The 137,076-nt window shown below is 51.4% G+C and overlaps 32 protein-coding genes and 2 non-coding genes across 34 annotated transcripts; 18 read left to right on the forward strand and 16 right to left on the reverse strand.

The window, feature by feature from the left end:
- Window positions 1-936: 936 nt before the first annotated feature.
- On the reverse strand, window positions 937-3,993 carry COL26b_007083 (uncharacterized protein; the record flags this gene model as incomplete). The annotated part of the gene is made up of 2 exons (XM_053179888.1): window positions 937-1,073; window positions 1,125-3,993. The coding sequence occupies 2 exons, from the start codon at window positions 3,991-3,993 to the stop codon at window positions 937-939; spliced, it is 3,006 nt and encodes a 1,001-aa protein (XP_053036096.1).
- Window positions 3,994-18,996: 15,003 nt separating this feature from the next.
- COL26b_007084 (uncharacterized protein) lies at window positions 18,997-20,418 on the forward strand (the record flags this gene model as incomplete). Its single annotated transcript, XM_053179889.1, has 5 exons — window positions 18,997-19,097; window positions 19,156-19,307; window positions 19,361-19,602; window positions 19,675-19,946; window positions 20,022-20,418. The coding sequence occupies 5 exons, from the start codon at window positions 18,997-18,999 to the stop codon at window positions 20,416-20,418; spliced, it is 1,164 nt and encodes a 387-aa protein (XP_053036097.1).
- A 1,817-nt stretch (window positions 20,419-22,235) lies between these two features.
- Window positions 22,236-22,554, forward strand: COL26b_007085 (uncharacterized protein; the record flags this gene model as incomplete). Its single annotated transcript, XM_053179890.1, has 2 exons — window positions 22,236-22,442; window positions 22,543-22,554. 2 exons carry the CDS (start codon window positions 22,236-22,238, stop codon window positions 22,552-22,554), a joined length of 219 nt encoding a protein of 72 aa, XP_053036098.1.
- Window positions 22,555-23,041: 487 nt separating this feature from the next.
- Window positions 23,042-26,263, reverse strand: COL26b_007086 (uncharacterized protein; the record flags this gene model as incomplete). The annotated part of the gene is made up of 4 exons (XM_053179891.1): window positions 23,042-23,674; window positions 24,393-24,425; window positions 24,489-24,946; window positions 25,132-26,263. 4 exons carry the CDS (start codon window positions 26,261-26,263, stop codon window positions 23,042-23,044), a joined length of 2,256 nt encoding a protein of 751 aa, XP_053036099.1.
- Window positions 26,264-27,000: 737 nt separating this feature from the next.
- On the forward strand, window positions 27,001-27,918 carry COL26b_007087 (uncharacterized protein; the record flags this gene model as incomplete). Its single annotated transcript, XM_053179892.1, has 1 exon — window positions 27,001-27,918. One exon carries the CDS (start codon window positions 27,001-27,003, stop codon window positions 27,916-27,918), a length of 918 nt encoding a protein of 305 aa, XP_053036100.1.
- Window positions 27,919-31,032: 3,114 nt separating this feature from the next.
- On the forward strand, window positions 31,033-35,375 carry COL26b_007088 (uncharacterized protein; the record flags this gene model as incomplete). Its single annotated transcript, XM_053179893.1, has 4 exons — window positions 31,033-34,489; window positions 34,711-34,778; window positions 34,937-34,993; window positions 35,301-35,375. The coding sequence occupies 4 exons, from the start codon at window positions 31,033-31,035 to the stop codon at window positions 35,373-35,375; spliced, it is 3,657 nt and encodes a 1,218-aa protein (XP_053036101.1).
- Window positions 35,376-42,184: 6,809 nt separating this feature from the next.
- Window positions 42,185-43,773, forward strand: COL26b_007089 (uncharacterized protein; the record flags this gene model as incomplete). The annotated part of the gene is made up of 2 exons (XM_053179894.1): window positions 42,185-42,738; window positions 42,789-43,773. 2 exons carry the CDS (start codon window positions 42,185-42,187, stop codon window positions 43,771-43,773), a joined length of 1,539 nt encoding a protein of 512 aa, XP_053036102.1.
- Window positions 43,774-51,094: 7,321 nt separating this feature from the next.
- COL26b_007090 (uncharacterized protein) lies at window positions 51,095-52,847 on the forward strand (the record flags this gene model as incomplete). Its single annotated transcript, XM_053179895.1, has 5 exons — window positions 51,095-51,168; window positions 51,221-51,501; window positions 51,598-51,924; window positions 51,978-52,192; window positions 52,245-52,847. The coding sequence occupies 5 exons, from the start codon at window positions 51,095-51,097 to the stop codon at window positions 52,845-52,847; spliced, it is 1,500 nt and encodes a 499-aa protein (XP_053036103.1).
- Window positions 52,848-53,084: 237 nt separating this feature from the next.
- Window positions 53,085-54,857, reverse strand: COL26b_007091 (uncharacterized protein; the record flags this gene model as incomplete). The annotated part of the gene is made up of 3 exons (XM_053179896.1): window positions 53,085-54,405; window positions 54,455-54,477; window positions 54,579-54,857. The coding sequence occupies 3 exons, from the start codon at window positions 54,855-54,857 to the stop codon at window positions 53,085-53,087; spliced, it is 1,623 nt and encodes a 540-aa protein (XP_053036104.1).
- Window positions 54,858-56,962: 2,105 nt separating this feature from the next.
- Window positions 56,963-57,892, reverse strand: COL26b_007092 (uncharacterized protein; the record flags this gene model as incomplete). The annotated part of the gene is made up of 1 exon (XM_053179897.1): window positions 56,963-57,892. The coding sequence occupies one exon, from the start codon at window positions 57,890-57,892 to the stop codon at window positions 56,963-56,965; it is 930 nt and encodes a 309-aa protein (XP_053036105.1).
- Window positions 57,893-63,014: 5,122 nt separating this feature from the next.
- On the forward strand, window positions 63,015-64,451 carry COL26b_007093 (uncharacterized protein; the record flags this gene model as incomplete). The annotated part of the gene is made up of 6 exons (XM_053179898.1): window positions 63,015-63,093; window positions 63,153-63,300; window positions 63,352-63,604; window positions 63,685-63,786; window positions 63,843-63,992; window positions 64,050-64,451. The coding sequence occupies 6 exons, from the start codon at window positions 63,015-63,017 to the stop codon at window positions 64,449-64,451; spliced, it is 1,134 nt and encodes a 377-aa protein (XP_053036106.1).
- Window positions 64,452-64,551: 100 nt separating this feature from the next.
- COL26b_007094 (uncharacterized protein) lies at window positions 64,552-65,873 on the reverse strand (the record flags this gene model as incomplete). The annotated part of the gene is made up of 2 exons (XM_053179899.1): window positions 64,552-65,646; window positions 65,703-65,873. The coding sequence occupies 2 exons, from the start codon at window positions 65,871-65,873 to the stop codon at window positions 64,552-64,554; spliced, it is 1,266 nt and encodes a 421-aa protein (XP_053036107.1).
- A 1,517-nt stretch (window positions 65,874-67,390) lies between these two features.
- COL26b_007095 lies at window positions 67,391-67,462 on the reverse strand. The gene has a single exon. It is a non-coding gene; the product is annotated as a tRNA-Thr (tRNA).
- Window positions 67,463-69,505: 2,043 nt separating this feature from the next.
- COL26b_007096 (uncharacterized protein) lies at window positions 69,506-70,233 on the forward strand (the record flags this gene model as incomplete). The annotated part of the gene is made up of 2 exons (XM_053179900.1): window positions 69,506-70,070; window positions 70,157-70,233. 2 exons carry the CDS (start codon window positions 69,506-69,508, stop codon window positions 70,231-70,233), a joined length of 642 nt encoding a protein of 213 aa, XP_053036108.1.
- Window positions 70,234-71,318: 1,085 nt separating this feature from the next.
- Window positions 71,319-71,605, reverse strand: COL26b_007097 (uncharacterized protein; the record flags this gene model as incomplete). Its single annotated transcript, XM_053179901.1, has 2 exons — window positions 71,319-71,375; window positions 71,450-71,605. 2 exons carry the CDS (start codon window positions 71,603-71,605, stop codon window positions 71,319-71,321), a joined length of 213 nt encoding a protein of 70 aa, XP_053036109.1.
- Window positions 71,606-73,932: 2,327 nt separating this feature from the next.
- COL26b_007098 (uncharacterized protein) lies at window positions 73,933-74,478 on the forward strand (the record flags this gene model as incomplete). Its single annotated transcript, XM_053179902.1, has 2 exons — window positions 73,933-74,135; window positions 74,196-74,478. The coding sequence occupies 2 exons, from the start codon at window positions 73,933-73,935 to the stop codon at window positions 74,476-74,478; spliced, it is 486 nt and encodes a 161-aa protein (XP_053036110.1).
- Window positions 74,479-89,193: 14,715 nt separating this feature from the next.
- Window positions 89,194-90,567, forward strand: COL26b_007099 (uncharacterized protein; the record flags this gene model as incomplete). Its single annotated transcript, XM_053179903.1, has 1 exon — window positions 89,194-90,567. The coding sequence occupies one exon, from the start codon at window positions 89,194-89,196 to the stop codon at window positions 90,565-90,567; it is 1,374 nt and encodes a 457-aa protein (XP_053036111.1).
- Window positions 90,568-91,649: 1,082 nt separating this feature from the next.
- Window positions 91,650-92,084, reverse strand: COL26b_007100 (uncharacterized protein; the record flags this gene model as incomplete). The annotated part of the gene is made up of 2 exons (XM_053179904.1): window positions 91,650-91,658; window positions 91,698-92,084. The coding sequence occupies 2 exons, from the start codon at window positions 92,082-92,084 to the stop codon at window positions 91,650-91,652; spliced, it is 396 nt and encodes a 131-aa protein (XP_053036112.1).
- Window positions 92,085-93,304: 1,220 nt separating this feature from the next.
- Window positions 93,305-94,512, forward strand: COL26b_007101 (uncharacterized protein; the record flags this gene model as incomplete). Its single annotated transcript, XM_053179905.1, has 2 exons — window positions 93,305-93,657; window positions 93,711-94,512. The coding sequence occupies 2 exons, from the start codon at window positions 93,305-93,307 to the stop codon at window positions 94,510-94,512; spliced, it is 1,155 nt and encodes a 384-aa protein (XP_053036113.1).
- A 219-nt stretch (window positions 94,513-94,731) lies between these two features.
- Window positions 94,732-95,667, reverse strand: MET7 (Folylpolyglutamate synthetase; the record flags this gene model as incomplete). Its single annotated transcript, XM_053179906.1, has 1 exon — window positions 94,732-95,667. One exon carries the CDS (start codon window positions 95,665-95,667, stop codon window positions 94,732-94,734), a length of 936 nt encoding a protein of 311 aa, XP_053036114.1.
- Window positions 95,668-97,865: 2,198 nt separating this feature from the next.
- On the forward strand, window positions 97,866-99,594 carry COL26b_007103 (uncharacterized protein; the record flags this gene model as incomplete). The annotated part of the gene is made up of 2 exons (XM_053179907.1): window positions 97,866-98,466; window positions 98,834-99,594. The coding sequence occupies 2 exons, from the start codon at window positions 97,866-97,868 to the stop codon at window positions 99,592-99,594; spliced, it is 1,362 nt and encodes a 453-aa protein (XP_053036115.1).
- A 525-nt stretch (window positions 99,595-100,119) lies between these two features.
- On the forward strand, window positions 100,120-101,586 carry COL26b_007104 (uncharacterized protein; the record flags this gene model as incomplete). Its single annotated transcript, XM_053179908.1, has 2 exons — window positions 100,120-100,346; window positions 100,545-101,586. 2 exons carry the CDS (start codon window positions 100,120-100,122, stop codon window positions 101,584-101,586), a joined length of 1,269 nt encoding a protein of 422 aa, XP_053036116.1.
- Window positions 101,587-102,079: 493 nt separating this feature from the next.
- Window positions 102,080-103,975, forward strand: COL26b_007105 (uncharacterized protein; the record flags this gene model as incomplete). Its single annotated transcript, XM_053179909.1, has 4 exons — window positions 102,080-102,182; window positions 102,236-102,635; window positions 102,692-103,042; window positions 103,102-103,975. The coding sequence occupies 4 exons, from the start codon at window positions 102,080-102,082 to the stop codon at window positions 103,973-103,975; spliced, it is 1,728 nt and encodes a 575-aa protein (XP_053036117.1).
- Window positions 103,976-107,207: 3,232 nt separating this feature from the next.
- COL26b_007106 (uncharacterized protein) lies at window positions 107,208-108,113 on the reverse strand (the record flags this gene model as incomplete). The annotated part of the gene is made up of 1 exon (XM_053179910.1): window positions 107,208-108,113. The coding sequence occupies one exon, from the start codon at window positions 108,111-108,113 to the stop codon at window positions 107,208-107,210; it is 906 nt and encodes a 301-aa protein (XP_053036118.1).
- A 1,441-nt stretch (window positions 108,114-109,554) lies between these two features.
- SCD1 (Scytalone dehydratase) lies at window positions 109,555-110,364 on the forward strand (the record flags this gene model as incomplete). Its single annotated transcript, XM_053179911.1, has 3 exons — window positions 109,555-109,588; window positions 109,643-109,740; window positions 109,927-110,364. The coding sequence occupies 3 exons, from the start codon at window positions 109,555-109,557 to the stop codon at window positions 110,362-110,364; spliced, it is 570 nt and encodes a 189-aa protein (XP_053036119.1).
- A 2,041-nt stretch (window positions 110,365-112,405) lies between these two features.
- Window positions 112,406-112,993, forward strand: COL26b_007108 (uncharacterized protein; the record flags this gene model as incomplete). The annotated part of the gene is made up of 2 exons (XM_053179912.1): window positions 112,406-112,461; window positions 112,522-112,993. The coding sequence occupies 2 exons, from the start codon at window positions 112,406-112,408 to the stop codon at window positions 112,991-112,993; spliced, it is 528 nt and encodes a 175-aa protein (XP_053036120.1).
- Window positions 112,994-115,159: 2,166 nt separating this feature from the next.
- On the forward strand, window positions 115,160-116,105 carry COL26b_007109 (uncharacterized protein; the record flags this gene model as incomplete). Its single annotated transcript, XM_053179913.1, has 2 exons — window positions 115,160-116,007; window positions 116,078-116,105. 2 exons carry the CDS (start codon window positions 115,160-115,162, stop codon window positions 116,103-116,105), a joined length of 876 nt encoding a protein of 291 aa, XP_053036121.1.
- A 364-nt stretch (window positions 116,106-116,469) lies between these two features.
- COL26b_007110 (uncharacterized protein) lies at window positions 116,470-116,741 on the reverse strand (the record flags this gene model as incomplete). The annotated part of the gene is made up of 2 exons (XM_053179914.1): window positions 116,470-116,610; window positions 116,685-116,741. The coding sequence occupies 2 exons, from the start codon at window positions 116,739-116,741 to the stop codon at window positions 116,470-116,472; spliced, it is 198 nt and encodes a 65-aa protein (XP_053036122.1).
- A 3,178-nt stretch (window positions 116,742-119,919) lies between these two features.
- Window positions 119,920-120,372, reverse strand: COL26b_007111 (uncharacterized protein; the record flags this gene model as incomplete). Its single annotated transcript, XM_053179915.1, has 1 exon — window positions 119,920-120,372. The coding sequence occupies one exon, from the start codon at window positions 120,370-120,372 to the stop codon at window positions 119,920-119,922; it is 453 nt and encodes a 150-aa protein (XP_053036123.1).
- A 4,264-nt stretch (window positions 120,373-124,636) lies between these two features.
- COL26b_007112 lies at window positions 124,637-124,735 on the forward strand. Its single transcript has one exon. It is a non-coding gene; the product is annotated as a tRNA-Leu (tRNA).
- A 93-nt stretch (window positions 124,736-124,828) lies between these two features.
- On the reverse strand, window positions 124,829-127,607 carry COL26b_007113 (uncharacterized protein; the record flags this gene model as incomplete). Its single annotated transcript, XM_053179916.1, has 4 exons — window positions 124,829-125,486; window positions 125,542-125,655; window positions 125,713-126,595; window positions 126,713-127,607. The coding sequence occupies 4 exons, from the start codon at window positions 127,605-127,607 to the stop codon at window positions 124,829-124,831; spliced, it is 2,550 nt and encodes an 849-aa protein (XP_053036124.1).
- Window positions 127,608-128,899: 1,292 nt separating this feature from the next.
- Window positions 128,900-129,285, reverse strand: COL26b_007114 (uncharacterized protein; the record flags this gene model as incomplete). The annotated part of the gene is made up of 2 exons (XM_053179917.1): window positions 128,900-129,201; window positions 129,273-129,285. 2 exons carry the CDS (start codon window positions 129,283-129,285, stop codon window positions 128,900-128,902), a joined length of 315 nt encoding a protein of 104 aa, XP_053036125.1.
- Window positions 129,286-130,132: 847 nt separating this feature from the next.
- Window positions 130,133-131,542, reverse strand: COL26b_007115 (uncharacterized protein; the record flags this gene model as incomplete). The annotated part of the gene is made up of 4 exons (XM_053179918.1): window positions 130,133-130,159; window positions 130,216-130,430; window positions 130,491-130,745; window positions 130,807-131,542. 4 exons carry the CDS (start codon window positions 131,540-131,542, stop codon window positions 130,133-130,135), a joined length of 1,233 nt encoding a protein of 410 aa, XP_053036126.1.
- A 1,090-nt stretch (window positions 131,543-132,632) lies between these two features.
- Window positions 132,633-134,742, reverse strand: COL26b_007116 (uncharacterized protein; the record flags this gene model as incomplete). Its single annotated transcript, XM_053179919.1, has 3 exons — window positions 132,633-133,773; window positions 133,824-134,069; window positions 134,120-134,742. 3 exons carry the CDS (start codon window positions 134,740-134,742, stop codon window positions 132,633-132,635), a joined length of 2,010 nt encoding a protein of 669 aa, XP_053036127.1.
- Between the last annotated feature and the right edge of the window lie 2,334 nt (window positions 134,743-137,076).

Raw genomic sequence — 137,076 nt, forward strand, 5'->3', positions numbered from 1 at the left:
CCTCCCACCCCCTCCAATCCCCGCCGCAAACCTCTCCCCCTCAGCCGCAAGCCGGTCCCTCTCCGCCGTGATAACAACCACATCCCCCGGAAACGCCCCCGCCCCCGCCATCCCCACACTAACCCTCGCATCCATCGCCTCCGCCTCCGCCTCCCCGCCACTTGCCGTTCCAAAAGAATGGACGACAACGATGAGAGTAAAACACCAGACCAACGCGCCAAGCCTTCATATTTATAACCATCTCGTTTGACTGAAGCTGGGCAGTCCTCCAGGTCTTGAACAGGAAGGTCGTGTGTTTTGTTGGTGGCGCAGTTGGAAGATTGTCGTTGGTGAGGTGGCCGCACCCCTGCAGCTGGGGATGCCGAGATCCGGCAGGACTTGGACTGCCACCCGTAGGACTTTGTCCTAGAATACTTCCAGGTTGCGCACGTAGACGCCCGGCGTTGGTCGCAGCTCCAAAGTTGCTGGCAGGGGCTTCAATCATTCACGCGTGCTTGCAACAAGGCTGTGTCAAATGGAGAAAGTCTTGCAATGATTTGGGCAAAAGGTTGTGTGCATAATGATGTTACACGCCCATCTCTGGGTCTTCTAAGTCTGTCTATCTCTATGACAATACATCATGTTTCTTCAGTGCTCGCCGCCGCCTGTTAATGCATACGAGCGCTCAAAAGTCGTTACCTGTGCCTTTCCGTAGCCTGTTCATGCCTGTTGCGCCAATGCCTGATCTGAACAAAAGAAACACTCGTTATGAATAGTCCCCCCAACACCCATTACCCAAACCAATACTCGCTTTTCTATTTCCTGTTCTGGACCTCTATACTCCGACACAATGTTTCCAAATCGCCGTCCGCCCACTCCAATAAAAAAAATGACACAAGGCCATGAAGCGCTTCGACAATGTGAATCTTTGCCGACATGAACCTCGCTTGCTGGGCTTCAAACAGCCATCGCTACCGTTCTTCTCGATCTTGTAACTGTGTATTCAGGGAAAGGATCCTCCTCCTCCTCCTCCTCTTCTTCTTGGAAAAGGAAAACATTCCCGAACTCGTCCACGTCCAGAACCTCGTCAGGGTCTGTTGCCCTTAGCTTCTCCTCCAAACTGAGCGGAGGTTCCCTCTAGAAACTGAGCAGACCGCTGCGTCGCTTGCCGAGGGGATAGACCATGAGAGCGCTCAGGAATAGTCCCACGGTGATACCAATGGCGACTTGAATAACACTGAGCAGGACGTCGAATGCAGAGTTGTTGATGTTGGACGCGTCGACCGTCGTGCCGTTATTATTCGTGATCTGATCCGCTGACGTCACTCCTGCAAGAAGGGATCCACCAGCAGCAAGACCACTGGGCACTTGCACGAAAATTGCGGGCAACATAGCCGCCGCAGCCAAGCCATATCCAATGGTGCGCGTCCGCTTGGCAGGTTCTCCTCCTTCCGTGGGCTTCTCTGGGTCCGCAAACGTAGTGGAAGTTGGCGTTGTCGGGGCCGACTCATCGGGGGTGTGGATACCGTTGTTGTGGCCCGACATCTGGTACTCGTTGTGGCGACGGCTGCTGCTAACGAAGCGAGGCTTGATGCGCACGTCGAACCAGTCGAGGAAGTCGAGCCACTTGTTGTGGGCGTGGCGACCGAGGCGAGAGTAGAGGTTGGCGAGCAAGCCGACCGTCAGGGCGCCCAGCATGTTCGAAATCTGGGCATTGCCCACGAAGAAGTCCGACGAATAGTTGTTGACGAGGAATCCGGCGAGGGAGATGGCGATCATGACAGGCATCTGCTTCCACTTCGCGCCGTTGATGATGCAGAGGCACAGTGTGAATGCCGGAACGAACAGAAGGTACCATTGCCTGTTAAGGGGATTCTCGCACGTCGTTCGTGATTCGGCGTGTCTGTCAATCATGCCGTAGAGTGCTGTTCCTATGGTGGTACCGTAGCCAAGAAAGAGTGTGTAAATCATGGCGTAAACCATTCGAACACTACCAGCGACAAGGTTGTGGCTCTGGAGCTCCAGAGAACTGCACAGCACCATGTAACCTGGCAAAATCAGGGCAATGGAGCTTTGAGCTAGAGCCGAGAAGCAAAAGATTGAACCGTTGTTGATAGAGCCGAAAGCGCGGGCCAGGAAAGACGTCAAGATGGAAGCGGTGATCTCGAATACGTTGGCGTACAGTTCATTGCTAGGTGCCATGTACAGCTGCATGTATCCCACCAGAACGCCCAGAACCCAGGCGATGGGGAGGTCAATGAACCGACCGGAGAAGGCGAAGGGAGCCACACAAGCGCTCGCGAAGCCGAATGTCAGTACGCGCACCCATCTGGGGTACTTGGAGTTGCGACCTATAATCGCATCCAGCCTGACTGTTGCTTCGTCGGCACTAATGAGGTCGTGGACAACGAGCTTGTATACGTGGTGCGTGTCGCGAAGCTTGCCGAGATCGACACCGTGGGCAGAGCGCACAATCTTGACCTCCGTGGTGTGCGTAGCACTGTCGTCGAAGCTGATGATCATGCAGCCAGGGATGTACAAGAACTGGCCCTCGATCTCCAGAACGCGGGCCGACATCTTCATGTACTCTTCCAAACGATGAGTCGGGGCACCGTACATCATCAAAGCCCTGCACAACTTAACCAGATACTTATGCCGGGAAAGGATCTGGGCAATGTGCTTGGTGATCCTGATCTTATCGTCAGATCTGCTCTTAGGCGAAGACGCGCCCCAGCCGGACTTCTTCTTCTTAGGCTTGGGTGCGTCTTGCTTGATCTTCTCGGTGAAGCCAGCTGAGAAGGCACTTGAGCCAGGACCCATCATGGCGGAGGACGACTTAAGCAGCTCCGTGAGGGCCATGGACGACCTAGATCCTTGCTGCTTGTGGTAGCTGAAGAGGCCGCTGCTTGGCCGAGACGGGCGTGGGGACCCGGGGGCCGACGGCGGCGCGGAGGGTGGTGCGGAGGTTGGGGCAGATGGCGGCTTGGATCCGGGGGGCGAGTGGTTCGGAGTAGTGCCTCCGGGAGTGTTGAGGCCGCTACTCCCACCGCTGCCATTCTCGTTGTACAGCTTGAGCAGCGATGACAAGATTCCGCCATGGTATTGCTTGGGCGGAGGAACGTAATCATGAGCATATGACTGCTCGTTGGTGGGCGTTGCTGTTCCAGAGCGGGCACCAGCCGGAGGTGCATACTTCAAGTAATCGTTGGGCTGGCCTCTTCCTCTCTTCTGGCGTTGAGTGTGGGACCTGACAAGGTTCTCTGCAGCCAGGTGGGAGTTCTTCCTGGGACGGTTTCGTACTGCGCGGCGCGAGTTGTTGGGCGCCTGTACTCCAGTGCTCAATCCTCCAACGCGATCGAGGTCCTCATCGGTCTCGTCACTGAAGGGGTTGTTGGCCATGTCGAGAGAATTCCTGCGCGAGGGCGGGGACGAGTAGTTCTCGACACTGACGGCCAGTCTGTCGGCACGTTGACGGGCCTCGAGCCCGGAGCGTTGCTGACGCTCGCCGGCACTGCGCTCGGCGGCGTCGGCCTTTTCCCGCTCCTCCGGGGCATCGTAGCTGGTGTTACGGCGCAATACTGGCCGGGGGCGGCGCAGGGTATCCGAGGGGCCGGCCTCCTCCTGACCTTCTGAGATGAGGACCTGGGTCAAAGCACGACGCAGCTCGCCGGCGTCCGGAGCGCCCTCAGGCACATCTCGTCGGGGAGTAGCAAACGGATTGGTGTCGGGGCCCTCAGGAGACATGTTCTGCGAGAAATAGTCGTCGCCAACTACAATACTGGGCGGTCTGTCGTCGCCGTGAAAGCCAACACGCTTCTTCTCCTTCTTGGCCGAGGGGACGTTTGCTTGTTGAGGATTCAGCAACGGCGGCGTATGGAGCTTATCCTGCTGCTGGTTTTGAGCTTGTTGCGGTGGTGAAGGGTCGGCGAAGGGAGAAGCGGCGGGTTGGGGAGACGGGTTGGAGCTGCTGGAGCTCGATTGCCCGGGGTCTTGATTCGCCGCGGGCGCCGACATGGTACCGAAAATAGAAAGGGATCGGCGCCGGCGTGGCCGTTGGGATGCTGTTGTGGTCTGATTCGATTAAGATTTCCGTGGACAAGAGTACGAATGCACAACGCAAGATAAATTGAGGTTGCTGCGGATGCGGGTAATAACAAAGCTAGCGGGCGGGTTGATGCCGTTTGGACAGACGGGAAGTCGGACTCGGTTCGTTCGGTGTGGTGTAATTGGTCTCGGTCGGGGTCGGTGTGTACCTGACGAGAGGTGCGTGTAGGTCCAGTGCTTGCTTGTACGTGCTTGCGGGTAGAAGGCACGGCGCTCGTTCGTTCAGTGGACTTCGCGGCGGTAGCGGTTACGTGCAGCAGGAGTGATCATCGTGTGAAGGGAAAGAGAAATGGGATCGTGGGTGGTGGGAGGAGGATGTAGGTAGAGGTAGTTCGTGGGCAGGAGGCAAGGTAGATAGAGGTAGAGGTAGAGGGAGAGAGAGGGGAGGAGGGGATGATCAATGGAGACAGGACGGAGAAGCTGAGAAACAGACAGGCGGAAGGGGCGGAGAGATGGGACGTAATGAATGGCAAAAAGAAGAGGGAAGGGACGGGGAAGAAGCTAGACGATGGAGCAAGCAAGCAAGCTGGTGCAAATGCTCCAGCTCCAGCTCCAGTCGAGAATCACACAGACAACGGAGGGCCCAAGGCAAGATCCACGGGGACTGCTTGGTGTTTCTCGTCCCGAGTGAGTGCGTCGTCAAGGTGTGTGTCTATGTACCTGAGCTACATGGATGGATACTCTGTACAATTTTGGTAGAGACTTGGCGAGGTTGGACGGCATTCTTCTTATCACGCAAGAATCCGCATGGCTCCTGGTCGGGACCAGCTCAGTGCTGAAGCGTGTTCGATGAGCGACCTCGACCTCGACCATGGACCCCAGGTAGGGTAGCGGACGACTCCATCACGTCTTGTGGTGCCTAGTGGTGGTGATGATGGTAGTGGACTCCATCGAAAAACTCCATCGCCCACGCCCCCATGTCCACCACCCACGCCATTCCCTGTCGCGCAAGGTCTCGTCCTGTCGTCGGCCTGCCTTGTCCGTCATGGGCGTGGCCAAGGAGGGGCGGGAGGGGAGACGGGCTTGGGTGACTAGGAGCGGCTGGCGGGTCCCAGAGGTCAGGAATCACAAAGTGTGAGAAAGAAAGGCGAAGGCAAGAGTGAAAAAAACACGAGGGTCCACAGCAGTCGTCAGAGAGAAGTGGAGCGAGTGAGCAAGTCGACGATGGTGGTTGAACTTTGCTGTGTATGTGTCTGGTTATCTGTGGTGTGGTGTGTATCTGGTATGGATGTCCATTTGTGTGTGCAGTGTGCATTGTTTGTGGCAGGAACAGATATTGAATAAAGATACCTGGGTACATCGGTACATCGGTACATAGATACATTTGCTGATTAAACAGCTTGGGACAAGAGGCAATGACTGGACTGGGCGGACAGAACAAGAGGCAATACCTGATGGAGGGAGGCAAGTGCTGGTAGAAGGTTTTCCCTTGCCGCTAGAAGGAGGAAACAGTGGAACCAGCCGCAGAAACCCCTATCGACGACGCCTATCACGTTGGGAGACGCCGTCAAGCAGTGGACGGCTTGATTCACGGCGGTTTCCCTTGGCCTGGCAGTAGCCTGTGAGAGCACTGAAGTGGTTGCTGTCACGGCGAACGGCGCCCCTGCATCGACCAACTCTCTTCCGAGTAAGGTACGTACCTTTCTTCCGGATGTACGTACCTTGCCTCTGTGCCTGTCTCAGCGCCTTCACAGGTTCACAGTTCTTTCCAATAGACACCCCTCCTCCTCTTCTTCCCACCAACATGCCATGCAATGCCATGCCATGCCGCCATCACCCATCCCGACTCCCGTCTGCCAAACACACGCACTGCACATTGGATTGATTGTCCACGGGCACTCACTCACCGTGACGGTTGACCCCCATGCCATCAGAACACCCTGCGCTGAGCCAAGCAGTAGCTCTGCTGAGCTGTCCGCGCTACGGTGCCCATCATTGCCATTTCTTGCCTGCGCTGCAGACCGTCCCCCGCTACTCGCGCTGCCGTCTCGGCGTACACGTGCCTCGACCAAGACATGCGGTGGAATTCCATGTCGTGCGTTATCGCCCGTATCGAAGGTCGGTCTGTTGTTGGTGTTGGCGTTGTAGTCTGCCCTCACCTGAGGTGAACTAGCACGACCTTCAGGCCACAGGAAACAGGTCACAGAAGAGATGAGTAGGACGAAACAATACGAGACCGAGACCAAGAGAGATCGTGGCCTGAGCTGACACTGCCAATCGTCGATACATCCAAGGTGAGGTGAACAAATCAATTACCCATTATTCTGACCTCAAGATAGCTCACCCAAGGTCCATCCTCAATGCGACACGAAGGGTTCCCCGACGACACAGCCGTCCGAGGCCCCGAGCTGAGAGCTCTCGCCTCTGCGCTGTTGAAGAAACCGCCGACCGGTAGCCAATGGCCGGCCCAAACACCATTACAAACACTCTTCGCCGCAACAGCAAGAAAAACTCGTCAAACCGCGCCCAGAGCTCCCTGCCACTTATTCCCAAACTACGGTAGCCCTGTCGGCGCAACTGAAAACTCTACCAAAGAGCCAAGCCAAATCCAAGCCAGTCCGTCCCAACTCTTCCATACTCCCATGTTCGCGGTCGGTGTCCGTGGTTCCCTCAACAAACCGACCGCGCTGGCGGGATCTATCTGGCTGCGCTATCCTACGCCGTTCACAGTGGCTCCCGCTGCTAGCTCAACCCGTCACCGGCGGAAAGGGGGTGTGGTGTGTGGATGGCACGCTCTTTTGAGGCTAAAGCCGCGCAAGAGAGGGTGTGAAGCACCCGGTCGGCGGCTGCCCTACCTCAGATAGCAGATATTGACTGATACACTAGATGCCATCTCGCATGCGAATCGCTGTCCCGTAGGGCCGATTCAGATAACGACATGTTCGCCATCCGCCCCTTGGCTCATTCCTGTCGACAGTTTTTCGCTGCATTTCTTCTCTTGGTGTCCCCCGAGTTTTTCACGCTTTACGCCACTCACGCATGAGGCTCCGTCATGGCCTTTTTGATCCTAACCACACATAATCGGCCATCGAAATTTGACAGCCATGTGTCATAGTATCATCCCGCCCGTCCCGTCTCACTCACCTCAGCGCACATCAGAACACCGCTGCAGAAATTCAGTCCCTCACTCACAAAACAAACCCCTCCAAATTGTCATCTTCGCATGACTTTGGCCAGCCAAGCTGCCAATCGCATGCCCATCCCCTGCTAGCTTCAGGGCCCTTCAACCTCTCAATCAGGGCAGTCCCCTGGCCCATTCCTGCCCCTGCCAAATCCAAGGGCCCAGGGGGAGGGGGGTGCCCTGGTGGCGCAGCCGATCTGAGTCTCCCGGGCCCAACATCCGAACAACGGAACCTGGCGAGAGGGACCGCTGAAGCCTGCCCATTCCCTCCTTACACACCCTTTCTTCTCTCGCTCGCGCGTCTGAACCGCTGCTCCTGGTCGGGTCCCGAACCACCGGTGCGGCGGTAACGAACAAGACAGCACAATCTTGCCTTGCCTTGCTTCCCGCCTGCGACCTGCGACCTGCTGCGGCGGCGGGCGCGGCGCGATGGCGCTGCGAGACATGACGTAGCACCACCCACCCGTCTGTCCAGACACCCGCCAACCTGTTTTCACTTTCACCAGTCGCTGTCTCTGCGTCAGCGTCAACGCCCGAATCGAGCGTTTCGCGTAATCGGCTGTGACAGCGAAACACCGCCGTTCGGTTCTTCGGGGGCACTAAGCATTCGAGGCTCTGCACGACGTGTCTCACTGGACAACGACGACGACGTCGACGACGACACCGCAACAAACATGCTCAACGACGTAACACGGACCCCACTATCACATGAACGGGCGCGCTGTCAGAAACCAGGGAAATGGTGATCCGACATTGAGTTCACTCTCTTGATGAAAATCACATTCGCTGCTTGGCTACACTACGACCCCCCACCGTCTCTCCCTACCGGAAAGACACCCGGGAACCTACCGCCGCGTCTCATCCCGCCGTCCCTGATACGATCTTGACCGGACCACATTTCCATCATACATACTACGCAGTAACTTCACCTAAGAGAAGGAAACGCGTTCTCGTGCCACGCCCCCACTTTTTGGGTTTTCAGCAAGCCTCGACCTGCGAAGCGGGTGCTCACAAGCTATACAAAAAAACCCCTTATATAATAACAAAGAAATTATAATTTTGATTTTTATTCCACTATGAACTAGCCTAATACCTAATACTAGTACTAACTTAGAAATATATATTTAAGAGGCTATTAATACTATTACTATTAACTTAGAGTTATTAACCCTAAAGGTAGTAAAGATATTTAATATACTATATCAATAGCTATATTATTATATTTAAAGCTATAGCTCTGTAATAAGCTATAAAAATATTAATACTAAGTTATTTTAAGCTTAAGAATAAGTAATTATTATATATATTAAGTTATTAACTACCTTAACTATATAAACTTTAGAGTTTATATTAACCTTATTTAAGATATTACTAACTTACTTTTATATAAAGTAATACGTCTAGAAGATAATATATTATATATTAGCGTTAACCAAGTATTAAAATTTACTAAATATTATAGCTTTTTCTATATAAAAGATTATATACTTAATATAGAGAGAGAGAAGGCTAAAAGAATTAATATAATTAATAAATAGTTTATTAAGCTAAAGTATATTCTATAGTTAATAGTATAATATTATCCTTATTAATATCTAAAATATAGATAAAATAAGTTTTAAGATTAATATTAATAAAGATATAATAGTAATAACTAAGAAGAAGAGAGATTATTACTTTACTATTCTGACTAATTAAAAGTCTACTATAACAGTGAAAGTTATCTCTATTAATAGTTAAATAATATTAACCTTTTTTATTTTTAACAATAATAAGTATATAAGCTAATAATATAATATTAAAGAGATATATAAAGATATTATAATTAAAGTCTTTTTATCTAGCTATATAAATAACTAGCTTACTCTTAATTAGATATATTATTTTAATATATATACTAAAACGTATATAGTTAGAATATATTAATTACTCCTCTTTAACAACTATAGCTTTTATTATACTATTTAGTTTATTAAGTATTATAAAGAGAATAGAATTATACTTTTCAGCTTTTTATTATACTTTATATATATTATATAGCTATTTAACATTATAATCTTTTAGCTACTTAAGTATTACTACTTAAAAGCTATTAATACTATTATTTAAAATAGTTATACTTATATTATAAAGTTAGAGTTCTTTAACTTTATTTAAAATATTAAAAAGGAAATATTTAAAGTTATAACTATTCTCCTAAACTTTAGAGAGATTAATATTTACTTATATAATCTTTAAAAAGTGCTAAATAAAGTATTAATATATTAAGGAATACTTTTACTACTATATATACTTCTACTTGAAACAGATAATAAAAGATAATATTTGTTACTTTTTAATACTTTTATAACTTATAAGAAGCTTAATATTATTATTAATAACTTCTTAAATATAGCTTTAGGTTATTTATAGATCTTTAATAACATATAAACTAATATATAACGCTTTATATATAAAGCTTTATTTTATAGTTTATAGTTTATATAAACTAAAGATAACTTAAGCTATATTTGCTTTATAGAAGAAGTATATCAAGTATACTACTAGAGTAAAAAATAAAACTTTATAATTAAGAGGGATCTTTATTACAGTTTGAAGATATTAAATAATAGCTTATAATAAAAAAATAGCTGCAGAAAAAGCCTAAAGACTAATAAAAGTAGCTAAAGAGAAATAAGTTAAACTTAACTAAAAATAATATATAGAAGCTATAAAGATTACTAAAGTATTTAGAATATTTAAGAGATTTAAACTAATAGAAATTTTAGAAATAACTTATAATAAAAGGTAGTTAAAACGCACTTAGTTTAATTAATATATTATCGTACTTTTCGTTTAGGTAGTCTTTTTGTATAGCTTATAAGCACCTGCTTTGCAGATCGAGGCTTGCTGAAAACCCAAAAAGTGGGGGCGTGGCACGAGTAACGCCCGTATTCCTCGTCCACGATGTTTCTATCCTGAGCGAGGCAGTGAACAACAGCGTCTTGTTCATCCCTAGCCCCCCTATCCAAACATTGAGCTACCCGCTGGCACCCGTCCATGTGCCCGCCGGTCGGTGCGGTGCGGTGCACGCTGCGGCCGTGTCGGGGCCATCAATCAATGCCGCCACCAACGTCCTAAATTGCGCCCAATCTCATCCAAACGCCAACCATCAAAGTTCCGTCGCCCTCCCGTGCCGCCCGGGACACCGGAGCCGGACTCTTTTCTTTGAGAGTAGCAAGACCTTCTAACCAACCATCGACCTCAAACCCGTCACGGTTCTAACGGACTCATCTCGCACAAGCCCTCCAGGGATGTCCCCTCTCCTCAACCTCTTCCCAAAACAGTTTCGAACTACTCGCCGGTCTCAAAAAAGGGCAGTTCTAGAACGCTAGTCTTCCTGAGCCTCAACTGTTAAAGTGGTTCCCCTCATCGCGGTCCCCATCGTCTCCAAAAGTTTCTCCAAAACTCCGCGGCCGCAGCCCGAGAAAGCTGATACAAAAAACCACCAACCCGGAGATACCAGTAAGACCCTTTACCCGCGTACCCGTGCCCAAGAGCGAAAGAGAGAAATCCACCGAGGAGTGGATTTATCGACCGTTCCAGCTGGATGTCTCGCTCATCCGTGTGATAGACAAGAAAAAATCACATCCTCCGGCGGCCGTGCCCCTCGTCCTCCCTCCAACCCTTCCCTCACCCCTCGGGTTGCCTAATTGGGAAGTCCCGGGTCTCAAACTCCATAATTTCTCCCTCTCACATCCATCTTTCAGGTCACCATAGATGCGGGAACGCGCAGCCTCCACCATCACAATGGAGATTCACCACTTTCTAGGCTTTCTAGCCCACCACTTTTTCGCCCCCGGGGCCCCAATTCCCATCCAGCCTTCTCTCTCTACCTCCCCCTCTCCGCTTCGCTGAAGTGTCAAAACATCCATTAAGCTGCATTCGGTACGGAGAGCCGAAGCGGATGCATATCTGCGGTTGCAAGAGCCCTTACCACACAGGAAGGGGGTCCCTCTGTCGCTCTCAAGTGTGAAGAGGTGACACCACAAACGGATCCCAGAGGGCTTCCAACTGCCTCTTTCTCACATCGCAATTTGGGGAGGTGGGAAAACACTGAGATGACTCTTCTGCCTGTCCTCATGATCGTGAAGTTTTTCAAATTCCACCAAGAGCGGGATCCATCCAATATCAAAATTTCATACCGGCCATCCCGCCCCCAAGGACTCGCTGCGCTCGTTCCCGCTCCTGAGCTCCACCACGTTCAGCCAAAGGAGAAATGAACCACGCACACACTCGCACACCCTTTATTTTTTTTGAGATAAACCCTGCGCAGCTGCCAATCTCAGCCCGGTCGTGATGTGCGCATGGGATGTCCAAACTTTCGACAGGGGCGGTTTGAGGACATGGAAGGGTTGGGTTAAAGCAAAAGAGCCGGGGCCCGCGACTTTTTCTTTTTTTTTTTTCCTTGTGTCCAGCCAAATTCTCACATACCACTGTCATCGCAACATGTAAGAGAGCCGCGAAACAGATAATGGCAAAACGAAGGTCAAGGAGGGTCCGCACAAAACTCCAATTCCAAAAAAGTCATTGCCAGAACCCCCAAGTGGCCAAAAATAAAGACAATGAGACTGTTTTTGCTCACCCAATCGCCCAAAACATCCCTAATCCCATACCGACCACAGTCCGTCGAAACAACGTCGGTATCGGGGCCACATTGCGTCCTCCTCTCCCGTGCCGGGGGGGCGCAGAAGCTTCCCACGGAAGTTGCAGCCGGTTCGAAGGACGGTCTAGAATTTACGCTGTCTGATTCACGTCCAATGTTTCTTGTTCATCCATTACGCTTTATTTTTTCTGCCCGACGTCTCGAGTTGGGATGGAGGGAGGTTGAACAAGCTTCATGCATGACGCGCGCCGCGGGAGCACAGTACGGTCTGCACGGACGGATATCTATCCTCTGTACCTTCGTTCTTCGTAAGATGCCAGATCCCTCGCGTGTTGCGTGTCCTGGTTTAAGCTTTCTTCCTGCTGCATTGGATGGCATGTCATTTTCATCAAGCCTGCGAATTGTGAAACGGGAAGCTGAGGCGGTTTTTTTCATGACGCATGCTGAGAGGCGTGAGATGTCACTACAGTAGCTAGCCGGAAGAATGTTTTGCTTGCCATTCTAGACGGTCCTTTTCTATCAAGAATACTGACTCGGCCCCTTTCTGACTTGGTTTCTCGCGTTTTGGAAAAACCTGACGGCGCGCCGTTCGATGCAGCGTTTGTCAGTAACACCATAACTTGTTCGTGTTCACATGTGAAAAAATCAAGATCAAACGCCTCCAACGCGCGTCGAGTTCGCATCGCGCATTTGCAGACCTAGCGTTTGATCAATGCCTACAACCTCACGCCGATATCAACTGCCCGTTTTGTCCGCTCGATACCTGATATCAGGCAAGTCGCTGCGTGCAACAGCTGAATCTAAATAATCCAGTCCAGGTCCAGGGAGAGAGGCTCACAAAAGGGTAGGTAGGTAGTGCACAGCTGCAAGCGCAAGGGTCCGGCGGTTATGCTTGTCCGTCATGACACGTGGGCGGGCTCAATCTGCCACCCCCTACCCTACCATGCCCTGCCCTCACCCCTAAATGCCCCCCCTCGGGCGATGGGACTTTGGGACCCCCACGCGGCCGGCCGCGGGATGTTGGCCGTGATGCCGGCGCGGTTTTGGGTGGCGGCTCCACTGGGCCTGAGATCCAGAAACATTATGCTTTTTCTTTTCCAGGAATTCTTTTTTTTCTTCGAGGTCGGCTTGAAGGCAAGGGTGGTAGGTATGTGTGTGTGCCATGGCATCGTGAACTCTTATTCCATGGCGCTTCGTCGTAGAGAGCGGTTGCTGGGCTGCGGGCGAGGGGCTGTGTCATGGCAGGTTCCTCTCTCATTTCTTTTTGAATTTGTGCCCTGTTAAAAAACCCCTTGGTTGCCGGCCTGTTTCTCGCTGGGCATGTGTCTTGTCGGGCACACCGGTCAGTGTGGTGTGTTATCACGGGCGGTGTGCGCGTCCTGAGAATCGGACAGAGATGAAGCCATCGTGAGAATTTTCGTGGCCCCCTCTCCCGCTCCCCTACGAAACTCTCTTTGGTGACCGGGGCGGGGATGCAGAACGGAATGTGACAGGTCATGTTTTCCGGGTCTAGGGGGGAGGGAGGGAAGTCTTGTAGACGAGCAAAGTGTTTGATGAGCGACAGGCAAGAGCCGCAAGGGCAAGAAAGAACACGGACAACATCCATCGTGACGGTGACAGGGCCAGAGCGAGCGAGGAGCTCTTTGGGCCCCAATTTCCCATCGCAGCCCAACCTGACATGGTCCCCTTGCGCTGGCAGTCGGTAAGGCTTGGTTCACGATGACTCTTTCTCTTTCGAGCACCCCGTGGCTGCAGCGGGCAGCAGGTGCTTTTTTTTTTTTTTTTTTTTGCCGATAGGTGCCAGTGATGGAACGGGGCCTTTGCTGGCAGGCGGGTGTGTGATGGGTGACGGGTGCAGTGGATCTGGTCGGGGAATTTCCCTTCATTTCGGCGGCCCCATCGAAGCTTCTCCCGTGTGATCGGCGATGGGTTCTTGGGAAAGGAGGCGTCCGCGGGTGTGACATTGCTGTGGTGACCGGGAGAGAGGGTGATATGTTTCTAAATTTGTTTGGGAGGGAGGGAGGGAGCTACCTTTTTATTGATCTTCCCGGAAGTTGGCATCGCGAGCTTGGTTCTTACCAGATCGAAGATCACGAGTCCGGTTCGGTTGGCGTTGGTCCAGATTCTGAGGTGACAATCATGAGAGGCTGTGTTCGGTGAGTCGGGAGATCGAGTGTATGTATGTAACCTTGTGATGGCGATGCTCAGTGGAAACGAAAGGAGGACTTGCGACGGCACTGGTACGCGGGGGATCTAAACGATAGAGATGTTCAGGAGAGTTAAGGATGGTGAGGTGATGATAGGCGGCATAGCCCCCTGGACCGTTATCAGTGCTTCTGTGGGAACTGTGCTGCTTCACGTGAACGATATGTCTAATAACGAAACTTCGCGTATTCTGCGTTTGTTAACTAAGCTGGTTACTCTGTACTAACAGCGTATTTTATTACATTCAGCTGGTGGTGTGGTACTACGCGACGAATGATGATGGAATATATAAGAGCAATATGCAAGCTTGAAAGCTTCGCAACGGCTTTTGAGTGTCGCAGCTCGCCAGCACTGGCATTCACCAATGATGATTCACCAAGTCAAATGATGTTGAGTGTGGTATTGCTAGCAAAGTGGGTTGAGATGTTGGTACTGGAGCCTTGAACGCCTGGTCTTTTCGCCTTTTAATGGAAGGCGATGAGCGCCGAGATCATGGCCATCTAGACGGAGACAGTGATAGTATTTCACGCATCACGGATTTGATGGAGGGTCGGAAATATTCCAGGGCAGGCGTCCTGGAGGACGGATTGCATTCAAGTCATCAACGACACTGTATGATCTCGCGCATATTGCAATTGTAGGTATTTGAACTGCGTAGCACAAAACGACAACTATGTCCGAGGAAGTACTGGTACGAAATAGAGGGAATCTTGGCGATTTCTATGACTGATTGGGCCCTGAACCTCGCTGAGATGAATTTGTCTTTCGGTTCGTCGCTAGCATCATCTTCGCAAACTACAGGTATCTCTGTCAATTTTTGATGGTAGTTTCCTTACAGTGCAGCTTGATGTTCATTGTCTCAATGTAATTATGATTTAGCTGCAGTGGTGCATAAGAATTTCGTTCTTGATAGGTATAACCAAGTTGACGATATTGAATTATTCAACACGCCTCATGGTGTCTCAATGTTCACAACGTCACCTTGCTGGCAGATTCTAGGAACCGGTCGTACCTTGCCTGTTTATCTTTGTAGTATGGACATTTTGCTATTTCCTTAATGAACCAGCTTATTTACCTACACTCCATCTTTCTTGTTTTCTGAGTTGTGAGGCGATGGAATTGCTCCATGAGTTACCAAGGTCCTCACGCTATAAAACATTGTCTTGGGACTGGTCTGAAGTCGCATTGTGGAGTTAAATCCAAACAGGTACATGGCCACATATATCTAAGGCGAAAATCTCGATGCGGATGCTCCTCACAATGCTCCATTCTCTTTCCTCTACATCAGCCAAACCCACTGCTTCACCCTGTTATCGACTCGAACAACATCATTTGAATCATGAAGCAACTCGACGATACTGCACAGGCAGAGCCTTTGAACACCGTCGACATCCAGCGCTCGCGACTCGTCAGACTCTCCACCGAGATACTGCTGGAAATCGCCAAATTCTTCGAATGGCACGACAAGTTTCTCTTTTCTCATACCTGCAAACGCGCAAAGAAGGTGATCGGCACGGACATGAAGGACTGGGATAATCTTTTCGAATTGAAACGCCCTTCGAGGGTCATGAGCAAGGCTGCGAGAGTCTTTCTCGCTGGCCTCGCCTGGAAAATGCCTCATTATTGGGTTTGCGAGTTTTGCGTGAAGCTTCACCATATTTCTAAAGCTTGCCCAACGTTTGAGTCTCAAGCTATGAAGTCTACGGATGTCCCCTCGAGATTGGAAACCTTACTGCAACCGGTTGCTTTGCCCATACATCATTCACGAATACAGATGGTGCTCAAACTCACAAGAATGAAAAATAACGGGGTTGCTGTCGACTGTCAACTACTCAGCAAGGTGTTGCAGAGCCACAAGTTAGCCTCCCGATGTGAGTGGAAGGATGAACATCGCCGGTGTAATCGAGTGCAAGGAGTAATCGTCCCCAAAGTCATCAGAGGGATGTTCATCCTTTACGCCAGGGTGGAAACGACCAGATGCGCGCCAAGATCAGACCGAACAGGATTATGGCTCGGAGACGTTGACGGATATACCTTGTGTAAACACATGACGTACACGCTCAGGGGGCTGGTGTTCCTCTCGTGGGGACGGTACTCCAACAGTAGCTCGTCGCCGCTGGGTTTCCATTATAACTTGATAACTGCTTTTGAAGAGAGGGGAACGCCAGTGAAGGGTTACTGCAAATACTGTCTCCTCGATTATACCCTTGTTGCCACCGCTGACAGTTTCATCGTGGAGTCATGGCAGAGCCTGGGGCGCTACGACCGGCCTCAAGATGCGCTGACGGACGAGCCGCTGGATCTCAAAGACCTGCCGCTGGAAGACCGCCCCTGGATGTTATTTCCAGGAAGAATGATCACGCCACGAAGTGGTGTGGCGTTGATGGGCGGCGAGCTTGTGTACCACCAGCCAGGCAGCGCACGGGACGCGTACATGAGTGGGTAATAACGGAAAGAGGCCGCCGTCAAGATTTGAGTCTGTTGCGACGGAAATGCATTTATATGAAGGTGTCATAGGTGAGTTCGGTAAAACATGGTTCATTATTAAGGATCGAGGAGTTATCTGCGATTACTTGCATATGTTAGTTAGCGGTGGGAGGTTTTCCTGCGACTTGTCAGGTAAGATACGCATATCGAGTATATAGGAGCTTCGCGGTCGAAGTTTGAGAGAAACAACTATCAAATACCGCATATGAATAGAGCGTTTCTCTTTGTTGCGTTTCGTGTGAAGATCTAAAGGGAGGCCTTTAAAGATCCGCACCCAGATCGTATCGTCGTCTGGGCTGTTAGTTGTAAGACAGTGACAAACACATATATACCAACGTCTGTCCTCTTTTATCAACCTGAGGTGGATCGCACATCGAAATTTATGCATCCGAATCTCATTGTGAGGAACGGGTGTGGTGTCAGGCAAGATCCAAGGGTATTTGGTCAAGCAATAACGTAACTCTGTACAAGTTGCTTTGAAGAGTCTTCGATTCACAAATTTGTCCATTCCAGAATTTATCGAATGGAATAAAAGGAACTTCGTGCTAATTTAGTCATAGCAAAATGTCGTTGAAGCGCACAATAATTAAACCGGTTCTGGAAAGTCGAAATCAGTCTCTCATCATGGCGTCAATCCGAAGACTGTGGGTCGCACGGGACCTGCAGCCGGGGACCTGATCTGAAGTGTTGATAGGCCAACTAAGTGAAATAATGCCGAAGTGCCTTTGATTGGTGGAAATGTTCAGATCTTGATGAAGGCACTCATCCAGTCCTACTTCGATCGAACATGAAAACATCTACTTGAGTTGATCTGGGTCCTGGCAACAAATTCGCAAGAATTCATCACGGTCCCAGTTGCACTATCAATACACTAATGACCCTAATTCCCCACTTTCTTCCCTGATATATGGGAGACTACTGACGAGAAGGAGACCTCCCAGACCCTCACAACCTTGCCACTTCGGAAGAGATGTGATTGCCAAACCTCCAAACCAATCCAGATTCCATGCTCCACTTCACTGTGATTGCTCATACATGCTGCGGTCTAATGCATTGTACTTGATTCAACAAATGCCTTACAGCTGCCAAGTCAGAGCCTTGTCCGAATAAGGATAAAATGCGGCACAACAACACTTCTAGCCAAGACAGGCAACCCGGGAATAAATGTCTCAGTTGACACATCCACACGCGTATCACATTGATCAACGCGGAATGAGGCTTCGTCAACAATTTTTCGCCGCCGTCAAGAGCCCAAGATTCCATATGCTATTCTGCCATTTTTTGCCGTCGATTGCGACTCGTTGGCTATTTGGGTAAAGGGTCGGACCGGTTGGTTGCATTGCATATCGCTCAACGGCCTTGTGTAACCGGACATAACGCAATAAGCTGACGAACCGCGGACCGTTCCCGTTGTAATCCGCGTTATTTGATTGGGTTTGAAGCGTTTCCAGAATATGAAAGGGTGCGAAGGCAGCGAATGAGCTGCATGTAGTTGCCGGGTTGGGCATATATTGGATGCGTGTGACAACTTTAGTCGTTCTTAACCCCTGACGAAATCAAGAGTGCATATTGCTTGCGCATGGAATTAGTGACGGCCCAGCCTCGTATGGAGGACTATGTGTTGTGCTGTGATGGCATTCGTGCCGATCACTCATGGCGTTCTTTCTTCGTTGGACTCGAGCCTCGTCTGCCGAGAAATGGTGCGTTGTTGATCGGTCTTGATACGTCCAGGAGCATCGGAGAGCTGACCCTATTGAGACTGTGAGGGGTTGAATGTTATCGGTATTCATCCCGCAGGTTGACCATATAACAGCGCATAGTTCGCGGACTGCGCCGTTGGTTGTCTTGAGTTTAGCAATCGAGCCTGCGCATATACAATTTGGTGCCCAGCAATTGACCATGGCCGGGCTTTCGTCACTCGCCCTCGGCGTTGGAGCCGTCTTTTTTTTCTTCCTTCTCATCCGCAAAGTCTTGAAGGCAGGCAGAAACAGTCCTCATCCGCCTCTACCCCCTGGTCCCAAGGGGCTCCCAATCGTGGGAAACCTCTTGGACCTGCCCAAGCCTGGAGACTACGAGGCAAAGCATTGGATCAAACACAAAGACATCTACGGTCCGTCATGTTGCATTCGGCTGTCTCATAATCTTGACCAATGTCTGACTGATATCACCTCACACAGGCCCCATCAGCTCGATTACAGTGCTTGGCCAAACGATGGTGATCGTCAATGATGCCAGCATTGCTTTGGACATGCTGGAAAAGCGGGCAGTGAAGAACTCGTCGAGACCACACTTGTTGTTCGGCGGTGAGATGTGAGCTGTGTATTCATAAGTATGGTCGGCGACCGAACGCTGACACAGGCATAGAGTTGGCTGGGGGCACAGTCTTGGACTTGTTCGGTACGGAGATCGCTTTCGGAAACATCGCAAGAACATAGCAATGACCATTGGCTCCACCATGGCTGCGGCCCAGTACAAAGATCTACAAGAGGCGGAGGCTGGTCATTTCTTGCTGCATATTTTGAACAATCCCCAGGGTCTCTTTGGACACATCAGAAAGTAAGTCGCTTATCGGCACTCACCTCAGTCTAGATGAACATGCTAATAAGGCCAAAAGAGAGGCTGCTTCAGTGGTCTTGAAGATGATCTACGGCTATAATGTAGATCAGTTCAAAGCCGATCATCTTGTTGAAGCGATTGAAAAAGCTATGGACGGGTTTGGGCAGGCTTCTGTACCTGGTACTTTCATGGTCGACATTTTCCCCTGGAGTGAGCAAATCAGACATGGACGACAGACATGGAGCGTTGCTGACGGAGTCTAGTGCGGTATCTCCCGGAATGGTTCCCTGGAACGGGATGGAAGCAGACTGCCAAGGAGTGGCGCGAAGACCTGAGGGTCATTGTTGAAAAGCCATTTGCTTTCACCAAGCAACAGATGGCCTCCGGACGAGACACCTCGTCAATCACCTGCAACTTGCTTGGTGGCGATCACGATAAAAAGCCAGAAGACGAGTACCTCACGAAATGGACGGCTCTCTCTCTCTACGCGGGGGGAGCCGATACTGTAAGCCCCCAAGTCTATGGCGTGCACAGCACTTGGCTGCTGGATGCTAGGTCACATGCTAATTCGTTGCAGACGGTGTCTACAGTTGCATGCTTCTTCCTTGCCATGTCGCTTTACCCTGAGGTACAGCGTAAAGCTCAAGCTGAGATTGATCAGGTCGTTGGGCAAGACCGCTTACCCACCTTCTCTGATCGTCCTAACCTGCCATATATCGAGGCTCTTCTGATGGAGCTTCTTCGTTGGCAGCCCGTTGTGCCCATGTCCATACCTCATATGTCTTCGGAAGAGGACATCGTTAACGGTTACTACATCCCCAAGGAATCAGTGATCCTGCCAAATATATGGTGAGTGCTCTTCGTAGACTTTTCTTCGAAGATCATGGAAAAGTCAGAAACTGATAGTCGAACCTCTCGCGACAGGTATTTCACTCATGATCCCAAGCTGTACCATTCGCCTATGGAGTTCAAACCTGAGCGCTTCATGTCCACCGAGGGCAACACACCGGAAATGGACCCTAACAGATTTGCCTTTGGCTTCGGACGCCGCATCTGTCCTGGCCGTGTCCTCGCCGACAACGCCTTGTTCATCACAATTGTGCAGGCTCTTTCAGCATTGGAGATCAGCAAGGCTGTCATCGACGGCCAGGTCGTCGAGCCAAAGATTAGTCTCCTTGGTGGAATCGTCAGCCATCCGGAGCCCTTTGAGACATCCGTCAAGCCGCGCTCTGCGCATCATGAAGCGCTGATACGGGCGGTTGAGAAGACCTACCCATGGGAGAGAAGCGATCAAGGAATGTTGGAGAAGATGGAGGTTTGAAGGAGTCCACCTTTGCTTTTCTGTTCACACAGTGACCACGTGTCTGTTCCATGTCAGATGTCGCATTGCATACGTCAATAAGCACCTCATTTCAAGCTCTAGATACTAGAAACCCGTGAAACAAAAGGCACCCAAGCTTCTAATCCATGGATGAGACATGGCATCGTCATCTCCGTTGTGAACCAATACGGCCAGTCCATAGCACACTCATAGCGTCGGCGATGTGGTCAGCGTCAGGATGGATGTTAGCGTTTCATCTTTCGTCTTTGGTGAACGCTCTTTACCAGAGCGAAACAGCTACCGGCACCGAGCTTTTCGGACGGAGGTGGTCATTGAGACTGCAGTTTATGATAAGGTCTTTGGCTTTCTATGAACTGTGCTAAATGTTTTCAATTGCTCAATTCCCTTGCACTTGCTATCGCCATGGCACAGGTTTCTGTGCAATTGAACTCAGGGGATGCGGATCGGAAGTGCAAGATTAGTGTGAGATTCAACTCAATGATATCCGCGCTACTGGGCGCTCCTCCAAACGAACGTTTCTTCTCGCAAGCTGCCTTATCCCAATCGGTTGTAAGTTATTCCAATCCCCAGTCGAAATCTTGCCGCACCCAACCAGATAGCTGCGGCACCTCCGCTTGAGACATGTTTGCGCGACAGGGAAGTGAGTAATGTAGCCGGCTTTCTGAGTGATTGAATTCCTCCTGAAAGTCGAAACATGAAAGTAGGTAGACAATGAAGCTATCCGGATTTGAGAAGATTTTTACGCGTGACCAAAAGTACCTTTAAGGCACACGAAAAAGTGTTTTCCAAACTACTAGACCATGCAAATACAATTCTGATTTCGATACAAACGCGTTTGCCTTTACATGTTGTTTCCTACTAAGCCTATGCTGCAGATGTTGTTCAGCCATAGGTTCATGATAGCTTACCATCTGTAACTAGCGGCGAGAGACTACTTTTGACCCTTCAACAAGAGACGCGGACTTTCTCTGCAGAATACGCGTACATCAACGGAGGCGACTAGTCCCAAACTCCTGTCCTGCCCCACCTGTCCCGGATCACCGGACACGGTCGACAAAAAGCTTATTATAGTTCGTCCATTTCTCTCAGATTCGCGGCGTATCACTATCAGCACGAGCCTGTCAAGTTTCATCTCGGCCAATCCGGAAAGAGATGGGTCAAGTCGAGCATTGCTCTCTCGCTGGCTTGGCCATACTCTCTAACCCACTAGTCCGCCTCGTCTACTTCATATAGATGAACTGAGCAACTTTAACTATTGAGTCAATCGAGACTGGAGATCTTAAAATGCAGCTTGATTAGTAACCTTTAAGTTGTTCTGGACGGTCGGACGAACGACCTAGATGTGTATATCTCGCGTGGGGGCCAAGTTCGTCCGCAAGACAAGGGAAAAAGAGCCTTGAATGTTGCATGTGTTGAGCGGCTCTCTTTTGGTTTTGGGCAGACTCATGTTCTTGGAGTCTCAAATGGATTAGGAGTAATGATTCCAGACTACTGGTTGGTGATAAGCGGGATCAAGCCGTCCGCAAGGGGGAAGCAGGCCGCGACTCAGGAACTCGGCGACTAATTCACCTGTTGTCGGAACCTTAATTCCAGGGCTCAGCGCTTCTGACTCGACCGGATCTTGTAGCCTCTGGAGGAACATATTTAGTTCCATGAGTCGCGAGTTGACAAGCATCCAGTCTGATGACTGCACTCTCACTGCTATTGTTGAGTTAACACTCACACTCTCTCTTCGCCTGTTTTCATTTTTTGTACATACCAAGACATTCATTAAATTTACCCAACCTTCATTCATCATGCGCATGCAAATCGCTTTCTCCTTGGTTGCAGCAGCTGCTGTCCAGCTCGTCGCCGCTGGTGACTTCTCAAAGACATGCAACAGCATGTCGTACTTCTCCACCACCCTCAGCGCAAAGTGCACGAACACCGACTACGAGCCCTACGATGAGGATACCGATCTCGACCTGACGAGATGCCTCGCCAATGTTGGAGGCCAAGTTGTCGTAAGCTATTTTCCACGCCGAAACGCAAGCTTCTTGGCAGTGTGAACAATGTGGAAGTGGCTGATAATGTTGTTTGCAATCCGCAGTGCCGTCCCGGTAGCCCGTCCTTTAAATTCTGCGACTGCGGTCTCGCTGGTGACAAGAAAACATTGAACTGCCGTTGCACCGATTCCACTGGAACCAAGAAGGCATCTTCGTTGAATCTCGGTACGGCTTTACATGGGAAATTTCCCCTCCCGACGCGACCAACAGCTTACACCCTGATTTAGATACTTGTTTGAGCAACAGCAACGGCAGCCTGAGGTGCTAGATATTCGGCTAGGCGCCAGGTTACAAGATCACGAGACTGTTTGGCTAGGGTACGATAGTTGATCCAGAGAGAGCTGAGGAGTCTCCGTGGCTACGTGCATAGCTCTTAACCGAAGTTTCACCGCGTATCATTGCAATGAATTCCGGCTTGTCTTCAGCATTCTTGAATTACTGTCAAACTAGGTAGATGGAAAGCTATACAATTACCAGTCTTCCTATGGAATGCACTCGGGCACTTCAGTCCATGTGTGTTTTTGAAACTAGGAAATCTAAAGAAAATGAGCATGGGCTCAGCGAACCATATCCCTGACAATCTTTCTGAGGAAGTAAACGTCATGTTCGTCGGGCTTGTCGAAGTCTTGACCGAATGTTTGGTACGGCCGAACGAAGAGCCTGCCATCCGAATCGTACGTGGAAGATTTCCCGCTGAGTGTCTTGAAGATGCCCTTCATGCAATCATACGCCGTGGCTTTCGTCCAAGCCTCTAACATATACTTGTCTCCATCAGTATCACTGAGAGCTTCGAAGGCTTTCAAACAGAACATGACAATGGCCGCCAGCCCTGAGGCGTATGCCGTCGCATACGAGCTGCCGCTGACCAGTTTACCGGTGGAACTCGGAAGGTTTTCCCCTGGGAGAAGGAAATCGACCTGGGCGTCAAGATTTTCGCGGGCAGCCTCGCCATATATCGTGGCTGCTCCGATTTTGAAGACTTTTTTGTTGAGCCCTAGTGGTGCGAAGTCCTCGGTTTTAGCGCCAGTTTTGTCCGGTAGGGCCCCAAAGATAACGATATTGTTCTCGACCGCAGTTTTCAAAAGATCTTCAAACTGCCTCTCATAGGCATCGTTGGCACTTCCTTTTCTTTCAAATGTCCAGCTTATGGAAATAATGTCGACTTTCATATCTATGGCCCATTTGAGTGCCTGAAATGATGTTCAGCGGGTCATGGTCCATGACTATGGGCTGATGTAGGAGAATGACGGTAGGTAGAGGGTCTCACCTGACAACAAGACGCGATAGTAAACATTTGATTCTCAACCGTTCTTGAGTCGTCCAGACGGGCAATGTGGAGCTCAGCCATAGGGCAGACCTCTCTGATACAGCGTGCCATAGCCGTCCCATGCTCACAGGGCCCGACAAAGAACTCCTCTTTGTCTTGTCGAAAAGATCGACCTGTCTGTATGCCGTTCAGGTCTGTCAACTTAGCTCCGCTGTCTAGAAGGGCTACTTTTATGCGGGGCTTCTCGCTGGAGTTGTTGATTTTGAGGTTCAGCATGAAGCTTTTGAAATTCTTCAACTGGGCGATCCACTGATTTGTGTCGAGCCTAGATACGCTTACTTTTAGCATTATTCAAACGCCTTGCGATGAAACCTACGGCTTCTCCAGATTGTGAGACATTCGTGTGTCTGCATCATTGCTCCTTCGGTTGCGTTCCGTGTCAGATTCGCTGAGTCGTAGAACGCCATGATTCTGGATTATTATGTCCGCCGATTTTAACCGGGGGACAGTGTTTAGGAGTGTTGTTCGGAACTCCTCTTGATATTGCGTGCAATCATTTTCGTCGTCCACGCTCTTCTCGTGAGGTGAGTTAGTGCTCAAGTCATGTGAAATCCGTTTATTATTTACAATTTGCGACTTACGCTCGGGTATATCTCAATCGAGAGCTGTTCCAGCTACCGCACTTTTAGTGAAATGCACCAGAGCTGAGACAAGGTCAATGGGGGTATTATGCTCACCTTTTCTAATCGAGCAAGCCCGTTACTTGTTGCCCAACCTCTCAAGACCGCGGTATTCCCGTGGGAATACAGATGAATCCTTCTGGCCTCTGGGGCAGCAATTGCCACTGTCTCGGCGCAAATGTCGAACTTCTTCCACTTCCACACCTCAACGCGGAAGTCGCGTGGACATACAGCGTTGTCTTTCGAGTCCAAGCCGGTCAATGCCTCGCGGATGGAAGCATTCGTATGAGATTCCGGCCCGTCGTCATCGACATCGAGGGTGAATATTTTGCGTACTCCTTTGTCCCAGAGCCAGTCGAAGATGCCTGGGTACGGGTTGGCCTCTTGCTCTCGGGACTTCTGAGATCTGCCTTTATGTGACTGGTCAGAACTTTTCTGACCAACCTCCGGTGCTGTTCGCTCGGCCGCTGTCTCTGCATCCTCTGAGGGTTTCCAGTACGGCAGCGTGACGGAGGCTAAGACTGTTTCAAATCGTATGCCGGATTGTTGCCGGATTGTTTTTATATAGGCTTTGTCCAGTGTTACGCATTCACTAGCGAGATTGAGACAGAATTGACGCTCTACAAGATGGTCAGGGTAAATCATTCACTGAAGCCGTAGCGTGGTTAGCCAACACCGCGGTCTTATGAAAGTTACACACCTGTTTCTGCGTCCCAGTATAGGAATTCTGACTTCTTCGACCACATGCCGTCTTCATCGGTTGAGCTACTTCCTTTAAAGCCGATGCATTTCCTCTTCAGCAAGTCCTCGGCCTCAACTCGAGAGTTGTTTCTTGTCTTCTGCTGTTCCTTCAGTAACCGGTATGCATTTCGACCTTTCGCATCCTTGACAAAAATGGAATCTGGGTGCCTGTCGATTAGGGCCTGAATTACAGAGAGTAGCAGGCCGTAATCGATGTTTTGAGCATCGTATAGCTTGACAGCCCTTTGCAACGGGGTGAGTTCTGTGGCGTCTTTGGGCTTTCGGTTGAACAGCTCATCAGGGCAAAGCTGAAGAAGAGCCTTAAACCCCAGGAGAGGTAAAACCCGACCAGCGGCCTTTCGTCCCGAGTCGAAGTTGTTCTGGTTCAGCAGCGACTCCAGACAAGATTCTGCTCTCTTCTCGGACTTGAGAACTAGCTCCAGCCTTTTACGAAGCTGTTTGTCTTTTTCGAGCAGCCTTTGTACGTCGACCGTGTGGTGGAGACACTGCTCACCATCCACCAGTGTGCTGATCACATCGGCGTCTGATCTAACACTTCGGCTGCATTGTCGCAGACGAAGAATGGAGGCCTTGAGGAGTGGGCATTTGACGCAGTCTCCAGTGAACGGCTTTTCGATCTCGATGAAACTGTCTCTTGGAATGAGCAGGTCGATTACCCGAAACAGCGTGGCTATGTGGTGTTTGGCGGCTTCAATCATGGGGATCTTATCGTCCTCATCCGCTTCAACAAAAAAGTCGGGATGTTCCACGACCAGGGACTGAATCTCCTTGATCACTGGTAAAGGATTGATGTCATTTGGCTCCCTCCTGAATCTTTTGATGGCTCGGTGGATGATATTCTGCTGATCGTCATTTTTCCTAAGTCGCTTTTCGAAAACTTGACTATACTCTTCACCGGATTTGGTGTCATTAAACCATGCATTGAGGAGTTTCCTGTGGGCATCCTCGACAGAGATGCCGTCATTTACAGGCCGCCCATGATTGCGTAGCCTGTCATCGCCGGCTCTCCCACGACCGAGGTCATTCAACTTCTTTGCAGAGTCGCCTCCGGTGACTGAAGACGCTGTCATCGTAAAACTGGTCGCGGCAGGGGAGAACTTCGGGTCTTCGTTAGATTGTTCCAAGTCTTTGGGTCGCAGGAACGGCGGAGGCGTATAGGAAGACGGCGTTGTAAGCTGACGAAGACAGTTGGTTCAGGCGAAGAAATACTGAGACACAGCTGCGACCCTCCCCTAGATCAAAGGAGGGAGCTTAGCGAGTTCGGGTGCATCTGCAGTGGTTAAATGCGGAAGAAAGCATTCGTGTTCCCCTGAGAATTATGGTGATGAGGGCAATGGACCAAATATATCCCCGAAGCAACCGGCCAAGAACGATCAGGAGGCGGGGGGTCTGCTTGATTTCGCACGCAGGCTGCAGCCTTCCGCGCCGAGCTTAGCCCGAAGGGTTTCTTTCTGGAATGGGGCAGCTCTCTCTCTCACACACACACCTGCAACATGACCATGCACACCCATTTGACCGTGCCATAATGCAGGCTGTGCTGGGGGCTGGGTAGGGTGAAGGGTTTGTCTGACGAATGATTCGCTCATGGAGGGGGATGAAGGGGAAGGGGGTGGACAGCAGCAGGCTCTCATGAAGAGACTTATGAGCACTCAGGGCACACATCATTGTTGTCCCATCCGCAGGTGCTCTCGAAGATAAAAGTCTGGCTGAATTCCGCCAAACAGTTATGAGCTTCTTGAGTTCTCCGATAACAAGCTTCAGGGGCATCAACATTGGATTTTCATTGCCGTCGTTTTCCCTGTCCAAGATGCAATCAGACCAGATGCAAGGCCCATTCTCCTGGGACTTTCAACTCGATACGAAAGAAGCGGGTCGCGAGTTTCACCGCAGAAACGACGGTCGGGAAATCCAACGCCCAGATATCGTCGACGATTGTTGCCGGGGCCTGCTGCTCCAGGCCCGGATAGACCGTATCATTCATGGGCACGAGCTGAACGGCACTGGCCCAGCAACTCTGATAATCTTCGGGTTTCGCTTCCATGGACTTGATGAGGATCGTCGCTTCAAGCAAGCAAGGATAATCATCACATTCCAAGATGAAGAGAAACAACACGGAAACGACCCAGAAGTCATCACCCTATGGCCAAATGGCAATTTCACGCTTGGAGAGCCACTGGAAGTTGAAGTCGAGGAGAGCAGCGGCGGCGAGGCTGGAGTCAATGTGACAGGAGGGGCTGGCATTCAAGGTGGTGGTCAGGTCCTGCGGAGGTGGGAGCGGAAGATAGGCTTCAAGAAGTCCATCGACAAGATCAGTTTGACCGGATCCATTATGCTCGACACCGATATCCGCGAATACGGAAGAAACAACGCCATACGTATTACCATAAGCGAGAGCAAAATCGCCTCGCCTGGTATTGTGACCGATCTGCGAGCTGCTGTCTTACTGAGGCGCCAGTCTCTAGACGACACTTTCCTTGGCACCATCAAAATGAAGGCCGACGCACACTTTGCGTACAACGCGTTAAGGGGAGCCCGTGCCATTTTCGGCGGCTCCCCCCATAATGACCCGATCATCTTCAAACCTGGTGTTCAGTACCTGCGACCCAAGACACTTTCGGGTGTGTTGGAAGACAAGTTGGCAGAGCAGGTCGATGAAAGAAACCTGGGAGGTGTCGCGATTGAAGGTCTGGCGGGGGTGCTGGGAAGTACCGTTCTTCCGAATTGAACCCGGGTCATTCGTTCCGAATGTAGATAGCAGAGTAAATTGAGCTGATGGAGTAATAATTTCCAGGCTCGGCTTGATGCGGCCAAGCAAATAGTCTCGAAGGTGCTTACTTTGGCTGATAAAAAAACACGCAAGGCTCCGGTAGATCGGGTCCCTAATTCAGGTTTATCGCACTGCCCCGTGGTCGAGAGGGTGTGGTCGCGGCAGGCTGGCATGCGGGCTGTATCACAGCTGACCATTTCACATTGATCACTATGCCAATTTTATCGAACATGGATGGCAGGACTTATCGCTGACGGGGGAGCCCAATGTTTTCCATTTTTTTGTTTGCGGTCTCTTCTTTCATCCCCGCCACGACATCGAGAATTTGAGAACATAGCTTCGGACACCCTTACATTGGAAGCATGAGTAGCAGGCATGGCCGAACTGAACAGAAGCAAAAGTGACTCTTATTCAGAGAGTGTTTCGGACCATGATGGCCCACAAGACGTGCATGTCGCCCCGAAAGCCTTTAGGTAAATCCAAGCCACATAACGAACCTCACGTTGTTTGGGCTGACCGCGTTTACTAGAATCTATCTTGTGGGCTTTCCGGACCAGCCTGAGACCACTTCCGCAACGACGCCTTTGACAGACACAATACCAAGTCTAATTCCAGAGGCACTAGTGAGAAAACACAACATCTACCGCTACGACGCTGCAGGCAGGCCACGAATTCAAGCGGACGAGGATGGGGGCAACTTCGAATCGGAAGCATGCGAGAAGCTAAAGGAAACTTCAAATTCCAGAGGCGATGGGGAAGACAACACCGATGCGACCTCCTCTTCTGAGTCAGGCGACACCGATCATCAAGTTGAAGGCGCCACTCATGGCGCGAAAGAAGCAGATTACTACGAGGTGGTCAATGACGACGTGCAATCTACGACAAGCTTTTATGACTTGTCATACTCTCGATCTTGGATCGAGAAGGAAGCACTTGATCTTCTAGATAGGATACAACGACATGGCTCGAAGGGGACAGAAAGTGGAAACAAAGTGGTTTTAGCTGGCTTTGGCCTCGGCGGAATTGTGGTCAAACAGGTACGCTCTCTCTCTGTGTAATGTGAATGTAGTTATGTTGAAAACATGTGCTTAAGTTATACATAGGCCATTGTCATCGCGAACACGGCCCCTAGATTCTACGATGTCGCGTCAAACGTCACCAGACTGCTGTTCTTTGCCACTCCCCACGATCCGAATCAGCACTCTTCATCGGACCGTTCATCAACCCAACTCACCTGGCAACACGTAATGACTAATCTGCTGGAGGTAACGGACATCAAAGATACTGGGAGGTTCTCGCAGCTTCTCTCCAGTCTTGTCGAGTCTGTATCCCAGCTATCGCACAGCTATTACAGATTTGCAGCAAAATATCCAAAGACTGATTTTGTACAAGGCGTGAATGACGCCCTCGAACAGAATGAAACGCCTTCAGATACAAAGGTTACTATTCGTTGGCCAAAACGAGGGTCACAGAATGGGCTCGCGATCTGCTCGGTTAATGACTTGAAGGAGTTGGAAATACTACGTGAGCATTTCGCGCCTCGCGAAGTCCTTTGGGACTATCTTGGTATAGAACCTGTTTCGCCTTATACTGTCCTAGCCTGCCTAACGCGCGTGCCCAGAAACCCACAAGCAACATCACCAAGACACGTCCCCGACCATCAATGACAACATCGGGACGTATTTTGACGCACTCCAGTCGCTTTCCCCTTCCAGATGGATCCTGTACGAAGGCCCCAACATAGACAGACCCAATGACTTCAACGATCTGGATACTATCTATCAATCAGTTGTGGATAAGATTTCTTGGGACCAGGTTCGTGGGGGCTTCATAAATATTTGCGGCCCATCCCGACACGGGAAGTCCACGCTTGTCCAGTTTATCTCTCAGAAGCTTCGGGAGCAGTCGTCGGTAGTCACAATAGACAACCAAACGATGGCATCAGAAGGACGTCAGCCAACCCTATATGGGGTCTTGGTCTCCTGCATCCATCAACTGCTGTCGCAAAAACCTTCCCTCTTCGAGCCAGTAATACCTCTGATGGCCGAGATCAACAGAAACGATGCCTGGACGGAAACAAACCTCGAGAGTCTGCTGTGCTCCATGTTTCTTCATTGCCGGGCGATTGACTTTTTGATCGTTGTGCACGATCTTGACGTCTGGGAAGCTCCAGTGCAAGACTTTTGGCTGCGAATGCGAGACAAGCTGGCGGCGTTACCCTCCGCTGGCACATGCACCTTTCTCATCAAAAGCCGCACGCCTAACGAAAGCTTCAACTCGACGAAACGCTGCGAAGTAAATCTTGGCGAGAAGCACCAGCGCTGCCGTCGCCTTTTGATCACGGCCAAGACAAAACAACTGCTGGATTTTGACTACGGCTCAACTTTCATCAGTGAAAGGCTAGTTGAGCATGTGGAAAGTCAGGTCATACAGTCTGCTTCAAATTTTGACGGCTCCTTCTCCGCCGTCACGGCCTATCTTGAATACTTGCTACAGAAGACCGGAATCAGCTCAATCCAACATATCGAAGAGAGCATAGCCAACGGCCCGCGAAGCCAAAGACAGCTATATGAGAAGTACATTGAGCGGCTAAGTGCCAGAGAACCTTCCACTGTCTTCTGGGCAAAGTCGACAATGTCTTGGATTCTCTTGGCAGCCCGAACGTTCCGCATCGAAGAGCTCGCAATCGCTGTTTCGATCAATCTCAGTCAGTCAACAATGTCTGACATCCAGAGAACAATTTCCATGGATATGGAGCGAGATATTCGAAGCCATCTGGGTGGGCTTGTATCCATTCAAGCCCGTCACGTTCGCATCGCCAGCCCGTCAGTTGCAGAGATTTTGCTCAGCGGCGAGCCCGGTGCAGGTCTTTGGCCCGAAAGCCAAGGAATGTTTGCACAGCTTTGCCTGCACTATTTGAAGGTAGTCCTTGGAAACAGTGCTCCGGAAACGTGGGATAAATGTTTGGCGCTAGCATCGCGACGGCGTAGGTGGTCACCCGTCCAGGCCGGAGACTCGATTTTGGAGTTTCTAGACTACGCTTGTCGATTCTGGCCAACTCACTTCCTCGCCATGGAGAATGAAGACGACTCCCTCCGAGATGCTGTTATTAATTTCTTCCGGACAGAAGAGGTGTCTCAGAAGTGGTTTCAGCTGTATGTTTTGTTCAGTGCCGAGTCTAACGGCGGGGCGACGACCGAAGCCTCCGAGGGTGACACCCAGTTCAAGAGCCGACTGCTAGAACAGTACTTCTTCGCCGACTCTCGTACACAATTTCAGCTATCACCCGCTCGTATGGCTGGGTTTGTCGGGCTCAAGTCCGTTGTTTCCGCACTTCTTGAAGGGGACATGGAGCAAAAGGGCAGCACCCTGGAATTGGCCCAGTTTCGACGTGGCTACTTAGAACACGACATCATTCTCTGGGGAGATCAGACCCATATCAAATTTCATTGCGCAGTGTCTAGGAACGATAAGAGCGTTGTCGAGAGATTGTTCCAAGATGACCCCGAAGTATTCAAAGGTCTCTTTCCTCTCCACAGGGCAGCTTTGGCGGGTAACTTTGAGATTTTCCAGCTTCTCTTCAAATCATATGAAGTACCTTCGGATTCTGTTCTGGAGGGGCGGTCTATTCTCCACGCGGCTGCGATTAGCGGCCATGTGCAAATTGCTCGGCTAATTTTGGACGGAGACACGCCCAACGCCCCCGGCTTCATCGACATGATGGACAACAACAATCAAACAGCCTTGATGATTGCTGTCAGAATGGGAAATATGGACCTGGCAAAGCAGCTCATTGCGGCCGGTGCACAACTCTGCATTGGTGACTGTAGTGGTAAAACAGCATTGCATTATTCCATCCAGCATTGCCCGCAGATTGTTGGGGATATTGTGAGCGAGGACAGTAGCCTGACGTTCTCCCAGGACGAAGTAGGGTGTACGCCATTACATGCTGCCGCTTGCTCGGGGAGCATTCAGACGACTGAGATCATGCTCGCCGCTGCTAGGGAAAAAGACCAACTCGCGGAGTTGATCAACATGAAGAATAGCCAAGACTTCATGGCTCTTCACCACGCCGCTGAAAGAGGATTCGACCTCGTCTGCAAAGTTCTTATTGAGGCTAGCATTGAGGTCGATGCTTATTCAGGCGATGCCAGGACAGGCGCTGCATTGCTGGCTTCCAAGCATGGCCACTTAGCCAGCCTGAGAAGGATATTCCCCGAAGATTTAGAAGACGGAGATCAACTACTCTTGGAAGCAGCCAGGGCAGGCCAGATGCTCATCGTCCAGTACCTTCTCAAGACCGGCGTTTCCGCAGACGGACCGGAAGAAGCAGCCAAGACGCCGCTCTCCGAAGCCGCCGCCCGAGGACATCGCGATGTTGTGCGCACTTTGCTGCGTTTCGGAGCAGACGTGAACCTGCAGGATGCTCAGCGGCGGACCCCATTGCACTATGCCGCAATGGCTGGGATGCATGAGGTCGCAGAGATTCTTCTCAACCCTGCTTCCGTCGACGCAAACGAGACAAACATTGATGCGCGAGACTTCCAGCGATTCACACCTCTTCACAATGCAGCCCGCGGAGGGAATGAACGAATAGTTACTCTGCTACTGAGGCACAATGCATCTGTAGACGCTAGAACGACCTCGGAGGAGACTCCATTACATTTCGCGACCCGATTTCCCGAGGTAGTTCACCTGCTACTGAAGCACCACGCATCTGTAAACGCTCGAACGACCTCAGAGGAGACTCCATTACATTTCGCGACGCCAGTTCCCGAGGTAGTCAAGCTCCTCCTGGAAGCACACGCTGAAGTGAATGCCGTCGATGTTCTTCACCAGGCACCTCTGCACATGGCAACGCGCAACCAGTGTCACCAGTCGGTGCAGATGTTGTTAAAAGCAGGTGCCGATGTTCGCCTTGCCGATGACGATGGTGGCAAACGGGCTGTGTACCATGCCATTGAACATAAAGACCTCCCAATGGTCGAGGACCTTTACAAGCTTGGAGACCGGCCAACTGAAAAGGAATACTTAGACGACATTGCACACGCGGTGAAATGCTCCGCCACTGATGTCCTCAGGTTCTTGATAAAGGATTGTGGGAACTCGATCCACACGAAGAAGGTTGGCGATGATCAAACATTGTTGCACGTTGCTTGCGAAACGATAGACTCGCCTGAGATTGTATCGTTCCTGATCGAGTCGGGGCTGGACGTCAACTCCCTCAGTGCGAGTAAAACCCCATTGCACTTGGCGGCGGCAAGTGCCAAGATTGACAGCATGCTAGAGCTTCTCAAGTATGGTGCCGATATCAATATGCTCGATCAAAACGGCGACGCGCCCTTGCACTTGGCAGCGCAGAGCGGCTCCGACACCGCCGTTCGTATGCTACTCGAAAAAGGCGCCCCCGTTGATGCGCGGGGGTTTGATGGGGAAACGCCGCTCTTTTGTGCCGTTACCGGCGGCCACATCGCCGCCTCTAGGGCTCTTGTCGAATCCGATGCCGATTGCAACAAACAGACCGACACTAATCGCTGGTCAATTTTGCACGCCGCCAGCTACCTGGAAAGTCCGGAGCTCTTGAAGTTCATTCTGTCCCGGGAGGTAGATGTGGACCCCAGGAGTACTAATGGAGGATGGACACCCCTTCTAAAGTCGATCGATTGTAATCGGCTTGAGAACGTCCGACTTCTTCTCGAAGCTGGGGCCGATCCCAACGTTAAATATGACGAGGACAGCACTTCGCTACACCTGGCTTTTGAGAAGAACAATTTCGAAATCACTCGTGCCCTTTTGAGCCATCAAGGGAAGTGGCCAGTCCAACTTCTTATCACAAGGAATGGTTACTCGTTCATCCACATTGCGGCGGAAACATGTAGCAGGGAAATTGTCCAGCTTCTACTGGAAAGTGGAGCAGAATACACGACCAAGACCACCGACGGTTCCTCCTGCCTCACACAGGCGGTCAAAGGAAAGCATGCCGACAACCTCAAATTGTTTCTCAGCAGGGAGCCCCCGCTAGACCCGCAGTTCAGATGGGAAAGCCAGGACATCGAGGACGCATATTGGTTAGCTGTGTCATTGAACCAGACGGAACTTGTCGGTATCATACTCGAGTATGACGACTCTTTGGAATTGCTAAAGAAGGAGAACAAAGATGGACTCGACCCGCTACAATTAGCATTGCAAAGTGCCAGCCCACAGTATGATTTTGATGGCATGGAGGAACCGCTTCCCGTTGACTTGGTCAACCGTGGAATTGACCCATGGGGTAGGAAGCCACTTGATAGGCCATCGAGGTTTGTACAAGGACTCGCTTTCAACGGCCTTCGGCGCAAAGGCTTTGTTGAAGCCTGCATCAAGGCTTTCCCGACCGACCCTCAGCAAGCAGGTTTAGGATTCGAAGAGCTGCGAGCTGCTACGGAGATTGACAACTCTTCTCTTTGGGAAAAGCTCTCGCCGCTTCTGACACAAGTCGAAGACGAAACAGACCAAGATGACTGGAACATTCATCACTTTTTGAGCCAGAGTGCACGCAGAACACTTTTTGCTGGGTGTCATCAAGAATCGGCTGAAATGATCACAAAAGCGCCAACAGCAATGGTTAGGGCAGACATGTCCATAGGGTCTGATTCCGAGTCCCTCGTTCAGATCTCAGAAGACGGACTACAAGTTGTCTTTTGTAAGTGTCTTGGAGCCTCCAAAAAGCGCCATTCTATGTTTGTGGACACCGACGCTGATCATGTATAGCCGGAACGAGCGCGGAGAGCTTCGACATTTTGTCCATCCGCGCTGACCATCCTCTCCCACCCAGAACTGTGGGTAGATCATATTTCGAGGTTTCAATCGATGCCCCGAAACTTGAAGAACCGCGTAAGGATCCAGTTCCTGTTGAGGACCGCAAGAATGAGGAGGTATCTACTGAGCCTGTGGAGACGAAATCCGAAGACCCTCCCGAGCCCGAGCTTGCTCCTAGTCCTTCGACATCAAGCCTTTCCAGTTCAAGCTCCCAAGAATCCGTTTCCGTAAATTGGTGCGTCTCGATAGGACTCTCTGGCACGTACGCATATCTTCCACGGTCCCACGTGGGATGGAATTCCTGGACGGTTGGCTATCATAGCGACGATGGATACATCTGTGAAGGAGGAGATGAGGGCTACACCAAATATGAAACAGGGAGTCCTTCTAGTCCTGACAGCACGGTGGGATGCGGGGTTGACTATGACAGTGAAGAGTATTTCTTCACCTTGAATGGGAAGGTGGTTGGTACGAGCACTCATTCCCAAGTTATCCCTCTCGCGTTTTTGAGGCCGTGGAAACATACTAACGTATTTGAGCAGGCCGATACAGAAGCCCAATCATCTTTCGCAAGCTTTATCCTACCATCGCGCATGGCGGTACTCAAGTCAAACTAACAGTAAACTTTGGGCAGACGGATTTCATGTGGTCGGAGGTGCCAGGGCTCAAGGAAGACGAAAATAACCCGCCTTCCCCAGTCCTCGAGAGAAGGCCGACAGGTTCTTTGAAAACATAGAAGATGGCGGAGAGCCAGCAGATGATTGTCGCTTCCTCTCCTGGTGGGTGTTTTCAGTTGTATGGCACTGGCTGCTTGGTCTAGCCTGGAAGGTTGTATGTTGTGTCATGGGGACTTCATATACGTATCAATGATATTTACAATGTCGTTTCAAAAGTTTCCGGTTATCAGTGTGTGGCTTTACAACTCTCGCAGGCTCTATCTAAGTTCCTTTGGCTGCTTTCCATGACATGTGGCCGCGTGTCAAAAATCCCATGCTTACTGTCGCTGCCCATACTGCTGCCCGCGATCTCCCTCCTAGCCATACCTGCTCCTGCTTCTTGCCTACAGTCGACTAATTTCTAAAGCGAAAAGCACAGGCGTGTATTGATCGATATTTTGGCATTTCAATGCGCATAAAGAAACGGATCTCGCTCTATCCCGATGAGCACTACATTGCTACGCTTTGGAATATAAGTTGAGATAATAAACAGAGCCCTTCCTAGCTAGAAGATCCCTTATAGCCTCATAATCAGAAGAACCTTCACGGCATTTACAGCCCAGAGGGCGAAAGGGCGGCAGTTCAGCTCACCAAGGCACCCCGAGGGGTGCCGCAGGTCAGGGACGCCGTTTCTGAGGGCCCCATGAATAAACGCCCTCACGACAATACACGGCTCTGCTCGTTACCCCATCGCTAAGACCTCCATCAACACTGGACTATTGATGTGTGGCACTTGGTGATGTTGGACCTCCAAGGGGAGGAGAACGTATCAACAATATACCCATGAATGATGAATCCTCATTTGACATCTTTACGGGTCACTCTTTTCTCATGGTTTTTGGTGTTTGAACTGCTCCTGGAAATACAACGGGAGACTCGCCGAAAAATGAGCGTCAATGATTGGAAAAGTGCGCAGAGTGATCACAGGAGGTAAAGCATCACAGTTCCAGAGGACCCCTCAGTCATCCAGACTGCTCGTCATGAGCACAGCCCAAGTTACCATCAACATCGTAAGATGCCAAGAATCGAATCCCGCAGCCAAGATCTAACAGTGCCTACTAATTTTCGTACTGCGCTTGCCACATGAGAGATATTGGCAGGATGCTGGCTATGCGTGTGGAAGTCAGTTTACCAGAACAAGGCTGGCGATGAATTGTGAGGGGTCAGAAAGGAGGCGAAGGAGGCAATCTCCGTGCAGCTCCGGATCTGGCCCAATGTGAGTCAAGTTCCGAGCACTCCGCACCGAAGGTTTTCGATCCATAGCCGCGCTGATGACACCCCCGCGTTCATGATAATTATCATAACCGATGACGTGCCTGGGCATTCTGTTGGAAGGAATCATGACTTGGCGTAATCTGGGGCACGAATATGATCCGGGATGAGCGACGGGCTCCGGGGGCAAGACCGACCGACCGGCGGGCGTTCGGTGGGCGGGCGGCTGAAGAAGGTGGGCGCCGCTCGGGGGCAAGTCGACCGAACCTCCCTTAGGTAGACAGACAAGCTCCCGAGGCGCACAGGCGGTGCGTAAGCCAAGTCCAAACTGCCCCTCGTTTCTCGCCGACGGCGCGACTCATGGGGCGCCTATTCTTTCTCGTAGCGCATGAGCTATTATCGTGAATGTTGCTGTCGGATCTGATGCCAAGCAGGAGGCAACCGTGTTGTCGCGATGTCGACGTGAGAAAGGAAGCCAAGGAAGGAGAAATATGGGTTCGGGGCCTTGGCGTTTCTTGTATTTGAGCTTCAGTTGCTGAGAAAGGCTGGGCGGAGTTGGGGGTCAGTGGGCGAGTATCCAGCGCTTGTAGATCTGATGCAAAGCTGATGCGATTACCCAGAATTCCAATTGTTTGCTGCTGTCATCTAATCTTAGCAACTGTCCTGGGATTTGAGACGGACCCTGAAAATATTTCGGAAACATTGAGAGAGTCCGAGTTGTTTTGTCGCATGCTATTCCCAGCGTTGCACGCAGCACGGACAGCGTATCACAGGCCAGCTGTTCTCCCATGCGCAACCCGGTTCGAAACAAGAGATAACGACCCTGGAGACTGCTAGAGTTGCGCCCTCGAAGGATACACGACAACGTCGCAAACGTACCTCTGTAGATGGCTAGCTCGATGGCCTGGCCAGAAGGCAATGCGGCATCACGAGCGTGTGGCCTTCTAGAAGCGCCTCATGATCTAGCATGAATTCTAGCGGCCTTTTCGTTGGGATGGCAGTGAGACAGCGACCGGGGCTTGCGGCTGGCTTGGAGCGGTCGGCTTGGAGGTGTGAACGCCATGTCTCGGTGGCTGGGAGTCGCTGATATGGCCCGATTGGCTGGGTGCTGCCGCATCTTATCACGACTGATGCAGTGTCGAAGGCAATTGTGAGGCCAGTGGCTGCTTACCAGCACGTGGGCGACATCCGGACCTGAGATGAGGCTCACCGCTGTTTAGTCTGAAGTTTTCGGTAGCATTTTGGTGATTTGCGAGTCGACGATCTGGACCTCGGAGTACATGTCCCATCTCGTGTTGGTGATGCCTGAATTTGGTAAAATTCAGTAGGCCAAAGGCACGGCGAATGCTAGGGTCGTGCCCGCGGCAGCATGCCGGGCTTGCAAAGGACGCCAACTAGACGGCTGGAAGGGGATCTCGAAACAACCGGGAGATGCGCCTGCAGATGTTTTGGGCGGTCGAAGCAAGGGTCTCTCGTGTGTGGTGTTGAGTGGTGGGTGGTGGTGGAAGTGGGGTGATGCGACGGCGCTGGGAGGTGGACGGCGGCAGGGCCAGGCTGGTGGTGAGGCCGCGAAAAGGACCCGGTTTGGCGAGCAGGATGGACCCGTTCTTCTCCGCAGACTCCAGAGGAAGCAGATTCGGGGTTTGGGGTTGAAGAGGAGACGACGCGTTGGAGAGGCGGGGAGACGGAGATGGGAATGGGGAAACCGTGGAGGAAGATGCGGGCGAACGAGGCGATGTAGTAATGATGGGCGTCCGGTTGCAGAGGCGAGGCCAGGGTGAAGAGCGCGAGGAGAGCAAGTTGACGCGAGACGAGATTGACGGCAGGCAGGCTGGATGGAGGGATGGTAGCAATTGTTGGTAAACCGTGAGTGGTTCCGTCACCTCGGAGAGACCAAGTGCCGGGCAAGTTGCATCTGCATCTGAGTATTACTGTACATTAGCCTATCAGTTCTAGACGAGAGAATTTGACAATTGGTCAGCTTTGAGCCTTCGAGGGACTTTTTTTCTGGTACAACTGACCAGATACCTAGCCATCAGCCATGGATGATGGAGGATCGCGTCTTGGCAAATGTCGAGACGTCGGCGGTGGTCTTCCAAGTGCGGTCAAGTCGAGGACGGGGAGTACGTGGATCGTAGCTTCCGGTAGCCACGCTGACCCAGCATGACTCAAATTCCAGTGGATGAACTGGGCCAGCGGTCCGTGGGACGGACGGGAAGAATGGCGAACGGGGGCTGCCTCGTGGACGCTGACGGGGAAGCGAATGAGTGACGGATGGCGTTTGGATGACAGCGGATTACGGTCCAGTTGGTGGTGGAGGAGAGTGGGCGTGGAGGGTCGCAAGAGTACGGGGAAGATGCGCCAGTGGCAGAAAAAGAACCGGAAGATGCCCGAGAGTCGAGGACGAAAAGTGGAGACGAGCCGGCGTCGGTGTTGCGCCCGACTGAGAAGGACCCACCGGTTGGCCGGACTTTCCTGCGTTTTCTCACAGTTCGCAGGTATTTTCCAGCGAGAAGGAACCCAGGGAAGGCAGCAAGCACCGTGACCTGGGGAAAGTGCAGCAGGTAGGGACGGTGCGACGGGCGCGAGACGGTGGTTGGCCAAACGGAGGAAAGCGCCACCAATGGAAGTGTCAGTGGGGGTGGGCCTGGGTTCCGACGGAAGGCAGACCAGCGCAGCGAGCTGCACCATTTTCCCATTCTTTTGGTGCCAATTGCGACTTCTTCCCAGCGAAATGCACGCACGGCCGTGTCTCACCTGACGAACTCGGGGCCCCAACCCGCCAGCAGGTCACTGGTATCCGTAAATGAGAGGAGACCTAAGGCAAGTGGAAGCTCTGGGGAATTGGGACTGGACTGGACTGGACCTGGACCTGGACCTGGAACTGGAACCGTCTGCTGATGATCCATCGATAATCCATCCACTGACCATTGACATCTGCAACAGTGCGCGAATTTGATGCCCAAAGCAGCACCGTCATTGGCCAAGACCTGCCGACTCTCGCAGTGCTAGTGGCCCTCCACTACCAGAAGGCCACCACGACCGGCAGCCTAGCTGTTAGCATCAGGCCACAACCAGCGTTAAGCTTAATTCCCCGACATCCTCTGGCCCTCTCTGGTCCTTTCTTTTACGGTGGACACATGGAGCACTAGCGCCGACGACCCCGTTTACCCCGTGGAGGAGGAGGGGGATCGGCTGTCAAACTTGTCAAAGCAGTTCGTTTGATCTCGCGAACCGCTCGATTGGAAGCGCGCGAAACGACGCTGCCATTTTTCAGTAATGGTTTTTCAACTTCACGCGATGGCTCCCAATCGACGTCGACGTCGTTGAGAGTGCGGCGACTTTGCTCGCAGCGCCGAGCAGCTTGGCGTAACGGGATGGCTTGCCGAGAAAGATACAAGCACTTTCTTGGCAGAGTCGCTGTCCGTCGTGTCTTGGCCTACGTTGGAGGAAGACGCCATCCCTGCACTTTGCTGGCATTCGACGGTGCGCTACGGAGGATTCCTCGCCTTGGGAGGGAGAATGACCACTTGAGATGCCACCCACTGCAGCGCACACCTCACCTCCCTCAAGGCACTTGACTCGGCACGGGCAGACAAACGGAATGGACGATGGGGGCGGTAGGCACGAAGCACCCGCTGCTCTTTCCATTTCGCGCCCCTCGAGCTATCCTTCCAGAAGCTCAAAGGAAGGCACGGAAAGAGGAAGGAAGAGCAGGCGTGATCCCGTTTGGCTGCATCCAATGCCCTCCTTCTCATCTTGATCGTTCCTTCCCTCGTCAACGCAGGAAAGAGGCATGTACGTACCGACCCGTGCCTGCCCTTCCATCACCATTGCTCTTGCCATTTGCGCAATGGGCAATAACTGACTGACTGGTCGTCCCCTCCTTCCACCAACTGAAGGATTCGTCGTGATGCAACATGGCCCTCATTTTCCCTCCTCCTCATCCACCTCTCCATCCACCTCTCCACCGGCCAAACTGACCAGACCCAAAAACACAGACGGCCAAGACTTTCCCCTACGACTTTGTGCGGCGCAAACTTTTTTTTTACGTTTCGACCCTCGGCATTGGCTTTTTCTTCTCCCCTGGCGTTTCTTTTCCACCTGGCCCTTATCTCCGTCGCCGCCACGCTACGCTGCTTTGGTCGCCGTCGCCGCGACCCCGTTGCTATTCTCAGCGTCCCAATCGCACCTCTTGGCCTCACCCAACCCCATCCGTTTCTTACACGACTCTTACGCTCGAGATACCATACCGCAACGCAATCCAACCCTCTCTCGACATCGCGATGGCGTCTTCTGTATCAAGACTTCCTACTCTGGGCCTATTCTAGGACACCTTGCCTGCCGCTCTGCACGCAGCCCGAAACCGCCGACGAAGACGGCCACGTGTGTTACCTTGTACACCCACGCCGTCATCATGTCTCTCGCCAACGCGGGTTGAGGCCCATCAACCAAAGAAATCGAAAGGAGGTTGCAGCAGATAGGGTGTTTGGACGGCGATTCCTAGTGGACTTTGCGCTGCGTTCGATCCCGTCTCGGCTGTCATCGCATCTCACCTTGCCGCAACGGGAGAAGAGTCAGTCATCCTGTGTTACTGCGAACACACACACACCCTAGTACAGCTGTGCAAAGTGCAAACAAACGGCATGCTGCTAGGACCGTGGTTCGCACTTCAAGCACTTGGAGTGATCCGCCGGAATGAAGGCCGTCTCCCGCACGCGTGACATGCCGTAGAGGTATTCTCTCGCGCGCTTCGTATGCAATATCCTGAGCCGGGACGCCACCGTCTCGTCAACCATCATGATCCCTAGCTCCAACACTACCGGCCTCCCTCCCCCTACCTCCCCTACCTCGTCCCCAGGACCCCTGTCGTGTACCTCCGTCTCCCTCGTGCTTCGACAACGCCAAGGCTTTCAGCTCGCACTAGCAGATGCATCTCGTTCTTCCACACACCTCCAACAGCATCCCCTCACATCCTCCCGGCGCTTCTCCTCACTCCTTTCCCCCCGACCCCGCATCGTCAGCTCCGACCTCCCCACGCATCCACGAAAGACACTGTCTCCCCCATTGGCCAGCCTGTCTGCAGTACTATCACGCTGTACTGCACCGTTCCATCATGGGAGATGATCGCTCTCGAAACCGTGTTCGAGTCGGTGCCATCCCAGTCATCTTGACCCTCAACATTGGGCCTTCTTTGTCTTGTCCCTAGCTTTCCCCTCGAAACCTCTATCCACCATCCCCATGTCTGATGAACTCTTGGCACCGACTCAATGGATGGTCTGGTGATTCGTCGAGGCCCCCAGCCTTTCAAGCAGGGAGCCAGCGAGCATGCCTCAAAGTATATAGAACGATGGTCTGTCCCCCTCATCTCAACTTACTGAACTCAGTCAACAGTGCCACATCCTCCTCGTCTTTTCTTGTCTCTACAGTCTTCTCTTTCATCCTTCCACATACACAACAGAAAACACAGACTTGAGTAACAGCCAGACATATCAGCCATGTCCAACGCTGAGCCCGCCGACCCCGTCGCCAAGGGTGTCCTCGCTACGGCCAAGCAGTCCTGGAAGGATCTCTTCATCTGGAAGCAGCGCACCGTTGTCGTCGCTCCCGATGGCGAGACCACTACCGAATGGGTCAGCCCTGATCCCATCAAGAACCCCATCAGCTTGATGGCCCAGCTTAGCGCTCGCGACTGGCTGTTCTTCATCTGCGGTTTCTGCGCCTGGACGGCCGATGCCTTTGATTTCCACGCCCTCTCTATCCAGACCACCAAGCTGGCCAAGTACTACGACCGATCAAAGACGGACATCACCACCGCCATCACTCTTACCCTCCTCCTGCGATCCGTCGGCGCTGCCGCCTTCGGACTCGCTGGTGACAAGTGGGGTCGCAAGTGGCCCATGGTCATGAACATGATCATCCTCGGTGTTCTCCAGATCGCCACCATCTACAGCACAACCTTCCAGCAGTTCTTGGCAGTCCGCAGCTTGTTCGGTCTGTTCATGGGAGGTGTCTACGGAAACGCCATTGCTATGGCTCTTGAGCACTGCCCGTAAGTTGAACTTCCCTGATATCCCGAGCATCTCGCTAATAAGCTTGCAGTTCCAACGCTCGTGGTCTCATGTCTGGTATTCTCCAGCAGGGCTACTCCTTCGGCTACGTCCTCGCTGCCTGCGCCAACCTCGGCGTCGGTGGTGGCACCGACACCTGGAAGACCGTCTTCTGGATCGCCGCCGGTATCTCCATCGCCGTCGGTCTCGTTCGCGTCCTCTTTCCCGAGTCCCAACAATTCCTTGAGGCCAAGGCCGCGGGCAAGAAGGATGCCTCTCCTGGCGCCTTCTGGAGGGAGACCAAGAAGATGTTGGCCCAGGAGTGGAAGATGTGCGTCTACTGCATCATCCTCATGACCTGGTTCAACTACTACTCCCACACTTCTCAAGACTCTTACACCACATTCATGATTGCTCAGAAGGAGATGGCCAACGACGGTGCTTCCCGTGCCTCCATTCTCATGAAGGCTGGTGCTTGCGTCGGCGGTACCATCATCGGTTACCTGTCCCAGTTCTTCGGTCGTCGCCGCGCCATCATCGTCTCGGCTCTCATCTCCGCTTGCCTCATTCCCGCCTGGATTCTCCCCATTGGCGAGCGCAGCCTCAGCGCCAGCGGTTTCTTCATGCAGTTCTTCGTCCAGGGTGCCTGGGGTGTCATTCCCATCCACCTGAACGAGCTTTCTCCCCCTGCCTTCCGTTCTTCCTTCCCCGGTATCACCTACCAGCTCGGCAACATGATCTCGTCTCCTTCTGCGCAGATCGTCAACGCCATCGCTGAGAGCACCTTCGTCACCGCACCCTCCGGTGACAGGGTCGAGGCCTACGGTCCCGTCATGGGTATTGCCACGGCCATCATCGCCCTCGGCATTGTCTTCACCACCATGTTCGGTCCCGAGCGCCGCGGCCGCAGCTTCGAGCACGCCGTCGCCGGTGTCCAGGGCGAGTTCGAGGAGAAGAAGGTCATTGACGAGCACGACGAGGAGAAGGGCAGCATCCACGCTGACAACGTCGAGAACGTCCGCAAGGAGGAGGCTTAAGTGTCGCTGCCGGGATCGGCGACTGCAAAGCATGTCAAGATATATACAGCATATGATTTTTGGTTTTTTGGAAAACGGCAAGGGAAGGCGACAAGGCCTTCGCCGGCTGGATGCCGCACAATACCCCATGGAACAGCGCGATGAAGTCTGAATGATCTATTTGAACGAATATAAAATTGTTTTGATACCACACATTTTCCCATTTCGCACCTCGTGATTGACATAGCTGATGTTGCACAACACTATTCGAACAAGCTTTCACTGGTCGCGCCGACGCCTTGCCCAGTGCTTGGCATGAAGCTTGGTGATGGTAGCACGAGCACTACAAAGTCTTGACTTTCGGGATCTTAGTCATCGGGCTTCTTGGTGTCTTGGTGGCTCGTCGCGATGCCCACTTTGCCCAGACCTTCAACGCTCTTCTCCACTAGATGCAGGCAACCCCAGTAACCGGCGGTCGGCTACTCGCCGCTGCTCGCCAACTGCGCACGACTCTCATCAACAGTCGGCTTCGCTCGTCTGTTCAACGAAATATTGGCCTTGGCATGCAAACGAAAAATTTTATGGTTTATTAGACCAATTATTTGCAATCATTGGACACTACCCACATCCCGAGGACGCCCTCTAGCCAAAGTTGACAATATCAAAATTGACCACGCCACGCCTACAGGGGTCATCGGTGTGGCGTTTTCCCATGGATCACGGGACATCAAAATTTGACGAGAACGCTTTTACGTAGACGTCGAATTACTCGTAGAAACATCCTATCGAAGCAAGTCATTGCCTCTAGGAGGTTCTACGGAGGGCTCATCGACAAAGAAGTCACACCACCAAAACTGAACACATTACCACTCCCGCGATAATCACCTTACTTTCCCCAGAATGGGGCGGCGTGGGGAATTTGAAACTATTCAATGTCAAAGTTCCCTTGCCCCGAGATCTCCAATCCGGGGCGGGTTTCTTTCATGTATGGAGAAAACCGCCCTGCATGCATTTCAGCAGGTTTTTCTCTCGATCCCAAGACCACGGATGGACCAGACGAGACGCGTCGAACGCGCGGGTCTCTCCCTCTTGAGATAATACTCGTACGATGGGCGGGACGTGTGATGGGGAACGGGAGGCCTGTTTAAGCGCCCAGGCTCAGGGCTGGCGTTGGCGTTCAAATGTTTTTTCAATGGGTCCGGCCAGGTCCACGTCCACGTCCGCCCCGCCGCCGCCGCCGTGCGGTCTTGCCCCGTATCCGTAATGCAAACCTGCGGGGGCGTTAACCCCCATTGAATCCAGACCGCGCGCAAAAAAAGTCCTGTGCTGTGGAGGGAGTGCGGAGGAGATGGGTGCGCGGGGAGAAGACCGCGCTCTTGGTATTTCATCGTGGGGTAAGCAGAAACCTGATGTGAAGAAGGGACGTTCGGACAGAGACCGAACCCGAGGGCTTGGGACTTGGCGATATTTTAATTTGTGGTTCTTGCTCCTCCTCCTCTCCCTCCAAGATTGTCTGTTTCTCATGTTGGCGAAATTTTTTCTTTGTTTACCTAGTTTGGATCTGGACGGCGCAGGGGAGGAGGTGTCGTGAGGAGATTTGGGGTTTGGTGTGGGCCGCGCAGCTGCGAGGAAGATGCCTTCCTTCACGGAATGTTATGAATTTCAGGGGTCTGGGGAGCAGGAATTTGGAGTGCGGCCTTGTGGTCGGTAAACATGTTTCCCGGGTGGGAAGGCATCGTGGTCAAAAGTTGGTCTTGGTTGATCTACCTCACGAATGATTTGAGACGGTGAACGGCGCAGCCACGTCGCCGCTCAAGTCGACTCAAGACCCCAAGTCTTCCTGTTGGACAAGTCCTTGATTCGTGTTCAAGAATTGAGGAGACAAGTAACTTGCACTGGTGTTTTGGTAAGGGTCTGTATGCACAATGCACTATTTCCACCATCCCCCCGCCCCTTGTTGAGGGAAGTAAGCCCTGATGGGGTGCGGCTGGCACCCATGCAACGGGATGGAAGAGCGGGAATGCGGAAGGCAGAGTCGTATCCGTTGAAATCCTTTCCGGCGCATGTTGTGTGTCTTGTCCCTGAAGCCGCTTCCGAGCTCGCCCCCCTCGATGGTCTGACTTTCCCGGCTCCGGACGAGCGGGTGTAGAGAGCGGCTTCCGAGGGTTATGGGCATGATGGTCGCTGTACACACTGACTCTGCATCTGGTTTTGATGTATATGCTGGTGTTCATGGGGTTTTGGGTCGGCTGGTTTGTTTGTTGGAGTTGTTCTGTCTTTGGATGCCGAATGAGAGCAAGATTTAGATTGCTTGCCCTGTATGTTATGCTGAGAAGATTGTGTTTCTATTCGAAGCCATCTTGAACTGATTCCACGACGTTCAACTCAATAACGGCTAGGAATAGCAATTTGATAATTGGCATTGTTGTAACGTTGTGATTGCAAGCTACCCATATCAGTAAACCTCCGCACTCGTGTTTGATGGCTAGACCTGCGACCAAAACGACTTATCCAGTGAGTTTCAACTTCCACAATCGATGCTGTGAAATGTCATCAGCTACATCGGCCACCCTCACTAGCACAGGACACCTGCGACCTGCGGCAAAACCACAGGCCCCAACCAGCTTAAGCTTCGACGGTCCTATATTGCTGATTTTACAAAGAGCGGGATAAAATATCCGTCAAACTTGGGAGTTGAAGGGCCCAGTCATGACGGTAACGGCGTTGCAGGGGTGTGGATGAACATAGGCACTCAAAGCGCTGTCATGGTAGGAACCTGAATGTGGTATTTCGGTTTCCAAGTTTGCATCTAACACTGTACCTCCGGGATTAGTTCTTCCTATATCAATGCTCTATCTCGGCTTTTTCCTTTTGGGCGAAAGGATATTTTTCAAAGCACTGCAAAGCCCACATTCAGATGCGTTTGCAATTTCCTATATTATGTAGTCTCTCCGCTGCTGAAAATCATGTATTGCAAATCACAGAAAGTAAAACCCTCAGCCACCGTACTACAATCAAGCAGCACGACATGAGATTTCTAATTGTATTCCCGACGTGTCCCAACCCACTCGATGCCCATCCGTATCCCCCTACATCTTAGTCTCGGCTCCCGAAAAAGAAACGGATGTGTCCATCCAACGAGCACAAAAGCCGTAAACTCCCGTTGCGGTCTCGAGAAGTAGGCCGATGTAGATTCTGCTCAAGCCCCAGAATATGCGGTGGAGGTTGCATGTCCAGCCTGTTGACGCCGCCGAGTAGAAAGTGCTGATGCCAAATCTCATGATCGCAGCAGAGATGTAATTGTAAGCTCGATCACCCGTCCTTCTTTTGGCCTTAAGTGCAGTGAGACCCAGTAAGGCAAAGTGTTCCATCACTAGAGATAGAATCAGGAGTAGAGTAAAATCTCGCAGGCCTTCAACGGGCACGCAGCTTTGGTGGCCATACACCGTGGCTCCAATGAAAAGCCAGAACACAAACGAGGCTGCCAAGAGGCTCATCTGTGAGCCAGGCTCATTGGTCTTGCGTGAAGCATCGGCAGCTGGCATGGTATTTCGTGGAGAGACGTGGCTTATTTTTTCGGTAGACAGTTGAAAAGGTGTAGCAGAGAAGATGCCCGAGCGAACAGTGCTATGATAAGACGACGAACCAAAAATGCCGGTGTGTGTGTGTGTGTGTGTGTGTGTTGTAAGAAGGTGGGTTTCTCATGGATAGCGTTATATAAACTTTATCTAGAAGCCAGGCAGGCATTAGCTGCTATTGCGAACCGGCCCAAGAGCCTTCGGGAAGATTTCAGCAACTCTTTACGAGGGGTTAAGCATTAGTAGACAAAAGAACCGGTTCAGAGAGAGTCAAGCTTGGTTGTTCTATAAAGCGAACCAACAGGATGCTTGGCAGGCGGGTATTGGGTTGTCTAGTGAGCAAGATGAAACAGCCGGCATTTGTCAAGATGATTTGATAGAAAGCCGCAGAAGAGGCACATCACAATTTCATTCCTTCACGTAGGCCATGAAAGAAATTCACAAAACAAAGACCTGGATCCTTTCCTGGTCTTGATCTCTAATGAGCTGAAGATATCCACTGAAGATACCAGGCAAGGAAATTGATAGATGCACGGAAGTCAAAAGCTTGAAGAAACGATCATTTGCAAAGGACATGAAACCTTTCAGAACATGATGCAAGATAGGCCGCCATACTCAAGACTGAAGTGATGAGAACAAGGCTTTGCTATCCAGGCGGGTAGGATAATAGAATAGTGGTATCGACAGTTTTGAAAATCGAGATATAATATCAATAACGACGATGAAAATACTAAAATGAAGACAACAGCGACTGTAAAAAAGATAAACACAACGACACCAAAACCAATAATAACACTTACATAGTCACTATCTTATATATCTTGGTGGGGGCTATGAGTAACAGTCCGCCCGGATAGCAAAATCTTAGAAAAATTGCTGTTGCTGTTTGATCTCACTCCAACTATAGGTTACAGGCACTGCAAACAGCCCAGAATGCTGGCTTCTGCTACGACTCTCTCAGAAGGTTTGCGATCAACCTTAACTCGATGTGCGGCCACACAAGACCATTCCGGTTATTCATGTTCGTGCCAAGTTACATCGACGCTTTCAAGCTTTATGAATGGCATGGCGATTCCGACAACCAATCCACTGAAGAGCAAAGCAGGAGTACCGACCGAGACGACATGGCGCGTCTTTGTAGCTGAACTTCCAACGCTCGTCGTGTATTACCGGGAAATTTGAGGTTGTTCAGCTCGTAAGATTGCATAGATTGGGCGGTAGGGCATCTTGCGTGGCATTGAACAGTGCCCGCGCGTAATTGAAAATTCAGGAGAGGCATCGGACGTTCCGATCCATCTGTATGATCATCTCATGATGCATGATGACCTTTCAAATTGCAGTTTATACGGAAGCTTTTTGGCAGAGCCGCAATGATACGTGCGAGGTTGAAAATTCTCTGAACGCCTCATCAGGATAGAGGGCCTCCCAGGAGCCTCGCAAGAAACGTCTGAAATCGCGGAAGCACTGACCGTGCTGCGGCAGCCGCCAAAGTGGCTCGGATCAGTTTATGAGCTTGACAGTCTTGCTGAGATGTAGGTATTAATGGGATGCTAACGTCTGATGTTGGAAGTATTGGTGGCCTTGTTTAATTGGAGATGCTAACCCCTAAGCCGAACACCGGATTGGTTGAGATTTGCGGCATAGCCCACTAAGGATATGACCGAAGGGTAGCATTGAGTGAGCAAATGATCTCATCAAGAGCTTTCCGACGCTAACATGGCGTTCGAGTAGCAGAAATAAGCTTATGGGGTAGCCATCGGCCTGCAAGTATTGATGTCCAACATGCAGCGGGGACTGACGGGAGTTTATGCCGGTGGGATTCTATCATATCAAGAAAGGGAAAATAAAATATTCCTGATATTAGAGAACATGATCAACTTGAGGCGTGTTATACCCCTAATCTCGACTGCAATAGGGCCGCCTGACTGGAAGCCCCCTCGGGTTCCCAGAGATGAGGGGCATCTGTTGGCTCGCTCGGCAGTCATTCAGAACTCGAAGGCACTCACAACCAAGCCCAATATCACTAATCGTGTGGTATTACCCAGATGTCTTGGCCCATGCTACAATGTCTTCCCATCTGACGGGATGGTAGCACGGTCTATCTTTAGGGGGGGATGCATACACGAACACGCGCGAGCAACGAGTCGAGACCAGAGATCTAAGTTTCTTTATCTTCCAACCACAGATCGATCCGAAGGGTTAGGTGACTACGGGGTATTGCTGTCTAAGAACAAGCTTTGATGCTGTCAGCTGCCGATGCCTGACTTTATTCAGAACCTTGACCAAATTGGAAGACAACGTTGCATAGCCCACCCTGTCATTGCTTCGACTAATTAACCTCCGAGAACACGGTATAGCCGTCTCAACCCCTATGATGCAGTCGCTTTCCTCGACCCCTCCAAGAGCTCAAATGTCCGGCTGCTAGAATATTTCCATCGTTACGACCGAGAAGGATCCGAACGGCTCGCTTCGAACCCGACCCGGCCGAGTAGTTCTCACCTTATCAAGCTCTTTTGAGATAATGAGAAGTAGTAATTGCTGACAAGTGCCGCGCAACGGCGTGCTTATTAGTCTCGCAAAGGCCCCATCTCGCGGAGTTTAGAAGTGCACTGCGGTCGGTGGCATGCGACGCTAACGATGCACGGAAGCGGGATACCGCAGTAGGTCTTAGATCGAGGCGTAAGCGGCCAATCCCGAGGTATCTGCGAACCACCGGCCCGCTGCGGCCATCAAAAGGACGTGAATCAATGTCATCACACACCCCTTAGCTCCCCAGCCTCGAGGCTTAAATTGTTATGCATGAATAATCAGGTTCCTAATGCAGGGTTGTACAGGACAAATTGTTCAGACGAGGAAACGGCGAACGGACCAATTCTTCAAGAGACGTCTGGGTGACTTCACCTCCCCCCAACTCAGAACTGCCGCGTTCGGCAATAGGGGGCTGGTGCAACGTGGGGTGTTCCCGTCATCAGACGGACAACCAAGACGCCACCCGATTCCATCTTATTTTTAACCTTTAGCCCATCAGCTCTATCCCCGTAGAGGGCTGAATATGTAGGACGGGGCGAAGGGGGGGGACTCAAAGACAGTAACCATGCCGAAAGCTCCGCAAAACCTCCAGAAAGGCGGTGATTATGGACACTGCTCAATTGCGCTATTTTGCAGGCTTTCGCGGGGTTGTGAGTAATCCATGATGTCTCACTGGTTTGTGTGATTTGACCGAGGACCTTTCGTAGTACATCCACTTCGCGTAAATCGCCAGTGCCGACACAACCGGACGTGGGTCCTCTTCTTGACCGTCTCAACGCTCGCGAAGGGCGAATAACGCGTCATCGCAGAGACCACACGTGCGCCCAAGCTTCTAGACCTGGACTATTCAGGACATATTACTCTGCTTTTTTGGCACGCGGAGGTCCCGTATCACCCACATCTAGCCGTCCCGTTGCGGGCAAGACGGAGTCTCTAGCTGCACCCTGATAAACTTCATCCCGGCTGATGACATGGACTAATTGAGGGGTGGTAAGAGGGGGTTTAATCGGAGAACGGCATTGAAGAACGGGAGGCTGTCTTTGCCTTCACCGTTGTTGACGGGATGAAGGTTCATCTGGTTCAAGTTGTGAGTATAAGAAGTCGTCGGTCTCCAAGGTGTCATAGATCCAACCTCATCATCCAGTTCCAACTCACCGATGAGCAAGACACCCAATCGCCAGTCTTGGAATTATTGAGCCCCTAGAGTTCATCGTCTTCAGTCAGATTCAAGCATCATGATCAGCCACGCAGCTTTCCTCCTGGGACTTCTTGGGGCTTTGCCCATGGGATATGCGGTCCCCATGCCTCAGTAAGTTTCCCCATCGCCGTTCATCCGTCTCCGCCTCGACTAACAACCTCAGAATGGGCGATTATGGAGAAAACGACGGGCCGGTGGGAGGAATCAGCCCACCCATTCCCACAGTCACAAGCCCTACCGGAAACCTGAGGGGCGATTCGAGCCTTCTCGGAGGCAATGCCCCGCGGCCCGACCCAGACCAGTCCGACTCGGCAATCGTCAACGACCTCCAGCTCGTCCCGGGCCAGAAGGCAGACGGCAAACTCGGCCTGTACCTCAACTTCGATGGCGTCGACGTCCCGCAACCCATCCGCGGGGAACTAGGATCCCCGGATCCCGGCCCAAGTACGTAGCATCCCCGGCGGCTCCGGCGGGGTTGATGATCTGCACCTAGCCCGTAACGAGTCGACGGCCAGCCCCCGCTAACCATCGATTGCGCAGGAACGTATGCGTACGAAAAGCTTAACCCCGATCTGTTTGCCCCTCCCGGCACCGACAAGGGCGACGTCAAGAACGCCATGTGGCCCCTGGGTCTCTCGCATAACCGGCTCGGCAGCCAAGACGGAGCCGGCTGGGCGCGTCAGCAGAATTCTGATGTGCTCCCCGTTGCGTCGGCGATGGCCGGCGTGGACATGAAGCTGCAGCCCAACGCTTATCGCGAGTTGCACTGGCACACGTCAGCTGAGTGGGCTCTTGTGCTCAAGGGATGCTGCCGCATTGCCGCCATGAATGAGGATGGCAAGAGTATCGTGGACGATATCTGCGCCGGTATGATGAAGACCTTTTCACTAGTAACATGGGCATTCACTGATCATGAGCAGGTGACGTTTGGTTCTTCCCTGCCGGCGTGCCCCACAGCATTCAAGCCTTCGACCAGGGTGTTGAGTTCCTTCTGGTCTTCGACCAAGGCGACTTCAGCGAAGAGAACACCTTCTTGATGACCGAGTTGATGCTGAGAAACCCCATCTCCGTTCTCTCCAAGAACCTGAAAGCAGATGTCTCCGAGTTCGCCAACATCCCTAAGGATCAGCTCTACGTAAGTCGCAGTATTGCTCGCTACAAACCATGCAGGAACTAACGACATGCAGATTTTCAATGGAACCCCCCCACCTAAGGATATCCAAGAGCAGAACCAGACCTCCTCTGCTGGAGCTCTCACCGGGGACGAGTCCTACACCTACCACTGGTCGCAACAAAAGCCTTTCGAAGTTCCGGGTGGCTCCGTCAAGATCCTCGACCCTCTCACCTTCCCCATCGCGGAGAACTTCTCTGCCGCTCTGGTTGTTGTCCAGCCTGGCGCCATGCGCGAGATCCACTGGCACACCACTAGCGATGAGTGGAACTACTTCCTTCAGGGTTCCGGCCGCATCACCGTCTTCCAGGCCCCTGAGGCTTCCCGCACCTTTGACTTCACTGCTGGCGACGTTGGATACGTGAAGGTCGGCGACAGTCACTACATCGAGAACACCGGTACCGAGGACGTCATCTTCCTTGAAGTCCTCCAGGCCACACGATTCACGGACATCAGCGTTGCTCAGTGGTTGGCCCTGACGCCCAAGCAGGTCGTCAAGGATACTCTTGGCTTCTCGGATGCTCTCATCGACTCATTCCCGAAGGAGAAGGAGTACATCAAGGTCGGCCCGACCAACATGACGGCAGTGGCCAGCAGTGGTAAGAACTTCAAGGCTTAGTTTAGCGAATGGTATCAATTGCTTCTTACTTGATTACCGCACGCATCTCTGTTGCTGTTACTTTCGCGACGATCTGTTAGAATTCCATACCCATTTGAAGAGAATTTGAATTTGCAGGCTTCAAACATGATGTGCTTTATGTGAATTTGGTTGCGCTGAGGTTACGGCTAAAGATAGCTAAGGTGGCCTTTGCCTAATTGATGTTTTGCTCTATGTACTGATTCTCAAGCTTCGGAATTATGCCACTCTTACAAAATACCAGGTCAACTCTTCCATCACTTCCGCCATGTTTCGCCGGCTTCCCGTGGGATACGTGGTCTCCAAATATCCCAGACGGGTCAGAAGCCTTTGCTCGCTGGTTGACTCCTTGGCCACATCTTCCTCGTACATGGTGATTTCTGTCTCCCCCTTCATTTGCTTGAACACCAAGCCAACGTCGATGTGCTTGTCGAGCTTCCAGTAATCGGCGTCATAATGATACCAAACCATGTAGAGCACATTGACCGACTGGCCAACTGGGAACTCCTCGGCACAGTCAGGTCGAAAGTCGTGCACCTCTTCGTCTGAGAACCGGCCAAGCTTGTCCAGTGCGATAGTGTACTTGGTCTCTCCGTTAATACCTGGAGTTGCTGTGACAACCCCTTTCCTCAAATCGCCCTTCATCTCGAGAGTATGATAACGTCGAGCCATCCATGCAGCGAAAGGGAGCGGCTGGTCGAACGCGGTGCCCATTCCCATCTTGATTTCAGGTTTGATCATAAGACTACCACGCATCGGCAGACGGCGGTACATGTCGTTGACAACGCTGCCATTGCGTGTCGAGGCCCACGACCATGTCGGTACCAGCCAAGGCTTCTGTCGCTCCCCCGACGGACCCTTCGGATCTACGTACCATAGCATCTCTGTCTCGAAGAAGTGGTAGAAAAGACCAAAAGATGACCGGAGATGTGTCCATCTTTGGGCCACGGTGGTGATACCGTTGATAGCGAGGAACTTGTCCGAGCTGTAGCTTAGAGATAGCGAGGAGTAGTTGGAGAGAAACTGCCACCAGGTTTTGAGAAAAGGATAATACACGTCTCGGGGTCGGCTGAGATCAGTTGCCACGACCATGTAATCCCCAAACGGATCAGTTCCGTCGTCATTTGGGCCGTCCGGGTGCACACGATACAACTTAGATGGCCCCTTGCCTTCGAGAAAAACCGAAAGATTTGCAGCATGCCCAGGCAGACCTCCTCGGTAAGCTGGATAGCCATCGCTGTCGTAGGCTTCGTCGTCGAACTCAGAGCCTCGGTGATTCTGACCGTCATCCGCGAAGTGAGTTGTGTTGATTTCCATTCCGTGGGTTTCGTCATCAGATGAATCCTCGGCTTCTTCATTGCTGCCTTCATGATCATCGTCTTCAACAGCATCTTCGCTACTGTCAACGTCGATATCATCTCCCTCGTGGTTTGCTCCCTCGAGTTCATCATCTTCCGCGTCTTCTTCACTCTCTTCTTCGTCCTCCACATCTTCCCATGCATTCTCCTCCTTGGGGATAGGACGCGGCAAGCGGAAGTCTCTGAAGAAGGCAAAAATATCCTTGGGATGGGTCGGGGTTTCGTTCGTACCTGGTGCTCGTCGAGCCACCAAGCTTGGTTCCGCAAAGGAAGCATCGCATTCGCGGCATTCCCATGACAGAGAGTCCTCAGAGAATATGAGAGATCGGGGTGAAATCATCCGCTCTTGACATACCCAAGCCCTAGAATCCAAAATACCAGCGCTCTTGAGCTCCGAGTTCTGTATGCTGAGACCGGCCTCACTGTCAAGGCCATCCATCGCAACAATTGTACAGGTTGCATTGTCGTAGATGATAGCCATTCGTCTTGCTTCAGCCTTCCAGTCATCTTTGTCATCTTGGATGATGCATAGTGAATCGATCCAGATGTACGAGAATCCCATGCCGCGCGCAACGTAAATTGCCTCGCGGAAGGTCGGAGGAAGGCTTGACGTGCACATGCCTTTCTCAACCATATCGCCCAAATTTGCTTTCAGCGTGCAGCACGTTTCTTTCAATCCCCATCGGTGACTGAGAGCGACATACTTCGTATGTGGGCTGAGCGACTCGGAAAGTGACAGTCGAACAATGTCTTCCTCCTCACTTGACGGGCTCAGGGGGAACGAAAGGAGTCGAGTTGCGACCAAGCCCTCGCCCTCAAGATCTGAGATTAGGAGGGAGTTATCTGTGCAGAACACAGTACTGTGCCTGGCTGCTTTGCTGCACGACGCGTGATTTGCGGTGCACTCTTCCAGCCATTTCCTGCCTTGTGACATAAATGGCTGTAGCAGTTGCTTGGTCGAGGGAGTTGTGACCGACATTATCAAAGATGGAGCCCGAAAGACGAGGATTGCAAGATACTGAATGAGAATCTATGGTGTTGAATGCGACCGAAGGGATAACGGATCGTGAAGTCGAAGGGCCTGCCCGTGGGAGTTTTATTGAATCCACTGTTCGCCAGTTATTGCCTTTCAGCACAGCTGGGCTGATGGGCAAACTCCATCTGCAAGTTAACGGCGCTAAACATTGATCTAGGCCTTCGGGTGCAGGCAGCGAGATTCTGCCTGCATGGGCGCGTTGGGCTTGCTGACAGGTTGACTTTGGAGGCTGACTGCAAGTGCTTGCAGGCGCTAAACAACAGCCAACTTGGCGCTTAAAGAGGTGATTGAATTGCCTCAAGATTCACCGATGATGCACGGAGATTGCTGGTTTAAGACTCACATTAATGCCACTGGACGATCCATCCCATTTAAGCGCCATCATTGGAGATGTCAAGTCTTGTATTTGGCGAATCTAAGAAGTATGCTGAGTCCTGCATATTTCCACTGGTGTGGCTAACTGGACGTTAGACATCAACAGCCATAAGTCTTGCATGTGCTCGTAGCTCAGTACATCCCCGCAGTAGTACCCTCCAGACGGAGACCGGATTCTGTCTTCAAACAATAAAGGCGTTGCCTTTTTTAGATCCTCATGAAACGTCCCTCCTAGCTTCTCGATGAGCCGGCATCGCTCCTCCATATCCCTCGCGTTTTTGATCCGACCGACCCCGGCCTGCGCCGCAGCAGCAGGCTTCGCCTGCAACACCCACACGCCCCCAGCAGCGGGGTACCCTGCAATCAAAACATCCTCGCGGTATGATTTATCGCCTTCAAACGCTTCGTGAACTGCGAAAGCTTCGTCATTTTTCCAGCACTTCGCACCCAGCACGCGCATGCGCTTGCAGTGAGCATCCTCCAACATCCGGTCGATGGGCCGTAGAGTTGGCTCGAGCCGGTCAAGCTGGAGGAACGCGAGTTCCACTGCGTCGCAATTGCGGAGAACGAGGATCCCGCCGTCGGCGAGTAGACCGATGACTTTTGCGCCTGGATCCCGACCAAAGATTTGCCTGTAATGAATGTAATCCCGATCCAAATACGGGTATGCATCGGCGAATTCGTCTGGTTGCGGCTCTTCTTCTGCGGTCTCATTCATTTCTGTGCGACAAGTATCACAACAGAGAGGTGGTCGTGGAGTTTCGGTTGGGTCTGGGTGTTGATAAGGGTCTAAGTATTGATAAAAGAGGTCTTTGTATTGATGATATATGTGACCAGGCACGAGGAGATACGCAGCTATTGGGGTTGCGATAACTACGTATACAATGACAGTCAACATATCTGCTGTGTTGTGCGATGGGAGGAAATAATCGCAGTTGGTTGTTGCCTACCGTTATGTTCGCATTGAAAAGTCGGTCGGAAAGCTGGAGCCTGGTGACAACGTATTGGAACCCCTGGTAGCCAAGACACCGACCCATCTTCCAACGAAGGCTGGCAGTGTATCTCCAAGGGTGATCAACCAAACCAAAAGTCCGACATCTGCTCAATCATGAAGATGTAGCTGGCAATTCGTGAAGCTCATCGCTTTGTAAGAATGTCAGATCAATAGCAATGCCAAAGAGAAGGAAGGAAGGACACAGCTTCTGGAAATTTGAAATTCGTCACTCATTCTACCAGTATCTAGCGTTCTGGGTGGTATTGATGAGACCGTCATGAAATAAATCATGTCCAGTCTTGGGAGAAAGATGTCGAATCGCAAAGCCAGCCAATTAGTTGGGATAGTCCTTCAGAAGAATACCATAACCCTCAAAAAGAGATGGTCCTCCGGCAGTGACGGCATAAGTATCAGTGCTACCGACGTGTACGCCGTAAAGGTAGCGGTCTCCGTTCTCGTTGATCCAGAAGGGGCCACCAGACTGGCCCCCAGAAGAGTCGGTGTCGGTGACAACCGGAGATCCTCTATCACAACCAGTCGCAGCTGAAGCGGTGATGCCCTCCTGGCGATAGGGGCGTTGTCCACCCTTGTCGCCCGGGTAGCCGTAGTGAAAGAACATCGCGCGGTTCAGCTGAGTATCTGGGTTCACCACTTTGAGCCCTAGCCAGCCGTTGGCCGTTCCAGCCTTCCCCCCGAGAACGAAGATAGCCCAGTCGTAAGCATTGGCGCACCAGCCAGTCTGGCCGTAGTCGGGGCGGAAAACGACGGTAACATCGTAGCCTCCGTACGGCTCGCCTTGGTCATAGGCTGGCTGGAAGCGGGCAGACACACCCTCGCCTGGGATGCAGTGTCGGGCAGTCACCACATGACGAGACCCAATGAGTGCACCACTGCAAAAGACTCCGTTGGAATGCTGGATTCGTCCCATGGCGCGATAAGGGTAGTTCTTGTCGGTCCAAAGGACTCTGTTGTCTACCCCGATGATCGAGCGCTTGGATGCGGGCTCATTAGGCCCAGTGAAAGACGGAGGGAAGTCGTTGATGTTGCTATCTGGAACTCCGGTGATGTTCAGAGTGCGGACTTCTGGGACAATGGCAGAAACCCTGTTCTCTCGAAGGGAGGAGTCGAAGTTGGGGTCATAGCCGATGAGAGGCTTGAACTCGCTCGGGTCTGGGAGCTTGAGGTCCTCAGAGGTTGGTGCGCCGAAGACGCTGGAACCGAGGACCAAGACCGAAACGGCTGTAGACTTGACGGAAGAAAGCATGATGTTTTTGTTCGATGAACTTATCGGATGAGAAGAACTTGCAAGAAAGCCACGTCTGCTCTGAGCTATTCCATTCCGTGCAGTGATAGATGCCCCCGTTTATATGTACTTTGTTTCGACATTGGAAAGCCATCGTTTTTTGGCTCCTCCAGTCTCAATTCTGTCTGTCGTGAAGGTCAAGCTGGTGCCTGGAGATGCATTTCCTGTTGTCGCTCCAACACCTCGAATCCTTCAATGGCACTTAAACTTATTGACAGGAAAGGAGATAGTAAGCGCCAAGCCTGTAAACGATCAGCTTCACAAGGCGAATAGAGAGTCCAGACCCCGAAAAGTTCAAAAGTCGGATGTAGACAGTGAAGGTGAATAGGCATGGATTCCAAAAGGGGAAGGTAAGAGTCCGAGTCCAATGAGCCTATTGGCCCTGTCGGGATTTTGAAGCTCTGAACAGCTGAGTGAGTCTTGGGTTGCCTTGCAGGTGAAGGAAGAGGCACGTTCATGTGCATCTCAGGAGAGCCTAGGTAGAAACTTGCGTGCTTGAACGCCATTGGTTGGGTCGCTCTTCTGACTGGGACTCATTTAGGGTTCCTACCAAAGTCAGATCTAATACTACCCAAACACCTAAAGCTCCTCACCTTCTTTCTTCCTTCCCACTGCCAAGCTGCTTGGCATTATGGCATCAAGCACACTAGTGGTTCGGCAGCGATCCATATGATTTATCATGCTCATTTGGAGCATAATATTGGGATCAATTGCGGTCATTCTATTCTGGAAGATGGGAACTCGCGGAATCCCTCGGTTTGCCTGCAGGCAGGGTGCTGGGGAAGTTGCTAGTATTTGTTCAGCGTGCTGGGATACAATTGGTTAGAACTAAATCCCCTTGTTGTGTTTTCATCCTCGGTATCATGGGCCAAGAAATCACCCATAGCCTTAGACTACCTTCATACCTCGGGAAGGCAGACTGTTTTAAATCATGATATATAAGACATGTGCCTCTTAGTTTGCGATAGGGCCGAAAGCTCTCAGAGGTTAGCCCTACATACCCGTCGAAACCGGAGCTAGAGTGCTGGTAAATCTACTATTTTCGCCTTCCTTTACCAATTTATACGTGTTTATGAGTCTCTGTCACCAGTTATGCCAAATTTCCAAGTGCAGACTCTGATCCAAAGGCATTATGCTCGCAAAGACCTGTGTGGTCGGGAGCATATAAATTGTCTGCAATGTGGTTTGTACAACTTGGAGGTGGAACATACTGCTAGGCGAAGCCTCAATTGAACCCGTCAATGAAACTCCTCGTCTTCCCCAGGATTGGAAGCGGAACTGATCTCAGCGAAGAGAATACTATTGGTCACTCTTCCCTTGGGCCTGACCATCATCAGGGTCGGCTTGGAATATGTTTCTCGCCTATGTTGGCTAGAAGAGGTCTATACGCTCGCCTCCTATGGCTAGCTATGGAATTGTTCAGGCTGTCATTATTGGTATCAATTGACGTATAGCTTGCTTGGCTATTCCCGCCGAGCCGCAAGTCAGAGCTGTCTCCGCCAGCCACAACCGCTTCTCAGCCGCATAACCCAAGAGGTCCCTGGGATCTTGGCACGCACGCTTTCCTCTGGAAATATCAAACGCTTACACTTACAAATTGAGCTCTGAAAGTTCACGGTGATTGACATGGAATACTGTTCAACGGCTACATATCTTCATCAACAACACTTTACTTGCAGCTGAACCCCATGATGATGAGCGAAAGTTGCGGCAAGAAATTGCAGAATATGAGGGAGTGTTCGAAACTTTATTACATCTTTACTATCTTTGTAAGAGCTTCGAAGCGGTCGACAAGTATATATTCTATTTATTTGGTTGTCATCGGGAGTTAGTCATTCACCATGATCAATAGAGGGGCCGGACTGAAAACATCGGATACCTCACTTTCAATCTCTTCCGCTCGACACTGACGCCTATATGTTATACGACCAAAGCCGCAGTGCTCGCATGGCATCTATCGTTGGCCGCGTATTGAGGGGCCAAATGCGAAAACAGGAACTACTTCTACTCAGCTCTCATGCGACATGCTTGCCAGCGAACCAGGAATTGACATTGATGACCAGACCATCACGGAGCAGAAACCTTCATCTAAATAGACCGCCCAACCTGTAGGGACGAGCTACACAACAAGAAGAAAAGTGCCATTCAAGGGGGATTGATGACCAAAGTTGAAGACCTCAGTCTTGGAGCTGAAAGCTCGTCAGAGGTGACATTGAGTAATGCATAAGGGTCACCCAAGTTGTATTCTAATTCATTCTGGAATAATAATACAAGGAGTTTTCTGGGACTCGATCGCAATTCCGTATCCATTTAATGATCATTCCGCAAATCCGTTGTCCAATGACAAGGCCGTAGCCAGGGAGGGCTCCAGGCTAACTGGCGCACATGGTACTTGACACCAAAGTCCCTCTTTGTCCCCACCCCAGACATGCGTCATGGCTGCGACTTTTTAGGCAGCGAACAAGGCGCTTCGGGTCCCGGCCGTCAGCTTGGTTCTAACCAATTTGAGATGTCGATTCGAGGTGATAGCTTTTCTTCCGAAGCCCCCGCTTGATTCTCTGGCCACGGATCTTGCCAAGCTCGGGTATCGACCCTGTTCAGACGGCGCCAAACCTGAACAACACAACCCAGACATCTGAATATCCCGATTTCCAGACGATAGTACCACATCGCGCGATGCCCAATACCGGGAAACCAAGTCCAAATTGCCATCTCTGCCGGCAAAGGAGAGTCAAAGTAAGCCTTTGAATGTTGCTGCCTAGTCCTATGGGCATCCACATCTTTCATGCAGCTGACTCCAGATTGAAGTGTGATCTGGGCCGACCTCAATGTCAAAGATGCATCAAGTATGGAGTTCGATGTCCGGGTTATCGAGATGAGCAAGATCTACGGTTTCAACACTCGCACTCAAACACGTTTGAGAAACGTAAAAGCAAGAAACAGCGGGATAGCCCAGACCAGCCTATGAACGTGATCCAGGTGATCGCTTTCACCCCGGAATCAACGGCTTCCCCTGCATCACCTCAGTGTTCGAATGTTCCATCGACGCCACCATTGCTGAGACCCGTTCGTCAACATTGGACCGCTGAATCGATACCCCTTGTTCTTGACTGCTATTCTTCAATCAACTTTCTCCCCGGATTGTTCAAGGGGGTCCCAGACGATCATTGCTTAGTCCGCACAAGCCAAGTCTTTGCTCGTGCCTACGTCCTCAATCGCTACAGGCCCAACACCGACTATCGCGACTTATCCTCTTGTCTGGGAAAGGCGTTAGCATCAGTCTCAGCAGCCATCAATGACCCGAAGGCCCACACTTCAGATGCAACTATTGTTGCGGTGTGGTTTTTGGGTAACTACGAGGTAATCGTTAGGCGGTCCAGTTATTCGATGCTTGCTAACTTCCTGTAGCTGCTCATGGGAGGTCTCGAGAGGAGGTCTTTTTTAACCCCTGAAGAAAAGGCCATGTCTTCTTCTCCCGGCTGGTACATCCACACTCACGGTCTGATGAGCCTCCTCCGTGCAAGAGGCGATGCACAACTATTCACAAGATCCGGTCGGCAAATATTCTGGACCATGCATAACATCATTGTGGGTTTACTAGACGAATACTGGCGAAGGTACTTGCTGAAATGTGATAGCAAATCCGATGCACGACAATTAACGAGCCATGCCCACCAGAGTTTGATCATTGGTTCAAAATCATAGCGAAGACTTTGCAACCTGGCGAAGCTTTACTACTTGAAACCGGTCGTTACATTGCGGCGACATGCTCTCTTCTGTCCAAGATGATGCCCATTGCGCGTCTCGGCGATGCCCAACAGGCATGTGCTCAGTATGAAGAGCTGCTTGCTGAATGCGACAGGGCTGAACTCGCTATGTTGGAATGGATTCAATCAGCACCTCAATACCAATTTGAATCTGGGCCGGTATTTCATTACTTCTGGAGTTCTTGGAGAAGTGCTCGGATCAAGCTACATCACATGCTGATTCTCGTCACAAATATCGTCGAACACGCACCGGAGTGCCCTTTCCAGTGGGAGGCGCTGCGAGCCCGTCGTGAGCTGTGCCTGGAGATCATCGGAGCCACAGCTCAAGACATTGTGGATGGCATACCAAAGTCCCTTGGTGGGAGCATGTCAGACATGGACCCGCAGTCTCCTGCCGCTTACTTTGATGCGCTTCGACTAATTTGGCCGTTGAGCCAGGTCTACGTCATGCCGACCGTTCCAAGACACATGAGGAAAATTGCAAGGAATGCGCTATATCGCATAGGGAGAGAAAAAGGCATTCTGGTGGCTTTGCAGCCGCGACCTGGTGGCATACACTTTCCTCCTGAGGCAATGGCTGGTATTTGTGTAGATGACCTTGGAGACCGGGAACATCCGCCAAACGATCTGTCGGACAATGGGCCCCAAAGCCCTTGAAAGCGAACGGTATTGGGTCATCAACGCGCTGCTGTCATCCCACGGGCCGGACCAACAATAAGCTCGGGGCCGGACGAGGCACAGCTGCATATAACGATGATCTTCTTCCCATTGAACACAAGCATGGCCCAATCGCAATGTGCAAACAACAGTAGGGGTCCAGCTAAGCATTCGCGCGACGCCCTGAGCTCGGGGATAGCGAAGCTTGTTTCTTCTTAGTGCCCTGCGTTTAGATAACAAGAGGATCGTTTAGATAGCAATGTCCACTGTCAGCACGGCAATTTTGTGCCGAGTCAGCCAACCATCCCCTTTTGGGCAAGCCATTCGACCTCATCAGCGCCCTAGGTGCCGACCTCCGATTGACGGTCGCTCAGCCACTGGCTCAGAGCGCTGAAGTCAGGCATTCTGCTCCTGCGAACGCCTTTTGCCAGGCGGGCTGCGGGGGCGGTGTCTAGTGTGCTGCAGTTGCGAATGCGATGAAACCGACAGAGTGCGTGGATGGCTTTCTTTGGCTGCCTGCAAAGCCGTGAGATCTCCGCTTGCTGGAAAATAAATATTATGGCTCGAGTCTAACGACGAATTTGATGTCCAGTCAAGATATTCACACTTTTCAACATCAACACCTACCAGAGGACACCACTTGAGGATCAGTCACCACAATGGAGTCCCTCATCCGCGTCAGAGCCCTCGGGAACAAAACGGACAATGACGTTTGCCCCATACAATCCCTCGATGAAAGTCAGTAATAATGGAAGCCAGAATGTAGTCAGGTATCATCAATGCTGACCGAGACTCAGATGCTTCGCAGCCATTTATCGGAACCATGTCTTTCTACAAGTTTAACATGATTCTATCCGGAAGCTTTACGGCTGCTGCATGCCTCATTATCTTCGTCTTCATGTTTCTTCACGCGACGCATCTTAGCAAGAGTAACGAGCAGATCAAGTAAGCCCCATACCCTTCAAACTCTGCCAACATGTGCTAACTACCCTTCAGAATCTTGCGCATCTCGCTCATCATTCCATTCTGGTCGATATTCTCGTTTCTTTCAATATGCTTCCCGGCAGCACAAGTCTATCTGCACCCGTGGCTTGAGTTCGTTCAATCCATCTGCCTTGGCACCTTTTTCCTGTTGCTGTGCGAATTCGTCTCCCCGAGCGAGCAACACAGGGATGTGTTCTTCGCAGCTCTTACCATCAAGGACAAAAAGTCCGAAACTGGAACGCAAGATGGCTTGCAATGGTTCAGGGTGCGTCGATTAGATGATGATCTGTGAATATTCTCTCAGGTCTAACATGCTTCCAGAGGATGTGGTTTTCCATCTTTCAGTATCCTGTTGTCTCCTTGTTGATCGCCATCCTGACGGCCATCACACAAGCCGCAGGTGTTTACTGCGAATTTGCTAGCAAGGCTCATTTTGCTAAACTCTGGGTGAGTCTTCACATGAAAGCCAGCAATCCATCACTTCGCTAACTCATCCATCAAAGCTTTCAATTATTGCCAGTGTATCGCTTACAATCGCAATCATGACGGTTATCCGTTTCTACATGCAGTTGAGAGGCCACCTAGCCCATCACCAGCCCTTGGCCAAGTTTTTGGCATTCAAGCTGGTTGTGTCCCTGACGTTCCTTGAAAATGTAAGTCTATAATCAATCCTCCGTGTTTAGGTCTTCGTATTAACCAGTCTGTAACAGATTATCTTTTGGATTCTCCGAGATGTCGGGGCTTTGAACCCCACGGCGATGCTGACCTGGGCGGATCTCAATATTGGCATCCCTTCCATGCTTATCTGCATTGAGATGTTCCCGTTGGCGATCTTCTTCCACTACGCCTACTCCCATCGCCCTTACATCATCGGTGGTGGTCACGCTCGCCGCCCCGTCGCTGGAGATCTGGAGGCATATGAACCTCAGAGTTATTCTGGCGGACCAGGAGGCTTGTGGGCACTCGTGGAGATGTGGAACCCCATGGAGATTGTGGAGGCTATCAAGTTTGGTTTGCATATGAAGGCAGAGGAGCGTAAGCAGAGAAACGCCCGCAAGGGGTTTCCTATGACAAGCTACCAGCCTGTCGATGACCAATACGGCAGATACTAAGATTGGGAATCGGTTTGAAGATGGTATATATGTAACATTATCATAGAATATTACGCAGCGTGTTTCATTAATAAGTCTATCTACAAGGCTTCATGACCGACTAGAGCGCGTTTACCTTAGCGGCATGCTCATAAACGAGAGGTTGAGCCTCGGCATCGTCCAAGTAGATCGTGAAACCATCATTGTGGTTGCGACCGTAGGAGTAGTTGGAGTACCCATATTGCCAGTACATGTCAGGCATCTCTTCCTCGAGAGAGATAGCTTGCCACTTGCCAAGGACCTCAGTACGAGGCGTGTTGTCCACGACGCCAAGGTACTCCAGGCGCTTGTCGGCAGTCAACCAACCGTACTCCTCGTGAACCACAGGCTTGCCGACCTTGCGGCCAGAGGCGGCGTGATCGCGGATCCACTGCTCTGTCCATTCGATAGTCTTGCTCCACCAATCGGGATACGAGTGGAAGGTACCAAAGTCAATGTTGGGCAGTGCGAGCTCGTGGTCGAAGTCGCTTCCATCAGCTCCATTGTAGGCCCAGTCATCGGACTCGATGTTGAAGCCGCCCTCGCCGCCCCAGGTGACAAGGTGGTGACTGTCAAGGCTCTTGACGTAAGCACTCATCTCCTTGATCCAAGCACCGAGACGTGCCGGGGTGCAGTCGTCACTTCGGGGAAGGTTACGGGTGCCATCAGCTCCACAGCGCGGCTCGTTGGCGAGCTCCCAAGCCATGATCGCGGGAGAGTCCTTGTAACGGGTGACCATTTCCTTCACGTAGCGCTTGAACGCGTCTTTGATCGCGGGTACGTGGTAGAACTGAAGCAATGTCTGGTTAGCTTTGCCATCCTGGTCGTAAGATAACGAAACACCTACGTCGTCGTGGTACTTGCCACCGAGATTAACGGTGTAGACATCCATGCCGCCATAGTCGGCCCAGTTGTTCGTAAGCGCGACGATCAACTTAATACCGACGTTCGTCGCGGCGTTGACAACCTTGTCGAAGGCGTCGATGTTAATCACCGAGGTGCCGTTGTCATACCATCTCTGAAAGACGATGTCGGTGTCCCCAGCGCCCTCGCCGCCGTATTGAGGTAGACCACCGGCATTGTAGGTGACGTTCTTGTCGTTGAAGCCCCAGGTCCGGAAAACTTTCAGGCCGGCTTCCTTCGCGGCTGTCATGCCAGCTTCGACATCTGCTTGGTTCTGAGGGCCATTGTCAGCTTCTATCATCTTGATCGAGACCCATCGTATTTCCTTACGTTGTCGAAAGGAAAGTAGTAAGCATTGCTTCCCGCAAAATTAAAGTCCTCGCCATCCAGCTGGAACTTAGTACCCGAAGTCGTCACGTATCCTTTCCTGACGCATGGCGCGGCGGCAACTCCGCCGGCCAGCAGGCCAATTGAAAGGAGACCGGAGAGATTGGGCAGCATTGTTGACAATTGACGGATGCTTCAGCTGTCTCTACGTCTTCCAATCCAGGGCGATGAATCCATCCTAAACGAGGGCGGGGACTGCTCATATTTATTGCGATCGATGGAAGATCCCCTGCCCCAGACTTCTGGGCCGACACTTATCCAGATTGATCACGGAGACCGTTGGCCCGCATGCCATGCGATCTTCTCCAAGGATTTGGAGATGCCAAGAGTGCGGGCAGGCCACTTTGCCTCTTTCATCACGGAGGGAGGTCGTCCGAAAGTTGGGGTTCGACCAATCATAAGAGCTGTTGGTCTTCGGAAAACATCAACAAACTTTGGCTGGCTCGATCGTACCTGATCCGTTGTTGTATCCGCTGTTGGCCAACCTCGCGTTCTGGCAATCATCAATATCGAATGTTGAGGATGTGCCCGGACTGCCTTGAGGCCAAGATGGCGGAGTACAGCTAGTCTTCACGAGGGTCGATGACTATCGAACCAGGCGTCAGCTTCTGATTTGTTCCAGGGCATCCAAGCTCTGAATTGATGTCCCGGCCAACGTTGACGTCGTCTGATGTTGCATGACCATTTCGTCTTGAGTCCAATCTACCCGACGGCTCAAACGCATGTTCATCCGAAGGCCAAGCATGGGCTCCGCACACTCGTCCAAGCTCTCCAATTTTCACCTCGTCACTGCTGGCGTGAACCCCAGTCCCTTCGCGTCGTCCGACATTTTTAGCGAGCCATTCATAGACCACTCTGGCAAAAGAGTGGGACCAACAGCACCACGCCGTGAACATAAACCCCAGTTGATCATGGGGTCCTTGCATGGAGATGGCGCGGGGTAGCTGTGTCTTGCGGCCCAGGTTGTCAATGACCCGAACCCGAGCATCCGGCGGGGTGGTTATCGACGGGATTGAAGTTGTTATGCTGCAATGATGATTTGGCAGACAACATCCCGGGTTTTCGGCCGTTATGTGCCGATCTAATCATATACTATGTATTGTCACTGTGCAACAAACGATGTGGTATGAAGGCCCTATTGACGTTTTGGACTCCACTCAAAGGGAAGACTGCGATTACGTTATCAGCAAGTCTCCGTTGATGACGGTAGGAGGAACAGTTCAATGTAACGAGAACGAAACATCAGTCGGTCGAGACTAAACGAATGTTGAAAGAAGAAAAGATGTCATAATTGGGAACTAGAGCTAACTAACGGGATAAAAGGAAATGGTTGTATCATCAGCAGCCCGCGCTGGCATTTGAAGATGAGATTTATGGAAACATGATGGAATTAAAGCAGAAAGTTGAGAGCCCACTACCTAAAGCAGTAAAGAGCGACCCGAGAGTTAGGTGAACACAACAGAAGCAGCACTACTTAGTAGGTTCCTACATACCTAACTATATCTTACTCCACCCTGCGTTATGTTCTATAATAAATCTGTACAAAAGAATAAGTTGCGGAGTACACGCACGATGCTAATGCAAGAGCACTCAAGATCAAAAATTGAAGCGTTTGTAACGCTTCAGCTTGTTGCCTCGAGAGAGAATCGAACTCTCGATCTCCTCATTACTAGTGAAGCGCTTTACCACTGAGCCATCAAGGCGGATTGACGACGGCACCGTGAATGGGGCTTATGGACGCATGCAGTGGATGCGGATGGGGCCAGATGGGGCTGTGGTTGTTGTATCGTGGGTCTCGTCAATTGAATGGAGGCCAAAGGCGTCAAGTGAATAGTCGCTAACCTGGTATCTTGGTTGCGAGGCCTGGCACATTAAATCCCATGAAAATGTGCTAATGGTGAAGGTCCCGAGTAGAGGAATCATCACAAAGCTGAGGTCAACACCACTCTTCATGCGGCATGTTGGAATAACGGCGGAGCTCCTCAATCACCCGGGGTCATGGAGTGGTCATCTAGGCTTCAGGTGGAGTTTGACCATACACACTTAATGGCTCAAGTTGCCTGATTGGAGACCGTGTTTTTGGTCTCGTCAGAGATCCCTATACTGAAGCCGTGAAACGATGACTATGAGGTCCGGGTGAGCTGCCGTTGACTTGAAGGTCACTGAAGTTTCATTGGTCTTTTCGAATTGTTCCGCTGGTACGGATTCGGGCCTCCCCTTTATGGTTGTGCACTATCTGTCTACTTTGCATAAGGTAAGCAACCTAATGGTAGCTAAACGGCTGGTCACAGCTACATGTTGATATGACCTTAGCCGTAACTCTTACTCGAGGTTCCGCATACTCGGGGAGACGGCTGGGGATGAGCAAGGCGCTTCTTACCATCAATGTCCATTATTTTTAAGATGTTTGGCAATGTGATTCGAGAAAGCTGTACTCGGACGGTTGCAATCCGTGCCGCGATCCGGATGCGACGGCTCTTCACATCTTGTATTCGTTAGGCAGTTGATGAATCATGCCACCGCTAAAGTAGACTGGTCCGACATATAGTGTGTGATAAAATACTCGGTAATGTTGAGGAAGTTTCGGGCCCATCGACTAGAGGGTTTCACAGTAGGAAGATAAGGAGTAATAAGCGACGGGTTTTCATGGCCAACAAATCGTTGAAAAAAAAAGCCCTGTGTTTGTCAAAGTAAGCGCTGTCGCTTTTCCTACCGGTGCTACTGAATGTTCTAGGAATAAGCTCAGTTGGTCTCTGCGAACATTCATTTCCATATTGGTATGATGAGGAGCACTATCTGGAGGGCCGAATACTGTGAAAGAAGAACCGGAATGTTCTGGATATTTGTTAGTCCATAAAGTCGAAACGGAACCAAACCCAGAATTCCCGCATTGGGAGTAGCAACCACGGGCTTCTCCCTCCGTGATCCTTACCAACAGCCGAAATCCACCAATTACCGAGACTATCTCACTGCCGCTTACCACCATGTCATTAAACATGGAGAAATCCTGGGGTTGATACGTTGCACCTGCTATAAGTTGGGTCTTGATGGCTGTCGTATGTGACCACGAGGTTATGGCTTCATTTACGCCCAGGCACCTTACTCGTCGAATTTCATCAGCAGCTGCCGCGTTCATCTTGCCAAGCCTCTTTGACAATGTGACTTCATTAAAAGTCAGTTGATGTAGCAATGGCAATCATATGAGAGGGAGGGACGAGCGAGGCATATAAAGTGGTCAACCAGGACTTGTCGTCACCTGGTTCCGACCTGACCGTGGTTCCCTGTGTGCAATTTGTGTCCCGAAAACCAAGCTTTGATCGTCATGAAGGCCGTCATCCTATCCCTGCTGGCGATTGCCGCTCAACAAGCAGCTTCTCATGCAACCTTTCAGGCTCTTTGGGTTGATGGAGTCGATGTAATATCTCTAAGGTTGTTCGAAGTGTTAAACGTGGTGCTGACTTGAAATAGTATGGTGGCCAGTGTGCCAGACTTCCCCTCTCAAACTCCCCGGTCACAGACGTTTCCTCCACCGATGTTCGATGCAATGCCAACAGCGGGCCAGTGGCCAAGAAATGCGTCGTGAAGGCTGGCTCTTCTGTCACGGTTGAGATGCACCAGGTAAGCATGTTCAGTTGTGACCGTGCAACCCGCATTGGTTTCTGATCGGGGATTCATAGCAACCAAATGATCGGTCATGTACTTCAGAAGCCATCGGTGGCGCTCACTACGGACCAGTCATAGCATACATGACCAAGGTTTCCGACTCTTCTTCGGCCGACGGATCTACCGGATGGTTCAAGGTCTATCAAGATGGATGGGCCGCCGCGGCTGGCAGTGCCAATGGAGATGGGGACTATTGGGGATCGAAAGACATGAACACTTGCTGCGGCAAAGTTCAAGTCAAGATCCCCTCGGATATCCCAGCTGGGGACTACTTGCTTCGGGCCGAGGCGATTGCCCTTCACGCAGCAGGCTCCAGCGGTGGTGCTCAGCTGTACATGACATGCTTCCAGCTGACTGTCACCGGCGGCGGGAGTGCCTCGCCTGGAACAGTTTCATTCCCTGGAGCATACAAGGCTTCTGACGCTGGTCTGCTCATTGACATTCACAGAGCCCTGAATACCTATGTCGTGCCGGGGCCTACAGTCTACGCTGGCGGTTCGACCAAGAGTGCCGGATCTGGTTGCGTCGGGTGTGAGTCGACGTGCACCGCTGGCTCCGGGCCTACCGGAACGGCCTCCAGCGTTCCCCAGCCGAGCACGACTGGCGGTCTTCCGGGATGCACTGTTGCCAAGTACGGCCAGTGTGGCGGTACGGGATGGACTGGTTGCACTACCTGCGCTGTGAGTAGTTAAGCCGTCTTGTGCCGAACTTGTATCTGACAGCTCAATCTTTAGTCTGGATCAACTTGTCAAGCCGTATCAGCACCTTACTATTACCAGTGCGCGTAAGTCTCAAGGATCCTGCTAGATAAATGGCAGCAGAGACTGGACAGACGAATGGATAAATAGGATTTCGATTCGGTCTGGTCGATGAAGGTCTTGACAAGCGCCAATTGCTGAGCATTAGATGCCGACATATTGTCAATCTTGCCTTCAAAACCCATCTAAGATTCTTGCTCTCGTTGAATCGAGAGTCGTATTATATAAAAGCATTTGCTAGTTGACATCGCGACAGCCTTGCGTGCCTTGCATGTATGAATTGCGTCAGGGCGCTTCTATCTTCAAGCTGTTTCAATGACATCCCCAGAACTAAGTGTTGACGCCGCCTTCATTTCGAGAAGATGATCAGCCATGGCCCACCTCCCAGATGGTCCGGAAGAAATAATCTTCAGTTGGTAGGCGAGCCATGCACCGATACCTTTATCCGTCTTCCCCACAACCTCATACGCCATTCTCATTGGAAACAAGATGGATGAGCTGGAAACATCCCGCAGTCGTTCAAGGTGAAAATCAACGCTGCGACAGATGGTGATGGCGGATGAATACATTCGCTTGATCAGTAGTCCAGATTGTTCCAGATCTTGCAGGAGCAGGTTGAGCCCTTGTATGAACATCATTACCAAGATGAGAGCGCCGTTGAACGTAGTCGAGATGCTAGCATCATAAAGAGAGTAATACTGCAGGACCGTCGCCCAGATAGGCTTTCTTGCTCCATGTTGGTCTGCATGCGTGGGCGTTGTCTTCGGTGAAGCCACCTCAGTCCAGCGCGAGAGGGCGGTGGAGGCCCAGCATTTTTCCCACGCCTCCAAATCTTGCAGAACCGATCGTGCCTGTGATCGAAGGGAGATCAATGACGCAAGGTCCGCAGCATTCATTTGGCCAACAAGCATTTCGTCTCGCTTAACAAAGATTTCGGGACAGTCGGCAACAATGTCGATAAGCAGCTGTAACGGATCCTTGCGCTCAGGATGCTGTAGCCAGGGTATGCTCTTCCACTCAGGTCGAGATAAAATGGTTCCAGTATGAGTTATCAGAGCAGCGAAAATGATGGAAGACCGGGCCCGCTCCAGAATAATGACACAGGGTAGTTCCTGCATGGACTCAGGTCCCCTGACTTTCAGCAGCTGCTCAAAGCCGCGAGCATGGCCGATCCATCCGTCTTCTCGATCGCCCACTAGGAGCTTTGATAGTTGTGAGCATGACGGCTTATGGTTTTAGTCAGCCTGAGGTTTCCAGGAGAAAGCTTACCTCGAACAGGGCCATTACGATGACTGCTTCCAATACGTCAAAGGATCGAGAGCCCTTGGGGTCGCCAAGAGCATTGTTGAGAGCCTTTAAGGCAGTGCCGTATTTCCGCAATCCTCGCTGCACAACTGGCTTTTGCCTATTATCGAGGCCAAACATTGTGGTGGCCAAGGCGACGAAGCATTTGCCGGTGATGGTCCTGTCGGTGCCTGGTTTGACCACGATATCCTCACTTTCCCGAAGCAAATGCTTATGTGTATACGTCACGAAGATATCGTCCATAGCTGTCGGCATCAAAGAAGGTTCCAAGAAACGGAGTGGAATCATGTAAGCGGCGCTGATCGCCGTTGTCATGACCGCAGGCCGCTCCGGTGATGCGATGGTCGACCGTCCTGAAGATGGTGGCGATGGCAACGAGCTTTTGACGGGCGCAGAATCTGGGCAGTTGCTGCCGCTGTATTGGATAAAGCTGAATCCGCGGATTCCTCCGCATTTTAGCTTGGCTTTGAAGCATCTGTTGCATTCGGGAGTCGTGAGGTCTTGAATACTCGTCAGACGGGATCATGCGTTGGGCTCCTCGTAGACGTCGATGCAAGCCGACTTACCGCATTTGACGCGCCGGCGGCGACAGTTGTCGCAGGCCTTTGATCTTCCGCCAACCCCAACCATTTTGGGCCTGATATGATGGCAGCTCGGTAGTTAGACAATGGCTTCCAATTTACGAATCAACATCAGAGTGCGGTATGCTCGATAGAAGCGGAGATGCATCGTCGTTGACATTGTCGCGACGCGCCAAACTAAGACTGGGTCTGTGACGAGAGTGGCTGGAAACAGCGTCATACCATTGGGTTCTCCCTGAGACCGGATCCGTCGACAAGCTAGCACCATCTCAGTTAGCATCCTCTGCTGCCTAAACCAGAGACCTGGAAGGGATAGAGACGATCACTTGCGCATAGGTCTAGCAAAAGAAGGAGAAAACAAGAGGTGGGAGCTGATTGTGTTTTACTTCATTGCCTCAAGCACACTTCAACCATGATCGTTTCTGAATTCCTCATAAATTCTCAAATGTTCTTGCAGTGCTTGCCCCTCAACTGTAGGCTGCACTGCTCCAGAGCCTTTGGAAGGAAGCCGCCCGCACTTAGTTTAGTGGGCGCGTAGTACGTGGACAACGGAATGCGTCCTCGAAATATGAGCCTAATGCGGTAATGCCATTGGGGTCAGCTGGGAATAACTAGGATTTACTCAGCGATCACTTAGCGTCCAGAAATGGCCCAAGCCACGAGAGTGATCTGCATCACAAACTCCACAATCAGCACTGCCATGATGCCGACCACAGTATCTTGGCCAATGATGACTACTTTCGATCAAGCCGCATGGCAATCAAGCTTTCCAACGGGCGTGTGGCTGACGGCGTTTTAAGCTGCTCGAGGATTCAGCCAAATAAGGAAATTTGTTTCTGAGGCCGCCTCATGCAATGTAGGTAGTCAATAAGGGACTTTGGTCTTCATGCCCTGCCCAATATTTAAAGGCGTCTTGATTTCCTCCGACTACTGCGAGTGGAAGTAAATTATCACTGAAACAACATATACAGCAACGAGCAAAACATGAGCGCGACCAAGACATACTCATACAATCATGGCCCTTCAGGTGCCCAAACATCTCTGGCACCTCCAGCATACTCCGAAATTGACCCGGCCCATATCAGACGCCTGTCAATCGATTCCGCTTCCTCTGACTCCGAGCCTTTGGATCCTTCGGAACAGGAGGAACTAAATGCGGCTCTCAATATCGAGCCGGGCACTGGCTGGATACCCGAGCTACATGCCACGGGTGCAAATCTATCAAGCCCCCTGAAGGTGAATACCTTATAAACCAGAGCTCTTGCACCAGTCTGATTGAGTCGTGCTGCTAATAATGTATGTAGAAACCGGTCGTGATTCCACGCATTGATTTTGGGGGACCTCTCAAAGTACCATTGCCATTCATGCGAGCATACTCTCCCGACCTCCGAGCTCATGACATTCACGAAGAAGACTTCGTGGGCTTCATCGACAATTTGACAGTTGCACAAGGCCCCCCAGCCCCACTGGCCGCACTGAATGCTGCAGGAACGATAGTTGGCTATGTGTGCGTACCCCGAGCGTTTCATACTGTCCTTCGGTCACTGACATCCTCAGACCCAATCACTGGGCTCAATTGGCAGGAGGCATCACCAACCTGACAGTGGGCGTGGGCTCGGCTGCAACACGGATTATTCGATCGAAAGTATTTCTCGAAAAGGTAAACAAAGAGTATTTTGCGCCAAGAGGTCTGAAAGCTTCAGTGTGTAAGTCTAAGGACTTGTCCGCGAGAATTGGCTGTGGCGAGACTCTGCCAGATTTACAGTGAGTTTATTTATGTTTGTATATGGTCCTTGACAGAAGAGCGAGCTTACAAATTACAGACCTCGAGATGTGAACTGGGAGATGGATATTACGGCTCGCCGAATGTCGGCTCTACAACCCTACGTCGCGCCACTTACGTTTGATGTGCCACCCCCAACAAAGGATCGAAACATCATAGATCGACTCACAGAGAAGCAAATTCAACGACGAGTGAAGAAGAAGGAGAAGAAGAAAGGAAAACGAGCAAGGAAGATGAGGAGGAAGCAGTCCCGTCAGGAACGAAGACAATCGGAACGTAACGGGACGTCAGACTTTATCGACTCCGACTCAAGTAGCTCAAGTTCCAGTTCCAGCTCCAGTTCCAGTTCCGATAGCGACATGGAACACTTGAATAGAAAGGCTGAAATTGTGTGCTCGAAAGCTGACGAGAAGCTGGAAGGAGCAAGCCACAAGGAGGCTAAGGACATACAGAAGAAGAGAGACGAAAAGCTACGCAAGATTGAGGAAAAGATGGAGAAGACCGCTAAGAAGAGGGAGAAACGCGCCAAGAAGCGAGGAAAGCATCACGCCAAGGATCACAAAAAGGCTAACAAGATGGAGTTCATAGTGATAGAGAGCTTGGAAAGCGATTCGGTTGATTGTGAATAGATCGAATGGAAACTTTGGTAGAAAGCTCGGAACGATATCGCAACATTTTGATTACTACCTCGATGTGAGCCTACTTCCTTCTGCTCCCATCTCCCATAAGACGGTGGATTAGCTTAGAGCTTCCTGGCCCTGAGGGTTCAAACGTCTAGTTCCTTAAATGATCACGCGATGCCGTTTCCTATCACGAGTAGCCATATGCTTCTGATGCGAACATCTCTGGCCAACAACACGGCCAGAATGAGGTGCAACCTGGAGACTGCAACATGGCTGTACTCATTCAAAATACCCAGTATAAGCGAGATGTCAGCCATCTGATTCGATGTGCTGCACATAGGGGAGATTGCGGTGCCAAATGTTTACTGGAAATACTTTGGATTTGAAATGTTGAAACCTGAGACCCCATCTGGGTGGTTCTGGCTTACACTCTTCTCACGGTCCGTACTTGAAACCGACGAACTCTCAGCCGCCATGTAACCCGGTCTGTTCGGGAGCAAGTGCAAAACTGGTAGCCTCTTCATCTGCCTCTCTGATTCAGCGGCTACCTCCATCTGCGTCAGCTCTAACCTCCTCTTTCTAAGCGCCTTGATAATGTGCCAGGCTGAATGGTGCTTTTTAGATCTAATGTCATAGACCAATTCCGAAAATCTTTCGGGACTGTCCTGATCTGTGTGAGCATGCTTCTGCAAATCACTCAATCGGCTAATGAAATCTAGCTCCACGATTCCGGACGATTTCGGCAATGGATTAGGCTGCTTCAAGACCCACCAAAATCCGAAGCCTGTCAACATCACTACAGAGCAGCCGGCACCTATGAACACCAGTACTGTCCAAGGCTGACTGACGAACCTCTTGATCGAGCGCCCGCCCGTGGCGGTTGTGAGGAGTTCGGGTGGAAAGGTTCGTTTATCTGCGGGAAGTGCAAGCGTATAGTTTGCGTACTGCATAGCTGTTATGGCAAACTGCAATGGAACTGAGAGAAAGTTTTGAAGCAGCTCCACGTGCATCTCGTTGTCCGGTAAGAACTCGGTATAGGTACGATACTTCCATGCCATTCTTGCAATTGTAATGTTGATTGACTCAAGGTCAAGCTGGCTCGAAAGGGGTCTCGGTACAAAGATTCTGTTCCAGATGAGGTCCATGTCAGGCACTGACATCTTGACTCTGACGGGTTCAGAGATGGGCTCTGCGTGCTGAATTGACAAGTCCTTCTGGCTATAAGTTGTCGTCGCGTTCTGTCGATAAGCGGTAAAAAGCGTTTTTGACACCAGCGGCGCTCGAGTCCATGATAGTTGCGTTGCGCAGGCTCTTGTGAATTGAAAGAAGCTCGGACACGCCCGCCAGCCTATTGGTTTGTTAACCTCTTTTGGAGAATTTTGACGGAAATTGTACTTTTACCAGCTGCAACTGAATCTCCAAATTGCTTCTTACACATCTGCAATGCATCTCCCAACGGCGTCTGATATACGTTGCAATCCTCCTCAATATCAAATTCGAACCCGTCAGCTACAGGCTCAAACCTGGCCACCATACCAGGTGCACCCTGAATCATTATCGACTCCGTATTGTTGAACAGACCACCTTTGAGGATGGTGCTGTTAAGAAGGGGTCCCACTTTGCGAGCTATCTCCATGCCGCCTGGCAGAAAAGAGACCGAACAGTCTTCAGTGCAGCCTTTCATCTTCCAAGTTGTTGCATATCGTGGGTAATTCAGCAGTTGCTGTGTCCATGTATCGAAGAAACCGTCGAGATAGGCCGTCGAAATGAGGCCCAAGATTGACACGTCAGGAGGAATGTTACCAGCATATACGTCGACCGTTACGCCTTGCTTGATGAAGTAATCTTCAAAGCTGTTTTGAACTATTGCCGATCAGTTCAAACTTCAAAGTTGGTTGGAAGATTTCGCATGACGGGCGGGAAATACACTTAAGGACTGAACCAAGTCCCAAACCCATGAAAGGCAATGCAAGTCTTCCAAGGTTAGCGCTCTGAATTGCTCCAAGGGGCACATATCTCACCTTATCACACCCCAATTGCTCCTGAACCTTCCCTTGAAGATGAACTTCATGGTAGAAAACCAATCAGTTGCTGGACTGAGTTGAAAGAAGCTAGACGCCGATGCCCCATCCACGCGTCCTGATCTAGAGGCAAGTGACCACCGCAATGCATCGGAGAGACTAAGAACAACATATGCCAACAGCATGGCATATAGTTGGGAGAGTAGTGACAAGAGAAGGTTGGGGAAGAAGCATCGAAGGTCCATGAGCCGATAACGGGATTGCCCTCGAAGAGAACGTGTTAGATAAATAGCGAGTACACGACGGTGAATATGAGGCTTGTGATCCATGCCGTGAGAGCAAGCCCAATAGGACGGCAATTTTCCTTCAGGCTCCTATCTGTCACTGGTCTTGACGGCGACGCGTAAGCAGTCTCTCCAGCTGCGTTGAGGAAGTCGGGGTTGGATGGGACCGGCTGGTGGGATGGGAAGTGAAGATCCAGGGGGATCCTACGATCAGGGTCGAATATGAACGAGATCTCTTCAAGCTCGGAAGAGTAATCGCTCTTCGTCATTGTGAATAGCGAACGAGCGTGGTTCTGTCAAACTCCGACGCCAGCCATCGACAAGTTTCAATGAGCCTCGAGCAACAGCTAGTAACATGAAGTGAATGGCGCGACGAGTGGACAAAACTCCGCCAAGATAACGGGGGCTGACATTGATATGAACGGCGACATGGTGAGACAGACACAGGTGCTCGCTACATCTGCATTCCTCTAATGGCGCATTAGCTTTGGCTTGATTGCAAGATGATTACTGGCCAGGAATGGTGGGTGGCTTTCTGGTAACGACGATGACTGGTGGAAGTGAGCCAAGATTGCTGCTTGTAGTCGTGATTGCCTTTTAGATTGCAATCAAGAACCTCCAAGCCCCCTACCTGGACGTCGGGTAGCTTGCTGGGGACGATCTGGAACCACCCGCGACCCAGACGGGCGCCCCCACAAGGGCCAAAAACACTAACCAATCATGATATGAAATATACACTTTGCGATCCTCAGACGTCTCCTGCCCCTGTTGTGGGAGGACAGGTGCCTGCACAGTGCTGACGGAGCTGAAAAGCATGGTGCGGGGTCCCTGGTTCCCGGTGAAGGTCACGATGGCAAGGGTCTAACATTGCTTTTTTCCTTCCAGCAGCCCGATCGAAACTTGGCCTGTCTTTGCGATGTTTCGTTTCTTCAAGACTGAAATCGTCACCAATGACAGAAATGGCATACCAAAAAATACTTAAGCCAAAATCAAGCTTCCAACTAAGGACGATATCCGCCCGCCACGATCGTGACTACGGCGGTTGTGGCTGCGCATGTTCCTCGGGTGGTGTAGCCAGGACACGAAGAGCGACAACCACCAGATGTGGCGTTTTTAGTCCATGCAGCGTGACCAGAACCACATACACGCCCATGCGCACAGCCTCGAGTACGTTGCATTTGAATTGATTGACAAGCCAGGCCTGATGTCCGGTTGTAAGATCGGGCTCGTGTTGAGCCGGTTGGTCGCTTGCTGCAGTGGCGGCATGCCAATGAGTGACCCTGCCCATTTCCTTGCAACTCCATGCCGAGTATTTGATCTAAGCTATCGTTATCGCTAAAAGATTGGCAAAGCCTCTGCAGAAAGGAAATGACTTTGTTATGCATTGAATGTCACTATCAATGCAGTCCCATGCCAACCAGACAGTGGAGGACCGCTTGATCCGCTAGTTATCAACACGACCACAACTGGTCATGATATATTTCTGACTGATCATCGAGAATTCGGGCCTAACTTCATATATAGTGAATGATTCAATATTATTCATATTTCTTAGTTGTCAGCCTTTCCAATACTGCACGCCTACAATTCTTGAGTAGTAAAACGCGTGGAAGCTTGTTGGATTCAAGAGTTGCATCTGCGCTGGGGAAGTTGCGTTAGCGACAATACTTTTTATGCATGACCACTAGCATTGCTCTGTTTTCTAGGCTTGAGTCTTGAAGCAATGAATCTTACTTAATCGATGATCTGAACAGGCCAGCGAGGTGAGACTTGGGGTACAGTTGCTCCAGGCTTTTACTGATATATGGCTATCATAGAACAGGGCGAAACCCGGCCTCTCCCGATCAAGTCCTTTTGCGACGCCAAACTCTCATGGTCACGTGTGGACTTGTATGTGTTACTGTACATTTAGCATTTAAAGTAACTTGGTAAGGTCATCGTCAATAGAATGAAGACGACCCATTATTAGGGCTTGGAAGGGCTCTGTTGACTGCAGTTCCGAACGCTCTACAGGTCGCATCTATTAATTGTGGAAGGAATAGGTGTAATCGAATTTGGAAGTGAACTGCAACACTGCGAGGGAAATTGAGAGCTCGCGAAGGAACCAACAAGACTGCGGATAGACGCCAAGGCGGGCAATCGGCACATATATCGGTCTTCCTTGTTGCTTTTCGTCACTGCGCCGCAATTTAGCACCCTTCATACCTTTTCTCTTCGTCACAATTACCCCATGTGCTGCCTTTTTCTTCCGATACTGCCCTTGACTGAACACGCCACCGATGGACATCGTCGTCCCAAATCATTGATTCTATCCCAATGCGTTTACTCCCCTCGGTCAAATGGTTCCTCGCGGGCTTCCACGCAGCTGTAGCTGTCGCTGCGAATTCGGGAATTGTCGAGGTCGACCCGGTATTTCCGCACAACGACACCTACGCTCCGACAGCCTTGTTCCCTATTGTCTTCGCCATCCGGAACTCAAGCCTCGCGCAGTTCGTCAACCCTTACATCGAAGTAAGAGTTCGGAATTCAAGCGATCGGTTCGACACATATGTCACTCACGACTACGACCTTCGACAGGCGAATTTCTCGAGCAGCGACCCTTACTTTGAGAGTCGTGGCTTCTGAAGATTTAAAAAAGAAGGTAGTTACACAATAGTGTGGACCGTCAGGCAGCAAAGCTGCCTCGCGGATGAGTCCAGCCTGGCAAATTACCACACTAAGGATGTAATCTCAAACAATACGATACGACTCATTACGTTCACCATCAAGAACGCCGCCCAGGAAGTCGATCTTGTATCTGCGACGAATAAAGACAACGTCTGCCTCAGCACGCAAGGCGTCGCCATCAACATCACCGATACCGTCGAGGGCCTGCTCGGGAGGAAGTGGTGGGGTGTCGGTGATACTTGCGCGGTAGTGGCATCTCCTACTCCTACCGCGAACCCTTGCGAGATCAAGCTCGATTCGGCCACTGCGGCGAGGATATCCGCGTCAGTAACAGCTGCGGCGTGCCAACTTTCAAATCCGATCATTGATTGCCCCACCGAAAATGAGGAAAAGAATAATGCTCAACATTTGGCTGTTGGAGCCATGTCCTTGGTAGCAGTCGCATTAGGGGCGTTTGGTTTTCTTCTGATCTGAGATGCATCTGGCGAGGCCTTAAGTCGCGCGAGGAGATTGGGGCAGTAGTATACTCCAAGATGGTCTTTACCATTGGTCGTGAATCTTTCCATACTGGTCACAGTTGCTCTATGGACAGCTTGCCATGAGGTCAGAATCAACTCCAACGAGAATTCCATAGCCAGGTACGAGGCGTGACCAAAGATAGTCGAACGAATCAAGATTCTAGAGTGTCTAATTAGGTATCATCTTGAAACAGCTTCTCCCAGAATCATCTCCTCAAGAGATGGTCGCTGTGATCCCGTCGGGCATCCAACTCTGTGACTGTAACATGCTGAGCCTGTATCTCAGCAGTCTCTGGCTTCGGCAACTCCGTCCAGAGCTCATGCTTCGGCGTAAATCCTTCATAAAGCTCCGTCCTTGTCAGTTTGGAATGCAATTCTCCTGGGAGCACAGCCTGATAATATGTTCTATTGCCGGGCTGATCTCTGAACTCTGCAACCGTTGCCACTTGGTCCCGCTTGCGCTTTCTTAGGAACCAAAAGGCTGCTGCGACTAAGGCACAGCCTAGGATCGCTCCTACAACGGCGCCAGCAATCACAGCGATAGAAAGAGTTTTCTGGCTTCCTTCATCGAGACTACTGTCGCTGGCTTTGTTATCTCCATCTCCAGTAGAGGAGCTGTTAGAGGTTGCAGTTCTCATGAATAGGTTCTGTACTGTCTCAGAGGACCATGCGACGGAGGTTAGACCCCTGTTGAAGGTGAGCATGGGTTGAAAGTATCGGGGGAAGAATCAAGTTTACCCTTTCGCATACCAGTCTTGAATTGTGTTTGCGGTTTCGTAGTCTTTGGCTTCCGCGTCATAATCCGTCTTCCATGTCCAGTCGGTCATGTCAAACAACCCGAGGCCATTCGGCCAGGGGTCCGCTCCTGACCAGGCTGTCTTCCCGTCGGTGCCTCCGACGGAAAGCATCTGACGACGGCCAACTACAGTGCACGTATGGAATCGCCGCGTGTTCTTGGATTCGTACGGTACTTGACTCCATACAAAACCCGGGAGGCTAAGAACGAAGACGTCATCGAACGTTGAACCGCTATCAGTGTTGGTACCTCCAAATACGAAGCTGCTGAAAGTTAGCCAAGGCTTGTGTGGAAGCGTAGATTCGCATACATCTCGTAAGTTCCGTTTTTCCCCGTGGCGCCAACATAGCAGAATCCCCTTCGTGCGGTTGGGGGCGTGCCCGTCGTCTTCTGCCAGTGCCAGTCCTTCGTGATAGGGTCGTAGAAAGTCAGGTTGCTGAAGTCCATCCACCCATTCGGCGTCTTCTGACTCGGATCAAGTGTGAACGTCACGCCTCCCATGACGACAATTAGACCATTGCTTCCAAATGTTGGGATGTAGACCGCTCCGCCACCAACTATAGTGCCATATGCTGAGAATGCCGAAAAGTTTGGCGTCGTGTCATTGCTCCAAACCTTGGTCGTCATGCTGTATGATATAACCCCAGGAACTGGCTGCGACGCGGGATTCGAATTCGTCCAGCCCGATGCGATACCTCCAAACCAGAATGCTGTGTCGCCTGTGCTCACGTATGCGCCCTCCTCGCACCTCTTCAGCTCCCCGAAGAATGATGGATTCGCGGGCGACTCTGTCAACCACTCGCCGCCGCCTTTGCCATCCGCCTCAAATTTCCATGATTTTGGTCCATCAATCTTTCCCCCGTACGGCAAATGTCCGCCCCAGATGTAAAACGCATTCATGCCTTCATTTTTCCACATGGCCTGCCCGTCCATCCCAGTGGTGGGTTTGTCAATGATTCGTATCGTAACATTCGAAGATGACCAGGAGGTAGAGAGATCGATCGAGAGTGTGGAGTTTACTGAGTTGCCTTCGAGTGAGTGGCGGGCCGCTCGCTATCGAATGATAAAGACCTACCGGCATTTGATGCCCTGTTCTTGATGGGGGTGCCATCAGCCCCGAGTTGTGACACCTCCCCGCCGTCTATGTATGCATAATGCCCGAGAGTTGTAACTGGGAAAGTTTGGGTCAGCTTTAGCTCGCGGAACACTACGAGAAATGAGTTCACCTCTGGCCATTCCCCTGCGAAGAAAAAGTTCTTTAGAGGGAGCTGCTGATAGCGCCGAGTCCGACTGCGCGCTCGCGGGGGCAGGGATATACGACACAAGCCCGAATATCACGACGGAAAGCAGTGACCTAAACATTGTGGGAGTCGAGCGAAAGAAGCAAACATAAACAATAGCAGAGAAGCACCAGAAAGGACAACAACTTCGCCAGAACTCCTGCTAAGACGCCTTGACCAGAAATGCCATCTGGACCAAACTTTGAGATAAGATGGGGGGGCGTTCATTCTTGAATGGCAAATGCTCTCAAGTGTGCGACAGCGTCAGCCCCTCCTGATTGTCATCCGCTCTCGTCCGTTTGCGCTCCCTGCGTTACCACAAGCTCCAAGACGCTAAGAGGGTAAGCGACTGCTAGCCCATCGAATTGCCCCTAATTCTGGTGCTTGGACAGGGGCGCATGTTTTCTTACCCAAGCCAAGAAGAAGAATACCGATACGCTGCCTAAGCTTCCCAAAGACTTTCCCAAAGACTTTCCCAAAGACATTCACTGCTTTAAATTTCGAGGTCCTTCGCGGAATTGTGAACACCGCTGTCCATTCGAACGAACCCGCTGCGGTCACCGCCCACTTGTGAGTGCGAAAAACACGACGAAGTTGAACAGCCTGACCCCCCTACGGTTACAGAGGAGTGCAGCGGCCACGGGAAGAGAGCACAGGCAGCAGCCTAAATTTAAAACGACTTTAGGCTTGTGCTTCAGCGTGATGGCAGCCATTGGCAGCAAATCGATAAAGGGGCTGATTCAGGGGCTATGCCCTGCGAGCTAAATCATCCGCGTCGACTTTTATTGGACAGGTCTCTTAGGAACATGCAATGTCTCCCGTCTTGGCGGTAAGCACTACCATGGTTCGCGACACGATGCTTCTGTGTACGAACAAGCCAATGTAAATCTATTCCTATTACAAGGTCTCTTCTAGCATGTAGACTTACGGACATATGCTGGGGCGATTAACATGGGGCTTTAGCAATTACATATCTGAATGTTGATATTGGCCAAAGATTGATGCGCACGCAAATGATGACATGCAGGGCGGAATCCTAGAACCAGGCGCAACCACGGGGAATCTTTGCAGGTTTGTTCGGTTTGACTGGCTAGATATTCCGGAGAGAGAGGCCGCGACATCATGCAACTTCAACGACGAGCATTCTAAAGCATTTCAATTCAAACGACTCTGCTGATTAAGCACCCGCCCTGGCCAGTTATGGTTTTGAGTCCCTTCAATGTTGCGAAAGAGAGTTTCACGGATGATGTGTCGGCCCTATTCGTCCACCTGACCATTGAAGCAAGCCATTTCAAGGCAATTTAATTGTGCAAAACAAGACTGAGTGTCATCAATCTCAACAGGCCAAGCTGTGTTAGAGGCAAGGCGAAGACACTGCACAAAATGACACGTAAAAGAAATTCGAATAGCTCCGGACAGTTTGATATCGAGTCTGGTTTTCTCCCTCCTCTTCAGAAATGAGGAAAAGTGAGACTTCGTCACTATATGGACTAATTCAGGAAAGGCTACATGTTGGTGCCAGCGTCCTGGACATTGATAGATAACAACAGTAGAGTTCAGCTCTTCTGCCCCTACTACAACAGCACAATTTGCTCATTACTGTGACAAGCTAGCTTCAGTGATGCCTGGCTTCACGATGGATTCGAAAACGACTAAGAATACATCACTAAACTCGTCCCGAAGACGACGGATCCCATCGAGGTGAGGAGATTTACAATAACCTAGAACGCATTGTTGACGCATCCCAATAATTGTCTTCCGAACGTTCTCATCGCAACGTGAATTCAGGCTAGATAATCGCCAATGGCTCTTCTTGTTTGATCATGCTCTACTTGTGTGAAGACTCGGTCTGGGCATGTATTCCATGCTAGGTAGAAAAACCTGTATCCAAGTCAAGCGATGGATTTACCGCCGGACCTGCCACAGTACGTAAACTGGAAGACATGTCTCTGTATGAATTCGGCAGTGCAGGTAGACGCGCTGGGAGGATCTTGCTTCTGGTGGTTTGATTGGCCCGAAAGTAGTCCGCGAGATGATGCCTCTTTTCTGTTCCATATGACATTGGATGGGACGGGGAGATAACGGACAACGGCATCCGAAGGAAAATAAGGTTCGGGTGTGGGGAAGTAACCGCATGACGTCTCCCACCGGCTGGGACACCGGAAAGATCTACCCACAATACGATCAGGTGCTTCGGATTCCTGGAAGAGTGATCGCAAATGAATGCGAAAGTGTTTGATGGGTCTTACTCTATCTCGGCGGGCCGAGGTCCGCAATTGTAGAGCCGATGGGATAACATAGCCCCTTGACGTTCGGCGACACGGAGACCGATAGCGAAAAGAGACATCTGAAGCAGGAATGGCTTGTTACATAGCCTTGTTCATTTATCAGACGCGGGTTTGAGACGAACTATGAGACGAACTGGGAGCCTTGCTCCGCCTAATAAGGTTTCCGACAACGTAGTTACTAAATCCATTGTTGATCATGGACGGAGCTCAATGACTTGAAATGACTCGGTTGCCCATCGCAAATGACTCGATGGTCCAACAGCAGTTAATTTGGGAGTTAATGGGAATGATGATCTGCAGCGCAAGGCGAAGTCCCACAACTAACTAATCGACCAGACTGCAGGAGACAAGAACCTATGCGGAGGACCACGGAGTAGCCCGAAGTCCACTGAAGTGTTACAGTTGATCATCTCGTTATAAATACCAGAGACTCGCCAAGGGAGAACTACAGCTATTAGACAACTCCAACTACGTCCTTCCTTCTCCTTTCCATATTTCACACTCAACTTCACCACCCCAAATCAGACATCATGAGATTCACGCAAGCATTCGTCGCCGCTTCTATGGCCCTCGGCGTCATGGCCGGCTGCAGATTCGCTCCCGAAGTCTGCAAGTCAGACGTCGGCCCCATCTCTCGCGGACTCACTGATGGCTGGGTCTGCGATCTCCCGGAAGATCTCCCTTGTCAAACTACGTGTGAGATCACTGGTGAAAGACAGCGATCTGAGCCCGGTGTTGTCGGAATGGAGACGATGAAGTGCTGCAAGCCCAGCCCGAACTGTGAGTCGTTCATAAGCTCAACACATCAACAGCAGAGACATGAACTAATATTACTGCCATAGGTTAAACTCGCTTCATGCCATCAAATGTCACTAAAGGGCTCCGGCCTTAGGAGGGCCAATATTATCCCTTACGATTGTACCAAAATTGGGGATAAACGCACATCATGCAGGGGCAGAGATTCGATGAAGAGCACGGCCTCACATTCCATACCACAAAAGGCGCTGATAATCTACAATTGAAAACTTTCAACCGCTTCTTGCTCTTGGCTCTCGTGGACGACAATTTGATGCACTTCATTCATTACAATCCGCTGCAAGTGCAAGAAATCTTCTGAAGACCCTACCTGTGTACATGGATGCACTAACTCTTGCATCATCTGTCGCGCCCTCGTACCCAACTAGGCTAGAGAGGTGCAGCTTTGTAATCCTGGTGCATAGTTCATGTCAGAAACCCTGGTCGGTGACAGATTCTTGAGCTCACCCCTTATCTGAAGGGAAGCGCAATTGCAACATAACTGTGCCTGTATCTGATTAGCGATCTGTCTTTCAAACGAACCAGCAACATAATGACGTAACCCGTCCACGCAGAAAGACCTAACTAGGAGCAGTCGCGTCAATGGGCTCTTCGTGAAGACCAAAGTTGGAATTGCGCCCTTCAATTCAGTTGATAGCCGCCATTCGCCAGTGCACCAACTGCTTGGGTAAATACCGATGCATTTCGGTCTTCGGAGCAGGGGGCTGACATACTATAGACTACACGACAACATCTTCCGCATCAGCCGGATCCGGCAAAAACTTTTTGTTCTGTCAGTTGGTGGAGTGTTAGGCCCAAGGCCATTGCTTCTGCAGGGTTAACTGCCAACTCGGTTCTAACAAAGGGTTGCAGCTGGGCCCGGGACATTCACCGCGCATCCAATGCTCACAGCTTACTTTGAACTCAAGCATCCCTCTATTCTGGGCGCTTAGCTCCAAAAACGATGCGCGAATAAACCTGGACAAATTCATTTCAGCGGTAGAACAGTCGGCAGCTGAATTTAATGCTCAATGCATGAAATTCTTTGCCACGTAGATCCTCCTGTTTGTTCAGTCGTGGAACGTAACCATGACATTGGGCGTCCATAGCAAAGAACCATCCATTACCAAAAGAAAAAGGGAGATAGCAAGGAATACACTGCCTCTTGACTTCTGCCTCCGCAGGTGGCTCGTGGCATTCATTCGCCGTAAGCTAGTAGGGCTGGTGACGATTACCCTTTGTGTCGAAGTTACTTTTTCTCATGGTAACAATGCTAGAGAACTACATGTTTGACTTGATCAGAATATTGCACGGTAGATTGATGAAGTTGACTTTGTATAAAAGAGGGAGACTCGAGTCTCTCTATCAGTGTTGCAGACCTACATATTAAAAATCATAGAACCATTCCAACCAGCCAAAGTTACTACACATCTTGCATCGCACAAGCTATCCGCATCAGGCCGCCATACTCGAAATGGATGATAAGAAACTCTCTGAAATGAACGCCGAAGGCCGTTCCAAGCTAGATGACGCTCGCAAACGCCTCAGAAGACTTGACGACCCCGAGTGGCACAACTTGCTTCTTCCGGCCCGACTTGCCCCGGTCCCTATCTGCGACACATTCGCTCCCTACCGCCCGTTTCCCTCCAAGCTCAAGTTTTACCCTGGCATGGACTTCAATCTTCTGACGCAAGTCGGTGTTGCTCACCTTGGCGACAAAACAAACCACAAGATGTTTGCAGTCTCAGGTTACAAGCTTGAATCAGGCAGCAAGTATGACGGTCGCCCCAGATGGATTCTTCACAATGGTCCCAACAGCAGCGACCCTGCCCTGGCTATGATATCCGAGATACCTGAGTGGGGAAAGGATGATGGGGAGGGCGTCCTCACATTCCCGTCGACGGAGCCTTTGGGTGGAAGTAGCGTTCCGAGCGACACGAGCTATGCGCCTGGAGACACAGAACTTATGTGGGCGTCGCGGAAACGCTCTATCCCCAAAACCCAAAGTTATACTTTGATGATTCCGCTTCTGGAAAATGGCGAAATGAGAAGCAGCTGCTGTGTTTGGACGCGGTTGCCGGAAGAAGAGTGGGGCGAGATCAACAACGGCTTTTCTCTTCGAGTCATGCAAGGGAAGTATATCGAAGATCCCCTGTGCACGATGCGAATGACGATCCCTCTCAAGCCTTGGAAGTCTCCTTTCAAACTTGAGCTGACCGACAAAAATGATCATGGAGACAAGTGGCCTGTAATGGCAGTTATTTCAGCAATCAGAGCGTGGGAACTTTGAATCATTCTTTGGGGCCGTGCTGTTGATTTTGGCCGTGAGATCGGTCGTAATACCGAACGAGCATTTTTCAACATGATATTGTAGATGGTGCAGCAGAGATCTGACTGTTCAGTTCGATCAAGACACTATTAAAGCCTCACTTTTCCATCTTCCTTAGAGCTATGAGTCATCAAAACAACAGCGTTCCTAGATCCAGAAGCAAATAGGCCAATTAATTGACATTCTCGATGAGAAGATCTGAGGCCCTTAAGTTGAACGGCCATGAATTTCAATGCACCTGTATGTCTACCGTAATTGAGGGGTTGGAATGGAGATACGTAGGATGATCTTTTGTTATCAAGCGAATTATCATCATACCAGGTTCCGTCGTACCCCGAGACTATTCGAGGTTTTGACGATATTGACTGGCGGTTTATGTGAACACTTGTCAACCTCGTCGTCAAATGTTGATGCAGTAAACTACTTAGTCTCATATCTGCCAAGAGGTGTCTGCTGTCAGTTGACAGAGACTTATCAGACAGACCTCGGGCTTAACGTGTCTTGGCTAAAATGCTTTCAGCCTTCTTGGCAACTTGGCATAGCTCGCAGCTTCGCCGTGATAACAGCGAGCAATGACTCCTCCAAACTTGAGTTGCATTTCATGGCTTCGAACGTGATGTCATTTTCTCTTTCAACTTTCTGTGGGCCTGTGATTTTCGCCATCCACGATTGCCCACATCCATCTTTTCCCACCTTCCACTTTTCAAGCTTGTTTCCCCGAGTCAAACCCACTCAATTACCTCATCTCCATCTTGAAACAAATATGTTTTCTTTCAAGGGGCCGACGCTAAAACCGAGATTTCCGCCGCTATTCCATATTTCGATGAGTGGTTCCTGGCTAGGAAAGGACCCGGGATCGGGGTCGCCCACACAAAGGCGGCCCGAAGGATCCGCGATGCCCAGAGCCCGCCGACGCCTTCGAAGCCCCTTTCCCGCAGAGTTTCATCCACCTCGATGCGGCCGACTCGTACAATGGCGGCAAAATCGTGCTATCCGACTCGCTGTTGTTGGGCGCCATTGCCGTCAACACACAAATCACCGTTGACGCGTGGCCGTCACCGGAACGACCCCTCATCACCTGCACTAGCGTCATTTAGACCAACTGAGACAAAGCCAGCAGCTGAGAGACTAGATCCCCCGCTACGTTAGCTAGCTCGATGATTCCAGGTCCCGACCAACAAAGGCAGCTCTTCGAAATCCAAATACGGAATGGGCGCACTATGCATTGTTCTATATGGAGTAATATTATGGCGCCACCTGAAATGCCGCTACCCGCAGCGTCAGCACAGCGAGCGCAAGAGTTCCTGATGGCGCAGTAATGTCAGTCGAGTGTCCTTTCCTTTGACACTTCGCATCACTAACGGGTGGAGAGGATGAAAATTCGGACTCACCGTTCACCAAACGCTTTGACTGGCAACCTGAGCTACGGATTGACGGCCCACGTAACTGGGAGCGCTCAGAGTAATACGATGCCGTACTCGGCTTTGTTGTGCCGAGAGACGCGACAAAGGGCACCCGTCAACTCAACTCCACTTGATGTACGTGATATCGGTGGAAGATCAAGCATAGACGTTTGCTTATAAGGACCGCATCGATCCCGAAGATCGTGAGTTTCTTTCCTCTTCATCCCATCAGCTTCAATCATTTCCCGCCTCGGGCATTTCAGTCTTTTAACCACACTCTCTTTACCAACACTCTTTGGTATTACGAGCCTCCCACAGGTCTTTAGTAACATTTTTCAAAATGCTCTACCCTCTCGCTCTCGTTGCCCTCGCGGGTCTTAGCTCTGCTTCGCCCACTGTCCAACCCATCGACTTCGATGCCGTCGTGGCTGCTGCCACTCCCACACTTGTTGGCCCTCCCGCCACTGCCACCGGTCAAACCGACGTCTACAACGCCGTAGCTGCCTCTTCGTCTGCTGCCGGTGCTGTTACTGGTGTTGCTTCTGCCAGTGCCACCGCCTCTGTCGGTGCCCGCAACCTTGAGGCTCTTGAGGCTCGCAGCCTCGAGAAGCGTACTTACTGTTTCCTCTGGTTCTGCTGGGGAGCCCCTGCCTCCACTACTTCTGCCAAGGCTGCCACTTCCACGTCTTGCACTACCTCTACCACCGCCAAGGCTGTTGTCACCACCACTTCGGCCACTCCCGTGATTACATCGGCCGCTTCGACCATCACCGTCCCTTCTAGCTGCACCCCCATCAGCTGGACCAACACCTTCGCGTTTACTACCGCGACTGGCTGTGCTGCGCCCTTCGAAGTCGGCACCTACTGCGGATTCATCAACCCTGAGGACCCTTGCGCCCCTCAGCCTGCCGGCAGCGGTCCTCAGGTCCAGCCTGACACCGCCAGCGCCTTCCAGGCCTACGCTCCTTTCCACTCCATGGCCTCGAACGCTCCTACTCCCAGCGGATACGCTCAGACCTTCAAGGACCTCGGTGCCTCTGTCAACGCCAACAGCTACCTCGGCCTGTACACTCTCACCTCCTACGACGTTGCTCAGTGCGCTGCTTACTGCGACAAGACCGACCTTTGCACTGGTATCAACATCTACATTGAGCGTGACCCCTCTATCAACCCCGACAAGTGCTCTTGCCAGAACCCTTCGTCCATCACCAACTACAAGTGCACTCTCTGGGGATCTGGCGTTGACAGCGCTGCCGCCACCAACACTGGTCAGACTCGTGACAGCTTCCAGGTCGTCATTGCCGGCTCCAACGGTTACCAGAAGACCAACAACACCACTCCTGCTACTCCTTCCGGCTGGACCAACCCCCAGAGCTGCGGTGGTGTCACTCACAGCCACCCTTCCACCTGCATTGGCCAGAAGTTCTTCCCTGGTCCCTTCGACGTCAGCGTTTGCGCCGCTTACGCTGCTTCTCAGAACACTGTCAACTACAAGTCTCTTGGTCTGTCCTCTTGGGCTGCCTGGTTGGGCTACAGCCCCCTGAAGTGCAACTTCTTCAACGCCTTCATGATCAAGCAGAACGGTGTTGCCAAGGGTACCTACTGCAGTCTCTTCTCCCAGCAGTACAGCCCCTCTGCTGCCTCTTACAGCCCTGGTGTGTCTGGAAGCATCAGCTGGAGCGTTGAGAGCAGCTGGAGTTTCTGCTCTGCTTAAGAGCTTTCTCTCTTTCAATATTCTTATCTCCCGTCGAGCATGACAAGACACATCGGCGATTATTGTTTAATGGTTTACCTTTGTAATTTATTATAGAATTTGTCGCGACCAAAATAGACGTTCCTTACCTGATTTAAATCCATTGCATCAACCCTCAATCGTGTCTTTCGCTGGTGAGCTATAAAATAGCTTTCTTCGCTCAATAGCGAGGTACACGAACCTTGTCAAGATCCGGCGCATCCATCCCATCTACCCTCGAGATTGAAACATTGTTCTTCCCAGGTAACAAATTGCAATGCAAGGTACTGTTACCCGCAGTATCGGTACCGTTACTCGCTGTAGGCAGGAAAGCAATGATTTGCTCATTGCCATTACATGTGACCGCCGCATACCGCTGCTGAGCTCCACCAACAGCATGCGTCAATACAATCGTCACTTTCGTGGCTGATCGTGCGTCCAACCCCGAAAACTCAACGCTTCCCAGGTTAGTCACCGACTTCCCGTTACTACATCCAATGCAGCTTCTGTCTAAGGCACCGTCGTCAAGCTGAGCCGTTTCGGCCTCATATTCTCTGTACTCTGGGGCTTCTCTCCAACTTTCTGTTTTGGCATCAAGTATCCAACTATCTCTCCACTTCAGGGAGACATTGGTCTCTTTGATCTCGAGGGGTAGCCAGATGTATGTACTGCGCAGCAAATTGTTGCTCTGCCACCGGTCGCCCATGTAAATGAACTGATCATTTCCCAGAGGAAGGACGAAAGTGGTTTGGCTCGAAAAGGTCCCTGATCCCACAGGGGCAAACGGCTCCCACGCCGACCATGGCCCACTTAGAGACTTGGAGTAACTGTAAAGCTGCGGCTGTTGTGAGCTAGGCTTCGGAAAAAGCAGTGAAACACCTACGTTATCATTTGCCTTCCAACCGGACAGAGTACTCCCGAACATAAAGTAGTACCCATTATGATGGATGAGAGCAGGAGACTCCACATTTTCGCCTTCCCAGAGGTGAATGTTCTCAGTGACGTTCAGATAATCAGATGAAAGCTTCACAATACGTAATCCGTTCGGTCGCTGCGGCTACCCATTAGACATTCTGTCATAATCAATTGTTTCCAATACTCAATGTACTCACGTCTTCAGTAAGCAGGTATCCGGATCCATCGTCATCTTCATACAGCCCAATATCACGGCTCTGTTGACCAAGAGGACGGAACCCCCCCTTGTACTCGTAGGGGCCACAAATTTGGTCAGCTGTAGCAACGCCCACCCTGGCATCCTTCCGTACTGCTAGATCATCTGTAGCCTCGCCATTGTCGATGTGGGCGTACATGACATACTTTCTAGTCTTTCTGTTGTAAAGGACCTTAGGGCGTTCCACGATACGTTTTGTCTTCAGGTCCGGAATCGAGTCGTTTCGAGAGAGAGCTGCACCCTCGTACCTCCACTCGACAAGGTTTTGGGATGAATAGCACGAGACACTCTGAAAATACGCTGTGGAGTCCTTGTCCTCGCCGAGCATGTAGTACGTTCTTCCAACCTTGTTAATACCTGCACCGTGAGCTTGAATATGCTTCCCAGTGTTGATCTAAGGAAACGTAAGCCTAGACCGGATCATTCCGCCATGAATCTTTCACTCACGTCAGTCCATGTTGCCCCTGGAACAATCTCAAGTTCTTCGGTAGTCGCCAGGTCATCTTCTCGTTGGGAAGGAAAGTGAAGCGTTGCCTGGCTGGAGCCCAGCACAAGAAAAAGGAGGTAGGAGCTCGGTCTCATTTTCATGAATATATTCGAGCCAACTTGAGCATGCAGCGAAGAAAAGACAGCTTTTTGCTTCGCAGAAGTAGGTGGTTGATCGTTGAAATCAGAAAAATGGACAGAGAGATATTCGGGCAATCGTGGGAAGTGCATACCTCGGGTCAATAATATCTGTACCGAGATTTAGCTGCCGGGTAGAAACCTGAGCAGCCCATCCCACCGGCCGGCCGGGTGTAGATCAGTTGTGACCCCGCACCATCGCCTGGTTGAAGATGTTCCTCCAATAACGAATGATGAATGGGCTACTCCGGCTACCCAAATCCATTCGAAATCTCGATTGAGTAATTGCAAAAGCGTAGAGTAGCTCAGATCCGGGCCCGGAGCCTATGTGTTTGCACACCGCTGCGCCCCACGCGGGGTCCCGACGCCTCTTCTCGGGATGCGGAGGAAGAGCGGCGGAGCTGTTGATCCAAATTCCCTTACATGTACTCTGCCAACACAGATGGATACCCAAGGTACCCATCACTTCTCGCAATTCATTTCTAAGTCGAATTTCAATGTTTTGAGATATCGTCACGAGATGCGTAAGTTTAACGCTATTCTCTTACTTATCATTGTGGCTGCCGAATCTAGAGACAACATTGTTCATCTTGACTATGGCTCATTCCTCGGGCATTTCAATGAACAGTACAACTACACGGCATGGCAGAAAATCCCATACGCGGCACCACCAACTGGACAAAATCGGTTCCGTGCACCGCAACCCCCGATCAAACAAAAGGGCCTCTATGATTCAAGGGAGAAGTTCAGCGCTTGCCCACAGGGCACGGTATGTCTCTTCCAGCCGGCCCACGTACATCAACTAACAATGTCAGTCTGGAGGATCTGAAGATTGCCTGTATCTAGGCCTCTTCGGCCGGCCATGGACGGAAGGTCAACCATTGCGTCACTTTTACTGACACTCGCTTCATCTATGGTCTCAACATGAAGCGCTCAGTCCAGAACGAGACACACTACCAGAACATGCTCGATACTGTTGCCGCCGCCTGTAAGGCCTTGTCCAACAACAATCTGCTCGGTTGGTCCTATGGTAATGAGCCAAACCTGTATGGGTTTGACAATTGGTATCCTGCTGATTACACAGCGGCGTGGCTGAAGGGTACTCGAGATGCAAAGAAGGTTCTCGAGGACAAGTGCCCAGACCTTGCCGATGACGACAAGTTCCGCTGGCTTACGCCATCACCGTCCAGCTTGTCATCAGGGCATGTGAATATTCCAGACATCATGGAGGCGGGCATTGACGAGGATGGCTCAGTCTATTTCCTTGGGGCTCACAGGTACGAATTCCGCATGTGTCAATGCAACAAACGGCAGCTGACATGACCTCCAGCTACATGGGCAATGGAAGAGAACCTGTAAACAAGCAGGCCAAGCTCATGAACCATACGTCTGTAGAGGGTTCCATTAATCGGCATGTAAGCCTGATGAAGAAGCTCGTCAACTACACACAGCCGTATTCGATAAGCGAGACCAACAGTTTGTATGGGGCGGGCAGAGCTGGTATTTCAAACACTTTCGGAGCTGCTTTGTGGGCCTTGGACTTCAGTCTGCATGCCGCAGCCAAGAACATCACCCGTCTGAACTTCCATATGGGCAGGGACTACCGCTATTCGGCTTGGCAACCTGTACAGACATCCAAACAGGACATCGGAACAAAGGCGCCCTATTACGGTAACCTGGCAACTGCAGCCATCCTGGGTCGTCTCGGTAAGGACAAGGTCCAGGTTGCGAATCTCCCAGCTACTGGAAACGGGGCCGAATCTGCGTATGGCATTTACCACTCGGGAAAGCTTGCCAAGGTGGCTATCCTGAACATGGCCGAATACAACTTCACAGCTAGCGGTAATGCAGCCGAGACTGAGCTCAACAAATCCAAGCGTAGTAACCACAGCTTTTCCATCAACCTCGACAATAGTTTCAACGGCAAGACTGCTACGGTGCGTCGTCTCATCGCTCCGGGTGCTGACTCGATTACTGGCATCACATGGGATGGATACACCTTCAACTATGACGTTGACAATGGCAAGGCTGTGCGTGTCTCAAACGTCACTGTTGGCGAGGAGGTTGCTGTTAGCGATGGCAAAGCGACTCTTTCTATCGCGGACAGCAGTGCGGTGGTTCTTGAGTTTTGAGCATGGAGTGCGCATTCCGGGTTTCTTTTATTCGAGGGGATTCTTCTCTGACGGCAGCTAACCTCAACGTGGCTGCGTATTGCTTCATATAAAACACGAGATGGCTGGAATGGCACAAGTTATATGAATTCATTCGAACTACTAGGGCAACGAAGCAGTTAACAGGGCTTGACCCGGTGATTTTCATCGAGACCTGCACTCTTCGATCTATGTAACTTCTCATTCTGCACCTGAATGTGACATGAAATTGACGATGTTGCAGCTCTTTCTCGGGCCCGTTGCTGAGTGAAGAGCTCTTCTGAAAATCTCCAGCAATTGGTCTGTGTCTTCCATCCCTACGCTGAACCGAACAAGGTACGGATCTATACCTAAACTGGATGCCCATTCTAGCTCCTTCATGTGAGCAAGAATGACATAGGGTGATGTCAATGTGAAGTTCGTGCCCAGACTAGGCCCCTTCGCTCCATCCATGTTGTCGTAAAAGGTGACGGCATCTTGCTTGCGATGAAACATCACGGACATTAGGGCCCCGTACCCACCACCAGGCATTCTACAGGCTTCATAGTTCGATTTGTCGCCGTTGTACTTCGGATAATACACTCTCTTGATCAACGGACTGGCCAGCAGTAATTTTGCAACAGCCTCCGCGTTGATATTCATTTGACGAATGCGTGTAGTAAAGTCGCGACTATTCCTTTCCATCAAGATGACGTCCTCCGGCCAGTATGTGTCTTTGTACTCTCTCTCCGCGATCGCTTTTAGACTGGGATAGTAACGGCCTGTTGGACTGAAGACGGCAGAACCTCCAGTGACATTGCATGCGCCAGAGAAGAACTTGGTGAGAGAGGTGACCACCACGTCCGCATATTGAAGAACGTTGACGTTGGCGAAAGTTCCAATCGTTTCATCCACCACAATGGCAAAGTCGTACTTGTCCGCGAGCGACCGGATGCGCTTGAGGTTAGGACATGTGAGCAACGGGTTACCAGGAAACTCGCAAAAGAGGGCCAAATATCGTTCCCCACGCTCAAGCCGATGCTGGATATCGTCCAGCTCAACCTCGGTAGCGTTGCCGTAGAAGACACACCCGGGACCAAATTTCTCGAGGATCTTCAAGGTATCCACATAGGGGAATCCGAAGCTTATGCTCTTCATGTTCCCATGTGTGCCGAGAAGGAATTGGTGGGTGTGAAATATGGCACTCATTCCGGTCGGGAAGATGTAGACGTCGTCGGTCAAGTCATGAGTACTGGAGCTGCGTGGCCCTACTTCGATCGTAGTCCCGCTCTCTGCGTGTGCATTGAGATGGGGCCTCAGCATACTGGCGATGCGTTGTTGAAGTACTTCTTTGGCTTTTTTGGAATCGCTCAGGAGGATCTCGACTTCCTGACCAAACCCCTTTTTCGCACGAGGCATGGGTTCTTGCCACATGATGCCTCGTAATGATTGGCTGATTCCCGATTCTGAAGAAGACAAAATCTCTTTCTTCGATTCTGGGGGATGATAGAGCGGGGGACCATGGCTGTTCATCTGTTTCGGCGACTGGACGCGATATTCTGGTACAAGTAGAGCCTGCTGGAGGAGACAATGGCAGAACTCCGCTCGTCTACTGGAAACACCGAGTCCACTATGCTGCCAAAACTGTTTTGCATACTCGAAAGCGTCCGGGTGAAAACTGACAGCCGCTATTGACGGGGAAAGCGGTTTCCAGTAAACAGCATCCGGATTGCAGTCGTCCACGACTACAGCGACGGTCTCAATACCAACAAGGGCAGGGGCTGGAGCACGAGCGTGCAGGAATTCTACACACAGCTGGGCAGCATATTTGTTGGGAAATAGCATGGCTCGTTGTCCTGGTGTATGGCTGAAGTTTGAAGCAACAGTCTGAGCGAAGGATTCTATGCTTCTGTGGATGAAGAATCTTGGGTACCCTGTGAGCATGTTGTCGACGACCCATCCCTCCCCCGTCGCCCAGCCGACGTTAGACTCCCATGTCGGTAGAGAAACGCTCACGGCCTGGAGAAGTAGAAGTGGTCAGGAAACGCAATCTAACAAGTTTGATAGGCGTAACGGGAACTGACATGGTCTGTGTGAGGGGGAATCGACTCTCCCAAAGGCAGTTGTCCCATTGCTTACACGTTAAGAAAGGGTTGTCGAGACTCGAACATCATACAAAGCAGAATTTGCAACAGCCAGGGGAAACATCGCCCTTTTTAAACGGCTGAGTCCACCCCAGGTAAGACAGCCAAGGATCGCCCCAAAAGCGGACAGCAAGAATTCCAACTCCTCATGGTTCTGTGGCACTTTGGTTTCACTGACGCCACAAGTGGGGATACGAGGTGTTATGGTCACCAGAATGTTCAATGAAACTCTCCAATGAGACTAAAATGGATGGAGTAGTGATGAGAGACTACTAAATTATTCTGGTGGACGAAGCTATTGGCTAAGGTCCACTTGGGGAAGGCATCATGCTTTATTTACTACGACGATGGGTAGTTCTGCGAAATCTGGAAACGTTTGCGGGGAAGCGGAACGAATTGGCCGGAAAATTGCTCCGAGACACAACATGCGGCTGTGAGACAACGAGGGGATGACGGCAAGCAGGTACGAGATGACGCGTAGCCGGATAGGGCGTAACCAGGCGATGATCCACAAGGGAATAGAAAGCAAATAATATTCCCTTTGGTTATATAGAAGTGAGTCCAGAAGAGGACCGACCTGTTGTGGTGCCACTGAAACATTGTTGAAGCTCATATCCACTTGACCTAGCTTTAGCCATGCTTCAAGCTTGTGCAGCCCTAATCATACACATCGAAGAAGTCGCTATGAGATTAGGTTGGTCGCAGAGGTCTCTTGAAACTGGTTTTTGAGTTATCATGCTACACGAATAACTCGTGTGTCCCTTCACGATTCGCATCCAGGATACTCACGCAGTTGTGTGATTTAAGGCAATCTGACAAGTCACCTTGCACTATGGAAAGACTTCCTCGGGCCCAATTTCCCCTCCAATGACAATTCATCTCGGGAGCTTCCTCAACTTTACGGGCAATCAGGCTGGGAGGATTGTGTGTCGGGATTGCGGCGGGGGTCATAAGCATGTCGGTTCTCTTGGCGTCACACAGATAGAGCCTGATCAAGCCCGTATTTCAATCAGGCTTCGGGAACCACCCAGCTTATTGGTCTAAAAGTGCAGATTTGATACGTTTATTTGGATGTGGCTGGGCTCAGCCCCCGGATAGATGCGGAAGGTCTGTCAGACGACACGGCAGGGACGAAAGCCCGCTGGATATATATTAGCCCTCTTCAGAGAGGACGTGAAGTCCGTAGAATGGAGTCTAGATTATGCATTCGCCATGTCTCAACGAAACTGGGCAGAAAAGCCCTCTGGATACGAACCTGCTCGCGTCTACGATGTGGACGACGGACCTTCACGACCGGATACTATCGTATACAAACGCTACAGCCTTTTTAGCTGCACCGAATGGGTCTTGGAGATTATCACGTCTATCGGGAGCCTGATCATTCTTGCGGCGGTGGCTGTCATCTTCAGGACAGTGAATAATCAACCTCTATCGAACTGGACCTTCCCCATTTCTCTCAACGCCGTTATCTCGATATTGACGACTGCTTGTTCAGCGGCTATTATGCATGGCGTCAGCACATTCATCAGCCAGCTGAAGTGGCTTCATTTCAAAAATGGACCTCAGAAGCTGGAACACCTGGAAAGGTTTGATGAAGCCAGCCGTGGACCTCTAGGATCTCTCAAGTTTCTGGTCTCAATGAAATGGAACCTGGCAACCATCGGAGCCTTGGTCACCATTTTCCGTCTTGGTCTGTCACCATTGGCTCAACAAGTGGTGAAGATTGAGGAACGTTTCATCCCCACCACAGACAACAATGTCACGTTTGGCTATACGCACACATACAATCGCGTTCTGGATTATCCTGACTTACGTACGTGTGTATCGGATTTTTCAAAGGAACTCCCCTTGTTTCTAACTGTCTTACCTTTCAGGTGGTATACCTCAGGATCCCGGAATGCAAGCCGCCATCCTCCAAGGACTCTACGATATCAACACCCCCGCAACATTTACATGCCCCGTTGCATGTGAATGGAAGGGATCGTATGTGTCGTTGGGATTCACTGCCGAATGCAGAAATGTTACACAGAAGACATTAGAATCGAAAAGTTGTCGAACGGAGAGCCCCTCGCGGTACAACGAATATTGCAACATGACTACACCCGGAAATATAGGCCTGTATGCCCAAAAAGTCTTTACCTCTTTGGGCACCAGATTTTATATGAATGCGTCTCTTGCAGTCGAGTTTCCTGAAATCTCCCGATTCGGCATCTACCAAGCAACTCCCGATGTAAACTTCAACCAGTCCAACATCAACATCACGGAGTGTTCACTTTCATTGGCTGCTTATAAGTACACGGGCGCAAGATCAGAGAGCACATCGTTTTCCTTCGCAAAGACGGAAATGATCCAGTTCAGTGGCAATCGTTCCGGCCCTCAAAGCGACCGACACAATATCTTAGAGGGCATGGAATTCACCAACGGGTACAAAGCCAGTGATTTGCCTGCATTTAAGATGTCTTCGTACGACCTAAGGGCCTTGGGGCAGTTCTTTACGTCTGGGGCCATCGTCACCTATTGGGTCGACGGGTACGGGCCCAGCTTTGATAATAAGGTTTCTGGCCTTAGCGCTGCTGCTTTGGCTGGCGACGTAGACATCGGAGAGCGATTCAAAAAGATGGCAGTCAGTATGACGGATTATCTGCGCTCGGGGCCGAATAGCAAGTCAGCAGTGGGAGACAGAGTGGATCAAATACCCTACGTGTCAATTCGGTGGTGGTTTTTCGCCGGCCCTGTTGCGATCGAAGCTCTTGCGCTGTTGTTCGCGGTGTTGACAATCTTCAGCAACCGAGAAAGCAGCAGAGTCCCTCTGTGGAAGTCCTCCGCTCTTGCGGTCTTGGCATGCGAGCACGAGAAGAAATCGGAACTACTGAGGACTACGGCCAAGGATATCAGAAAGATTGAGAAAACGGCCAAGAACTCTTTGGTCAAGCTGGAGTAATATTGCAGGAAATGTGGCATTGTTGTAATTATTAGCAACATAGCTTTCTGCTTGCTGTCTTTGCCTGGGGTGCCAGAGTGTCGTGACAGAGGATGGCAATAGCGATGATAGTGGCCGCTTCCTGGAAGTCACCGAAATTCCCGCTTGAACAGAGACATGCTAGTTTCGCCACATTAATACTTACTGATCTCAGTTGAACGGCTCATTGATCGCTCTTCGGGTCAAGTTGCATTGTGCTTACCTATTTGTACACGCGATCTCATTGGCTCCGGAAGAAGCCGGGTGCGCTTGAGGGTCCGTGCAGACAAATTCAACTTCGCGTCGTGTCCGATTATTTTCACACCTACAAACCATCCCGCCTCCATTCACACTCACGAACTTATGAACGGACGTCTGCTCAGGTGCTGTTCCCTCCGCGCCGGGGCTTACTCTGCATTCGCTCGTCAGACATCTAGACCGCTGCTGCGGCGCCTGTCAACGTCGCCTCAGACACGCTCGACTGTGGAGCATCATCAAAATCACCAGATGGAAGCGGACACTCCTCCGATCGCCAGCCTCGACATCAAGCTGGATGCCAACAGTATCCTTGAACCAGATGAAAATGACGATCTTGATCCGGCCCTAGAGGAGCCTGAGCTGCCCCCGCCGCCTCCGCCACCACCGGCGAAGGCACCGAAGGGGTCCCCACTTGAATGGCTATATTTCCCGACGAGAGGTCTCGCAGGCACAATCACACTTGACGAGATTTTGCCGTCCACTGTACCGATCACCACCACTGGCGGCTTTGAGACTCTGTGTTCTTATAATTGGGTGGACACCAAAGATCCTACCATCATTGTTCCAGGCAAGTGGATCCGGGTCAACCCGACGGACATCTACCCGCCTGAGTCCCCTCACGTCTCAGTGACAAATAGCTGACTTTCTGCAGGCGGTGCTGCCAAATTTAATAGCCCTGTCCTCCCGGTTAGGCTCAAGCGGGACATCGGTTACACGTTTTGTGATCTCAATCGGGCCAAGGCTCCCCGGCAGCCATTCAAGGGATTATTCACTGCCCTGGCCGTGATGTCTCCAAATACGAAGCTTGACGACGTTGACGTGATCTTGACCCGTGGTGCTTTTCAAACTCTCCACAAGTTCGTCAAGAGTGGATGCTCAACTGCATTCATCCTGCAGATGAACGTCATCAACAAAACTCTGGTTCTCACATACAGAGAGGAAAGGAACAAGCGAGCCAGCAGCAGGAAAAGCCCCAGCTGGGGCCACGCGTTCGAAGAGGGTTTCACTGCATACGATGACGATCTCAAGGAAAGCCTCGCCCATCACAGAGCCATCAAATATCAGTTTGGCAGCCTCAAAGTTGCAGTTCTTCATGAGGTAGACGCCTCATACTCTGGATCATTCGGATCGCCAGGGCCCGAGGAATCTGCTGAAAGGAAGGCAAAGTATTTGGAAAAGAGGAGCGGGGCCACCAATCTTGGACATTTGGTGAAGTCAAATCAAGATGTGGCAGTAAGACTTTTTGGGACTGGGACAGCAGCCGAGAACGTTGCGGAGATGAAAGCGACGCAGAAGCCTTTGGCGTTGACTGGTGTCCCCAACGAGGCAAAGACCCAGTGTTGGTTTGGTCGGACCGGGACTCTCATATTTGGCATACATGAGAACGGCATCTTCAAAAAACATTCCGTCAGGCAGTTCGAGTTTGAGCCCTGGTGCCAGAACGCACAGGAAGCCTTGCAGAAAGTCGTCTCCCTTTTCGAAAAGCTCCGCGAGCAGACCCGCCGCATCGGCAACTGCGGCGTAGCGATTCTCAACCCCAAAAGCTCCAGAACGCGACTGGAAATTTGGACGCCTATTCGAGCACTTGTCTTCAAGCCAGTTTCACCCGACAGTTTTTACAGGCATTGGACCTTCCAAAACGATTCCACAAATTATGGTTTTGTGCAACCTAAGGACCGTCGGAGAAAACAAGAGTTGGGGGGCCGCCAGGCATAATTCGCTAAGATGATCATTGAGGTTGCGGCGATGGCGTTGGGCGGAAGGACATATCGGCGAAAGGATTATAGCGACACCTTATTCTGGCGGGGTTTTGTTAGTGGAAAGATGCATTTGACCAACCTTGGTTTCTCTGCAGCTGGTTTCGGTGCCGAAGGAAATCCCCACATTGGCTTTCGGTGCCGAGTTGATGTAACCTTCATGTACCGACCATGAAACCAAGCGGGACCAGGCTTGATTTTCAGCCCGAAGAAAGCAGCCAGGATGTGGTTGATCGGGCAGTCTGGGTCGGGCATCTGCACAGTGATACGTTTAGAACGGCAAACGGCAATTGAGTTCATCCCGTACTTGTGGGGACGAGGTTCTTCACGGCCACATCATATAAGAAGAGTGTCCGGTATCAAGACGGCTCTCCCTGTTTGCTTTACCGCTTCACCATCACCTGACCGAACATTTCACCTGACATCATTTTGATAACTTACTTATCTTAGCTATGAGTTTCAAGGCGACTGATGTCCTCATTGTTGGGGCTGGGCCCGTCGGCCTTGTGACGGCCCTCGGTCTCGCGCAACAAGGCATCGACACCGTTATCATTGGTTAGCTATCCGTACTTGCCATCATGTTAGCCGATTCTAACATTTGTGTAAAGAAAAGCGGGAGCTGGAGGTTCAGGAATCCTTCGGTCGAGCCATCACTCTCTTCCCCCGCACCCTCGAGCTCTTGGAGCAGGTGGGCGTGGCCGAAGACATGGTTCAAGCGGGCAACGTCGCACGAGGAATCGCCGCCTACCAGGAAGGTAAAAGAATGCCAGCCGTGGGCCAGCAGACAATGTTCACCGCCATGAACGGAACGTTTCACAACTACGTTCTCAACATCCGACAGAAGAACTCCCAGGCGATCTTTGCAGCCAAGTACAAGGCCGTTTCGGGAAACGACGTCCAATATCAATGGGAGCTCATCGATTATCAAATCGACCAAAGCCCTCAGGACGGTTACAATATCACAGCTGTCCTTCAACATCCCCAGTACGGCAGAAGCTCGGTTAGGTGGTATGTCTTCTCCAACGACACGCTCCAATACCGTGGAAAAGGCTGATTTCCAAAAGCAAATACCTGGTCGGCGCCGACGGCGTACAGTCTCAAGTCCGACAACTTGCAAAGATTGAAATGGTCGGCGACGAAACGGCATACGAATGGGTCCGCTTCGACGGCCGTATCAAGACCGACGTTCCCGACACTGAGCTTGGTTTTGTAACGATCCAAAGTGCCGAGTATGGCAATGTCTTCTTGGTCAGACTCGATAAGGATGTGTTCCGCATTGGATACGTGTTCACCGCCGGGCTGAAGGCCAAGTATCCCGACGGTCTTACCAAAGAGCAGGCTCTCGAGGAGGGACTCAAATCCTTCCACCCCTTCAAAGTCGAGTTCGAGCGGCTTGACTGGTGGACCATCTACACGTAAGTTGACTGTGTTTTGGGAAGCCAAGGATCTCATCTGACAATCGAATCAGTATCAGACAAAAGGTGGCCGAGACCATGAGCAAAGATGAATTCGTGTTCCTTGCGGGCGATGCTGCCCACACCCACTCGTCCGGCTTTGGCCAGGGCATGAACACCGGAGTCCATGATGCCATCAACCTCTCCTGGAAGCTCGCCGGAGTTATCAGGGGATTGTATCAACCAGGAGTTCTTGATACCTATTCTGAGGAGCGCCGTGCCGTTGCTCAGAAGGTCATTGACATTGACAAGACTCTGGCGGCGGTGATGTCTGGCGACCTTCCCGAGACATGGAACGGATGTAGCGGCAAGCCTGTATACAGCAAGGTTCTGGGTGACTTGCTCACGTCGAACGCCAGCTTCAACATCGGCTTCGGCGTCAGCTATGGACCCTCCATTATCGTCGACAAGGCCTGCACCGGCAGTTTGGCCGTGGGTTACCGCACCCCTGACGTGCTACTCATATCACCTGGTGCAAGCACCCCCATCCGCCTGCAAAGCATCATCCACGCCAACACTGGGAAATGGAACGTGCTCATCTTCGCCGGTCGCCCTTTCCAACAGAGAGAAAAGCTGACTGCACTGCGTGAGGCGCTGAAGTCTACGAATTATCTCACCAAACACGCTCAGACGTTGAGCCTCACGACCATCGTGTCCGGTACTATTTCCAACACATGGGACGTTTTCGACGGGCTTCCCCCGAGCTTCGTCTACTGCGACGTTGACGGCCAAGGACACAACAGCTATGGAATGTCAGCCACGAGTGGCGGGCTTGTAGTACTTCGCCCAGATGGCTTCTTGGCTGCTACTTACCCGATCGAAGATGTTCAGGAAGTCGCTGCTTTCTTGGCCGGTTTCTGTTCTGACAACACCAAAGCACTCCCCATCGTTTGAAAACATGTACCTAGACCTTTGAATTCCCTAGACCCATTATAGACTTCTGCAGTTCAGGAATTCGATCGTACCTGGATTAAAGAGCTGGTTCTTTAGATTTGCGGACCAGAAATCATTCAAACATTCATCAGGACGGCTAGAGATCCCGATAGTTCGATAATTCAAATTGAACCAGGTCTTGTAGACGCTAGTCTTAGGCTGCTAGCTGATTCCCTAGGTGAGCGTACCAGAGACCACAGACTACAACCAGTGGGCTGCAAAGAAGCGCATCTGCAAAATTCCAAACAGACATAACCATCTCAATTCATCAAGCATCATTCTCAACAACCTCACAAGCCTGTCCTCTGTCGCCGCTCGACCTTAGATTGTCGAGGAAGTCAATCCCAAGAAAATCGCCAAACCACGGCTCCATTTGATCAAACATCTCTTCAAAACCATGGTCAACTGCGGCTCCGACTTGGTCGGCAGACTCATTTGTTTCCATGCCTGCACCAACAGTGCTCCCGTTTTGCCCGTCTTTAATTGCCGATAGGTTTAGATCTACGCGATCCAAAGCCCACTCAAAGATAGACAAGACCCTCTTTATGACCGGTGAGTCCTGGAGCTGCTCTAGAAGAAGCATTCCTTGACGAATGTAAATGAGCGACATTGATCTGTTTGCGTTGGACTCCGCATCGTCCAGAGCAGCTTCTATATGCAGTGCAAGCGCTATTGGAATATTTGAATTGCTTCCAAGTCGATCGTCAGCCTATCCTCTCAGTCCATAGGGCGTCTACTTGGGGGCTCACAACGACATGGGGAGGTTTCTGAGTTGTTCATTCGCAAGTGCTCTCCCAAACAGCGTGTCAAGCTCGAACATCGAAGATCGAAGCCGCGCTCTCGCCCAGTCATGTCGGGCAGCATCTCCAGTCTTCCAGCAAAGTTTGAGGGTTCTATACAGGATACACTCCAGTCGATAGCTCGCTGCAAGAAGGGACGTAAGGTAAGGGCTGTTGACTAGCTGATTATCTGCGTCATTTGCTTCTCGGAGCTGACTCCGCCAAGCGTGGAATTCGCGAGCCATGGCTTCACCGTCAACGCTACCGGCGTCAGATATTCCTACAAGAGATCTAGACCCTAAATTCATCAAATCATCAAGTCAGACACCGGTTCAATACGTTCATTGCCATCCTGAATCGCACCTAGGACAGACAACTTGCAGTACTCAATAAAATGGCATTTTTGTTCAGCGGTGACCTTGGAAGGGAAAGACGTTTTCGTGCTGTTACCCTCAGTCTCCCAGTCTTCTTCGGTTGGCAAGGTTTGTGGCTTTGTCTTGTCGCTGACGAGGGGCATGCTTTGCATGCCCAGGAATGACAATAACACATCTCGACACTGAAATGATGAGTCAGTTTCAATAGGAGATGGCCCAATAGAAGTTGTACTCGGTACAGTTAACTCACGTAGATAACCCACCAAATTCGTTTGTACAAGCCACGAAGTTGGACGTCTGGGATGCGTAGCTGATCACTCAAGTTCGCATCCGTAATCAGCTCCGCCTTAAGGCCTGCCGTGGAAGATTCACGAGTACTCACAGCTTTTGCAGTTCCAGCTTTGTGGCAAGCCGGACCGCATTGAAGAACCAGTAATGAACGTCTCGATCAATTGGGTAAAAGAATGCATTTGTGCCCAATATTAGGGATCCCTGGAGCAGACACAGTTGGCTCTTCTCACATTGGAAGTCGTGCAGTAGTAGGGCCTTGTTGAAGAAGGCTGTTTGCGCCTCTGTGATATTGGAGTATCCACATGACGTAAGGACATCAGGTGATACGTAAAGAGTAGCACTTGTCAAAACCGTCTGCATGAGAAATGGGGAATAGGAGCCGGCCTCGTAGCTGCTTAAGAAGTGGTTTTTATCCAGAACGGGCGAATATGGATGAACAAACTCAAAATACGCGGTCAGAAAGAGCATTCTTTAATTTACTCATGTCAGTTCTATACACCCATCCTGAAAATGAAATCGGTATCACTTACAGGCTGTCCCGATGCGGTAATACAAAGGCACCTTTCTTCATCAGGAACTCTAGATCCACTGGATCCAAACCAGATATACCTATCTGCGGGTTCTGGGGATAGTGCGGGGTACTATTGGCCGAACTTGTGGCAGGAGATCCAAACCTAACACTTTCGTTTCTCTCATTGCCGCTCATCGCTGTTTTGAGTATACTGAGATAGTGAACTCTGCCGTTATACTCTGCTTGCGCCTGGGGAAGTTCATCAATGTTTTGTACCCTTTGGGGCGAGCGACCTGAGACAGTAGAACTCGTCGTTCTCTCAAGTTCCCTAAGTCCATGAATCCCGTCAATTGGCCGAATTGAAGGGCGCGGACTGTCATTTGGGAGGCTTGTATCGTTCACGGAAACATGACTTGATGTCAATAGTGCGGGCGGTTGGGCCTCGGAATCCTTCTTCAGTCAGCCTTCCAGTCTCAATACGTACTGCGTAAGGTATGTGGAATCAAGGCGGCACAAAAGCACAAGATGAAGATAAGGTTAGTCTCTCACATTTGGATTACAATGTTCCTCTTGTGTTAACACATCGGCTCTTCGCCTCCTTGATGATTACCGTTAGCGGGCTTATTCGGATGCCATCCATCCAATATTCACCTACCTCTTGCGTTGTTGACGCGACACCAGTTTGCAATTCTCCGGATATCCTTTGCTGACACATCGGCCGCAGGGTATTCCAGCAACAGGCGCATCGCATTTGACCTTGCGCGAGTGGCACTCAATGCACGCCTTGCTAAGCCTCGCCGCGGCTGCTCCAACATCGGCGGCGGTCGTCATCTGTGATCTGTGATCCACTCCGCGTCGGAGCAATCCGCTGCCAAGAGGCTTCGTTGTCGGGTCCGTGAACTGGCGGCCTTTCGGCAAAGGGAAGATGATGATGGGGAGTAGAACAATCGTTGAGTACACAGGCTGGCTGGGAGAAAGGAACTCATCAATGATTTCGGCGCCGAAAGAAGACCCACTGTTCGGCAATACGGCTTTTCGGCATTTACAGACTTTCCGGAGGGACCAGGGTCCGTGACTCGTTTGGTGAACGGCTCAAACTCATTTTGAGTGTCTACTGCAAGAGGTTGCCAATTGATTGAATTTCTTTGTGTTATACAGTTGATTTCGTTTCAATATGCGCCTTGTATGTACTGGGAAAACGGAGTCAAGATTCATAGTGCCCGGCATCCACCTGGGACTCATCCGTACAGCCACCATGCCGCTCCAGCAACGGCAACAGGTCCCATGATCAGCCCCATCTTCTTGCCCAATCCTTTCAACCCGTTGACGGCGATGATCTTCACCTTCTCGTCTAGCCAGGCCTTCTCATTCAGGTGCGGGAAAGGGACTTTAGGGACATCCTTGCCCAAGAACTCGCACAGCGGGTCCCACCCATCCGCCAGATCGAACTCCAGCAACCTCTCCTTCGGCGTGACCCTCCTCAACATCTCATAGTGCTCGCAATACTTCTGTCTCGCTTTCGCCTCGGCGTCTTTGACATTCCAGATATCCAGCCACCCGCCGGTTACACTCCGGTGAATCTTGCCAATGGGATGGACGTAGAACCGGTCAAGCTGATACACCAGACTGATGAACGGGTCAAACATATTCGCAATGACACCCTGCATGTAACTTTTATGCCAGCTCTCGACCTCCCTCTCGACAAGCACGACCTTAGCCTCGGGATACGCCGCAATTAGCTCCTCCGCAAACGCGACCGCCGGCGTGTCCGACGACACGGCGCCGTACGAGTGCAGCAGCTGGTCAAACTCGTCCCGCCCGACCGGCGCGCGGGCGCCGAAGAACTTGCGGTCGACGGCCTCCTGCCACATCTCAATGTCGGCGAAGTTGGTCGACATGAAGACTGTCGAGTGCCAGCAGGGGATCCCCAGCTTCTCGAGCGCGGCGCACATTGCTGTTCCGCGGCTAAGGTTAGAGTTTCGGCAGGCGCCTGGGTGTGGTTGGGACTGGGCCTTACATGACGTGCCTGTTCGGGGGAAGCCCAGGCACAGGACCTGCATCGGCACGGTTCTCTTCTTCCCGCGCGGGGACTCGGTGCTGACCGGGCGGAAGAGCTCCGGGTGTCGTTCTTCTACGGTTGCCATGGCGGGCGGGCGTTGTTAGGGGATGATAGTGGAAGCCGTTTCTATGTCGTCAAAATTAGAATAGAAACCGTCACAACGAGGCACTCTGGCAAGATTTTTGAATCATCCACCGTAAGACCGTCAATTGTGATGTCCCAGCCCCCTCTACTCTTAATGTGCTTACGTGAGACTTGATGTCCAAGACATAGTGGCGCTGAAGGAAGAACTTTGGTCGAAAATGGCCAGAGGAGATCTTATCGATTAGATTTCAATGTCTGGATTCACACTTCATCACACAGTCGTGTTCACAAGAATATTGGGGCTTTGGTACGTAATCTCATGTTACCCATCCGAGGATTTTGCGGGGTACGACATGCTGGTTTGGGAATGCATGCATCCCGGCATGAACCCGACTCTATGGTTAAAGTAGGAAATGACGGGGCATGGCGTCGTTGGCGATGCGTGTGGAGAGAACACACGTGAGGTCCATAACAGTCGCGGAGATTTTGAAGACGACAAATGCTAGAAGTTCGGACCGCCGCCTGGTCCCATCTGAAATCCATACCTCATGCATCTTTGGAGTTAAAAGAGGGACAACAAGGGATGATTTATTTAAAGACGAACACCTCGCGACCAGGAAGCTCAGAGCGAAAGCCGAGCGGCTCAGTCAAGACAAGCCCCCTGTTGTGCCACCCGAACGACCGACCCCGAAGGCGCGCATGGATTGATCACAGTTTGTCAGCTCGTCTGTAATCCGGCCGGCCGTGGAAGTCAGAATCCCATAATGTTGTTTGAATGACGATTCGCGGGGGAGCTATCGCAGGAACACCGGTCGCTATACTGGGACGCAACATCACACATAGCTTCACTGCTTCCGCTGCCATTGTCCAATGTCATTTGCCCTTCTCCCCGGATCACGAACCGAAAAACGCACCAATTCATCAACAATAATAGCCGCTAATCATACTATGACATAATCCCACCGCCCCTCAAAACATGGCGCCCCTTCGGAGCGGGGACGGGGCGGCGCGCGCCATCGGGGTCTCCCCAACACGAGTCCGAAGTGCAGGAAAAAAGTAGGGATCGCCCGCCCGGACACTGCACTGCACCCACGTCCCTTGCAGTAGCACGCGTGTAAGCGGGGAGGGAGAGACCGCGCAGCAACATTGAACATTACCAAACCAACCAAGCGATGAACGATCCCACCGTCCGGGCCTCCGTACCTTGCTGAGGCCCGGGCGTTTGGCGGCAGTCCGGCGACGCGCCATCGAACGCAGCGACGTCCGACGGTTTACGTGAGTTGGCTTCGATCCCTTTGGCTTTGCGGTCGAGTATAAACATTGAAGAAACCCGCCCGTACAAATAGGTCGAACTTTCATCTGCTTAATCGGATTATCTTGTTCGATAAAAAACGACAATTTTATACCCGGATTTAGAAGAGTAATTTCGAATAGTAGACATAATGGCGTCCCCTGCTGGCAACATTACCTTCGATGGTAGGTCTTCAGATATGGACTACCAGCAATACAGAAACTGACGAAAACCTGCAGACTACCTCGGCCTGACGGCCTGTCTCTTCGAGTGGGCCGACTCCTACGACTCCAAGGACTGGGACCGTCTCCGCAAGTGCATCGCCCCAGAGCTCCGCGTACGTCCCCCCTCCACCCATCTCCCCCAATCCATCACTACCTACCCAACTCCCGCCCTCGCGCCCCCCCTGCGCCCCTCCCACAACCCCAACCCCGTCTCCTCGCTCCTCAGCCGCCCGGTGGAGGAGGGCGGCGACGACGATGACGACGCCCAAACCCATCATAAAACTCACATCCCGCACCAGATCGACTACCGCTCCTTCCTCGACAAGATCTGGGAGGCCATGCCGGCGGAGGAGTTCATCGCCATGATCAGCGACAAGTCGGTCCTCGGCAACCCGCTGCTCAAGACGCAGCACTTCATCGGCGGCACGCGCTGGGAGAAGGTCTCCGACACGGAGGTCATCGGGCACCACCAGCTGCGCGTGCCGCACCAGAAGTACACGGACGCGAGCCGCAAGACGGTCGCCGTCAAGGGCCACGCGCACAGCTACAACATGCACTGGTACAAGAAGGTCAACGGCGTGTGGAAGTTTGCCGGGCTCAACCCCGAAATCCGCTGGTCCGAGTACGACTTCGAGGCCGTGTTCGCCGATGGCCGCGACTCGTTTGGCGAGGACGAGGACGAGAAGAGCGATGTCAAGGTTGTGGAGAAGGAGCTCAAGTCTGCGGTGGCTCACTAAATATGTAATCTGGGCGTGGGATGGGACATGGCGAAATTGGGAGTTACTTTTTGGGAATGGGTGGAGGTAATGTGGGTGTTTGTATAGGGGCTTATTCAATGTGTATAGACGTACCCTGATATCAAAATACTACACTTGCCTTCACAAATCTTGTAATACCGAGAAACCCTATTGACGAGTGAAACTTCCTTTACTGAATAAGATGAGAACTTACTGGGGCCCCTCTGGTCCTCGTCCAAGTCCCCAACGATGTCCCAGCTGCTCCTCCCGCTCACGCTCTCGCGCATGGTTGATAGCAAGTGTAATCTCATGCTCAAACTGATGCGACCCGCGCCCACGCGCCCGCTCGCGCGCAAGCTCCAGCTCCAACGCATCGACGGTAGCGACCTGCAACATGGAATTATACGAGCACAGGGGGAACCTACATTTCATACAAGGCACGCCCGGCATCTCAGTATCGTTGCGGCAGAAGCAGGGGTATGCGAGATCGTGGGGACAGCGCTTAGAGACATCAGGACGGCCCGAGTCGTCACGCTGCTCGTCTTGGGCTGGCCACGGGTTCACGAAGGCAGGGGTCTCGACGTCTTGGAAGCGCGGCTGCGGGCGGGGGAGGCTGAGAGGATGGGCGGCGGGCCGTCGCTGGCCGATGCTGAGGGGGTGGATGAGGGGCGGTTGTTGGGTGTTGTTGGCGATGCGTGCGGGCCCTGGGTCGGTGTCGTAGACGGCGTTGGCGGGGGCGAGGGCGCCGCGGCGGAGGTAGTCGATGAAACGCGGGGTCTGTGGCTGTTGGGAGACGGGCCCGTCAGTAAATGTTCCACCGATGATGGTAGGGTTGGCTAGATGCTCAGGGGTTGTTGAGAAGGAATTGGGAGGTTGGGTTGGCGGGGTGTTGGTGTTATCTTCGATAGGGGCGAATTCAATGTCCGGGGTCTCGGGACGGATAGGGCTAGCGTTCTGGTGAGTGTCGTCTCTAGAAGCCATTTTGATTAGGTAGTATGCGATAAAATGGGCTGCTAATGCTGTTGAGTTGGCTTTTTGGGGTTTGATGAGTAATGTTGGAATGTGTTTAATGTATTGATGAGAAGACTTGACCTTCGTGAGCAGCATCTGGTGTTGTTATATCAATACTCGATGAGAGCCTACAAGTCAGGGAGGAACAAGGTAAGAGAATGAAAGTAAAGTCATTGTGTTAAAACAATGCAGTGACCCCTCTTGGGGGTTTATGAATTGGGAGCCATTGAGCTTGAACAAAGCCAAAGATTGGCCGTGGAGCATTTGCCCTTGTGCTGTTTAAAGTTGACTATGGACAACGGCAGAGTAGCAAAGGGACCGAACAAGTCATAGCTCTTTCTACTCACCGGCTTGAACAAGTCAATTACAGCATCTGCGAAAATTTGGATTATACAGATGAACGAAGCTCACAGAGGTCGAAAATTTCATCGTTTCGATCAATCCTAGGAGTTGCTCAAGCCGGAGCTCAAGAGAAGCAAAAACTTGTCATTGAAGGTGGAAATGCAGAACCTGAACCATGATGCCACGCAATGAAACATCAGGGAAAATGAAAATGCAGCTGAGTTTGAATCGATGCCCAAACGCCGCAAACATTTCCTATGATCCCCTGGACTGTTGAAGTTGGTCCGGAGCAGACGGAGGTAGTGGAGTCGACTCGGGGCCGGATGCCGGGCCCCATATATCACGTGTGTTTCTGTCCAGGAGCTTGGGCCACTAGTGCAAAAGCTGATGACATAATGCGGTGGGCTCAGGAGGGGCAGAGGTGAACTCGGCAGCGCACGGAGCAGGGGTCCCAAACGTTGACGGGGACTTGGAGAGCTCCGTCGGAAATCGGTCTCGGATTCTGGATTCGAGCAACTACTGCCTGCCACATCACCCCACGAAGTCGACGGCCTTTGCAGCAATTTTTTGAAGGGAGTTCACGGTCCTGTGGTTCATCACAAGCTGCAACATCACGGCGGACTTCCAAATCTTCCGAAATCAACTGCTGACCCTCGCCTGACGAAGCCGCTTCATCCGCGCCGTCACGATGGACTACACATCCCAGCGGCTTCAAGAAGAAGCCGTCAAGCTCCAGACAGCGAGGTATGTCCAACTGCCTCCTCCTTCTCACCTCTAAGGCAATGACTGACCTTCGATCTGCAGCTCCGACGCCTTCTTCACCCCGCTCAACATCATCCTCCTCCTCGTCCTCGGCTACACAATCTACTCGATGCTGGCGCCGACCCCGCCCCCGATCCTGCCGAAGGAGCCGCCGGCGACCGTCTTCCGCGTCTTCAACCCGCGCACGCTGCTGCCCTTCAACGGCGAGGAGGGCAAGCCCATCTACTTCGCGGTCCGCGGCCGCGTCTTCGACGTCACGCCGGGGCGCAACTTCTACGGCCCCGGCGGGCCGTACGCCAATTTTGCGGGCCGCGATGCGTCGCGTGGCCTGGCGTGCGGCAGCTTCGACGAGGACATGTTGACGGAGAACCTGGACGGGCCGCTGGACACGCTGGAGGGCCTGGGCCCGGACGAGGTGGAGGCGCTGCAGGGCTGGGAGGAGCAGTTTGATAGCAAGTACTTGGTCATTGGGCGGCTGGTCGCTGTGGGCGAGGAGCCGGAGGAGGATAAATGAGGAGCTCGTGTTGATTTTAGAGGGGAGAGTGATGGATGATGGCGGAGGTGTAGAAAGCGAGGTTTAGACCACATGGGAGGATTTGATAGATATCTGTTGTGTGGATGGGTGTCACACGCGACAGATATCAAGCCTCAAGCCACGCCGTTACTGCATGTCTTTGTGATGTCCCATTCTTGGTGTGATGCAAGGTTGGTCGATTTCTTTGCCGTGACAGGTCGAGGATGGTCAAAGATGGGTGCTCCTTGTGGCGTCGGCTGCATCTTGAACGCTTGACAAGCCATCTGCATTGTCTTGAAGCCGAGGCCACTTGTTCGCGATGCAACATTACAACAATCCCATCAGGCACGTTTCCTAAGACCCATTGTCGCAACACAATAGCGCGAACCAAGGGAGGCTTAGGGGAGGCAGCAGTGAAAGTAGCTAAGTCGGGGCTAGTCAGATTATAGCGCCAGACGCCCTCGAGTGCGAGCGTGAGATGAGACGGAGGGGACTGCTGACAGCGGTGGCTGGTGTAGTTAGTTTCTCAGAGTCAGCAGGCAACCACATTTGTGAGGGGGGAGGAGAGATTGGATCCGCGTGGCTCAACGACTTTCTGCGGAGTTTATTTCGAGCCGTCGTCGCAGCCACCGTGTCTCGACACAGCGACGGTCCTGTGGGATGATCCTTCGTTCAGGTTGTTGGCCGGGTCTGGCGGCATCCGGAGAGCCGTTGACGGGCGCAGCCACGGAGGTTTGGGCACGTTGGCAGAGGAAGATGAGACGAAATCGGACCCGGTTGGTGATGGGCAGGGCGGTGTGGGTTAGGTGCGGTGCGCTGGAAATGATGATGCGATTGTCTGAGAAAGGCTACCGTTGCCGTCGCGCCGGAAACGGATCGGTGATCTCACTCGTTTGCTGCAGAGATACGAGGTGCCGAATTGCATTGGTGCTATTTGTCTGGGTCTACCACGGACGATCTGCTTCCCATCCCCCCATCGCCCTCCTTATCTTGACGACAATGAACAAAGTTCTCCTCTAGGAAGCAAAACACCCGACTCCAAAGACCGACGATTGTTGAACACGTTGGGAGGCTGTATCGATATTTCGAGGTGCAGCAGATGCAGATGCAGATGCTGGATTCGAGCTCAGGCACGGGGAGGCTTGTGGACCTCTAAAATTAGCGACTCCTCGATGAATTCCAGGCCTAGCGCAGATCCTGCCACACGCCAACAGCCGCTGCTCTTTCCTCATTGTGCCGTATCTTTCTGCCTGTGGCACCCTGCCCTGGACAGATGCTTTGCAGCAGGTACCATGCAACACCAAGGAAAGCAGCGCAGGTGTGGCACAGCCTCTGCCGCTCAGCAGACAGACGAGCTGTCCTGTGCCTCTCTCGGGCTCCTGCGCCCTCTGATTGGCTTCTTCCCCCCCCAGCCCAGTGTCCCTGCCGTCATTTCTCGGGGAAAGCGCAGGGGAGATGCCGTCCTCCTGCCTGCCTGCACCTGCTCCGCCTTCAGCCCTAGGAAAGAAAGAGCAGCAGAGCGAGGGTGTGGGTGGTTGTTTCCTTTCTCGAACCAATTGCTGTGGAATGGAATGCGAGGTAAACATGGAAAGAGCCAGGCACCAAAGAAACAAGCTTCCTTCCTCGTCTCATCATTGGACCTGTGGAATGCGAATCTGCATCTCAGTCTGCTGCTTCTTCTTTCCCCTTTCTCAGCCTCAGCCTCCATCTCATCAACACCCCAAAACCGGTCCAGTCGGCGCCACTGCGGCCACCAGCCAGTCCATTCTGTCGTTAGTTTGCCTATCATCGGTTGCCGTCCCTGGTTTTAAAGACGCGCAAGGCGCCTCTTTCACCGTCTGTCTCGCTGCTTGACTGTTTTCCCTTTTCTGCTTCACCAAACCCTGCGTCACCTTCGATCGATATCCCTGCGAACCAACCCAGCGGTGCAGCAATCGCAGAGCTATCAGACGAAGTAGTCGACAAACATCGAGTACTTCTCTCAGCAATCACCATTGGCATTGACTTCAATCCTTCCCGTCAAGTTTGACCATCTCGAAATCGCATGGCACACTCGGTTTGCCAGTTCCAGTCCCAAAATTGCGCATACCGCCGACCACTCCCGACATCCCTGTCGACCATATCAAATCCCACTCCCGATTCGGATTGCACACTTACAACATCACCATGGCGCCGTCGCGGAGCAAGGCATTGAGCCTGCTGAGCGTTCTCCTCCTATCATCACCTATATTCGCCAAAGTACAGAACGATTTCAGCTATTATCCCAGCGCAGCACAGCCATGCCTTTACTCCGCTTCCGACAGCAGCCAGTGCGACGGCGACACCGTCGCGGAGATGAATAAGTGCCTTTGCAGCGACTCCAAGGGCAAGTTCATCACGAACACCGCAAAATGCTTAGGAAAAGACGCGAAGGGCTCCGTCTCGGAGACATACTCCGACCTCAAGACTTCATGCGCGAATTCCAACACACCTATTTCCATTACCGAGGATCAATTCAACAACCTCGCTGCCCAAGGGGTCACGGCCACCTCCATTCCAGTTACGCCGTCGTCAACGTCAGCGCCGAAAACGTCCAAAACGGCAAGCCCCACAACTTTCATGACCACAACGACCGGCGGCGCGACCGTCACCGTCACCACAACACCTACTCCAACTGATGCGACATCCACTCCCACGGCTGCGGCCTCGGGCCTGTCGACAACCGCCAAGATTGGCATTGGTGTGGGCGGTGGCGTTGGCGCAGTTGCCATCGTTGGCATTATCGCATTCGTCTGGCGACTGAAGAAGAGCCGCTCTGCACACGAGGAGTCTCGGCCGATGCTCGACGGCGGAGTCGGTGCGACCGGATACAACCCGCACAACAGCCCGTCTGCCAGCGCCGCCGCGTTTGGTCTTGAAAACCCGAACGATTACAAGACTGAGACGAAGACGGGAGGATGGAGGCCGACGAAAGACATCCCCCCTAGCGCGAGTCCCGGCGCGCAGACATGGGCAACAAACTCTCCTCAGCCCCCGTACGCGCCTTACTCTCCTCCGCCACCGCAGCAGCAACAGCAAATGCATGCTTGGGGGCACCACCCGCAGGCTGCGTACCCGCCTGGGCCACAAGTAGCTCCCCAGCCTGGCGTTTTTGAGCTCGCATCTATACCCGTGCAGCCATCGTATTCTCAGCCTCCACCTGATGCTGTCGAGATGCCGGCAACGGAGGTACAACCTCAGCCCGCACGATACCAATATCCATCACAGCGATGATCCGTACATACAAGAAGAAGGTGGCGGGAGATAATCTAGCATGGATGTAGACTATATGTGATACCTGGAGATGCATATCATGGACGGGCATTCAGGCGTTTTGGGCCTGGACTGGAAAAGTCGGGTTATTGAATACAAACATTTGATCTATCACAAAGGAAGTCTCTGAAATTCACGCAACTACTGTGATATCATTGTTATTTAAATAAGATGCGAAAATCACTCTACTTCTTTCCCGAGTTCGAGTTGGAACCACCGCCCGAGGAACCGGACGAGTTTCCAGACTTGTTGCCCAAGCCAGAGTTGGAGCCACCGCCGGATTGGTTCTTGGCCGCGGCAGCTGCAGCTCGTTTGGCGAAGGCGCTCTAGAATAGGCAGATTGTCAGCTATGCGTTTGAAAAATAAAAGTGAGAATCATTGGAGCCGATCAGGTACTTACATCCTTGCCCTTGGCGATGCGGGCCGCTGCCTTGGCGGCCATCTTATCGGAACCCATTGTTGATGTCTTTTTGAGATTTGGTTAGTTGGAGGTTTGCTTTGGAGTTACCTTGATAGGTTGAAGTAGATGGTAGATATTTGGTGGGTAGCTGTTGTCTTGGGAGGTTCGAGAAGAGCGATAGTGGTTCTTTATGTAGGGGTTCAGTTGAGTTGCTTGGTCGAGTAAATCAGTTCTTGTTGAGTGAGATCAATGCTTTGTGTATGAATAGTGATGTACTGAAAGAAGGTTCGTTCCAATTTGCAAGTTCAATTTGGCAGTGAGGAAGTGAAAGTTGCTGATCAGTGTCCTTTCGTAGACTGAATCACGCAAGGAAAAGGCAGTGCCGATGTTGTGAACGTGTCCCATTTTCATATTGCCGGAGTCTCCAGCCAGTAGGACTTGATTCGCGATTGAATACTAGACACCTAACCTGCGGAAACGCGTAACAATAGACCTGTTGGGTAAGAACACCTAGGTCCCAGCAGTGGGATGTGTAGTACAATTTCATCCCATTCACATGCTACAATTGATAGATAGATTCAAGTCAAGTATCATTTTTCCCTTGAACGTTCATGTTGATTCACTCCCACTGACTGAAGAACTGAATAACTACCTAACAAACTACCGCCGTGAACCCGCGAACCCTGTCTCCAAAAGCCACGGATCAGTCACTCAGTAGCTCTCGTGAACACATTACTCATGGCAGGAAAACTTCTTCTCAGGGTTTAGGTCTGGTCCGCCGTTCTTGCATCCAGACATTGACGAACTGCCTCCGCTGTTGTTGCTGCCGGACTTGTTGCCAGGGCTGGAGGATGAGCTGCTACTTGAGGAAGCGTTGCGTTTGGCGGCTTTGGTCGCGCGTGTGGCGAAGTCTGACTGTAAAATGTCAATGACCGTGATCAAAAGTTCTGGAAACACCAGGTAGAGGGCGAGAAACAGGAGCAAGAAGAGTACTGGGTTGATTTACGTCTGGGTCCTTGGCGATGCGGGCTTCTGCTGCTTGGTTCATTTCACCCATTCCTACCTTTCTTCTCTCTTTCGTTGTGATAAATAATACGAGGATTCTGAAAGCGTCAAGTTCCCGTTCAATAAGCCGACCTTTGTTTCGTTCCTGATGCCGGTTGAGATTGAATTCCAGACTGGCCATGATTCTTACAATTTTGGGGTGCAATTCCAAATCTAGAGTAGAAAGCATCTAAACAACATACAGTAAATCGCGACATTTTCAAGAAGCAGTCGGGATCAGTGCTATCTCGAGTGAGATTTTCATCGATCAATCGCCATGCGAGTCCCGACTGGACCACCGAACCAATGTTCATATACGAGTGTAGTGAAAGTGCTGCGTTGGCTTTGCTGTCGATGCGATGTATTCTATTGCTCGAATACCCCTATGCTGGGGTAGTTCTGCGATCTAAGTTCTGCTTAAACAATTTCAGCGGCACGCTGCTACTTATTAATAAAGGTAGGCAGAACTCGGGAGGGATGGCAACGGCAGTCCAATTATGGACTCGATTGCCATCAAATCAACTCTCTAGGATGGTATTCTGTTCCTCTGATATTCAGACCAAAGGAGCGGATGCCTTTCGCGTTGCATCCAATCCCAAATCGTCATCCCATGATCCTCTGGTTCCAGCGGCCAGCTCCCAGGAATACTCCTGGTTTGATCCTCAATCATGCCCCAAAAGTCTCCAGCATATTCATGGTTCTCGCGCGTAACCCATACCTTCCAATGCTCGGGCAGACGACCATACGTAACACCTGCTACTAGGTACCGACAGCCGCCCTTCTCCACAAGCAATCCCCCGTCTGATGATTTGGCGAAAGGGGTCGTCTTGGCAAAGAACTCTGGAAGTCTGAGTGCTTCTGCTGTCTTATGGAATCGCTTCTCCATAAATATGGCTGAAAATGGCGTGAGCTTGATGTGTCGACTCCATCCAGGCAGCTTGAAAGGCGGCCCAGCGTCTGCATGTTGTAGACCCAGTGGATCGAGCTTGATGCAGTCGGTCAGTAATTTTGCCCACCTATGCTTCTCTGTGGGGTTTGAAAGGCCCATTGAAGAGTTCATAGCAGCAACAGCCAAGGAATGAAGTACTGAGTATTCGCCTTGTGATCTGGACTGAACCAGCCATGTTTTGTTGCGGACCATGGCCTCGGGCAGCAAACCGAAGACCTGATCCAACGTCCAGTCGCCTCTTATCGTCCGGTAAGCCATGGTCCTCAAAAGTCTTGATCTTTCAGCAAATGTCAAGTCTCGATTCGGAGCGCATTGGCTTAGTAATGCCTCAAAGCCCCTTAATGTGATGCCGTGGGCCAAAGACATGAGAAGTCCATCTGCTCCATCGAGGACGTCGCCCAGGCCATTTTCGCTCAGCATGTCCATCATATGGGAGTTGAACCCCGCAGAATTTGAATCATAATACCACAGACGCCCTATCGCCTCTGTTATATACCATCTCCTTGGCAAAACAGTTAGCAAGTCTATTTTATGCATCTATGAAATCAGAATACAAACGCGATGTAATCTCCCGAGTCGATCTTCAATCCTTGTTTTATCAAGGCTTTTGTAATATTGGCAGACCCAAAGGCAACTGCTATCTAAAATTTCATATCGTGAGATTACATACATAATGGGGTTGTGCATCTGTTGAATGACGTAAACTTACACTCAGAATGTCGCGACCACTTGCACTGCGGACGAAGAGACTCATTCGCCGGTCGTCCATATAACGAAGAAATCCGTGGTAATCGTCCTGCTTCATAAGACCCCAAAAGTCTTCATCGAAGCCTCGAACGACGTCATGAGCTCTCAGGTTGATCTGCCAGCCCATGTTGGCTCTTTTAGCAATTATTGAGTACACGGACCAATTCAGCCAGCCGAATGCTGTCATTGTGGGATGAAAGCCACCTGTCTGGCCAAAGTCGAAGCTGAACTTGCGAAACCGTTTGATGATCGGGGAGTGACAAGATATCTTGCTGATTTTCTTCCCCTCTTTGGGCACGCGATCATTATCATGCGTGTCTCTCTTTACTGCCTCCCTTGTCTTTTTGTTGGTCATACTTGTCCAACTCCTCGTTGAATCTGCTTGTCCTTTTATGCTGGCCGGAGGAATAGCGTTCCAGTTTATTGCAATTGTACTACAACATGTTAGACTCCCAACGCTCTTTATCCTGTCCGTCTCATTACTCGGAGGTCAACTTACATCCGTAATTGCGCTTCGACTTGGGCCATTTGTAACAGTCTGAGTGCTCGATCAAATGTGACGGACAGGCCCTCCAGGTCTTCTTTCTTTAAAGCGGCTTTTGCAGAAGTAATTTTGTGTTTTAATCCCTGCTTGGACATGAGTCTCGTGTGGATCTGATCGACCTCATGCTTAAGTTCGTTCAGAGCAGAATGACATCTGCGGATGATTTTCTCTAGCAGGGCATGATCCGACGCCAATCCCAGCAGCAGGCTCTTTGCCAGATTCGCCTCAATGTTTGCGACGAGCTCTCCGGAAGTTTGAATGTCTTCCGCCTTTTCCCGGAGCATAACAGGAACATTTCTCACCTCTCTCCAAAGCTTTTGAATCTTAAGATAGGCGCTACCAGTCTTGGTGGCTATGTCCACAATGGCAATGACACTCGCCCCCAGACCAAGTGCTTCGGCCATTAGGATCCGCTTTGTTTTTTTAGTAGAGACGTGTATAATCAGAAGGCGTGCTCACAGAGGCAGTAAAGAGATTACACCGCTTCAGATGAAGATACGAGGATGGAGGAGCAACTTTCAGGACCTAGGCAGCAAAGCCCGGCGGACCCGGACTTTTATGTCAGTCTTCGTTCATGATTGCCTCGTCAGCATTCCTTCGGCGTTAGCCTTGATAAGCATCGGAAACCTCGGGCTTTGGCAAACAGACTCCGTGATTGGAGTTTGCAATCACGCCCACTGCAAAAGACTGCGTAATGGCGTGGTCACGCTGCATGAGCAAATATGCCTTACTTCTCAAATCAGCAACACGACGAATAGCTCAACTCGGAACGTAATCTAAATATTCCTCGTCTGCTTAATCATACGGTCTCATCTTTGTCGTGAACACCATCTCGCAACAATGCCGCTTACTAAGAGGCATCGCAGCCTATCAGTGTAAATCTCACCATTTCCTGCTCACTCAGAAAGGATAGATCAGCAGGACGAGACATCGGCCATACCGCATGAATGAATCGTACTATTCTAGATACAGCCTATTCATGGCCATTAAGGCGGGAATATTCATGAAGACGCTGATTTCAAGACTCTATCGGGCTTTCATCGATGTAGCTCCCTTTCACTAGATGTCTGTATGGCCCCCCACATGAGCGCAGAATCACAACATGCAACGGGCAAGCACAAGAGAAATGTTATCAAGTGGGAAAGACACTTAACCGGATTCGGTAACTTATTCCGCCAAGGCCATTTAATGAGGTGGAGACCGATCGCTTGCTCCAAAGGTGGATAACTTATCAACCATGCAATCAATGTCTAGTTGAGTCGGACTTTTGTTAGTGTTGATATGGATCCCTGTTCCTCTCCTACGGTATTTACAAAACTTGAACCTCTTTCCCGGGAACAAGCCATTTGACCTTCTCTGCAACCCCCTCTTTCTCAAACTCGGACCGCAAAGCCTCCCCGTGCTGGGTGAGTGAAATGGTCCCAAGCATCAAAATGCATCGGAATGATCCAGTCGGATCTGATGTCTCGAAATAGCTGGCTGGCCTGTTTCCCACCCATGGTAATCTGGCGCTTGGGGGCGGGCGGGGCCTCTATCTGGACACGAGCTTCTCCAATATTCATAAGAGCGGCGGCGATATGAAAACGTTCGGCCATTTGGGCCAGCTCAGGTACGTAGACCGTATCTCCAGAAAAGTAGATTGCGTTTGGGCGGCCGTCTGCGGAAATTCCGAAAGACTCTGCACGGATAACAAACCCAACACATTCATCTCCCGGGACGTGGTCGCACGGGGTGGCTGTGATATCGAATATCTTGCCCCCTATTTTGGCACTGACGGTTTGCCAAGGGGTCATTCCCACGACACCAGGTCGAGGGGCAAGGTTCCTGGACCCGTCTTCAGTCGTGAAGACGCGGCGGCCATCGAGAAGTTGGCGGCCAAGCTCATCAAGGTTATCCCAGTGGTCCTCGTGGCTGAGAAGAACAGCGTCAATGGGAGGCAGATCCCGAAGGTTGAGTGCGGGATTCTCGTGGACTTTGAGTGTGACGTTCGGTGACTGGACGAATGATTCGGCAGGAGAGAAAAAGGGGTCAGTGAGGAATTTAATGCCATCGATGTCGATGATGGCGGTGGCGGTACCGATGAAGGTGACGCCCACCTTCCCTCCAAATCCCGAACTGGTAGACATGGCGAGGGGGCTGGAATGAAAGATATGATGTTCACCAAATGTGCAACGAGACATGGTCTACTTGTTCATGCCTTCCCGTGGTCACCGTATCTCTTAAATAGAGCTGTAGACCGGCTACTTGAGAAACGATCGATACCTACAATCCGTAACAGATTATAAAGCAAACTAGATTATAAAGCAGTCTGAATTTCAAAGCATCTTACCTATGGACACAGTCCTTGGTAATGACGCTGGGCATAGATATGACAAATGGCTTCCTGCGTTAAGATAACCCCACAGCCTCCTTTCAGAGGAACAGCTCCACACTTAGCTTCTCAGCAGTCATATAAAAAATCTCGTATTGCTACGTTATGCTTTCAGCTTTTGTTGTACTTTTGTTCTGTGAGAAGCGTATCACTCACAGCAAGAGATGAGATTCCATATTTTCAACACACTCAGACTCAGACATGCAAAACATCGAACCAGAGCTACACCGAGGTCCTACGTCAGCCATGGTCGCCCGAAGTGTCTCTTCACACGAAGACAATGACGACCCCAATTCTGTCCACCATCCTCCACCAGACGGGGGGCTGCCTGCATATTTATCAGGTATTTGAGCTTCGTTATCTTTTTTCTAGTTGTATCTGACGCTAGGGAACTGAGTAGTTCTCTCTGGTTTTCTTGTGATCATGAACACTTGGTACGGTTTGTTGCTGCCCCCATCAATATTTGATGGATGTCTCCTTGCGGTTCTGATAGCTGAAACATCAAAAAGGGACTCATTATATCGTTTGGTGTCTTCCAAACGTATTACGTCTCATCCTTGGGTCAGTCCCGCTCGGATGTTGCATGGATTGGATCAATCACTGTGTTCCTCCTCTTCTTTGGTGGCATCTTGAGTGGCCGCCTTACGGATGCTGGCCATTTTCGGGTCGCCGTAACTTTGGGCGCAATTCTCCTTGTTCTAGGAACATTCATGACCTCTCTTTGCACGGAATACTGGCAACTGATTTTGGCCCAAGGCGTCTGCGTTGGATTAGGCAACGGCCTTCTCTCTACTCCCCACCTGACGGTCATCTCAACGTATTTCAACAAGAGACTTCCCCTTGCCTTGGGTACTGTGGCTTGTGGAAGCGTGACAGGCGGGCTGATCTATCCGAGTATGGCCAGAGTTCTACTCCCGTCCATCGGCTTTGGATGGACGATGACAAGCATTGGTTTTATTCAACTCGCTACCCTTGCGATCGCACTCGGAGTGGTCAGGCCTAGAGCTAGGCCTGTAGCGGGGACTCGATTGTTGGTCGACTGGGGTGCATTCAAAGAGCTTGAGTTCACGCTTTATTTCATTGGAGTCTTTCTCGTAAGTTGGAGTCCTACGACTATGAGTGTCAAAACAACAAGAGTAACCATTTTCCAAGGCATATTTGGGGGTCTTCTTCCCATTTTTCTTTTTGACATCCTATGCACGTGAGAAGCAGGGCATGTCATATGTCGACGCTTTAAATCTCCTCCTCGTTCTCAACGGGATTGGCTTTATTGCCCGTTTGTTTCCCAGCCTTCTCTTGGCCTATTTTGGAACACTCAATACCTTCATCGGCTTGGTGTTCGCTTCCTCGCTGTGTATATACACGTGGATTGCCGTACAATCACTTGATGGTCTATATGTCTGGACAGCCTTCTACAGTATGTCTGTTGGGGGTGTTCAGTCGTTATTTTCAGCTGCAGTCACATCTTTGAGTCCAGACCGATCAAAGTTGGGATCTCAAATGGGCATTATCTCTTCTGCGGTTGGAGTTAGAGCTTTGATAGGACCTCCCATCTCTGGTCAGCTCATTTCAATAAGTGGGGGATCATATGTACCAGCACAGGTCTTTGCGGGTAGCGCATTCGCAGCTGGGTGCGGTTTGATGTTCCAAGCCCGGGAAGTTAGAAGGAAAAAGCGGTCTGGTCAGCTACTTTCAAAACTGTAGAATTGGCAGAATCTGCCAGAGGAGACCAATGCCACAACACGATTTTGCATGCGTCAAAAGCTGGTATCGCATCTTGCAAGACTGAGATCTCTCAATGCTGATATGCCCTTAGGACCCACTATGCCATCCGCCGCGTCGCCGTCGGATGCAACAATAGTCAGCTTTGCTGATGCGTAGATGACACCTATCAGCTGAAGTTGCTCACTTGGGTGTTTCTTGTGATCTTGAACGATGTATATCACATCTACCCGTAGATAAATGTAGCATTCTTCTAGAGTGCTCGTAAGTTTGAGCATATCTCCCGTCAGAGATAAGTCGACAGCGAGATTTCCCGTCGAGAGTGCGGCAGGTTTTCTCAGTTCCTCCAGAGCACGACGGGTGATCTGTAATGTCATACAGTACGCCTGCCGAGGCAGAATTTCGCATGCAGGAGTCGACAATAGTAGCCAGTTTTCTTAGGATAGGAGAGGTCCCGCAATACTGACCATCACGACTCCACAAACCCACGATCGTGCCCCTCCCAGGTTAACAAGCCCTGTCCAAGCGGCAACCCACAACCACCAGCGATCCCAGACCACTGAACGATCGCATCTGGAAGGGTGGCCGAGTTGGTTATGGCGCCAGGTTAAGGTCAGCTTAACATCTGTTTCCTGGTGGGGCAACCCGCGCGAGTTCGAGTCTCGTCCCTTTCAAATCACCTTTTTTGCCGGGTTTAATGGTCGTCAATTTTGCGCTAGGTATGGTACTCACTACCGAGACATGGTTTTATATTTATGCTGAGTATCCTAATTTATGTAGACTTCAGTCGTTCCCGATGTCAGACCTAATTTGCTTCCTCCTCGTTCTCGACTTGCCTCAACCCCGCCTACCTGAACCTTGTACTCTGTAGCCTCCTTGGTAGGGCTGGCGCCGGCAGTAATCCACATGATTGCTGCTTCAGCTTCAGGACCGTCTTCGAGTTGCGCTACTTTCAAGGATATTGTTTGACTTTTCACATGATAGGTAAACTGATCAACTATGCCTGCATCAAGCTCAATCTCAACTCCAAGAGGTCCAATGAAGATTTTGCGACGCAGAGGGTCTCGGACTTGCACGGTTATAAGATCGTCATCAACTTTCAAGATCCCACCGTAAGCAATCATTCCATAGTCCAGGTCATCGACGAGATACGTGCCCGATCCAAGAACCATGCCGACGAAATTGGGACCGTAGTCCCCACTGAACCCGTCCCAAGAAAGATGTTCCGGCCATGCATGCATCGCACACGACGCGAAGCCATCTTCGCGGATGTTGGACAGCGCGCCGGATGTACCGCCGTATCCCACACGAAGTAGATAGGAGTTGGTCGGGTCATCACGAAATGCTGAAAGCATCACGAGAGCATTGAGCCCGGACCCGTAGTGATGAATCTGACGCTCGACGACTTGGCTTTTGCCCGCAACACTGTAGGGTCATTGTCAGCAAGATATTGGTTCATCGGATAACTGCGAAGACTCACACAAAGTCCCAGTATCTGCGGGCGTTCCCGTTGTATCCCCAGTGTGGGACCGTAGTCATGTAGCCCATCACGCTGTTCTTGACGCGCGTGGCCAAGTCCGTTTCACCGAAATATCTGGAAATAGCAGTCAATTTGGGGTCACGCACAGATAGGTCTGGTGGTACAGCTCACCTCGCCCAAAAGTATACCCCTTCTTGGCCGGTGGAGTCCCAAGCCTGTTCGCTCCCATACGGATATGCCTCCGTCAACCAAACATCGAGTCTAGCCCTCATCACATCGGTCAAGTTGTGCGCTTCCACGGACCTATTCTCCCTTTGCAAGTCTACCAAGATCTTTCCAAAGACGGTCTCGCCCATGAGTCCCTTGTCATTGAAGCCGATGTCGGGTTCCATTCCTCTCATCACGGTCCTGTAGGCTTGGTTCAGATACCACTCCCAATTATGCGTCTTCAGCAAACCCGGGTAGGCTCTTCCTGCCCGATACAAGGCCCAGTACGTCGCAGCCGGCCATATGTAGTTGTACGCACGGTTGATCTCGTACACGTAGTCTTTCTTCTGGCCGGATGTGATGGTGTAATTGTAGTCCAGCTCAGGGTCATAGTAAAACAGCTCCCTCTTAACTGCGTAATTCTCGTCTTGTATGGTTTTGAACAGAACCTTATCAACGAACTCCTCCAGCTTGGTGATCTCGGCGGCATTGGGCTGAAAGGTCTGCTTGACGGCGGCCGCGACGTATGCACCGGCCCCACCCTCGTCACTAAGGCCTGCTGGTGCTGTTCGTTTATCTTGCTCGATGATGGCGCCCTTCTCCCCGTCATAGCCCATGATTGATGGGGATCGACTGAATGGGTCCGCGTCATCGACGAACCAGTGCTTAGTGGTAAGGAAGGCTCCGAGATCAGAGACGGCCTCGGCTGCAGACTTGGTGATGTAATAATGGACGGTCTGGGTAGTGTTGTTGTCATAGTCGACGTTGAGGCGCACGCGGCCCCAGGTTGATGAAGATGGCTGAACGGTGTATGTTTTATTGCCTCGGTCGATGACTTGCAGAGCGTCTGGGGGAGATGTGGAGAGAGAATCTATCCCAAGCCCGGTTTGTAAGTGTAAAGTCGCTGGGCTGTCCCGTGGAATGATGTACCCAGGCAAGCTGATGATGTTAGGAATTCCCGTACTCGCGATCGCGGCGTCAATCTTTTGCACGCCTTCGTTGACCGCTGTAAATCGGAGGCCATATCTCCGCGATTCTCCTGGCTTGAGTACGGCGTTTGTTGGTGTATTCCAAGGCTCCACATCCATCCACTCGTTCTCAGCCCAAGCCTTGCTGTGAACAGTCCACTCGAAGAATCCCTCCCACATGTTTGATCCGATCCTGGTCTCTCCCTTGTTATCTTCCCACAGCCAGCGATATGCTTCCAACGGTGTCTTGTACAGCGGCGTGATGACGAGAGCGGGGCCAACTCCATTCAGGGGTAAAACTCGAAGATGGCCGGCGTCCTGTCCTATGTACGGCTCCATGAAGGAACACTTTTCATTAACGTCCGACACGTTTCTTTTCGTGAAGATGCTGTTGGCCGCCGCCGCAAATCCTAGCGCCCCTATCTCGACATCTTCATCGCCCGAATTGGTGATTGTGAACCGCAGCCCCAGGTCGCCAGAGACATCGATCCATTCCCGGATCACCTTCAACGGGCCAAGTGCCATGGTCGGAGATAAATCGGATGAGACCAAAGCTCCTGTTCCAGCTTCGATGACCGGCTGCCTCGCGGTGGCGGAGCTGGTTTCATTCCATGTGTCTGATGAAGTTCCTCGGTATCGAATGTTGATGTCGCCCCAATGGTAGCATCCGTTCTGGACACGCCGGCCGAGTTGCATTAAGTCATATGGGAGGATATCGAAATCGCTTCCGGTTGGTTTCAGGGATGCAAGCGTGGCGGAGTCTCTAACAATGACCGCTTCCCAGTTTCTGGTCTTGAAAGCATACGTGCCATTGCCGAACCCAATGTCATCCTGGCCGAAGACGAGAGGCAACGCAAAAATACCCAGGGCAGATACAAAATGAGTGCGCATTCTGAAAGCAAAGATTGGGAGCAAAGCGAGATTCAATCGGAATACATCCAAGTGACGGACGATGTCAGCGAGACTGTGGTTGAGAGAGGTTTTATGTCACGCCCCTGCTAGGGAATGGGCAAAAGCGGAAATACCTTTTTGCCATATGACCCTAATTTTGTTTTTGTTCAGACGTTTCGTAGCATCTCGCCGCGAAGATGCGACGGCACGTCGAGGACTCCATCTTCGGAACGATCGACATGTTAGGGCTGGCTGAATATGTCCGTACGTGGATGCGGGGCTTCGTCGCCCCCTCATGACCTCAAGTTGGAATGAGCACCGGGCGGGGGAGAGGATTGGTGGACTGTTAGAATTGCTACACAAGTAACAAATTCGGACGTCTCCTATGTGTTATTTAGGGAAGAGGTTGGCCGGGCTGATCAGTCCGCGGTCCCGACATCACACATCTCACGTAAATTAGGCGCACCAATCATGATCATCAAGACCTTAAGCTTCGTTGACACTTGAGATCTACCGCACTATATATCAACCTGAGAGCTGGAATACCACGTTATATCGCACTGTTTGTAGTGGTCTCTCACTCCTTGCTCTTCACTGCTTGGAAAACTCTTCGTGTGCATGAATCTAGAGATCGATATGAGAATCATCAGGCCAGGGTCCAGGTTATGCCAACAATAAATATTTTCAGAAGACGACAAGAGTGACGGGGAAGTGTGGGAGACAAAAAGAGAAAGAGAAGTGATAAAAGACTGAGGAAAAAAAAAGGTTGAAATGGCAAAAGAATCCACTTGAACCCTTTGACCCCAACAATCAGATAATGGCTCACCAGGGCGCTGCGATTACGCTGACCTGACCACTGGGCCATTTCGTTCTTCTCGTCGGTTGAGAGCAAAGGAGAAGAGACAGGCTCATGTAGACTGCCACCTGGGGTTGGCAGCAAGTGCCCAATCGAGACAAATCATACTCCGAGGCAAGAGCGGCCTTCCACTACACTTGCTGCCTTCTTTCACCTGGAACTGCTACACCTGGAGCTGCCAATCACTCACTCACTCACACTATCGCAGTACTGAAGTCCACCTGAAATTTTGACGATTCAATTTGTCTCTGGTATTTTTGATGTCTGAGTTACTGATGCGACCAAAAGTGAAGCCGCAACCTCTTCCCATCTCAGCCTCCACCTTCCCAAACGGCTCCATCATCCAAGCTCATGTCCTTTCCCAAGCATCACCCTCCCTTCTCCAAGATCTTGAGTAGTATCCATGCCGTGTTGAAAAATCATTCTCAAAGTCACTTTAGGCAGTGGCCTCCTCAGCAGCAGCGCCACCATCCTTCTTCTCAATGCCGGGGGCAGTGAAGTCGCAAGTGCACCAGCAGGCGTTATCGCAGCTCTGGTCGTACTTGTCCTTCCGGAAGCGGCCGTCGTTGGTGCAGACGTAGTTGTAGGGCGACTTCTCGCAGTACCAGTTGCCGAGGGGGCACTGGATGTAGCAGCCGCGCCTGTCAAGCTGGCCGAGCTCGGGGTTGGCGGCGGCCTTGTGCTCAGTGGACATGACGAAGGCGTTGGCGGTGGCAGCGAGGCCGGTGGTGAGGAGGGCTGTTATGATTTTTGGTTAGATGTGAACCTTTTTGTGTTTTTGATGGAGTGGCGCGTGGAATTAGACTTACTGGAGAACTTCATCTTGATGGGTTGTGAGAGTGAAAGGGTTTGTGAAGGTATTGTTGTTGTGTTGTGATGTGAAGTGGTTTTGGTTTTCACAAAGGTTTGGTGGTTGTGAAAGTGTAGGTGAAGGTGAAGGGTTGAGAGTAAAAGGTTTTCAACTGGAGGTCTTTTTAAGAAAGATGGTAGAGAGGTGATTCAGTTGCGAATAAACAGATTCAAGTCGCTTGACCTGAGAGAAAGTATTAGGGCTGGTGGGTGAAGGGGAAAATCTCACCTTCTTGACCGCCCAGCTTGGTTGTTTGCTGGTTTGATGTTGTTCGGGAAGGTGCAGGACCACAGGCCGCACCTTCCAAGACTTCAAACCTCCTGAGAGGGATTCCAATTCACAATACACACATCAGGTGAGAGGTTAGGATTCACAACCATGGCCTCCATTGTGGCATCTTGTGATAGATGAACACAAAGGAAGTGGCAGTCTATGACCTTGCGCTTGCAGTTTGGTCTCTCCCTGTGCAAACATCACATACCAGACGATAACAAAGACTCCAGGTATTAAGCCAAGATGGCCTTCTCACAAACCGAACAACAACAAAGGTGTCACACTCCAATTGAACTGTCAACTTTGAATCATAGCACATTGTGCTTCTCGAGTCCCATTACTAATCTTGACAATCTATCCGATGACCTTCTATGATGATGCAAGTCCATGCCTTTTCCAGCCCCTGCCATATGCTTGCCCCCAAACACCAAATACGAGAGTCGAGCCGCTTGCCTCTACATTGTTTGCGTGCACCGAGTCCATGAGAGTAATAACGGCCTCTCTCAACCATCCATTGTAGACCACATCTTGTCCTACGTCGTGACCTCACAGGTTTTTCTTCAAGTCATGCTCCTGAACAAGGGTTAGCAGCGAAATCCTCAGCAGAACGTCCGACGAAAGCCACTCACCGGCTTGTGACTAGTCTCGTAGTCAATGTGGACATACGCCCTCTCGACGCCAGGAAGCTTCTCAATCTTGATCTGCAGCGCCTCAGCCACGTCGTGCGCAATCTCCAACTTCTCGTGGCGGTCCATGACGATATCGATCTCGACAATGTAGCGCGGGCCACTGTGGTACGCGCGGACAGTGTCAATTTGCTTGACGTCGGGGGAGTGTGTCATCGCTGGCCAGGATTAGCAAACACCGCATATAATTGACAAACAAAAGTCGCTCAATGACCTACCGATGTAAGTGATGAGCTGCAGGAACTCAGGCTCCGCAGAAACACCAATTAGCAGCTGGAACTCCTCATAAGCAGTCCGCAGCCAGAGTCCGGCGATAAGGAACGAGAGGATGATGGCGCCCATCGGGTCGATCCACCACTTGATCTTGCTGCCCGCGGAGAAGGTGAAGATACCGAAGCCGTTGATGAAGAGGTCGTTGCGGTGGTCGCGCCAGAGGATCTCGACCTGGGAGTAGATGTGCTTGATGGACCAGCCTGTTCTCCGTCAGCATTCATCCTCCTACTTACATAGAACAGAAAAAAAGGCCAGACTCACAGTAAAGGAAGAGACAAAACTTGGTACCAAACGCAATCGCCACAGCAATCACACTGGTTAAATTAAACTCATTCGTCTCCGTGTCCGAGCCCGCCGCCAGATCCCTCGCAGACATCACAATCAGCACCAAACTCACGCTGAACATGATGAACGAAAACACAATATTCCCCGCCGTCGAGATACGCGCCCGACCAGACGGGTACTTCTGCGTGTCAACCTTCTTCACCGCGCGGTGCGAGAGCATGAGCATAATCCCAGACAGCGGATCGAACACAGAGTCGGCCATCGTCGTGAACAGCGACAGCGAGCCGGACGAGATGGCCGCGTACAGCTGCAGGGCCGACAGCACGACATTCGCGGCCAGACTGCCCTTGACGGCGATCTGGTACTTGACGTTGTTGTCGCCCTGCGTCTCTTTGGCCTCGCGCTCGTGCTCGTCGACGGACTTGAGCAGGGCGCGGATCTTTGTGTTCTGCGTGCGGTAGAAGTCCTGCAGCTTGGCCTCCTTGGCGCCGCCGCGGGTGAAGTTGTGGTGGATGCGCCTGCGGGCCGCGTTGGAGGCTGGGCGGGTGCTGAGCAGGCCGATGTCGGTTTCGGACTTGATGTGCGTGCCCAGGTTGTAAGGGTCGTTGAGCTCGGAGGAGGAGAAGGAGCGGGATTCGGGGTCGGCGCTTGCGGCGTTGAGGGAGGCGAGGTCTATGCCCGTGCTCGGGACTGTTTTTGTGATTGTGGACATTGTTGAGGTGTCTTCAAGGGAAGGAATTAGGGAGAGTAAGTGAGGATTAAGTGAGTTTGGTGATGTTGAAGTCGGTGGTGAGGTTGAGGATATCAAAGGAATTAAGAGGATGAGTTAAGGTGGGAAAGTCGACCCGGGGGGAAGAGGGAAGATGGGCAAGTCCAGTCGGGGACGGGGGGATGCAGTGGCAGGATTTGACGAGGTGCTGGGTGCCTGGGGGATATTTAAGCGAGAATGGCAGCTCGAGACCCCGGCCACTCGCGTAAAAATCCCTCCCTCTGATCACTCTCTCAACTTCGCGTTTGAATGCACCAGCTCCCAAATGCGGTTTGGACCAGGCAGAATACCGCCCGCGTTTGCCCTCTTTAGGACACCGACTTGCACATCTGGAGGGGCGATGAGATTAAGCTGAGATTTGGTCGGCTGCAAAGTGCCGTGGGGTTCCCGTCAAAGAGGGCACGTGGGCGCGAGTTGGAAGTGGAGAGGTCGCCTGGAAGACTGGTGTCGCCACGACGAGATTTTGCAAAAGGGCCTTGTGTCACTTGCGTGGGTGGTTTTTCAGTCGTTCAGGCGTTGTGTAATTTGAGTTTGCCGCCGTCAGCACCGTTGGCGTGAGGCAGCCGGTGAGCCAAGATCGCCATCATGACGTACCCTGTCCTCATCACCTAGGCGCAGCGTCTACCAACGGCGAACACGTCGTTTGTAAGCTCCCCCGCATTGAACCGGGGTGAGCTTCCTTCCATGTCCACGGCTTGCAGTAGCCGCATGCAACAGACGCGTCGCCAAGGAAGTTAGAGAAAGTCTCGATTTATTGATCACAGCACATGAGCTAAACTTGCTCTCGTGTCAGTGTTGCCGTACCGGTTTCTATGCTTGGATCTACAGCAAGTATCCCGCCTGCCGTCCAGTCCAGACCAAATCCATTCCCCGCAGACGCCAGCCATGTAAAAGGAGAGAGAAGACCGTATCTTCATGCATCATGTACAGTCGCGTGCCTAGAACGCATCCCACGTTCCCGTCTGCAGTTTGCAGAAACTCGTCCGCGGGTTGCAGAAACTCGTCCATGGCCCCGAAGTAATGAGAGCTGAATCTATTGAAGCTCCGCTTGCCCGTTGCCATTGGGGCTAGGTGTCGCCCGTTCGATAATCATCTGCTTGAACGGCCGGGCCATGGCCTTGATCACGGGCCTTACGTCTGGAGCTTCCGGTAACGAGGACAGCGTCAGAGATCGCACTTTTTCGATGGCCTCGTCTGTGTCGCTAGATATGGACGTCCGCTTGCCGTGTGTCACTGCTCCTTGAACATCTTTGCCATGTCTGATGGATCCGCTCGGTGTGGCAGGTGTGATGAGAGTTTCGTCCAGCAGCGAGTGCCATCTGACGAGATACACACCGGGCCCCGACATGCTCGGAGAGTTGCCGTCCAGTATTGTTTGCATTCGTGAGCGAGAGATGTTGTTGAGTTCTTTGAGGTAGTCGGCGTGAGCGTCGATGATCGGCAGGAGGGCTGCCTTCTTCTCTTCGGGCACCTGGTTGAAGATGCCGCCCAACCTCTCCTCGATGCTGTCGCCGTTCTTCTGCTTGTGGAAGGCCACGAGAGAATCCTTGGCCCATTTTCTGAACTGGTCCATCACCTCGGGGCAATTCTTGCTGACAGCGTGCAACCACTTGTAAAGAAGCTGCCTATTTTTCTTGAGAAGCTGAACATAGTCTTCCACCGTCGGTAAGGGTGGGTCAGCCTCATCTTTCGACTTGGCCTTCTTCGGCTTGCTCGTGGCAATGAGCTGATCAAGGAACGACTGGTAGTCCTTGACGTGATCCGACAAATCCACCTTGTTGTGCACAGCGCGGATGATAGGGTCCATGCCGGCGACGGCGTCGCGGACTGCCTGCGTCAACAGATCAGGGCTCTGCTTGCACAACACGTTGATGATTTCTTCCCGGTCGCGGATAGCGAGCTGTGCCGCATAGTACTCGAGGCACTGCTTGTGTTCGGCGTCGCTGACGTCCTCAAGTAGCTTGGGGTCGGTGGTCTCGAGAATGACGGCAACAACAGACTTGGATTCCCGCAAACTCCTGGCCCTGACGGTGTCGCGCTCGCTCTTGGGCGATTGGCAGTGTGCCTTGATGGCAGCGAGGGCGCCCTTGCTCGGGCCATCCTTGGCCTTGGATATTGTGTCAATCGTCTTTCTAAACTCGGCGCAGTCCCATCCGAGAATCACAGAGATCATCCTTTTGTCTGTCAGCATCACAGGCTTCATCGGTCAGAAATCTTGCCCTACCTTTGCATAAGATTCTGCCCGTCAGCAGCGTTGGAGGTAATACCGATCCAGTTCGAGACGCCGCCCACACTCAGCTTCGCCAGGAAGATCTTCATCATGCCCGCAATCATGGTCGCCGCATTGCCGATTCGCAGTGTTTGGCGAACCATGCCGTAGGGCACCATCTTGTGTAGATTATCCATCAGCTTGACGAGGTACTGCCCCTCGGGCGAAACGATCAAGACCTGGTGACAAAGCGTCGCAAGGCTACTGCGTGTCAGCTCCAAACCCAACACTGCTGAGAATTGAGGACGTACTGCAAAAGAATGTAGTCGCATGCTGCCCTCGTCATGGAAGAATGTGTATCAAATTCTTCGGTCTCGGCAAGGTAGTCCAGCAGCTCGTCACAAAGGTTCTCGTAGACGAGGCCATGCATCGCATCGTCCCACGCGCGCATCAGATCCCCCGCATTCTGTAAATCATACTCCTTCGGTCTTGTCGCGGGGTCGCTGACGGGTCCGCCGCCGATCTGGCCCCGCGCGACGGTCTCGATGACGGTGGACGAGGCGGTGGCCAGGGTCTTTCTAGTGCCCAGGGCGCCCTTCTCGTAGCTCTCGGAGAGGTCGGCTTCGGCGAATTTCTTGATCAGGCCCTGGACGCGGACGCGCCAGAACTCGGGCACGATGGAGGAGACGCCCGGCAGGGGCAGGATGAACGTGGTGAACAGGGATTGCAGGAGTGGCGCCGAGGATTTCGAGGCGTAGACGACGGCCTCGTCGGGTTCGCTGGCCTTGGGGGTGACTGCGGCGAAGGGGTAGCCATAGTTGTCAATCGTCTCTGGCTGCTTGAACTGCTCGACTTCGCGGTAGGTCTCGAAGTGGGTGAGGATGTTGAAGAGAGCGCTCGTCTGCTCGGCAGTAAGGGCTGAAGAGGAGGCCATGGCTGCTTTCTCACGATGGCGCAGCGGCCATCTGTGTCCTCAATCTGAGCTTGGAAGAGTCTGGTACTCCTGGATGGTCGCTTTGCTTCGTAGATATAGATGTTGGTGTCGCCCCTAAGAATGCGAAAACGTACTGCTGCAGGAATTCTATGTTGTGGTAGCGAGGTATTTCGGTTTGGGAAAGTCCCCGCGATGCGATCGTGTTCGCTGCGCAGCTGCTTCAGTGCTTCGGTGCTCCGGCGAAACTGTGGGCCAGGCGCTGTGACGTCACCTGACTAGTTGCGGTTAAATCCTTTTTTCCTTTTTCTTTTGGAGTTCTCACAGGAGGAGCTGGTCCGGGGGGCATTCACACTTCTTATTTGTTTCTCACAATTAAGCACCAGGAGCACCTCTGCTAAGGTATTCATGGATCCAATGTTTCTAACCTTGGAACATGGCATCTATGCGACCCCGGCCCGTCCCTGTTCCCCTCCATTAGCTTGGGCGACCCTTAGCTTACCTTAGCCCACAGCAGCTCGGCAATCTGGACCTGCATGGGCCCAGATCTTGTGCTTCTGCAGCACAAACCAAGCAAAAGCTTCTGACACAGACACAACACAGCTCACAGCATGTGCAGCGCCAATCTCCCGAGGCATTTCTCGCGCCTGGGTTTTCAGCTTGAGCAGCTGCATGCATCACATCACGTATGTGTCATTCAATGCCTTGTGCTTTGAAGGTTTCATGGCAGACCAGCACCCATTGGGTGTCTCATCGCATTGTTGTCTTTCATGGTACTGAACAAGTCGCTTAGAGGAGTATTTACACGATTTTGGGGATGGAGTGGCATTCTAGCATGTTGTGGAATAGTGCTCTGGCATTCCATCAGCAAACTTGCAACCTCATTGTGCTACTAACCTGAAGAGGTCCGGACTTCCTGTCAGATAAAACCATCCTCCAAAAATCCTCCGAATGAGACGACCGGGGCTGACTCAAGCGTGGAACTGTAACTCAAACCACGCGTAAGAGCTTCCGAAATGTCAGCCCGTCGCGTTCCAGCGTCCCTCCGGCTTCTTCAGCTCGTGTTCGGTGACCCGCGGCCGGCTCGCACTCCCGGGTCACAACGCCGCTATCCGTATGCGAGCTCTAGGACCCCCCGCATTCAGGCGGTTTCGCGTTTCAATGCCAGGAAAGTCAATGTGCTCCCCCCATTGGAGGACGCGTCTGTGTCCGAGCACGAGCTCATTGCTTCATTGGGGAACACTCTCTCAACCGTACTTATCAAAACGTCATGGCAATAATAGCAGGCGTCGAGAGTGTTCGTCTGGGGTGGCATCGACGTGGTGGATCCGGCAGCCTGGGTCATTCATCATCGCTGCCAGGGCGATCATCCACTGTCAACGGTTTCGTCAGCGAAGGTCGACGAGCTTACCAACAAGAGCAACCGCTTATCTGCCAAGCCTGTGGGTTGAAACTTTATGCCCATAATCTCAAACTCAATGCCTTTTGAATGGAGGAAATCCGTGCCGCGCATCTGCTCCGGGACTGCTTCATGGTCCGCATAAGAATGCGAGAATCAGCCTCATAGAAACGCGTATGCCCGTCATTTCAGTTAACAAACATCAGTCGATGTCACAAGCTGTCAAGAACTCTCTCTACATCCGAGGCCACGCCTGGCAGGTGTCTGCCATTTGGACGTCGGACAATCAGATGCACCGAATGTTTTCCGCATTATAGACTGCTGGCTCCATCACTCACAAAAGAAGACGTGGTTGCAATGCTGAAGCAAACGAACGGATGGAATACCGGTAGCAGCTTAGGACTCCGGGCGCAGAGGCTGGTCAACAGCGACAGCTTGGCACCAGCTTTGCTGCGAGGGAAATTTCGTCCATTTTTCCAGCTTGGCTAATCTTGAAAGGTCAACCAATTGCCCTCAGCTCATCGTCGCAGTCATTATTCGGGCCTCATATCAATAAGGCAGAAAGCCTTGTGCATACCAAACTACACAGAATAGAGAATAAAACAAAAGCCTTGTGCATACCGCAGCGAGTCTTTGCCTCAAGCTTCAATTCCCAAAGCTTGACCGATGGAAAGGGACCCATTCGAATCACGCCCACCCACATCGGAATTCCAATCAGCACTTGATCATTTCCTCCCCGGATCAGACGGACCCCTTCATTGTCAAATCCCCCGTGGGGTATCCATCCGCCCGGGTTCGTTCGGTCGGTGATCGGCCGAAAGCTTAAACCGCAACTTTTCGGGCCTCATTTCGCCGACGAATACCCACCGCCGTCCACGAATGAAAGCAATTACCCCAAACATTCACTCACCGTCAGTCGGAGAACTATCGTACATACA

The sequence above is a fragment of the Colletotrichum chrysophilum genome (genome assembly GCF_026319265.1).
Source record: "Colletotrichum chrysophilum strain AFK26 chromosome Unknown scaffold_56, whole genome shotgun sequence".
NCBI classification, from domain to species: Eukaryota; Fungi; Ascomycota; class Sordariomycetes; order Glomerellales; family Glomerellaceae; genus Colletotrichum; species Colletotrichum chrysophilum.